Raw genomic sequence first — 144,179 nt, forward strand, 5'->3', positions numbered from 1 at the left:
AGCGCAATGCACGTCGGGTAATTTACCCGACGGAGCATGCGCAGTACGTCCGGCGCGGGAGCGCGCCTAATTTAAATGGGACTCGCCCATTTGAATAGGAACGCCTTGCGCCGGACGGATTTAAGTTACAGCGCCGCAAAATTCCAGGTAAGTGCTTTGTGGATCGGCACCTAACTTGGGAATTTTGCGGCGGAGTAACTTAAATCAGAAAAGTTACGTTGCGCCAAGGCTTTGTGGATAACCCCCGAGATTCTTGAGAAAGGATATGATTTAAATTTAGAAATACCATACTAGTTACCTCCACAATAGGTATAAAACTCTTCCGTGAAAGGGAATTTAAAAAGACACGTGACCATTCACTAAAATTTGAAGAGAAGCCGTTTAACCTTAAACTGCTTAGAGGGTTCTTTACTGTAAGAGCAGTAAGGATGTGGAATTCTCATCCACAGGCAGGGGTTTCAGCAGGGAGCATAGATGATTTAAAAAAGACATTAGATAAGCACCCGAATGACCACAACCTACAGGGATATACAATGTAATACTGACATAAAAGCACACACACAGGTTAGACTTGATGGACTTTTGTCTTTTTTCAACCTCACCTACTATGTAACATTTTAGCATGCACAAAAGGAAGGTGATAGAAGAAAATTCTGAGATACTTTGCTTACAATATCATCGGATATGTCTCGTAGACCTCGTACTACCAGAATACATATGAGTGGTATCACAATGATGTGCGCAGGCTGGGTAGAAATCTGCGGGATGCACTGTAAAAAATGTAAATGTATAAAGTGAAAAATGCAGCCACGTATAACAGGATACAACAAACTTTTTACGTGATTCATTGGGGTAGGTTTACTAAAGCTGGAACACTCAGAATTTGGTGCAGCTGTGCATGGTAGCCAATCAGCTTCTATCTTCAGCTTGTTCAATTAAGCTTTGGCAATAAAATCTGAAAGCTGATTGGTTCCTATGCAGAAGTGAGCCTGATTTTGCACCCTCCAATTTTAGTTAGTGTCGCATAAGGCCCTATATGCGTTTGTCGCCCAAAAAGAAGCTTCTACTCTTTTTTAGGCAACAAGCTACGTGCAATTTGTGAAGGTGGAAGGTGCCGTTTGCCATGATACTAGGGATATTTGGGGTGCCATTGAAGGCACATGATTAGGGATCAGGGGCAGAATTGTAGTGAAGATGTGAACAGGGCCTAAGGGCTAGGGTTTATCGAAAAGTAGATCCACTCTTTTGCACTGCTAGACTGGTCCTTGAGGACTTTTCTCCGCTATGTTCTTGGACTCCAAGGTTTTCTGACTTCATTAAGACAGAGGCAATGTCCATAACTCTGAACTGGATGTGACCCTTTAAGGAAAAGTCCACAGCCAGAGCAAGGGGGGGGTCGCTTTATGGCAGCGGAGCAGAGAATTGGGTAAGTAAAAAATCTTTTTATTGAGGTGTGCATTACATTGCAACGTTTGCATTTTATCACACATCAATCGCTTCTTCTTACAAAATGCTGCTGCTCCTGTATGCGCTGGAAGTGGCAAAATGTTAACTTGCTGTTAGTCGATGAAACAGCAAACTCAATTTTCTTTTTTGTAATTTTCTAATAACAGTATCCATCCATCTATCCATCCATCCTGGGTAATAACCATGGTTCTCTCTATAGATACCATAAAAGGTGCCATTAAGGGGCAGGTCAAGTGTTATTTGTAGGATTACCAGATAAAAATAAAGGACGTAGTGCCACAATGCACACATGTGAATGGGCCCTCAGTGTTTGTTTTTAGATTTAGATCTGTATGTATTGCACAATTTAACTGTCACAAGTAGAGTATGAGTTGGTTGCATCACTTGGGTAGATCATAGAGTGTAGCTAGCCAAGGTACAAGCTTAGGCTTATTATGTGAGACTTTTTTCAGGTATGTTTGTTTTGTTTTGTAAGTTATACAATGCTTGGGCTTACCTGTAAAAGAATCACCAACGTAAAGTAAATTACATGGGCCTGATGGTACTGCTCATAAAGGTTCAGAGGTATAAAATTCAGTAGATTGTACTTGGAGGTTTTAATCGAATTGTCCTGTGTGGGAAGAAAAAACAATAAAACGTGAGACTGGCTAATTCTTTTTTCCATTCAACGGGTTACAGTTTAACTCTTATGCCCTGTACACATGATCGGTTCATCCGATGAAAACGGTCTGATGGATTTTTTCATCAGATATCCGATGAAGCTGACTTTCATCAGTCTTGCCTACAAACCATCAGTTAAAAAAACGATTGTGTCCAACGCGGTGACGTAAAACACAACGACGTGCTGAGAAAAATGAAGTTCAATGCTTCCGAGCATGCGTCGACTTGATTCTGAGCATGCGTTGATTTTTAACCAATGGATTTCCCCACAGACGATCGTTTTTTTCTATCGTTTTTTTAACCATCAGATAATTTTAAAACAGGTTCTAAGTTTTTTCACCGATGGGAAAAAAACTGATGGGGACCATACACGATCGGTTCATCAGACGAACCGATCGTGTGTACGCGGCATTACAGTTTAAATCCTAGCAGTATTGAAAATAACAAGTTGTGTCCAAGAGTAGACTTATGCCGCATACACACCATCACTTTATGTGATGAAAAAAAACGACATTTTCTGTGAAGTAAAAAATGACGTTTTTGAAACTTCAATTTTCAAAGACGAAGTTGCCTACACACCATCGTTTTTCTCACAATGTTCTAGCAAAGCGAGGTTACGTTCCACCACGTTTTTCCATTGAAGCTTGCTTCATAAGTAGCTTCTGGGCATGCGCGGATGAAAAAACGTCGTTTTAAACGACGTTTTTGCTACACACGGTCAATTTCTGTGAAGTAAAAGTTGACGTTTTGAAAAACGACACATAAAATTGAAGCATGCTTCAATTTTTTTTGGTCGTTTTTTAGAAGACATAAAACGACGTTTTCCCCCACACACGGTCAATTAAAGTGACGTTTTTAAAAACGTCATTTTTTTTCATCACATAAAGTGATGGTGTGTACGCGGCATAACACTAGCACTATTAACTAGTGCCAGGCGCAATTAAGGATGTGTACTGTGAGTGTTCTGAATCCTGATTGGGACCGGTTAATTGTATCACCCTGAAGACCACTCGAAGAGGTGCTCCTGGGTGCGGTTCACTTGCAATCCGGTATGGGTTGCTGCAGTATGATAGCAAACCGTACTAGAACTTAGTTCCCGCCTTATGTAACCATGTAATGAAACAAGGATTGCTGGTCTGATTAGCAAAGTAGTGTGCCCGGGAACACTTCCTTACAATTCAATGTGGGTGCAAACCAGCAGGGGAAGGGGGAGAATCAAAAACGGGAACGGTTCAGTTTAACCACTTAAGCCCCGGACCAATATGCAGCCTAAAGACCCAAGGTGTTTTTACAGTTCGGGACTGCGTCGCTTTAACAGACAATTGCGCGGTCGTGCGACGTGGCTCCCAAACAAAATTGGCGTCCTTTTTTCCCCACAAATAGAGCTTTCTTTTGGTGGTATTTGATCACATCTGCGGTTTTTAGTTTTTGCGCTATAAACAAAAATAGAGCGACAATTTTGAAAAAAAAGCAATATTTTTTACTTTTTGCTGTAATAAATATCCCCCAAAAACATATATAAAAACATTTTTTTTCCTCAGTTTAGGCCGATACGTATTCTTCTACCTATTTTTAGTAAAAAAAATCGCAATAAGCGTTTATCGATTGGTTTGCGCAAAATTTATAGTGTTTACAAAATAGGGGATAGTTTTATTGCATTTTTATTTTTTATTTTTTTTTTACTACTAATGGCGGCGATCAGCAATTTTTTTCGTGACTGCGACATTATGGCGGACACTTCGGACAATTTTGACACATTTTTGGGACCATTGTCATTTTCACAGCAAAAAATGCATTTAAATTGCATTCTTTATTGTGAAAATGACAGTTGCAGTTTGGGAGTTAACCACAGGTGGCGCTGTAGGAGTTAGGGTTCACCTAGTATGTGTTTACAACTGTTTGGGGGTGTGGCTGTAGGAATGACGTCATCGATCGTGTCTTCCCTATAAAGGGAATGACGCGATCGATGCGCCGCCATAGTGAAGGACGGGGAAGCCGTGTTTACACACGGCTCTCCTCGTTCTTCAGCTCCGGGGAGCGATCGCGACGGAGCGGCTATAAACAAATAGCCGCGCCGTGGTCCCGGATCGCTCCCCGAGCGGACCCGACCGCCGCATGTAGCGGGGGGGGTCCCGATCGGACCCCCCACCCGCTAATAGGCGAGGACGTACCCATACGCCCATGTGCCTGTACGTGCCATATTGTGGACGTATATGTACATGGGCTGGTCCTTAAGTGGTTAACAGGCCTGAGTGTGAGTACACACTTAATATAGTACTGTATGCATTACATTTGGTAGTATTTGTTGGTTAGAAGTGTGTTAAACTGTCTGCAACACAAACTGTTACATTTGCATGACTGATCATTGTACAAGCTGTGGTTGAGTGAGTCTTGTTTGGCTGGAAAATAAAGCAAACAGCATTTCTTGATCTTTTTTTAGCCTTCTAACAGTATGCTAAATCTCAGGGCACCTCAGTCTAAAATGAAAGTAAAAACCTACATATTACTTGTACTCAATGGGAAACTTGAGCCTGAGACCACTACGCCACAATCACCTTCTTGGAATTAACTTTGCATCAAAAGTCCCCCCATACATCTGAGGCCCTCCATACATCAGAGGACTCCCATCACATCGGAGTACCCCCAACACATCAGGGTCCCCCCTGGATCACAGAGTCCCCTCATCCATCTCTAATCTAGGGCAAACCGAGCCTGGGCAAAACACTTTATTTTTTAGACACTGTATTTAATGTGCATTGTCTGCACCATGGCTACCAGAAAGAAAGCCTGCTGAATCTAGTAAAACTATCTCAACAGTGTACCCATCATTATACCAGCTTAGCAAAACGGTTTATTTCCTAAAGCTGAATTTCAAGCATGACAATTTTTTAAATTTAGATTGATCCAGCTTGGACCAATGTAAGTATGTATATGCCATACCTTTAAGATCCTGGTAGAAACTGAAAATCACTGTAGTAGGCACCACTACTACGGTGATCGCTACTAAATCCCAGGTCCCGTGCTGAGCTGTTGCCCTTCTGCTTACTGAACACAGGAAGTTGCTTGGCAGTTTGATTCAAAGTTCAAGCAACTATGACAGTTATCATTCACAGCATGCATTTTGGAGACAGTTAAATTGATGGATTCAGCTTTAACAGTTTAATAATTTTTTTAGCAAAAGTATGCATTTGACTACTTTTAAAGAAGTATTGGCATATCCGTGTTCGTTTTCCACAACTTGAATCAACAAGCAGCCACTTTTCAGTAGAAACGTATCACTTTAAAAAAAAAATATTAAGCCTCGTACACGCGCGGTATTCTCTGCAAAAAACAGCAAGAAAACTGGTGGCAGAGCTTTCTTGCCAAGTAAACCGTGCGTGTGTACGAGGCTTTGAGGTTTCTCGTCAAGAAAACTGCCCATAATCTAGACCAGAAAAATAGAGAACCTGCTCTCTATTTTCTCGTCGTGATTCTCGGCAGTGTTTTCCTGCCGAGAAACCCAAACGTCTGTATACTTACCTGTCACCGTGGAAACCTGTGCATGCTCGAAATGACTTCAATGCATGCACGGTAGCTTTCAAGGCATAGGTAGGGTGAAGCAAGATGGCAGCGACGGAATCAAATGTGACAAGCGCATGCTCGTCATAGTCGATGACGTCACCGTGTTCATGCCATTCAAAAGAACGGCGGTTCTTTTGAATAGTACGTCTGTACACTCGGCCGGCAAGAGAATCTTGCCAGGAATCTCGTCAGGAAAAACAACGTTTTTTTCCTGACGAGAATCTGTGTCATGTGTACAGGGCTTAAAGGAACACTAAAGGTACAATTATTATTTTTTTTAAATAACATACATGTTATACTTACCTCCACTGTGCAGATCGTTTTGCACAGAGTGACCCGGATCCGTGTCTTCTGGGGTCCCTCGGCGGCTGTCTCGGCTCCTCCTCGCAAAAGCTTTCCACGTTCATGCGAGCTCCCTCGCATGGTGGAAAGCTTTTGCGAGCGCGCTCCCGTGATACAGCAGCGGCCATAGCCGCCGACTGTATCACTCGGCCCCGCCCCCCGGCGCGCCGCGTCATCCGCTGTGATTGACAGCAGCGCCAGCCAATGGCTGCGCTGCTATCAAACCGCCCAGCCTAGCCAATCAACGGCCAGGCTGGGAACCGAGCAGGATGACAAGCACGCGCCCGGGACTTTCGAACGGTGAGGTAGGTAAAACGGGGGCTCGGGGGGGGGGGGGGGGCGGTGCTGTCAGATGTTTTTTTACCTTAATGCATAGGATGCATTAAGGTAAAAAAACTTTTACCTTTACAACTCCTTTAAGGCCTGTTTTTGGAATCAATACATTTCTAAATAGCAGAATAAATATTTATGTTTCAGTGATCCACTGATTAAGGGCTCTGCCTATTACACAATGTGAAAATACTCTTCTGGTCTTATGCCATACTGAATCATCAAATCATTGTGCAATCGCTAGGATTAATTTTGAAAAACAATTTTTTTGATGTTTGCCCATACTTTTACTGTCAGGCTCTTGTAACAAATGGTGGAAACGTGTATATTTATAGAATGTAATTGGAGAAGTATTTTAGGCTGGGTACACACTGATACGACAAGACAGTCATCCGACTTTCATCCTACTTTGCTCTGCGACATCAGTCCTACATCGGTCCTACGTTCATGCGACTTTTATGAACAGGATACTACTTTGATCAGACTTTGTGATAGTCTGACTTGTTCCTTGACCAATCAAAACAATCCCAGTGCGAGAAAAATTATTTTTACTGCTGCTGTAATCACCATGTCGGATGTCACAAGTCGGATGGTTAGGACAAGGATCCTACTTTGATCCGACTTCATTGATATTCAATGGGCTGAAGTAGGATCAAAGTCGGACAAAAGTAGTACAGGGAGCATTTTCAAAGTCGGACCGACTTGTGTCGGACCAGTTAAGACAGCTCTCATAGGGAAACATTAATTTTCACACGTCATGCGACATGAGCTCCCAATGTCGGAGCGTTTGTCGGACAAGTGTGAACCCAGGCTGAAACACATATTAGGCTGAAACTAATTTAATGATGATGATGATAAAGCTCCTTTGGTAGTTTGTCCTGTTTTTCGCACGTACAAAAAGAACTATGCAACTTAAAATCACTTAAGTACCATATGATATATGAATATGTCATGGTCTTTAAGTCAGTGGTGTATTTAGGTTTTGTGCTGCCCTAGGCCTGACTAAACTCACGCACCCCCTAGTTTAAATATGACCCACCCCTTCCTGTCAAGGCCACATCCCTTCCTTTTTAAGACTCGCCCTGTCATCTTCATGGGAGGAAGACAGAGGGATGCTGTGGGAGAACGACAGAGTGACGCAGTGGGAAGAGGACAGAGGGACGCCGTGGGAAAAGCACAGAGGAACGCTGTGGGAAGAGGACAGAGGGACACCGTGGGTGACTCTAGTCAGTAGTGTTGCAAGTCTGTACCCTGGCAGTGGCTTGGTCTTTCTCTCTCTCTGGTGGTGTGGGTGCAACGTGACTCTCTCTCTGGTGGTGCAGTTACAGTATGGCTCCCTCTCTGGTGGTGCGGTTACAGCGTGTCTCCCTCTCTGGTGGTGTGGTTACAGCATGGCTCCCTCTCTGGTGGTGCAGGTACAATGTGGCTCTCTCTCTGGTGGTGTGGTCACAGTGTGGCTCTCTCTCTGGTGGTGTGGTTACAGCATGGCTGCCTCTCTGGTGGTGCGGTTACAGAGTGGCTCTCTCTCTGGTGGTGCGGTTAGAGCGTAACTCCCTCTCTGGTGGTGCGGTTAGAGCGTAACTCCCTCTCTGGTGGTGCGGTTACAGCGTAGCTCTCTCTCTGGTGGTGTGGGTACAGCGTGGCTCTTTCTCTAGTGGTGCGGGTACAACGTGGCTTTCTCTCTGGTGGTGCGGTTACAGCGTTGCTCCCTCCCTGGTGGTGCGGGAACAACTTGGCTCCCTCTCTGGTGGTGTGAATGTGAGGGTACATCTTGGCTCCCTCTCTGGTGGTGCAGGTACAACGTGGCTATCTCTCTGGTGGTGCAGGTACAACGTGGCTCCCTCTCTGGTGGTGTGGGTACAACATGGCTCCCACTCTGGCCTCCCCCTGCACAGTAATCATTTTTTCTCTTCTGTAGCACTCTGCTTTTTTCTCAGTTCCAAGTTCTCTCTCTGCTGTGGCCAATGGAGAGGAAATCCAAGCAGGCAGGAAGCCAAGCGGCGCTTTGGGGAACCTGATTTGAGTCGCTCTCTCTCTTCTCCTGTTCAGCTGACAGGAAAAAGGAGGGGGCGAGCGGTGGAGATACACAGACACTGTGAAGCTCTCCTCTCCCTGTCAGAGTCGCTGCCAAGCAGATCACCCCTTTGCCGATGGGAGGGGGCTGACTGCACTCACTACAACTGCTTCCTGGTGTCCCCCGGGTGCATCCCCCCCCCCATAGATGTAATCCCTTGATGGTAGCCCTGCATGTGGGAGCCAGGAGAAGGACGACGGTGCTTTTTTCCTGCGGGGGGGGTGCCCCCCCCCCACAAAGTGCAGCCCTAGGCCTGGGCCTTGTCGGCCTAGGCAAAAATACAGCATTGCTTCAAGTTGTTATAAAAAGATCACTGCAGCAGTATCTATAATCTTGGTAATGTTGTTTTTGGCCAGCCATCAGCTTTCATGTATTATTTCCATTATTTCAATAGGACTGAAAGGGTTCATATGAACACTTGAATTGCTTTTTATGCACTTCTAGGGTGGACATTTATTTTAACTAGTATCTGTAGGCTTCTTTGAAAAAAAAACAAAAACACTTTAACAATATTCACGTTATAGTTTATTTTGTTTATTTCTTTTAAGTGCAAATAAAAGGCGTAGCCCTTCATACGCTCATAATATCAGTTAAAATAACCTTAAAGTGTTTGTGAAGGTAAAACATTTTCTGATATAGTTCCGTCTGACATAGAACAGTAAGCTCCCCAGTGGATGATTTTTATAAAAATATGCAGTATATTAGCTTACTTTAGATCGCCGTTCAGTGCTGAGCTGACTGCCCGCTGGTCTCCTCTCCCGATGCAATAGCTGCAGGGGGAGGTGCTGGAAAACCCCCTGCTGAGACAAGGAGACTGGCAAGCAGTCACGTGAGCACCGAACGGCGCTCTGAAATAAGCTATTATACTGCATAGTTGTACTATAAAAATAGTCATTCCATTGTTCAAAATGATGGGGCCCCATATAGCCTTTTCCCCCAATCCCCAAGGGATTGGCCCCCTGGGGGACTTCATAATAGACACATGCGCAGTTTGGGATCAGGTCTGGTGAGGTCATCCTCTGATCTTAGCAGACACTCTCCATCTTCCGAAAATGGAAAGAGTATGACACAACTGCAAACCTGGATACACACGAAGGGGGAGTGCACCAGCGCATTGGAACCATCTGTTGGAACACAGGGAAACAGGAGCGAGGTACGCACACCCCTCGAGGAACAACATTAACGCTGGTCAGCGGCTTTAACGCTCGACACTGCCAGAGATACTTAGTGCCAGTGAGAGGCACTTTTTCTTGTAAGTGCACTGTTTTTATTATTTTAATAAATAAGTCATTTTATATACTACACTATGATGAGCCCCTTGTTTTTGAGGCCATAAGGAAATCTTGCAAGAGGGAGAAGGAGGACATACTCAGTGGCGGTCAGAAAAGAAACCATTTTGGGGCCTTTTATAATTCGTGGTCTGGTGAGTGTTCATTTTAGCCATTGGTGATGGTGGCACATGTTTGTCAGGTGGAAGAGAGAGCTGCACTATTCATTTCGTGTAAGAAGGAATACCAGTACTGAACCCCTCCCTCCTTATCCTATTGGAATCCATCGCTCAATTGCAAAATTGTTTGCTGTTCCATGATTGGACTTTCAAGTGCTGTTTGCACACACACTAGCTATTTATGGGACTTTGAAATTTAATACATAAAAAAAAAATCCCGGAATTTATATTAAGAACACTATTCAGTGGGAATATTTCCATCATAGGAGCCAAACGTGCAGTGACCTTGTCCTTTTATGTCCTATGTTGATAATTAACCACTGTCTACACTTTTAGTATTCGTTTATATTACATTTTTGTGTTTATAACATTTATTTATTTACTCAATATTTTTTTGGTATAACGTGATAGACCCACGTATGTTTATCCACATGGTATATCAATTATGTCGTTGTACTTGATATAGCACTTTATTCATGGTTGTTTGTGCACTAATTTAGTTCACAGTCAAATAGCACTTTATGATATTGCACTTTCTAGATCAGCGCAGTAACAATTGTTTTCTATACACAACTGCAAACCTACCAAGACATGGCCGTCCACCTGAAATGACAGGTCGGGCAAAGAGAGCATTCATCAGAGAAGCAGCCAAGAGAACCATGGTAACTCTGGAGGAACTGCAGAGATCCACAGCTAAGGTGGGATAATCTGTCCACTCCACAAATCTGGCCTTTATGAAAGAGTGGCAAGGAGAAAGCCATTGTTGAAAGAAAGCCATAAGAAGTCCCATTTGTAGTTTGCGAGAAACCATGTGGGGGACACAGCAAACATGTGAAAGAATGTGCTCTGGTCAGATGAGACCAAAATTATTTTTTTTTGCCTAAAAGCAAAACACTATGTGGGGCGGAAAACGAACACTGCACATAACCTTGAACACACCATCCCCACCGTGAAACGTGGTGGTGGGAGGATCATGTTGTGAGGATGCTTTTCTTCTGCCAGGGACACAGAAGCTAGTCAGAGTTGATGTGAAGATGGATGGAGCCAAATACAGGGTCTTAAGATTGCAAAAGACTTGAGACTGGAGCGGAGGTTCAACTTCCAGCAGGACAACGACCCTGAACATACATCCAGAGCTACAATGGAATGGTTTAGATCAAAGCATATTCATGTGTTAGAATGGCCCAATCCAGACCTAATTCTAATTGAGAATCTGTGGCAAGACTTGAAAATTGATGCTCTCAGACACAGTTCTCCATCCAATCTGACAGATTTTGAGCTATTTTGCAAAGAAGAATGAGCAAAAAAAAGTGGGAAACTAGTAGAGACATCCCCAAAAAGACTTGCAGCTGTAATTGCAGCGAAAGGTGGTTCTACAAAGTATTGACTGAGGGGGCTGAATACTAAAATCGCGCCATACTTTTCACATATTTATTTGTAAAAAAAAAAAAAAATTATTTATAATTTTCCTTCCACTCCACAATTATGTGCCACTTTGTGTTGGTCTATCACATACAATCCCAATAAGATACATTTACCTTTTTGGTTGTAACATGACAAAATGTGGAAAATTTCAAGGGGTATGAATACATTTTCAAGGCACTGTATTCCGTTAATCTTTTGGGAGATGATATTTTTTGATATGGGTACTTATGTTTTCCACTTTGATCTCTGCTCTAGGATTTTCAGGGGAGCTATTCTTCTATTTGCCCATATTGTATGGTTTAATGGTTAGTGAGAGAAGTTCAGAGGTTTTCTGTCATCATATTGCTTACACCTTTTGGAGCCACACAGATGTGTATGGGCCATGACTTATGAGGTAAGATATATAGATGGCTTTTCTCGGAACACATGTTGATCTCTGGATGCACCTGTTTGATTGTGACACATTTACCTGTTCATGCACTTTTTGCATATACTTTATGCTACAGTAATTTATAACATCTATAAGTGGAACAAATTAGAATATAGCTACTGATTAGAGGGGGCTGGTGCTGGGGGGGGGGCGCAAACAAACCACCCGACCACCTTGCAGGTTGTACTTACGCCGTTAGGCTCTCAATCGGCACCAATGCAGAGCACTGAGAGATCTGGGTGACCATCTCCCGAGTTCCGTATCTTCCTGTACATCCCCCCCCCCCCTGCCCAGCCAATATGATCGCTTCTCCTCTCGGCCATTCGCGTTCCTTCCACTTCCTGATTGGATGGGAGGAGAAGCAGGAAGACAATAGCGAATATTAATTCGCTAATGTCACACAACTGGGTGGGCTTGAGGAGCAGTGCTCTGTGCCCTGAGCCCACCCTTTTTTAAACAAATTAGAGCCTCGTGCTCTAATTACGTGCTTCAAAAAAACAAACAAAAAAACAAACATTTGAATCCATGCGTCCGCCGCACCCTGCATTACGGCCCGCCACTGCTACTGATTAAACCATCAGTTATATTATAGAGGTGAGCTCTATGTGGCAGTATAGTGACCATGCACTATACTTACCTGAATTTATATTCCTATTTTTGCAGACCCATATATTATGGCAGCCTTTTACTTTAAAGAGGCCTGACTCAGACTGTGAATTCTTGGGTTTCTAAGGAATTAGTGGTGCATATAAATATATATTTTTTGTTTTCATCACATTTTATTTATTCGTTCATCAGTGATTAAATAACGGCATATGAATTTTATCACGCAGACATTGTCCTCTTTTACATATTGCTCCCACATCCGCCAGGGGAGGGGGTCATTGATCCTGGTGCTACCCTGTGCGTTGGTCCAATTGGGATAGCCAGGTAAGCCAACTTCTCTTCTTCAGTAGTATTATGTGTATTAGATATTGAACAATGGCATGTCGATCTTTATACTACATTGTTGTGTGTGTATTATGTTATGTCATATCTGTTGTTTTGGCAGGCGATTTATTCTCTCGAATACTCCTGAGGAAGCGGTAGAGCCACGAAACATGTTAAGAAGAACTGGATTGTATCATCTGATCCATGGTGCTCCTTAGTGCCATTCCATGAGACCCCTTTCACACTGGGGCCGCCTGTGTGTTAGCTGTAAAGCGACGCTCATTTTAACAACCCAGTAGCGGCCTAGGAAAGTGTTAAAAACACTCGTGTTGCTGCGATTTCTAAACGCATTTCAGGCACCTTGGAAATGCTGTGTCAGGGAAATAGGCGCATCCCTGTGCGTAATGGTGCAGGGTTGGAAAACCTGCATAGGCAAAAGCACTGTCAGGGAACCAACAGCAGGAGAAAGGCTTTAGGACCCAGCATCTCTGGCAGGAGAAGGACCTTAGGACCCAGTATCTCTGGTAGGAGAGGGACTTTAGGACCCAGTATCTCTACCAGCAGGTCACATGGGCCTATATAAGGAAGTCTGTTAGTGTCTGCATTTGCTGGTTTATCTTCAGCTCCCCCTGTGTTCCTGTGTCCTGAATTTCCTGTTGATCTGATCTCCTGTGTACCGACCCGGCTAGTTCTGACCCGCTCTTCCTGATCCACTGGCTCGACCCTTGGCTTGCATCTGACCTCCTTCTGTCTGCTCCCTGCATCTGACCCCGGCTTGTTTACTGGACTCTGTTTATCCTGCTTCCTGTACTAAGACTCTGCTCACCCCTGGTCTTTCTGGTTACGGACGGTCTTCCGGTGAATGATCCTTGGCTCCTGGCTCCTGGCTCAAGCTTCCAGCTGCTCCACTGGTCTCTGTCTCCCGGACCTCTCAAGCACGTTTGTCTTCAGCATCCAGGCACCCGTGCTTCTGTGGGCACCACACCTGCTGTGTCACCTTCAGTGGTGTGCTGCACTCGGCCGCAAGGGGAGCCCTCCCAGCATCTCGGCCTCCTACCAAGTCCCTGTTACGCTGCCCATTCATTGCAATGGGCAGGAGCGTTTGGGAGCACTTCCAAACCGCCCCAAAGATGCTCCTTGCAGGACTTTTTCTAATGTCCCTCGAGCGCACCGCCCCAGTGTGAAAGCACTCTGGCTTTCACATTCGGGTGGCATGGGAGGCAGTTTTCGGGTGCTTTACATGTGCTATTTCTAGTCCAGTTTTGAGAGAAATATCAATGTGACTGTTTTCTTGGGCATGATATCTGTTTACATTTTATATACTTTTTGTAACGCAAATAAATATATTGTTTTTAAAACTTATAGGCCCGGATTCACATACATCGGCGCATATTTATGCCGGCGTAGCGTATCTAATAGAGAGGCAAGCACTGGATTCACAAAGCACTTGCTCCCACTTGCTCTTAAAGATACGCTGGGTTTCCTCGGCATAAGCCGGCGTAGGTGGAAGTGGGCGTGAGCCATGCTAATGAGGCGTGATCCCATGCAAATGATGGGCCAAGCGTCATAGAAGTACTTAAAACGAACGGCGCATGCACCGTCCCGTGGACGCATCCCAGTGCGCATGCTCACAATCACGTCGGAACTACTCCCTAAGATACGACGGATCACTGCCTACGACGTGAACATAACCTACGCCCAGCCCTATTCACGTACTACGTAAACGACGTAAAATACGACGGCTGTGTTCCCTGGTCCATACCTTAGCATACGTTGCACCTCATATATGGGGAATAACTTTACGCCGGACGTACGACTTACGCAAAGCACGTATATTATGCGCCGGGCGCAAGTACGTTCGTGAATCAGCGTATCTCCCTCATTTGCATATGTGCATAGAAAATCAATGGGAGCGGCAAATGCGCCCAGCGTAAATATGCGCCCACGATACGACGGCGTAGGCAAGTTACGTCGGTCGTAGGAAGCCTATTTTCAGGCATATCTTAGTATGTGGGTCGGCGCATAGATACGACGGCGCACATTTGTACTTACGTCGGCGTATCTTGAGATACGTTGGCATAAGTGCTTTGTGAATCCGGGCCATAGTGTCTATTGTGGTATCATAAAAAAACATAGGCCCAGATTCACGTAGCACTAACGCCGACGTATCTCGAGATACGCCGCGTAAGTGTCAATGTGCGCCATCGTATCTATGCGCCGTGCCTATAGAACTAGATACGCCTGAAAATAGGCTTCCTCAGACCGACGTAACTTTCCTACGCCGGCGTATCTTGGGCGCATATTTACGCTGGCCGCCTCATTGCAAATATGCAGATGAGGGAGATACGGCGATTCACGAACGTAGTTGCGCCCGGCGCATTATATACGCGGTTTGCGTAAGGCTTACGTCTGGCGTATAGTTATTCCCCATCTATGAGGAGCAACTCATGCAAAGGTATGGACCAGGGAACAGCCGTCGTATTTTACGTAGTTTACGTAGTAGTATGTGAATAGGGCTGGGCGTAGGTTACGTTCATGATGTGGCATTGAGCCGTCGTATCTTAGGGAGTATATTCGACGTGATTATGAGCATGCGCACTGGGCTACGTCCATGGGATGGCGCATGCGCCGTTCGTTCGGCCCATCATTTGCATGGGGTCTTGCTTCATTTAAATGGATCACGCCCACTTCCACCTACTTTGAATTAGGCCGGCTTACGCCTACGATTTTACGTTACGCCGGCGCAATGTTGGGAGCAAGTGCTTTGTGAATACCGTGCTCGCATCTCTGTGTTACGTCGGCGTAGCACATATGAGATGCGCTACGCCGGCAGAAATATGCGTCGATGTATGTGAATCCGGGCCAATATGTCTCAATTATTTTTGTCCATAGTCTTTAATATATAAATAAAAAAAGAAGCAGCAGTTGTAAAAAAAAAAACACAAAATAAATAACACAGCTTCAACTTCAGTCTTGATTACATCAATTGACAAATTCAGGTAGATTGAGGACATGATAAAACTGGAACAAGGCTCAAACAGTGTGTGCTTTATTAATAGAAGACCAACATGTTTATTGCCAGAAATAACTTAGAGAATAACTTGTTCTAATGCTCTGTTGGTATTGCTGGGCCAGATTCAGATAGATTAGCGGATCTTTAGATCTGCGTAATCTATCTGATTTACGATCCGCCGGCGCAATTTTGTGAGGCTAGTGCTGTATTCACAAAGCACTTACCTCGAAACTTGCACCGGCGGATCGTAACTCCCCCGGGGGGAATTCAAATTCCGCGGCTAGGGGGAGTGTAGTTTTTAAATCAGGCGCGTCCCCGCGCCGATTTAAATGTGCATTGCTCACATTGACGTCGCTAGGACGTCAGTGGTTTCGGCATGAGCGTAACCTGCGTTGGGCCGAATTCTGAATCAACGTACGCAAACGACGTTAAAATTCAAAACTCGGCGCGGGAACGACGGCCATACTAAACATAGGAAACGCCGCAGTTACCCCTGCTATAGCAGGGGTAACTATCCGCCAGAAAAAGCCGAACGCAAACGACGTGAAAAAAAAGCGACGGGCGGGCGTTCGTTACTGAATCGGCGGTTCTCCTCATTTGCATATCCGACGCGTAAAAGACAGAGGCGACACCTAGGGGCCGGCGGGAGATTGCAGCCTAAGATCCGACGGTGTAAGTCACTTACACCAGTCGGATCTAAGGGAGATCTATGCGGAACTGATTCTTATGAATCAGTCGTATAGATCTGACCGTCGGATCTCAGAGATACGACGGCGGATCAGGAGATACGCCGTTGTATCTCTTGATGAATCTGGCCCGCTGTCTTTACTGTAGTCAAACAAGGATTATACTTTAATGGCCGGTTCACACAGTGCAAATCACATGCGATGCCCGTGCAGTGCGATTCCAGCCATACACATAGTATGGCTGATATCGCACCACATTCGGACCAAATACGCACAGGACCCTTTTTTTGGTCTGCACCAGAATCAGATTGCATGGGTGTTTACACCTATGCGATCCAATTCATGTCCGAACTGTCAGTTCGCAGTGCGATATGCAAGCTGAAATGGGGGTGTCATTAACATTGTATGACACTCCAAAGCAGTTTGCATATGGCAGTGTGAACTACCGTGTGAGTCGGGTGTGATGCGGGAACCTACAGTGGATTTGCAGGGTTCCTGCATCGCAGCAGTGTGAACCAGCCCTCAAAGTTTAAATTCTTTAGTTGGAAATTAATTAATCAAAGAAAGTTGGACTTTATAGGCTCAGCCATAGAAATTTTGTAAAAGTTTTACAAAATTTATATGGGTGTGGCTATAAAGTCAGACTTCCTTTGAATAATCCATTTCCAATATAACTTGGATTTTGGCACACAGTTATGTTACCCTGTGGTGATACACTATGGCCCAGATTCACAGACACTGGCGCATATTTATGCCGCCGTAGCGTATTTCCTTTACGCTACGCCGACGCAGCGCAGAGAGGCAAGCATGGAATTCAGCAATGGAAATGAAATCTCGCGCCAATATATAAGTGAAATAAATTTAATTAACAATATATAGATAGCCAAGCTGCTCTCTGTGAAATTACATGAATGCAATTTTAGACAGTGGAGTGAAATTTAGAGGCGCTAGCTGATAGTGTGTGTACACTAAATAAATAATAGAAAAATATATGCATCAATAATAAATATAAATGAGTGGATGTAACAAATAACATGTGAGTAAATAGTGACCATATATAACAAATATAAACCACAATAGTTATTATGGGTCAAAATATGATATTGCACAATAAAAAATGGAAAGTGACAATTGTGCCAAAACTAAGAATAGAGTCCATATATATAAATGATGAATCTTCAAAACCATAGACAGAAGATCTTCCACCTTCACCAAGATAAAGAAAGACCACCAAAAAGTGCTCATGGATGGCACCTTACCGCAAATAATGGACCACTTTAATTAAAAAGAGGTCAATCAGGCAGATAAAGATAATATTCCAGACCCAGATCTCTCAGTCTCACAGTCTTGATAGAGCAACACTGGTCCAGTGGTTGTGTCACCAGAAGGCTGTGGTGGCTCACTTTGACGAGACGAGTCCTTTGTACGCTTGTTCTTCACTGGGCATTTAAAATTGGGGCAGAAGCAAAACACCTACGAGCGGCGAGCTCGTCTCACCGCCGTCGGTCTGTGTCGGCTCTGTAACTCCTATTCCCTTACGCGTATTCGTCACATCACATGACTTCTTCTTCTTCAGCATTGTATCTTCTCTCTCCTCTGGATTGGGAATTCCGGTATGGAGTCAGGAGATGGGGCCCAAGTGCATAGGCAGAGTCACCTGGAAGGGAAAAGACAGGAGGATTTTAGTCGTGCATGTGCCCCTCATGATGTCTGCATCATGGGGTCGGACAGTCATGCCTGACTCCCATGTCACTCACCAACCAGGCAGCTGTCCCTGTAAACGTTCTGTTCGAATTCTGTTGGGATGTTGCTTTGACGGTATATGTAGCTGTCGTGGCTGTCCCCGGGGTGTTTGGCACAGACGTGCCATATGAGGCATTGGGCATCGGCTATCACCTGTACATTGATGGAATGCCACTGCTTACGATTGCGGTATATGTGCTCTGTGGCACGGGGGGGGCCGTAGTGCCAGATGTGTGCAATCAATGGCCCCCACGGTGCGTGTGAGGATTGCGGGGACAACCTGGTGCACACATCTGCTCATGCTGGATTGTGACATCCCAGCCACGACTCTACTTGTACGTTAAAAAGAACCACTGGCTAGGAAATGCAGTGTTGCCAGTACCTTGACCAGTGGCTGCACTGCATGTGAGCGTTGTGTCTGGCTAGTGATGTCATCATGCAGGGCTGTGGCTATTTCCAGGATGGCATCAGAGCTGAATCTGAAGATGCGATACACCTCCGAATCCCCCATGCCAAAGACGTTCATGCGTGTACGGTATATCCTCTCCCGTGCCCGTAGACGTGCCCGTAGACGCAGTAGTGCTATGACCACGGCTGCCCCTGGCATGTTGGCATACAGATGTGTTGTCCTGCAAGTGTGGTTGCTCAGCTCGTCCGTTACGGTGCTGCTGTGGCTGCTCTCCAGCTGACCTGTGCAAGTCTGGTGCAAAGTTACCCCTGCTTTATGAGGGGTAACTTTAGGCCGGACGTACAGCTTACCCGCACCGCGCGTAGCCTGCGCCGGACAAACGTACGTTTCTGAATCGGCGTATCTCCCTCATTTGCATATTTGAATAGGAAATCAATGGGAGCGCCAGATGCGTCCAGCGTAAATATGCGCCCATGATACGCCGGCGTAGGAAAGTTATGTCGGTCGGAAGAAGCCTATTTTCAGGCGTATCTAGTTTTGTGGGTATGGCGCACAGATACGACGGCGCAAATTTACACTTACGCGGCGTATATCGAGATACGTCGGCGTAAGTGCTTTCTGAATCCGGGCCATAGCGTTTACAAATTATGGGATATTTTTATTTATTTTTATTTTTTACTAGTAATGGTGACAATCAACGACTTATAGTGGGACTGCAATATTCTGGCGAACATTCTGACACTAACTGACAATTTTGGGGACCAATGACACTAATACAGTGATCAGTATTAAAAATATGCACTGCCACTGTACTAATGACACTGGCTGGTAAGAGGTTAACATCAAGGGCAATCAAAGGCTTAACTGTGTGCCTAACCAGTGTTTTACTACACTGTGGGAGGTGCTTTTACTAGGGGAAGAGATTAAATGTATTCCCTGCTTTACAGGGACACAAATTTAATCTCTTCCCTCCTGTCAGAACAGTTGATCTGCCTTGTTTACATAGGCAGACGGTCTTTCTGCCTCTCTGCTTGCCTCATGGTCCTAAGCTGAAATGTCTAAGGCTCCTTTCACACGGGCGGACCGTTCAGGTCCGCCTGTCAGTTTTTTAGGCGGACCTGAATGGACGCTCCTTGCAGTTTGTTTGTGATAGTTTTTGTTTGTGCGCATTATCATCATCAAATGCAGCCTCATCAGTGCCCATAAATGCAGCCTCACCAGTGCCCATCAATGCAGCCTCACCAGTGCCCATCAATGCAGCCTCACCAATACCCATCAATGCAACCTCACCAGTGCCAATCATTGCAGCCTGATCAGTGCCCATGAATGCAGCCTCACCAGTGCCCATCAATGCAGCCTCACCAGTGCCCATCAATGCAGCCTCACCAGTGTCCATCAATGCAGCCTCACCAGTTCCCATAAATGCAGCCTCACCAGTTCCCATAAATGCAGGGCAAATGGGGTGTATGGGGGGAGATGGGGGTGTCAGAGTCTCTCACCTGGTATGTCAGCTTAGCAGGTCCTTGCACGCCATGGCCTCCTGGGGGAGTGATGATCATTGTCCTGGGGTGAAGTTGCTGCCCTGCAGCCCGAGCCAGTTGCACGTCCCAACACCCTGGTGCGCCCTTCCTCCAATACTCTGGTCTCTGGAAGTTGTAGTTTCCTCTGCGCTTGACCACGCACTACAACTTCCATAATGCAATAACACTCAGCCGCTGTGGCCTTGCCCCCGGCCTGACTTCCTAGAGAAGGAAAAAATGGCACTGGGCAGCGGCTGCCTGCCGTTTTCAACATAAGTTAGAATGGCCTGGGGGGGAATTGCCGCTCACCCCTGCCTGGCGCCCTAAGCCTGATGACCGCTTGTGCTGCCTTATGGTAGCCCCAGCTCTGGGCAGTGTACCCCCTGTGCTTGGTGCGCGTACCCCCAGGGCTACATGTACCACAGGTTGAGAAACACTGCTCTAGACTGATGAATTAAAATGTAAAAATATTTGGCTGTAGCAGGAGGCAGGTTGTTTACGAAGAGCTGGAGAGCGGAACAATAATGAGTGTCTTCAGGCAACAGTGAAGCATGGAGGTTCCTTGTAATTTGGGGCTGCATTTCTGCATACAGAAATTAAGATTTGGTCAGGATCCTTACTGCTGAGAGATACAGGTAGATACCTACTGTATACATCATGTCATATTATCAGGGAGGTGTTTTATTGGCCCCAAATGTATTCTGCAGCAGGACAATGACCCCAAGCATGCAGCCAAGATTAGTTAGAGTTATCTTTAGAGTAAAGAACAACGAGGAGTTCTGGAAGTGATGGTTTGGCCCCCACAGAGCCCTGATCTCAACATCATCCAGTCTGTCTGGGATTACATGAAGAGAGAGAAGGATTTGAGGCAGCCCACATCCACAGAAGATCTGTGGTTAGCAGGGCTGGACTGGGACAAAAATTTGGCCCTGGACTTCACCCAGACTGGCCCACTTTGACAGGTCTCTCCCATGGTGGCCGGACAAATCCTGCACCCCCCCCCCCCCGGCCACCCAAACCCCCTCTCCCCCTTCACTTGCCACTAGCCGTTCTACTTTATTAGATACTGGTACTCTTATAGGCAGTACCAGTGGGGAAGCTAGACATTATTTTACCCGGGGCAAAGAATGAGTTTGATGCCCCCCCTTATGGGACAAGATTAGGCAGAAGTGAGAAACTCCCAGACCATAGCTGTTGAGTCAGCTGTCTGTCCCCTACCCCATGCTCCTCTGTCCCCCCCCAGGTAAGCGCTGCAGGAAGGGAGAGACAGAGGAGTGGAGGGGGGCAGCGGTCCGCTGTCACTGAAGCCGGCCCACTGAGCCATCGGCCCACCGGGAAACTCCCTGTAGTCCCAATGGCCAGTCCATCCCTGGTGGTTAGTTCTCCAATATGTTTACAACAACCTATCTGCCAAGTTCCTTCAAAAGCTGTGTGTGAGTGGACCTAGAAGAATTTATGTTGTTTGAATGCAAAGGTTAATTACACCAATTATTAATTTTATTTGGATTTCTCTTCTGTCCATTTACTTTCCATTTTGTTAACTGATAAAAAAACAAACTTTTAACACTTCTATTTCTGAAAGCATTTACAGCACTTGATTAAACCTTTTCACAGTACTGTATATCTACTCTAACTTGAAGCAAAACGTTCATAAAAATTCATGTAAATTAAGCTGCTTACACTTCAGGCTTAAAGTAATACCTGCTTAGGGGGAACAAGTGACTCCACAGGCGCCTCTCCCATGACCTTCTTCTATGTATTAACCCTGGCTATCATTTTCCTATACGAGTGCCTGAAGGAATGTAGCAGGGTAACAACATAACTTGCAATAGAGTCAACTCACTATAATGGACTGGTCAATCATGAATGATCATTTTCTCCTTAAAAAAAATCAGTTCACCAAGATAAACATTGCATAGGCATTGAATCGTTATTTTTTTTACACAGACAGAGAAAAAAAATGTTGTCAAAGTTATACCTTTTAGTGGTTAACTAAAATATTAAATAATACAAGCTTTCAGAGCTCTAAAGCTCTTTCTTATGCCGCGTACACACGATCGGTCAAACCAATGAGAACGGTCTGATGGACCGTTTTCATCGGACCAAACCGAACATGTGTGGGCCTCATCGGTTATTTATCCATAGGTTAAAAAAAAAGCAATCTTGTTTTAAATTTAACCGATGGATACCTAACCGATAGAAAAAAAACGATCGTTTGTAGGCACGTCCATCGATTAAAAATCCATGCATGCTCAGAATCAAGTCGACGCATGCTTGGAAGCATTGAACTTAGTTTTTTCAGGACGTCGTTGTGTTTTACGTCACCGCGTTCTGACACGATCGTTTTTTTAACCGATGGTGTGTAGGCACGACTGACCATCAGTCAGCTTCATCGGTTAACCGATGAAAACGGTCCATCAGACCGTTTTTATCGGATGGACCGATCGTGTGTACAGGGCTTTAGGGTACCATGATAGATTGTATTGGTCTTCTTTACCTCTGTATTTATTCCTGCCTAAAACAGTAATCATATTTTTTGCGTGCAATTTTTCCCACCGAAAATCTTATGATTTGTTATTTTATCTCACCTCAAACATTTATTTTTTATGCTTTCTTAAAGCTGGCCATTGATGGATAGAATTTTGAATTTAAATTAGTTGGAAATGTCTTTATATGAAAATTCTCAGAACATTTGAAAACCACATACATTGTTAGAAATTTGTTTGTTCAAGACATTTTTTTCAACCTAATTTTCTTGTCAATGCGGTAGAAAATTATTGTTGATTTGATGCGTTAATGATTAGAAAAATTAACAAACTTTCTTAGAACATTCCTAAGAATTTGAAATTCTACCCATCTATGACCAGCCTTACAGACATCTACAGTAAGTGCTATACGTTTGTAAATTAAAGCTAAACTCTGGGGAAAAAAATGTATCCTTGCAGTTGGACCCCTCCTCACTGCAAGGGCTAACTGCTCATTTTGCCTAAGGGATGATGAATAAGGTGACATACTTACCTTATTCCTCACTCCCTTGGTAGCAGGTGCTCTCATCTACTGTCTGATGCTCTGGACTATAGGTGGATCCTCTACATCCTCTCCATACAAAGCAAGATATGGATATATCTCTCGGTGAAATGCATTTTAAAAGCTCTTGATTACAGTCTGTCTCTTCTGGACTACAGTTCCCAAAGTGCAATGTTTCCTGACTGTATTGAATGCTTCCTCCTCAACAGCTTCGTCATCTTGCAGATATAGCTGTTAACCAGTTCATCACAGCAGGACAGTAGCTCTACAGAGCAGCTGTACCCAGTGTTTGACTCACTCTTCATTCTTAGCCAACCACCTGGCTACAAACTGGATGACATCACAGGGCTTCATCTAGTGGATCGGATAGAGAGACGCCTGCAGGAGTGAGAAATAAGCAGATAAACCTTGCAGTGGGGAGGGGCACCCATTGCAAGGGTAAATTCCCCAGAGCTCAGCTTAACGTTATGTGATATTATTTTTGCACAGACACAACATCATATTAAACTATCTAAAAAAAAAAAAAGGCAAACAATGTTTTTAAAGTAAATAAAAAAGAGATTTACCGCATATTTCTTCTTCTGAAAACAAAAGAATCCTGTGTTATTGATTTTCTGTTGGTAACTTCTGTCATTGGCTTTAACTTCCCAAGTGTAATCTGGAAATAATTTACCAAAAATATACAGTATAGGCATAGGAGGTTTGTCAATATACAGTAGAAATATTCATATTGTCATTTGAAAGCTATGGCAGGCCATAAATAGACTGATAACTACATGGGAAGCTCCTAACAGTATTAGTCCATTTTTGGCCACTTGGATAACAAGTGGATGGTGTTTGGTGGATGGTGGTGTCCTCTGGTGTAGCAGGGAAGAACTGCAAATTAGGCGGTTGCCTAAGGCCTCACACTCACAGGGGCCTCGCGGCCGCCTAACTTGCTCAATGCATTACCCCAGTTTTGAGGGACAGGGGACCTTAATGTTGCTGTGCTCAGGCAGCGTTAAGAGCCAGCATCCCTAACAACCCGTGAATATGTGTGACACCACCCCTTGTGACATCAATGACCCAGCATGCCTTAGTCAATGACGTCACAAGCGGGCGGGTTCAGCAGGTGTCATCACCGGGTGGCCCCCGCCCCTTAGGTATTAGAGAGCAGGATCTGGGGGCCACCTTGTTAAAGGGGGCTTCCAGATTCCGATAAGCCCCCTGCCCGCAGACCCCCACAACCACTGGCTAGGGTTGTGGGGAAAAAGGCTCTTGTCCTTGAATTATTTTTTCCATCATGGGTGTGAGTATGGCCCCATGTTAAGTTTTGCCTAAGGCCTCACAAAGCCTAGAGCCACCTCTGAAGAACTGCTCATAATCCACTCTCACTGTTAGGTAACGATCGCTTGGTACAGATATCTCTATGTATGCTCCATCTCTTCTCCGGCTCCTAGCTATTCTTTGTAGACAATCACCTGCACTTTCCTACCAGCAGTGTTAGAGGCCTTGTGCACCCTTTCATCTTTACATCTGGTTCAGTAGGGAGCAGCCAAATCTCAATCAATGTGTTGGCATTTGGGTTCAACAAATCGACTTTTGTACAACCACTCTGTCGAATTTCCCCCACTCGATCAGCTCTGCAGGCTACAGCCAGCAAGCAAACTTGGAATAGGCAGCCACACACGACAATGAGATACCAATAAAAACTTCATGAACGGAAGGTTCAGATGCAGTCACATGAATGAATGGAAGGTTAACATGTTTCACACATCTTGTGCTTAGACATAACCATGGTTATAACTAAGCACAAGTGTGAAACATGTTAACCTTACGTTCTCTTCTGTGACTGCATCTGTCTACATTACAATAAATACATTTTTATTGGTATCCCGTTGCGGTGCGGCTGCCTATTCCAAGTTTCCTTGTTTGTTGCGATGGCGACGCAGGCCATCACCTGTGGGGTTACCTGCTGTAGGATCTGCTCGGCTCCCCAGCAGCACTGATCAGTGTATTCTGACAGCAGGGAAATATTCCTTGCTGTCAGAATACAATAGCTGAGTGGGGAGGACTAAACCTGCTTGTTAAATGAAAAAAAAAAAAGGACTCATCTAGGGGCTGCTTTATCCTGGAAAGAAAGTTTTAAGCCGGGTACACACTACAGTTTTTCATATGCATTGGGTGGTCGTAAAGGGCTTTTTTTTAAGTATACCATGTCAGGTAGAATTGAATTTTACACAGTTTTTCTGGATACAATGAAAGCATCCCTCCTTAAAGCGGGAGTTCACCCATTTAAAAAAAAAAAAAAAATCTCCCCTTAGCTTCCTGCTCGTTCGGTCTAGGGGAATCGGCTATTTATATTAAAATATGTGCAGTACTTACCCGTTTTCGAGCTGCATCTTCTTCCGTCGCTTCCGGGTATGGGTCTTCGGGAGCGGGCGTTCCTTCTTGATTGACATTCTTCCGAGAGGCTTCCGACGGTCGCATCCATCGCGTCACTCGTAGCCGAAAGAAGCCGAACGTCGGTGCGGCTCTATACTGCGCCTGCGCACCGACGTTCGGCTTCTTTCGGAAAATCGTGACGCGATGGATGCGACCGTCGGAAGCCTCTCGGAAACCTGTCAATCAAGAAGGAACGCCCATTCCCGAAGCCCATACCCGGAAGCGACGGAGAGGATGCGTCTCGTAAACGGGTAAGTACTGCACATATTTTAAAATAAATAGCCGATTCCCCTAGTAATAACGAGCAGGAATCTAAGGGGGAAAAGTGCCCTCTAAGGGTGAACCCCCGCTTTAACCACTTAAGCCCCGGACCTTTAGGCAGCTAAATGCCCAGGCCAGGTTTTGCGATTCGGCACTGCGTCGCTGTAACAGACAATTGCGCGGTCATGCGACATGGCTCCCAAACAAAATTGGCGTCCTTTTTTCCCCACAAATAGAGCTTTCTTTTGGTGGTATTTGATCACCTCTGCGCTTTTTATTTTTTGCGTTATAAACAAAAATAGAGCGACAATTTTGAAAAAAAATCTATATTTTTTACTTTTTGCTATAATAAATATAAATATAAAAACATATATAAAAAATACGTATTCTTCTACCTATTTTTGGTAAAAAAAAATCGCAATAGGCATTTATCGATTGGCTTGCGCAAAATTTATAGTGTTTACAAAATAGGGAATAGTTTTATTGCATTTTTATTATTTTTTTTTCTTTACTACTAATGGCGGCGATCAGCGTTTTTTTTTCGTGACTGCGACATTATGGCGGATACTTCGGACAATTTTGACACATTTTTGGGACCATTATCATTTTCACAGCAAAAAATGCATTTAAATTGCATTGTTTATTGTGAAAATGACAGTTGCCATTTGGGAGTTAACCACAGGAGGCGCTGTAGGAGTTAGTGTTCACTTAGTGTGTGTTTACAACTGTAGGGGGGTGTGGCTGTAGGACTGACGTCATCGATCAAGTCTCCCTATATAAGGGATCACTCGATCGATGCAGCGCCATAGTGAAGCACGGGGAAGCCGTGTTTACATACGGCTCTCCCCGTTCTTCAGCTCCGGGGAGCGATCGCGACGGAGCGGCTATAAACGAATAGCCGCGCCGTCGTCCCGGATCGCTCCCCGCGGGAATCCGACCACCGCATGTAGCGGGGGGGGGTCCCGATCGGACCCCCCACCCGCTACAAGGCAAGGACGTACATGTACGCCCATTTGCCTGTACGTGCCATTCTGTGGACATACATATACATGCGGCGGTCGGGAAGTGGTTAAAGGGGTTGTAACGGTAAAATTTGTTTCCCCTAAATAGCTTCCTTTACCTTAGTGCACTCCTCCTTCACTTACCTCATCCTTTGATTTTGCTTTTAAATGTCCTTATTTCTTCTGAGAAATCCTCACTTCCTGTTCTTCTGTCTGTAACGCCACACAGTAATGCGAGGCTTTCTCCCTGGTGTGGAGTTTCGTGCTCGCCCCCCTCCCAGCTTTCAAAGGATCAGGTTGTAAGATAGTAATTTAAAATCTGTCCAAGAATTTGCTAATATTGTTAGGAAAATGTTACCGAAAGGAGTATTTGCAAGTAAGATTGAAGGCCCATTTGATTCCCCCCCATTTAGGGATTTTTGGGTTTCTCCATTAGGGGCTAAGGGCCATATCCACAAAAGAGATACTCCGGCGTAAGCCGTCGTATCTCTGGTTCTAACTTTGGAACTGATCCTCAGAAGCAGTTTTCCTAAGTTAGGCAGAAGATCCGACATCTGTAAGGGACTTACACTGCCGGATCTTAGGATGCAGTACCGCATCCGCCACTGGGGGCATTTCGAGTCGAAATGCCTCTTCTAGTATGCAAATTAGCACTTAGGGCGATCCTCAAAGCTTTTGTGCCTAGTTTTTTCGCCGTAAGTGTTAGTTTGCCTGGTGTAAAACTAGGGCTGCTTTTACAAAGTGTAAAGTTAGTCACACCTTGTAAAGGCCCATTCAAGCGACGGCATTTGGTATGCATTCCCGAGGGAGAACTCCACGGCAATTTGTAAAATCCAAACCGGCATGGGTTCCCCCCCAGGAGCATACCAGGCCCGTAGGTCTGTTATGGGTTGTAAGGAGACCCCCCCTCCGCCGAAAAATCGACGTAGGGGGTCCCCCTACAATCCATACCAGACCCGTATCCAAAGCACGCTACCCGGCCGGTCAGGAAGGGAGTGGGGACGAGCGAGCGCCCCCCCCCTCCTGAGCCGTGCCAGGCCGCATGCCCTCAACATGGGGGGGTTGGGTGCTCTGGGGCAGGGGGAGCACTGCGGGCCCCCCCACCCCAGAGCACCCTGTCCCCATGTTGATGAGGACAGGACCTCTTCCCGACAACCCTTGCCGTTGGTTGTCGGGGTATGCGGGCGGGGGCTTATCGGAATCTGGGAGTCCCCTTTAATAAGGGGGTCCCCAGATACCGGCCCCCCACCCTAAGTGAATGGATATGGGGTACATCGTCTAAAAAATAAATAAAAAAAAAAGCATAAAGAAAAAAGATGCCAGTCAGTGCCCACAAATGGGCACTGACTGGCAACAATCAGTGCTGCCACCCCAGTGTCCATCAGCGCCACCCCAGTGTCCATCAGCGCCACCCCAGTGTCCATCAGTGCCACCCCACAGTGCCCATCCATGCCCAGTGCCCACCTAGCAGTGCCCATCTGTGCCACCCATAAGTATCCATCAGTGCCGCCCATGAGTGCCCATCTGTGCCGCCTATGAGTGCCCAGTGCCGCCCATGAGTGCCCATCAGTGCCGCCTATGTGTGCCCATCAGTGCCGCCTGTGTGCCCATCAGTGCTGCCTATGTGTGCCCATCAGTGCCACCTATGTGTGCCCATCAGTGCCGCCTATGTGTGCCCATCAGTGTCGCATACCAGCGCCGCCAATCAGTGCTACCTCATCTGTGCCCGTCAGTACTACCTCATCGATGTCCATCAGTGCCATCTCATCGGTACCCATTAGTGCCGCCATATCAGTGCCCGTAATTGAAAGAGAAAACTTATTTACAAAAAAATTAACAGAAAAAAATAAAAACGTAATTTTTTTTCCAAATTTTCAGCCTTTTTTTAGTTGTTGTGCAAAAAAAAAAAATCGCAGAGGTGATCAAATACCACCAAAAGAAAGCTCTATTTGTGGGGAAAAAAGGACGCCAATTTTGTTTGGGTACAGTGTAGCATGACCGCGCAATTGCCATTCAAAGTGCGACAGTGCTGAAAGCTGAAAATTGGCTTGGGCGGGAAGCTGCGTAAGTACCTGGTATGGAAGTGGTTAAACACACAACACAAGGGTTTTTAAAATAATTTATTATTCTGCTCCGGATGCCCCCCTGTCTTCGTTATTAGCTCAATTACCAGGGGGGGCTTCTTCTTCCACTCTCCGGGGGTCTTCTTCCACTCTCCGGGGGGGGGGTTTCTTCTTCCGCTCTCCAGGGGGGGCTTCTCCGGACTCCGGGGGGCTTCTTCCATCTTCTCCCCTCTTCCGCTGTTGACTCGGCGAACCCCGGTTCTTCTGCAGATGTCCGGTGCCTTCTCCTTCAGCGCTGGCTGCCTGCTATGTTTGTGTGTTAGCTCAATTAGTAACAGGCAGCCGGCGCGGTCTTCTGTGACGTCAGGTTCTTCTCTTCTGTTCTTCTCCCCTCTTCCGATGTTGACTCGTCGGGGGGGGCCCGCAGTGCGCCCCCCTGCCCCAGAGCACCCAACCCCCCCATGTTGAGGGCATGCGGCCTGGCACGGCTCAGGAGGGGGGGGCGCTCGCTCGTCCCCACTCCCATTCCTGACCGGCCGGGTAGCGTGCTTTGGATACGGGTCTGGTATGGATTGTAGGGGGACCCCCTACGTCGAATTTTCGGCGTAGGGGGGGTCTCCTTACAACCCATACCAGACCTAAGGGCCTGGTATGCTCCTGGGAGGGGAACCCATGCCGGTTTTGATTTTACAAATTGCCGTGGAGTTCTCCCTCAGGAATGCATACCAAATGCCGTCGCTTGAATGGGCCTTTACAAGGTGTGACTATTTTTACACATTGTAAAACCAGCCCTAGTTTTGCGCAAGCAAATCGGAACTTACGCAGAAATCACAATGCTGAAAAGCGTTGTGGATCTGCTTAAGTCCTCATTTGCATACTCAAAGCGGCATTTCAATGAGAAATGCCCCCAGCGGCGGATGCGGTACTGCATCCTAAGATCTGACCGTGTAAGTGTCTTACACATGTCAGATTTTCTGCCTAACTTTGGAAAAAGCCTTTTGAGGATCGTTTCCAAAGTTAGGCACAGACTGAACAGCAGTTCCGCCTGCGTATCTCTTTTGGGAATTTGGCCCATTATGCCCAAATGCGTTAATGGAGAAGGCGGATATTAAATCAGCTTTCAGACTTCTACCACTAAACCCGTCTTGCTTTAATTCGTTAGGTATTAGTTTTAAAAATAAGCTTTATTTTGACAAGAGTCTACCAATTGGGTGCTCTGTATCATGTTTCTATTTTGAAGCATTATCATCTTTAATTGAATGGGTAGTAGACATGTGCACAACAACAATTTACGTATTTTTTTTGTTCCGTTTCGTCTGCACAACAAAAATTTACGTATTTTTTTGTTCCGTTTCGTCTCGTTCTGTAGATTCGTAAAGATTCGTAATTTCGTAAGACTCAAGTTTTCCTATTCGGACCCGTTCGTATTTTCGTAACAGTTTTATTTTCGTTTATACTGAATGATTCGTAAATCTGTCTAATTTATTTTCGTTGATTCGAAATTATTAATTTTGTTATATAATCATTTTCGTTTAATGGATTCGTAATTTTGTACTTTGGTAAATACATAGCAACACGCGGCTAATCCATATTAAGATATACTTTCTCTTAAGCCCCGCACACACGGTCTGACTTTTTGCCAACAAACGTCAAAATGAGCGTTTTCACTTACTAACTACACTGCCCAGTGCCCATTCGAAAGAACGATACAAATACACAAATTTACAAACAGACAAAGAAACGGATTTACAAAACACACAAATGAAAATACGAACATACGAATGAAAATACGAACAAATCGTTCGTTATAGATGTCATTTTCGTTCTTTTGTTTTTTCGGTGTTTCGTATTTTAGTAAGATTGTCCAATCATACGTTCGTATTTTCGCTTGTTCGTTTTTTTACTTATTCGTAATTCCGTCATTTTCGTATTTTGGGTCTTTCAGCTTTTCGGATGTTCGAATTGATATGAATGTACGAAAACTAACAAATTTGTACGAAAATCCATTCGTTACGAACGGGAACGCACATGTCTAATGGGTAGTGAATAAGGTAGCCGATTCCCAAATTTATATTCATTATTTAGATTATTTCTTATGTAGTGAGTGGTTGCTACGAGTTACTACATCCACACATTTCACTCTGATGCCAGACATCTATTAGACACATTCCTTTAGTCAATGAACAGTCTTTTGCTTGTTTTTGTTATTTTATTAGGGGATTGAACTTGGTTGGGGAAGGGATATGGCATGCGTCACACTCTTGAGATAGGACAAGATTGCTGACACTAAACCTTGACAGACCTTTACCGAACTTCTCTTCCTCCTGCACACAGCTTAACAGACTTTTACCCCAGAACATCTCCTCCTGTCACAGTCTTAGTATTACTGTCACGCCATCAGATATGACTAGGCCTCTATCTGAATAAGCGCCAGTTTACGTAGAAGATGAAACAGTTGAAGGCCTGGGGCCTGCAGTACCCCCTCATAGTAGATTTAAAGATGATGGACTACTGATCCCAGCGGTCCAACTTGCAAATCCTGCCTGCCCTCATGGCTGCATCAACTTGACACAAACTCCACAGTCTCTCCCTCTGGCTCTGCACCCAGCTCCCCTGGTATACCTCTTCCAGATCTCTCACTGTGCTTCCACTCACCAACACCTGCCCTGGATCCTTCCTGAAGGACTCCGGATGTGCGAACCAACTGCCTCTCCTAGCTTTTGTACCAGGACACCTCTCCATGCCCGTGTAAGGAGAGGCTCCCTCCCAGCTCCTGAGCTCCTCCGCTGGATTTACACCCCCCCCAGATGGGGGTGTTCTTTCTGCACGACAGTCTAGCACTCCATCCTTCAGTTCACCCAGCCGACAACTCCTCCCCCAGCAGGATGACTATGGGTACATGTAGGAGGCCTGTCCCCTGCCAATCCTAGATGTGGATTGGTCAGAGCTTCTCTCATTTACCCCAAGTCACTCCAGCACTCAGCCCTGCCCCTTTTCCAGAACATTCTCCACTGGAAAAAGGGGAGGCGCGCAAAAGATGAAGTACATGTCAGTCACCTACTGCTGTACCAAACCACTTCCCTGATCAAAAATAAACAGGCCTAGCTTAGCATAGACCTGATTAAATTTACATGCACTGGCAGCTAACACAAAAACCATACACTTAGGGCCAGATCCACAAAAGGGATACGCAGGCGTATCTGCTGATACGCCGTCGTATCCCTGTTTCTATCTATGCGACTGATTCATAGAATCAGTTACGCATAGATATCCCTAAGATCCGACATGTGTAATGGACTTACACTGTCGGATCTTAGGATGCAGTACCGCGGCCGCTGCTGGGGGCATTTCTCGTCGAAATCCAGCGTCGGGTATGCAAATTAGCACTTACGGAGATCCACAAAGCTTTTTCCCTTCGTTATTTCTCCGTAAGTGTTAGTTTGCCGTCGCAAAATTAGGGCTGCTTTTACAAAGTGTAAACTTAGTACACCATGTAAAAGTATACCCTTCTTTCCCGTGTCGCTGTCAAATTTTTTTAAAACATTTTTTTTCCCCGCCGCATCTCTTTTTTACCCATCGCGATTCACAAAACTCGGCGCAACGTAACGTAACGCAAAGCACGTCGGGAAAATAGCGTTGGGAGCATGCGCAGTACGTCCGGCGCGGGAGCGCACCTAATTTAAATGGGACTCGCCCCATTAGATTGGGCACGCCTTGCGCCGGACAGATTTAAGTTACATCGCTGCAAATTTCTAGGTAAGTGCTTTGTGGATCGGACACTTAGGTAGAAATTTTGCGGCGGTGTAACTTAAATCGGAACATTTAAGTTGCGCCCGCTGGTTGTGGATCTGGCCCTTAGCACCTATCTACAGGTAGAGGGTTCTACACTTATTTTTGGTATGTAATTTCTTTGGCATCCTATTGGCAGAAGAAAAGACGGTGTTCCCAACCAAAAACATTTAATTTTTAGAAATAGGTTTAAATACCATAACTATGGAATTCAGTTTGTCCAGCGATAAGGTTTATAGGTTAATACAAGTTTTGTTAAAATTTCTTAGAATGAAAAAAAAAATCCTGGCCTTCTAGGTGGGTTAAAAATGTTTTTTGTAAAAATATTGTTTTATTGGTGGAGTTGTTCCCTGTTATTGTAGCTGTGGAAATATGGGGTTCGCAATTTGTGAATAGGAGGATTTTGGTTCACACTGATAACCAAGGAGTAGCTTTTGCTGTGAATTGCCTTTCTTCAAAATCACCTCAGGTTGTTGCTTACTTGCGTCATTTGCTCTTTTTGTGTCTGAAATGGAACATCTGGATAAAGGCTAAGTACAACAGATGGACCGCCAACAGATGGACCGGTTTTTCTTGTTAATGTCGGAAGCGGATTTAGCCGGGGAGAATTGCCCATCCCATTTATGGGATCTGATTTAATTTATAGGAACATTCAGAACTCCGTAGCTAATTCTACTTGAAAGAGTTATACCAGGGGCGGACTGACAGTTCATGGGGCCCCCGGGCAAAAGGAGATCATTGGGCCCCCTGTGTCTCTGACCATGTGTCCCCGCCCACGTTAAAGCTACATTCACACAAAGTCCCACCTACATATTACACTGCCCACATTGCAGGCGTTCAAAGAATTTCTCTATGTTTATTATAGGAATTAAAACATTCTTACCACTGATCACCAATGTAAGGAACATTCTTCTCACCGATCACCAATGTAAGGAACATTCTTCCCACTGATCACCAATGTAAGGAACATTCTTCTCACCGATCACCAATGTAAGGAACATTCTTCTCACTGATCACCAATGTAAGGGAACATTCTTCTCACTGATCACCAATGTAAGGACCATTCTTCTCACTGATCACCAATGTAAGGAACATTCTTCTCACTGACCACCAATGTAAGGAATATATATAGGGAATAACACTAACTTAGGCTGGATTCACACCTATGGCATTTTTAGTGCTTTTTGCATTTTGCAGATTTGCACTACAGAACGTGTTCCATAAGAAACCATGTTAAATGGACTGTTGTGCAAATCTGCAAAATGCAAAAAGCACAAAAAATGCCTAGGTGTGAATCAGCCTTAGTCCAGGTTCACACTGACAGCGGGAATGAAATTGTGCGAGACAGTTCAGCTAAACTCGCATGATTTCATACCCGCATGTCAGTGCGAATTTGGCGGGTGATTTCAGAGACATCTGTGCGGGTTGCTGCACAGATGTCTAAGGAAATTTCACCAAGAAGTCGCCAAACGTTGTACAGAAACTACTTTTGGGAATCGGCGCCACAAATGGGGCATCGCACCGATTCAGTTAGTGCCATTGCCATGCGATTTGACATGTCAAATCGCATGGTAAATTGCTTCAATGTGAACCAGGTCTAAGTGCTATTCCCTATATATAACACTGATATCTATACACTGAGTGGCATTCAGTGTACCAGATATCAGTGTGCAGGGGCGGATTGACCATTCGGTCAGTCGGTAACTGCCCGAGGGCACCGTGGTGGGAGGGCCCGGGCTGGCTCAGTCCGCCCCTGGAGGTGCCCGCAGCAGTGGCAGCTTATCATACACAATAAAAAAAACTGAGTCTGTACCCCCGAGAAAGTAGTGCCTTGAACCATTAAATCCCACTAGCTAGGTTGATGTGGCTGTTGTATGAGAGGGGTCGGGAGGTATGAGCTGGCCGGTGTCCTGACGATATGGTTCCTCTATCGGATAGTTTCCGACCTCAACTGTGCATGCTCAGTCAGAGTCTACGGAAATCTCAGAGGCTGAACAGCTGTTTGTCCGCTGTAAATGGAGCATGCGCAATGCGCTCGCTCCCGACCCGATGCTTGGGGCTGGTTATACACGGCTCCTCCACTCGATGGCCAGTGCTTTTGTCAAAGGGGTGGATGTCATATTGAGAATATCAACAAACTGGGAGCGTGTGTAACCAGCACCAAGCATTGGGTCGGGAGCGAGCGCAGTGTTCATTGCATATGCTCTGTTTACAGCTAACAAACAGCTCTTCGGCTTGGAGATTTTCGTAGCCTCCGACTGCGCAAGTGCAGCGCCTGCGCAGTCGAGGTCGGAAACCTATCCAATAGGGGAACCATCTCGACAAGACACAGGGATGGATGGCTCAACATGTGCACTAGTGAATAGCCCCTGACATGACCTGCTACCTGGTAAATAAGCACAGACACAGCACAGGGCAAGAAGGTAAAGAAACAATCAGCATGGGCATGGCTCTTATTACACAGATTAGACACTGTCACTGCAATCACAGGGCTTTCATTATTTATGACACTGACCTGCTAATCTGCACACAACACAAGGCAGGTCATTGTGAATGCCATTCGTTCCTGTGTTTGTGCAATTCAGTGTGCTCTGCCTCTCCAGTCCAGCAGCAGCAGCTCCTTCACATGCAGTCCTCCGAGGCAGTGACTTATGGCCCCGCCCCCTCAGCTGAGCCACAGGGGAGAGAGGTGGCCGGAGCGCCTGTCACAGTGTCACTGTACATCCCCGCACGCACGGCTCACGGCTCTGATGAGCCATCCATCCTGGGAAGCTCATAACTCCCGAGCGAGCCTCTTATACAAGGCATCTCGGGGGTACAGAGTACAGACTCCGTTTTTTTAATTGTGTAGAAGCTGACGCTGCTGCGGGCACCTCCAGGGACGGACTGAGCCAGCCCGGGCCCCCCCACCACGGGGCCCTCGGGCAATGACCGAATGACCGAATGGTCAGTCCGCCCCTGAGTTATACTCTTCTTTACACACCAATATTTCTGCATATTCAGAACGTTTAGTTTTGCTTTTTCTTCATTTTTTAATGGAAAAGGGTCATTCCTGGTCACACATTAACAAAGTATTATCTGGTATTTCCTTGTTCCTCCAACTTTATGAATTGCCGCCATGCCAGAGTTTATTTTCTGTTAGACAGGCTTTAAAAGGGTATAAAAGAAGTAGAGTTAATAGGAATGATAGATGTCCTATTAAACCAGCATTATTATCTAGTTTATGTAGTTCTACTTTTTAGGTGTGCTATTCTAGATTTGAAGCTATCCTTTTCAATTCAGTTTTTGTTTAGCCTTTTTTGTGGCATTTAGAATCTCAGAGTTATTGCCTCCATCTAAAGCAAAAAGGTCAGGTATTTTATTTTCCAATGTTGTTCTATTGGAAAATAATTTACGTATTTTTCTTCTATTCAGTAAAACCGATCCTTTAGGTATTGGGTCTTGGATATCTTTACAAGAATGTACAGATGTCAATATATGTCCAGTTAGGGCATTGAGGGCTTACTTAAAGGGGAGGTTCACCCTATAAAAAATTTCTAACACTACATCCAGCCCAGTTCTGCAAATAAAATTACACTGCCCTTTTTTTTTTCGCCGTAGATAGCGTTTAGCCTTAGAATTCCCGAAAGAAGCTCGGGTCGGCTCGGCTCTATTCGGCGCCGGTGCGCAGGCGCCGAATAGAGCTGAGCCGACCCGAGCTTCTTTCGGGAAGTCGTGACGTGCTATATGCGCCCTCGTTTAGCATGTCAATCAATTGGCATGTCAATAGGAACGCCCACTCCCGCGGGATTTCCTACCCGGAAGCCGCGGTGAATTCTAAGGCTAAACGCTATCTACAGCGAAAAAAAAAAAAGGTCAGTGTAATTTTATTTGCAGAACTGGGCTGGATGTAGTGTTAGAATTTTTTTATATATTGAAAAATCAATTTTTAACATTAGATTGAGCAAAATTAGGCGAAGCAGAATCGGGTGTTTTTTTTAAAATCAATGCAGTACTTAACGTTTTAGAGATAGATGTTCTCCGCCGCTTCCGGGTATGGGCTGCGGGACTGGGCGTTCCTATTTGATTGACAGCCTTCCGACGGTCGCATACAGTGTGTCACAAGTTCCCGAAAGTAGCCGAACATCGGTGCGCAGGCGCCGTATAGAGCCGCACCGAGATAGCGTTTAAACTCTTTTAAGATTTATATTCGTCCTTATTAATAAAATGTTTGGTTTCAGGTACTCAGCTGATGGTATGGATTGTGGGCCACTCCTGTATTTTCTGGGCTCAGAAAAGAGCGGCAGAAAGGATTTACACAGAGAATTTGGGCCTGGATCCATCTTCATTCTGCATTAATTGGCATGGACTTAGGGTTAATGGTTTGGAGTGACTTTAAATAAGGTGGCTTTATGCTAGTTTCCCTGCCCCAAATATTCTTGTAGTCCATTTAGGTGGGAACGATATAGGAAAAATTAGAACTTTTGATTTAATTTCTAATACGTTTTGTTTCCTTAAAATACATTCCCCACATTCAGTTTTAGTTTTCCACCGAAATTGTCCAGAGATTACGTTGGTTACAATCGGTTACTTTTAAGCCACTTGAAAAAGTACAAAAGAGAATTAATAAAGCTTTGAAAAAATTTCTAGTTCCCAATCTGGGCATTTTGTTTCAACACTTTGAGCTGGAAGGCAATATTCCAGGTATGTATCGACATGATGGAGTGCATCTATCTGACGTTGGTTTAGATATTTTCAATTGTCACCTTTAAATGTGCATTGAGTCGGCCGCAGTGTGGGGTGGTGTGGACAGGAGGGCTGGTTGTGCCACCCCTCCTGTCGAAAGGGATATGTAAGGAAATGTTAAACTGAAGGTTGTCAGCTCGAGTTTCAGTGGCTGAGCAGAGTGGTTTAATTTATCGGTATTTGTTGATGAATTTAATTGATGAAATACATATTATTATATACTTAAATATTTATTGAAAACCAATAAACTGGGCTGTGGCCAATTTTAATCCAATACTGAGGTCTTGTGCTTTCTTTATTATCTCATATTATCTCATATGCATGTTTGTCGGTCTGCCTGTCACCTCCGGTCCTATAGGATAAGTGGAGAAATCATTCAACTGGACACTTGCTCAAGTCACAAATGTCTGAGATTTCTCTTAGGCCGAGCGATCTGCTCTTACTTCCTGTTGTGTCTCAAGTCAGGAAGTAAAAGAAAAATTTGCCATGGACAACAAAAAGGGTTTTTACCATTATTCACTCCTTTCAAAATTAAAAAGAAAAAGTTTTGACAGTAGATATACTTAAAATGTTATGTGCAGTTTTAGAAACTTCTATAATCATACCTTTATCATTTGGTAGATCTGCTGACTTGAATGCCGTATCCATTGTTCTCTTTCTAAAAGATATAAATGCATACAAAATAAACTTTTAAAATCAGTATGTATGAATCAAGGCTTTCAGCATCTACAGTTAAGATTCAGTTTATGCTTCAGGCAGTTGTAACAAAGAAATGTCCATACCAAAGATCAGTAAAAGTTTTTAAGGATGCTTCATTGCAATTCTAAGTTGCTAAAATAAATGTATGGAAACTACTGCACGGTCACAGTGTGTGAAGTGAACAAAAAGAAGGTATTAATAAATATAATATCGTCGGGCCCCACGAGCCCCTTCTTCCAGGAGCTTGTGCCCCTGGAAGAAGTCGGATTTTGACGAAACGGCGTAGGGAGGAGCTGACGTCACCGACGAGATTACGCTACTACCCGGAAGGACGGGCGGATAGTGAGAGCCGGCCGCCTTGAAATTTATCACAACAGTGACGCTTATTTTATTCTACTAAGTGTAAGTGCATGTCTTTGTTTTTATCATTAAATATCTGGAAGTACTACACCATGGTAGTTTTTATTTATAGAAACTACTTCCTTCTGGGTAGTAGTGTATTCTCGTTGGGCCCCACGAGCCCCTTCTTCCAGGAGCTCGTGCCCCTGGAAGAAGTCAGATTTTGACGAAACGGCGTAGGGAGGAGCTGACGTCACTGACGAGATTACACTACTACCCAGGAGGACGGGCGGATAGTGAGAACCGGCCGGCTTGAAATTTATCACAACAGTGACGCTTATTTTATTCTACTAAGTGTAAGTGCATGTCTTTGTTTTTATCATTACATATATGGAAGTACTACACCATGGTAGTTTTTATTTTTACATGAGGAACAATTATTCGGGAGATCTAGTAAGGAGTCCCCATGTGGAGGAAATAGGACATCGGCAACAGTAACCATTGAGAGACCCTGGGCAGGGTTAACAGCCACAGGCGATTGCGATCTCCTTAATAAGAGATCCATGCGAGTTGGTAAGTAGATCTATAATAAGAAGTGGAGGAATTCTATCTAAATCTCTCGGCACTTCCTGGGTGTTTACTTGTCTTGAAGTCACGGATATTCTATCTTCTGAATGGACTTTATTTGTTTTATGTTTTATTGGATTAGTATTTAATATTCATTCAATGAATACTTATTCATAGCATCAGCAACCTTGATTATTATATTCACAGCATCAGCTATTTTGTAGTGATAATTTTCACAGTTTCACAAGTATTTTTAGGTATTTATCAGCATCCAGCTGACTTTTGTTGATTCTTTCACCTACCTTTTTTATATTCACATTTATCCAATTGATCATTGGCCATGAATATGAGACATCACTAGTGTAACGCAGCGCAGCTTTAATTTTTTTCATGCTAAAATAAACATAAAAGGGTGTATACAGTTGTGCTCATAAGTTTACATACCCTGGCAGAATTTATGATTTCTTGGCCATTTTTCTGAGAATATGAATGATAACACAAAAACTTTTCTTTCACTCACGGTTAGTGTTTGGCGAAAGCCATTTATTATCAAATAACTGCGTTTACTCCTTTTAAATCATTTAAAAGTTTACATACCCCAATTCTTAATACCATGTATTGCCCCTTTAACATCAATGACAGCTTGAAGTCTTTTGTGGTATTTGTGGATGAGGCTCTTTATCTTCTCAGATGGTGTAACAATACGCCAAATTAGTTTCAGGTTTATGGATCGCAACTGCGGAGACTTCTCAGGTTCGAACCCAGGTTTCACTCTTAACTCAGTTAAGAGTTTGGGTTATATCATCACAGCCTCGGTAAAGTAAATAGTGCTTATTCCAGCATAAGCAACATTAAAGTAAATCTTGGTATTAATGGTATAAGGATAAGTATAGCTGCAGTACTGGGACTGCACACTAGGGGTTAGTAATGAACATTAACATGAGAGCTGGTAACTGTAGCAGTGAACATTAACATGAGAACTGGTATCTGTAGCAGTGAACATTACATGAGAGCTGGTACAGGCTTCAAGGAAACTCCATAGCAATATTATGTACCAACGCCTATCTGAATGGATTGATTGATCAAAAAACTCTGGAATACTTAATACCCAAATTTCCCACATTTTACGCCCTCCCTAAGATCCATAAGAATCCTAAAAATCCACCCGGCAGACCGATCATTTCTAGAAATGATTCATTAACCGAAAAGGCGACCAGATATGTGGACTCCTTTTTGATGCCACATGTCATCTGCCTTCCATCTTACATCCGGAACACACAGGATCTGCTAAAACACATTGAGGGGACTCATGTTTCCCTAGATGCCCTGCTTGTAGCTGTGGATATAGAGGCATTGTACTCTAGCATCCCACACGAGCAGGGCATCCGGGTGACCGAGTCCTTTCTAAAAGAACAGGATCATAGCACCTGGTCTCATAATGGATTTATTTTAGATTTGCTTAGGTTCATACTTACCAGAAATCACTTTACCTTTATGAACCAGGCCTATCTGCAAAGGCTAGGGGTGGCTATGGGCACTTGTTGTGCCCCGGCTTACGCCAATTTATAACTAGGCGGTTGGGAGAGGTGGTTATTTTCTGATGAGAAATTTGCTTTTTGGTTGACCAAGATACAGTTTTGGTTTTGCTTCATTGATGATCTGCTAATTGTGTGGACGGGGTCTAGAGATGATCTTCTAGACTTCTTGGGTGCCCTCAATACCAGTGAGTTTAATCTGAAATTTACACACACCTTCAATACCACAGAAATTGCCTTTCTGGACTTGCTAATTTGTATCAATGAGAATGGCTATATTACAACTGATTTGTATCGTAAGCCCAGTTCGGGCAATACCATTTTACATGCCCACAGTTCTCACCCAGCCCCGCTCATTAGAAGCATACCCTATGCACAATACCTGCGTCTAAGCAGGAATTGTTCATGTGAAGAAGATTTTCATGATTTTCATCAATCCAATTTGTTACAATCAAGATTATCCGATAGGGGATATTCTAAAACTTTGTTGAGAAAAGCCTTTGACAAAGCTAGAACAAAACCTAGAGCTGAACTTCTATTTAAAGGTTTTTTATTTTCCAAATAGGTTCCTTTAAGCTAGTGCATTGTTGGTTCACTTACTATTTCCTTCGATTTTCCTTCTAAATTTGTTTTTTTTCTTTGTTTTCTTTGTCTGAATTTCTCACTTCCTGTTCCTCCTCAGTAAGCTGTTCAGTAAGCTGTTATGGCTGACTAAACACCGCTCGGATGATGGTGTGAAGTTTACTGAGGAGAAACAGGAAGTGAGAAATTCAGACAAAGAAAAAAAACATTTAGGGAAATCAAAGGAAAAGATAAGTGAACCAACAATGCACACGCTTAGTTGTGAGTGTCACCGGCGCAAAAGGAAATAAATAAATAAATGTGAACCGTGATCTGCTGCAGTACTGCACACGCTTAGTTGTTAATGTCACCGGTGCAAAAGGAAATAAATAAATAAATGTGAACCGTGATCTGCTGCAGTACTGTGTGCCCTTAGTGGGGGGTCAATAGTGCTCTAAGAAGAAAAATGTTACTGCGCTGATCTAATTATCCAGAAGTATGTAATCTCTGGGAATATGGACATAAGTGAAATGTCAGGGCCACAATGTACCCAATCTTAAATGTGAATAACCTGAATACAAACAATAAAAAATATAAAAAATATATGAGTCATACAAATGTGACACAGTGATTTCAAACTTAAATCATATATCTAGATCAGTGTGTGTGAGAGCTCTCCTGACGACGCAACTAGCGAAACGCGTAGAGGCTGTTTGGACACACACATTGAGGGTGCAGCACACCAGCGCGCACGGACCCCTTGTAGCAATACATGCGGAGCACAGCGGGGCAAGCACACCTCTTAGGACGCCACTTAAATGCTGGTCAGCGGCTTTTAACGGTTGACACTGCCAGAGACACTCAGTGCCGGTCAGAGGCACTTTATATTGTAAGTGTTATATTTTTTTACCCTTTTTAAATAAATACATATTTTATTATACTACACCATGATGAGCCCCTTGTTTTTGAGGAATTGATGACACCTTGTAAAAGGGAAAAGGAGGCAACACCCACTGACCGACAAAGAAAAGACACCACTTTGGAGCCTAATAATATCTGGGGTCTGGTGAGTGTTGATTTTAACCATTGGTGATGGTGGCACATCTTTGTCGGGTGGAAGAGATAGCGGCACTTTCCTGTACACAGCATTACCAATATTGAACCTTGTGTTTGCTGGAACCTATTGTATAAGAGCAAGATTGCCTGTCATTTGGACTATTTTTAAGTGCAGCCAGCACATTGCACATTTGTATGGTTGTTTGATAATTATTTCACTTTTATTGATATTTATTTTATTTTGTTCCAATATCGGTTATTGGACAACTCACGGTGCAGTTGGCATACTGCATATTGTGTTTTTATACACACATACCGTATTTATTCGAGTATAACGCGCACCCGTGTATAACGCGCACCCCTAATTTTCAATTAAAAATCGGTATAAAATCATTGTAATTGCCAAAAATCATTTATGTCCAGCCATGCCCCCTGTATGTCCAGCCATGCCCCCTGTATGTCCAGCCATGCCCCTTGTATGTCCAGCCATGCCCCCTGTATGTCCAGCCATGCCCCTTGTATGTCCAGCCATGCCCCTTGTATGTCCAGCCATGCCCCCTGTATGTCCAGCCATGCCCCCTGTATGTCCAGCCATGCCCCCTGTATGTCCAGCCATGCCCCTTGTATGTCCAGCCATGCCCCCGTATGTCCAGCCATGTGCCCTGTATGTCCAGCCATGCCCCTTGTATGTCCAGCCATGCCCCCGTATGTCCAGCCATGTGCCCTTACCTTTAATCACGCAGCGTGCGGGAACATTACAGACAGCGTTCGTTTGGACAGCTGTTTTCCCTGCCACGCATAGACACTCCCCCTTGCTCGCGATTGGACAGATCCGTCCAAGGGGGAGTGTCTACGCGCGGCAGGGAAAACAGCTCTTCAAACGAAAGCTGTCTAATGTTCCCCCGCGCCGCGTGATTAACGTTGTAGCGGCGTTGGTGGCTTCGGTGGCGGCGGCGGTAGCAGCGGCGTGTGCCGCTGCTGTAGCAGCGGCGGTAGCGGCGGGGGGGACAAAGTCCTCGAGTATAACACGCACCCAAACTTTGATCTTTTTTTTGGGTATAAAATTTTGCGCATTATACTCGAATAAATACGGTATATATATAATATTTTTTGTAATATCTTTCGTATTGTTTTCACTATTTGGTTGGTCAGTAGCAGCAACAACAGCCATTTTTCTCATAGAAGCACTGTGGCATATGGATTGTATGCTGACACACTGATCTAGATATATGATTTAAGTTTGAAATCACTGTGTCACATTTGTATGACTCATATATTTTTTATTGTTTGTATTCAGGTTATTCACATTTAAGATTGGGTACATTGTGGCCCTGACATTTCACTTATGTCCATATTCCCAGAGATTACATACCTCTGGATAATTAGATCAGCGCAGTAACATTTTTCTTCTTAATGCACACGCTTAACCTCCCTGGCGGTATGATTATTTCAGAAAAAAGATGCTGAAAGCGGTACCATTATTTGCAAGGAAATTTGGCGTTTTATACTGTAGGCCTGTAATTTTTAGGAATAACTCACTTAAATCTGAACAAACCAGAGTCTAATAGGCATCCCGGGTATGACATTTTTTTAAAAACAAAATTATAAATTATAATATAATAAATAATTATAACAAATAATAATATAATTCAAATAAAAATTATTCAATAATGTAATCAACTCAAAATCACTGAAATGTGCTCAGTTGCAGAATTGTCGCTGTAATTTTTTTTTTTTTTATGACGAATTTCCCCACAAATCGCTATCGCACAATTCTGCAAGTGATTATAATTTATTATCGCTGTTTTTTAGCTGATCTAAAACCATTTTTGACATAAAGGGACACTTTTGGTTGCTATGGACAATCTACAGTTTGCAGGGAGAAAGAACCGTTTTTATTATATAAAATGACATGTAGGGCACTGGGCAGACCACTAGGGACAAGGGGGTGTGTATTTTTTACATACAGTACTGTAATCTATAAGATTACAGTATACTGTATGTAATGTGTTTGTTTACGTTTTTGAATTTGGCGCCGTTCTCCGCTCCCGTGCGTCGTAACGTCGCAGGGAACGGAGATCGGCGGCACAGGAGGACGCTGTGTGAATCGAGCGAGCACCCGCTCGCTCACACAGCGCGGTGGCATCGCTGGATCCAGGGACAAGGTAAGTAAACACTGTCTGTGGATGCTGCGAGGCAAGCCCGAGTCTGACTCGGGGTTACCGCTTTTGGTAAGAAAATCTCACCCCGAGTCAGACTCGGGAATACCGCCAGGGGGGTTAAAGAAACCAATTTAGAAAATAAAAAAGAACCTTTACAACCCCAAAACGAAAATGACTACAGTTAAATTCATCACTCGTTTTACTGCACATGAAAGCTTATTGCGAGGCAGTTTTCCAATAATTGGCATATCTTAGCTGAAGATCATACTTTATAAGTATATATGCCTGTAATCAGCGCCTGATGCCGTAATGCGTTCCACGCTGGAACGCAGCGCGGGACCGCGCGATGACGTCATCGACCGGCGCCACGTGTATTCCAGCCTGAAAAACGGAAGTGCCAAATGCAATTAGTTCTGCATTCGGCACACATGCTGCTCTATTATTGTCAGCCGTAGCTCAGCAATGCTACAAAGACCGGTACCATCGCTCCCCATGCTGCACATCAACCCAGGCTGGAATTCTATGGCTATCTAGCCACTACCTTAACTACATCCAGGCTGCCTTTGCTGGGGACACCCTTAGGATATCTTCCTCCCTGAGTCCATATATTGCGGAATCCTATTGCTGCTAAACTACAACAAGACAGATCCTCTACAAACGAATAAGTAGCCATTGTTTCACTTGTAGTGCATAAGAATCATCTGCTACATAAATTGCATCTAAATCAGCTGCTGTAATCATCTCTGGCTTACTGAGTAGTAATATACTACTTGAGATTGTCTGTTGTGTTCTTGGCTGTTACTGTGGAGTATCTTAAAGGGACATACACTCTCAAATTACCTGAGCTATATTTGCCTCTCTTACGCAACTATCCGTTGCTTACGTTTCCCTCAAGTACTACGAGCTTGACATAAGTTGTTACTTGTTTATGGGCCCATGCCCTAAGTTGCTGAACATGTTCGCTTTAACTTTTCTATGCTAAGGGTTGAAGGTATTTTATACCTACTCCCTTAGTGGACTAATGCACTTATTTATGCTTAAGTTATATGATGTAGAGAACCCCCAAACTCCTGTTCTGTGTGGAGTGACGCCTGGGGTCCGGTACTGATAATCACTTGCATACAGGGGTGCATTGGAATCTTCACGTATATCGTATTCTTTTAACACTAGGGGTTGGACGCATGTTGTAATACGTCCACCCCTAGTAGCTCAACGCATTCCTTTATGTGAGAGAGAGATGATGTAGAGAACCTCCAAACTCCTGTTCTGTTTGAAATGACACCTGAGGTCCAATACTGAATTCTCACATAGAGAAGTGCATTGAAATCCTTGCTAACCGCAGTTGTGGTTCACTCCCGTTCACCAGAGCTGTTACAGAATAATATAACCCTATCATGAACCCAGCGGAACTTGCAAACCATGTTGTCACCCTTACTCAAAGGGTAGACGCTCTCGCTCAAACTGTACAAAATCTACAAGCAGAAAATCAGGCCTTGCAAGATTGAGTTGCTCTGATCCCTAATTTGCCTTGTCTCCCCCCTGAGCCTAAGGTTAATCCACCTCTTCCTTTTTCTGGTGATCGCAAGACCTATAGAGAGTTCATTAATGCGTGTAAATTAATGTTTGAACTCCGCCCTCACACTTTCCCCAATGATAGGATTAAGGTGCTCACCCTTATATCCTATTTAAATGGTGAACCTCGTGCTTGGGCAAATACCTGCATCTCAATGGAAATCTCCAATAATACTCCTAAATCCACTCAAACACAGGATTAACGAGATAAATTTGATGGAAAAAATCTCCCATACGCTACAAAACACCATGCACATTTTCAACAATAAATGGTCCCCCTGGTCTGAATATTCACCTCTCTTTTTTAATACAAACTAATTTCTTTATTATACCACATTCCTTTTAACATGGCTTCCCTCAATACTCTTTCAAGATCCTCCATGGTTTTTTCCCATCTCTAAGAAAAGCCTGTTAACCCCAATTGCTTTGCTGTGTCATATTATATTTCTGTTTCTGATAAGAACTTACCACAACTTTTATAATTATGCTGTATTTTTATATATATCCAACTATGTACCGCTCTCTATCTTTTGCAATAAAAGTTTGTAAACAAAAAAAAAAAAAAAAGAAAAAGAGGATCCAATCCTAAATTTTTGTCCACAATTTTTGGCAACTATGGGGTAGATCCATGTACAACGGCGCATTAATCCGCCGGGCGTAGAATTCAACGGAAATGCCACCTAGAGGCCGCTGAAAAATTGCACCTAAGATCCGATGGCGTACGAAGACGTACGCCTGTCGGATCCATCCGAGATGCCATCGTATCTTGTTTTGTAGATACAAAACAAAGATACGACGTGCAAAATTTGAAATTACGCGGCGTATCAAGAGATACGCCGGCGTAATTCTTCTGTGGATCTGCCCCTTTGTCTCTACTATATGATGACTTCAATAAGCAACTCATTGCTGAAAATGCGATAAGGAATCTCAAACAAGGTAGACGACCAGTTGAGGACTTCATAGCGGAATTCCAGAGGTGGGCCATTGAGACTGAGTGGAATGATGTTACATTGCGCAACCAATTTCGTCTCGGCCTTTCCGAACCACTCAAGGATGAATTGGCTAGGGCAGATCTCCCTCATACTCTTAATGACATCATATCACTATAGATCGTAGGTTAAGAGAGAGACGAGCTGAGCGTCAATCAACTCCAACAACTTCTGTCCCATACCTTAAAAATTGAGTTTGATCCATTTTGATGAAAAAATGGATATTGGGACTATGCGTACTAAACTCACCTCTTCCGAGAGGGTTCGTCGTCGCTCACTGAATCTTTGCCTTTACTGTGCCTCATCGGACCATGCCATTTCTTCTTGCCCTCTCGTAAAAAAGAAAAAGGACGAACGTAAGCCAATCCACCTTTGCAAATTGACTTGTTTTGTTTCCAATCATACCCCTCATATTTTTTTACTTCTCATTTTACAGTGGGATCAAGTTAGAATTCCTGTCAAGGCTATGTTGGATACAGGTGCTTGTGGTAACTTCATCGATTCAGCCCTTGTTTCTGCAGAAAAAAATCCACACTTGAAGAAATCATCTCCCCTTTCTGTGAGTTTTATTGATGGAACAACTTCTTCATCAGGGCCTATCTTATACCAAACTCAACCTCTATTGACAACTTGTGGAGATAATCACAGTGAATTTTTGTCATATGATATTATCCCGTCTCCTCTCTTCCCTGTTAGAAAGGAAGCAATATCTAGCAAGTGGACATTGATGGTCAGACTTTCAGGCCAGGGAAGTATGTTTTTAAAAAAATATTTAATAGCATATAAATATACAAATGATAATACAATATAATTTTTACAAAAAATTGACCACTGTATATTCCTCAGAAGTCGCCAACGCACGTTTCGCCGTGGGGCTTCTTCAGGACGAAGACGAGGAAAGCATGTTTAGCAGTGAAACAGAAATTCATATGACAAATGGTCCTTCAACGGATACATCCATGGGGCATATATGGTAAAAGTAGAGGCAAATAGAAGCAAAGTCAGCGACGAGCTTGCATATTAGTTTTCAAAAAGGCCAGTGATCTTAAAGTGGCCAATAAAGGTCAAAGCACTGGTCCGTGGATTTGAGGATTGAGCACACCAACCAATTTATATAGCTTAGGCAAACTATTTTAAATGGTCTTGAGCTTACTGGGACAGCAGACAATGGAAGAGTAGCAAAGACATATAGATCCAGACTGGGGAAGCCTTAAAGGGGTTGTAAAGACAAAAATATTTTCCTCTTAAATTAAAGTCTGACAGTAGCTGATAAAGTAAAAATGAATGTTTTGCATTATAACTAGTTTGATACCTGTTGAAATTGAGCTGTTTTATTCACCTCCGTCACTCCTGAATCATTATTCTCACTGACTTCCTGGTTTGCGGTGCACATTCATTCTTGCTACATCACGGCCTAATGGGAACTACAGTTCCCATTAGGCTTAGCCTCCATACCTGTGAGGGATAAGACAGCATCTTCACGCAGGACTGTAGTCATAGGGAGGGGGTGAGCACATTCTGCTTTCCACCATGCAAAACAGCTCAGATGCTGGTGGAAAGCAAGAAGAGGAGAGACAGGAAATGGCATTTTCAAACCTGGATTACTGTATTTTGGAGGTCAAAAGGAAAAACGAGGTAAGTGATATTTAAATGCTCTTGCTTACAGCAATCAATTGATCTAATAAAAACAAACCTTTAGTGTTCCTTTAATTAGCAGCGCTGTCTGTAAGCAACAGTGTTGAGATCCATCTGTAGGCCATCAGGCAAGATGCGTCACTCACGTCTGTGTCCCAGGGTGTACACGCAAGCTATATAAATTGGTTGGTGTGCTCAATCCTCAAATCCACGGACCAGTGCTTTGACCTTTATTGGCCACTTTAAGATCACTGGCCTTTTTGAAAACTAATATGCAAGCTCGTCGCTGACTTTGCTTCTATTTGCCTCTACTTTTACCATATATGCCCCATGGATGTAAATTTTTGTAAAAATTATATTGTATTATCATTTGTATATTTATATGCTATTAAATATTTTTTTTAAAACATACTTCCCTGGCCTGAAAGTCTGACCATCAATGTCCACTTGCTAGATATTGCTTCCTTTCTAATATTACTACAGATGTGGCCTATGTGAGTGCTATCCATACGTTTCTACTTTCTTTTTCCCCCTTTTATTTTCACTTGCTATTTTCTCCCTCTCTATTTTATTCGTAAATTTCCCCTTCCCTTCTTCTTTTCCTCCCTCTTCTTTTTTCAAATCTATCTTCCCTGTTGTATTGGGTCTACCATGGCTTAAGCTGCATATGCCTACCTTTCTTTGGGATCAAGGAACTGTACTTCTGCATTCACCTTACTGTAAAAAGACTTGTTATCAAGTTGCTCCACTGCTTCATCTTGCTCCTCAAGAGATACCATTCCAGTACCTTGAATTTACTGATGTATTCAGTGAGAGGAATGCAGAGACATTGCCTCCTCATAGGATATATGACTGTCCCATTGAATTATTGCCAGGTACCCCTATACCTACCGGTAGGATTTATTCTCTATCTCAACCTGAACTTCAACATTTAAAGAAATATTTACAGGATAATTTAAAAAATGGGTTCATTAAACCTTCTACTTCTCCTGCCAGTGCTGGTATGTTTTTTGTTACAAACAAAGATGGTAGTCTCAGACCTATCATAGACTATCGAGCCTTGAATAAAGTCACAGTGAAGAATCGCTACTATCCTCTTCTACTCATTCCTGAATTGATTGAAAGACTACAGGCTTCTACCATATTTACTAAACTCGATCTCAGAGGTGCTTATAATTTGATTTGTATTAAGTCAGGTGATGAATGGAAGACTGCCTTCCGCACACGTTATGGACTCTTTGAATACACCGTTATGCCCTTTGGCTTGTGTAATGCTCCAGCAACCTTCCAAAGCTTTGTGAATGATATTTTCAGAGACCTCCTCGATGTTTGCGTAGTTGTATACTTGGATGACATACTCATTTACTCAGATGACTTGATGCAACATCGGAAACATGTCAGATGGGTACTTGCAAGACTCAGAGCTCATTCTTTATACGCCAAACTTGAGAAATGTGTCTTTGAACAAATCACTATTTCCTTCCTCGGCTTTGTCATTTCTCCAAAAGGAATACAGATGGATCAGTCCAAAGTGACTTGCATTTTGAATTGGCCTACTCCTACTTGTAGAAAGGCTATAGAGAGCTTTTTGGGATTCGCTAACTTCTACAGAAAGTTCATAAAAATGTTTTCCTTACTGGTGAAGCCACTTACCCAACTTACCAGCTCATTGGTAAAATTCACCTGGTCAAAAGCTGCCCAAACCGCTTTTCAACAATTAAAACATCCGTTTACCACAGCCCCAATTCTGCAACTCCCCAATTTCAATTATTATTTTGTATTGGAAGTCGATGCTTCACAATGCGCCTTAGGCGCAATACTTTCTTAGCGTTCTGCTCCTGATTCACCACTTCATCCTGTTGCATTTTTCTCAAAGACTTTGAATCCAGCTGAATGTAACTATCCTATTGGTGAAAAAGAATTGCTTGCAATTAAATGTGCCTTAGAGAACTGGCGACATTTACTAGAAGGTTCAACACATCCCATAATGATTTATACTGATCATCATAATCTACAATACCTCAAGTCTAACAAAACCCTCTCCTCTAGACAGCTACGTTGGAGTCTCTTTTTTGATAGATTTGATTTTTTGATCACCTACAGGCCAGGTGCAAAAAATGGAAAAGCGGATTCTCTTTCTAGACTTTCAGAACCTGTTGAAGAACTTCCTTCTCCATCCTCTCTCATTCCTTCTCATAAGTTTATACTTGCTAATCTCAATCTAAAACAGTTACCTAAACAAAGTTTGAATATGCAAGATACTACTATTCCTCAAGGCTTAACGCAAGATGAAGAAGGTTTCTTCTACAAGCATACTCAACTTTTTGTTCCTCCTTCTATGGTTATCCATATACTAAAAGTCCTACATGATGCTCCCCTAGCTGGCCATCCTGGAATAGATAAAACCACTGACCTTATCCAATGTTATTTCTGGTGGCCCAATATGACTAGCACCATAAAAGATTACGTATTAACCTGTGAGGTCTGTATAAGATACAAGCATGAGAGAAGACCACCTTGTGGATTGCTGATGTCTTTACCTATTCCTACAAAACCTTGGGAAGCATTGTCTTTGGTAACATGGTAACAGTTGATATGCTTACTAAAATGGCTTATTTTGTTGCTCTTTAGAAATTACCTTCTTCTAAAGTATCAGCACAAACCCTACTTGATCATGTTATTAAATTACATGGTGTTCCTTCACGTCTGGTTTCTGATAGAGGTTCCCAATTCGTTTCGAAATTCTGGAAGGCTCTGTGTCATATTCTCCAAATAGACCATAGATACTCCAGTGGATATCATCCTCAAACAAATGGACAGACAGAACGAGTAAACCAATGTCTTGAACAGTATCTCGGATGTTATTGTACCCATCTTCAGGATAATTGGTTTACCCTTCTTCCTCTCGCTGAATTTTCTTATAATAATTCAACTAGTTCTACTCACTACGCCCCTTTTTATGCAAACGATGGGTTTCATCCCAATATTCTACTGGAGTCTACATTACTTACAAACGTACCCTCAACGAATGATTATTGGTCTACCCTATCATCCGTATTGCAAGTTTTGAAACAAAATATCAAACGTGCACAAGATCGTAAAAAAAATCTATTATGATCTGAGGCATAGACCTTCACCATCTTACAAAGTTGGGGATCAAGTATGGCTCTCTAGAAAAAAACTTACATTTTCATTTACCGGCGAGGAAACTGGCAAAAATGTTTTTGGCCCATTCCCAATTTCTAAAGTTATTAATCAAAATACCATGCAACTTTCCCGCGTCATCGCCCGGCGCCGCGTGCGTTCCAGCCTAGAACGCGGAAGTGCCGAATGCAATTAGCTCTGCATTCGGCACACATGCTGCTCTATTATTGTCAGCCGTAGCTCGGCCACGCTACACAGACCGGTACCATCGCTCCCCATGCTGCACATCAACCCAGGCTGGAATTCTATGGCTATCTAGCCACTACCTTAACTACATCCTGGCTGCCTTTGCTAGGGACACCCTTAGGATATCTTCCTCCCTGAGTACCTATATTGCGGAATCCTATTGCTGCTAAACTACAACAAGACAGATCCTCTACAAACGGATAAGTAGCCATTGTTTCACTTGTAGTGCATAAGAATCATCTGCTACATAAATTGCATCTAAATCAGCTGCTGTAATCATCTCTGGCTTAATGAGTAGTAATATACTCATGCCCTAAGTTGCTGAACATGTTCGCTTTAACTTTTCTATGCTAAGGGTTGATGGTATTTTATACCTACTCCCTTAGTGGCCTAATGCACTTATTTATGCTTAAGTGATATGATGTAGAGAACCCCCAAATTCCTGTTCTGTGTGGAGTGACGCCTGGGGTCCGGTACTGATAATCACTTGCATACAGGGGTGCATTGGAATCTTAACATATATCGTATTCTTTTAACACTAGGGGTTGGTCGTATGTTGTAATATGTCCACCCCTAGTAGCTCAACGCATTCCTTTATGTGAGAGAGAGATGATGTAGAGAACCCCCAAACTCCTGTTCTGTTTGGAGTGACGCCTGGGGTCCAATACTGAATTATCACATAGAGAAGTGCATTGAAATCCTTGCTAACCGCAGTTGTGGTTCACTCCCATTCACCAGAGCTGTTACAATGCCCCACTCCAGAATTGTTTTTTAGACGGGAAACCCTTATTGCGAGATACCTTGACTAGCAGTCATTATCAACCTAAGGTTCAGACCACATCGCACTCTCCCCAGAGGGACCTACCGTTGCCCTTGGATTTATAAGGGAAAGGGCATTCGCCTGCCCAACGGTTAGTGGTTCCAGTCAAGACAATATGCTGATTGTGCCACCCGTGGAGTTATTTACCTTATGACTTGCCAATGTCATGCATATAAGTAAAACTATTTGCGAACTTGGTATAAGGATGAGGGATCACCTCTATTATTCTGGTGGAGGCAAAATTCTAACACCTGTGACTAGACATATAGGTCTACACCATAGATTTGACAATACAGTGATCTCCTTCTTTGTATTGGAGGTCATTTCCCCCAATCCCAGGGGCAGTGACTGGGATAATGCCATATTAAGAGTTGAAACTTATTGGATTGAAAAAACTTTACCTCTTATTCCCCCAGGTATTAACAAGGTTAATTCCTACAAACCCTTTCTATAGGATGATCTCCTATCAACTGGTCTAGCTGACCAGAATACCCTTGTTCTATGTTTGTTGCTCAATATCTCATAATTTCCTTTATGCTCCAGTATATATACACTTTTTCACCCTATTGAAGAGGAAAACTAGGACAGCCACACTCCAAAAACGTTCCTTTTAACCAGTTAAGCCCCGGACCAATATGCAGCCTAAAGACCCAAGGTGTTTTTACAGTTCGGGACTGCGTCGCTTTAACAGACAATTGCGCGGTCGTGCGACGTGGCTCCCAAACAAAATTGGCGTCCTTTTTCCCCCCACAAATAGAGCTTTCTTTTGGTGGTATTTGATCACATCTGCGGTTTTTAGTTTTTGCGCTATAAACAAAAATAGAGCGACAATTTTGAAAAAAATGCAATATTTTTTACTTTTTGCTGTAATAAATATCCCCCAAAAACATATATAAAAACATTTTTTTTCCTCAGTTTAGGCCGATACGTATTCTTCTACCTATTTTTAGTAAAAAAAATCGCAATAAGCGTTTATCGATTGGTTTGCGCAAAATTTATAGTGGTTACAAAATAGGGGATAGTTTTATTGCATTTTTATTAATTTTTTTTTTTTTACTACTAATGGCGGCGATCAGCAATTTTTTTCGTGACTGCGACATTATGGCGGACACTTCGGACAATTTTGACACATTTTTGGGACCATTGTCATTTTCACAGCAAAAAATGCATTTAAATTGCATTCTTTATTGTGAAAATGACAGTTGCAGTTTGGGAGTTAACCACAGGTGGCGCTGTAGGAGTTAGGGTGCACCTAGTATGTGTTTACAACTGTAGGGGGGTGTGGCTGTAGGAATGAAGTCATCGATCATGTCTTCCCTATAAAGGGAATGACGCGATCGATGCGCCGCCATAGTGAAGGACGGGGAAGCCGTGTTTACATACGGCTCTCCCCGTTCTTCAGCTCCGGGGAGCGATCGCGACGGAGCGGCTATAAACAAATAGCCGCGCCGTGGTCCCGGATCGCTCCCCGAGCGGACCCGACCTCCGCATGTAGCGGGGGGGGTCCCGATCGGACCCCCCACCCGCTAATAGGCGAGGACGTACGTGTACGCCCATGTGCCTGTACGTGCCATATTGTGGACGTATATGTACATTCGGGGGTCGGGAACTGGTTAATAAAACTGGTCACAAAAATTACATGCCACAGCAAAAAATAGAACAGAAGCTGACGTGTTTCACACTGTAGTCCAGTGCTTAATCATAGACTGAGGAAACTTCACACTGGACTTCAAGCATCTTGCAGTGTGTGCCTCTCCATTCTTCCTCCTTACTCTGGGTCCTTGGTTTCCAAATGAGATGTAAAATTTGCTCTCACCAGAAAAGAGGACTTTGGAGCACTGAGCAACAGACCAGGTCTGTTTTTCTTTAGCCCAGGTAAGATGCTTCTGACGTTGTTTGTTGTTCAGTGGTGGCTTGACAAGAGGAATACGACATTTGAAGCCCATGTCCAGGATCCGTCTGTGTGTGGTGGCTCTTGATGCACACTCCAGCCTCAGTCCACTCCTTGTGAAAGTCCCCAACACTATAAATAGGCTTTTCCTGAAAATCCTCTCCAGGCTGCGGTCATCCCTGCTGCTTGTGCACCTTTTTCTTCCACACTTTTCCCTTCCACATAACTTACTATTAATGTTCTTTGATACAGCACTTTGGGAAAATCCAACTTCTTTTGCAATTACCTTTTGAGGCTTTCCCTCCTTATGGAGGGTGTCAATGATGGTTTTCTGCACAACTGTCAAGTCAGCAGTCTTTCCCATGATTGTGATTCCTACTGAACCAGAAAGAGAGACCATTTAACCACTTGCCTACTGTGCACATACACCCCCTTCCTGCCCAGACTAAATTTTAGCTTCCGGCACTGCGTCACTTTAACTGACAATTGCGCGGTCGTGCGACGTGGCTCCCAAACAAAATTGACGTCCTTTTTTCCCCACAAATAGAGCTTTCTTTTGGTGGTATTTGATCGCCTGTGCGGTTTTTAGTTTTTGCGCTATAAACAAAAAAAGAGCGACAATTTTGAAAAAAAACACAATGGGCCGGATTCAGAAAGCACTTCCGCCGACGTATCTCGATATACGCTGCGTAAGTGTATATTTGCGCCGTACCCAGATAAATAGGCTTCTTCCGACCGGCGTAAATTTCTTACGCCGGCGTATCGTAGGCGCATATTTACACTGGACGCATCTGCCGCTCCCATTGATTTCGTATTCAAATATACAAATGAGTGAGATACGCCGATTCAGAAACGTACGTTTGGCCGGTGCAGGCTACGCACGGTGCGCGTAAGTGGAATTTCTGGCGTAAAGTTACCCCTCATAAATAGTGTTGCTCACGAATATTCGCATTGCGAATATTCGACTCGAATATAGCATATTCGAGAAATCGCGCTATATTTCGAATTTCGCGGTGAATATTCGCAATTCCGAATATTCGCATTTTTTCAATTTGATTTTTAAAACAGATCACATCCTATCGACGTCTAAAAGCATTGCTGGTATGATTAGAGACCCTGGGCCGAGTAGCTAAGCTGAGGCGATCCTTTTATGTTGCCAAATTGAAAAAAAAAAAATTGCGATTTTTCGCTATTGCGAATGCGAAAATGATTGCGAATTTTCGATAACTGTGGTAGGAGAACTCTGATTGTCTCTGATGCAAAAGGGGGGGGCTTTGTGTATGTGTATGTTATGAATATTTGTATGTTTGATATTATTATTTTTTGTAAGAAGGAAAAAATTGCGCATACCTTAAAAAAGGGGAGAATACAGCAGCAACTCAAAAATGTTATACAACATAAATTAATACAAGACAGAAAATGGAGTCGCTCTACAAGAATAAAAAATATGTCTAGTGACAAGACATGTGGGCAAATTATAAAATAAGCAAGCGCAAATAACTTGTGAAATACACAGTGAAACAAATATATAAAGAAATATAGTCCCAATAATAGAAAAATAATCTTTCATAAAAATGTCTTTGATATGTGAAGTGAAAAAAAGTCCAAAGCATGCAGCATGAACGTGTTCAATCTTCAAGGTGTTTGATTGACAAACGGCTGTGACAGATGGATAGAGTAAAGAATCACCACCAATGCAAAACACTTTTTATTTTCTATTGTAAAATATCACGAATATTCTGAGCCAATCAGAGTGCTCCTTCCACATTTCCCGAATATTCGCAATTATTTTGTATTGTAAAATATCAAGAATATTCTGAGCCAATCAGAGTGCTCCTTCTGCATTTGCCGAATATTCGCAATTATTTTGTATTGTAAAATATCAAGAATATTCTGAGCCAATCAGAGTGCTCCTTCCGCATTTGCCGAATATTCGCAATTATTTTGTATTGTAAAATATCACGAATATTCTGAGCCAATCAGAGTGCTCCTACAGCATTTGTCGAAATTGCGCAATAAATATCGCATTCGCATGTTGCGATATTTCGATAAAATATCACGAATATTCTGAGCCAATCAGAGCGCTCCTCCAGCATTTCTCGAAATTGCGCAATAAATATCGCATTCGCATGTTGCGATATTTCGATAAAATATCACGAATATTCTGAGCCAATCAGAGCGCTCCTCCAGCATTTCTCGAAATTGCGCAATAAATATCGCATTCGCATGTTGCGATATTTCGATAAAATATCACGAATATTCTGAGCCAATCAGAGTGCTCCTACCGCAGTTATCAAAAAATCGCAATTATTTTCGCATTCGCAATAGCGAAAAATCGCAATCATTTACTTTCGATAAAATATCACGAATATTCGAATTTAGCGAATATATCTCGAATATTCAAATATATATTCGAGATATATCGCGAAATCGAATATGGCATATTCTGCTCAACACTACTCATAAAGCAGGGGTAACTTTGCACCAGACTTGCACAAGTCAGCTGGAGAGCAGCTACAGCAGCACCGTTACAGATGAGCTGAGCAACAACACTTGCAGGACAACACATCTATATGCCAACATGCCAGGGGCAGCCGTGGTCATAGCACTACTGCGTCTACAGGCACGTAGGAGGGCACGGGAGAGGATATACCGAACACGCATTGACGTCTTTGGCATGGGTGAATCAGAGGTGTATCGCATCTTCAGATTCAGCCCTGAAGCCATCATGGAATTAGCCACAACCCTGCATGATGACATCACCAATAAGACACACCGCGTACATGCAGTGCAGCCACTGATCAAGGTCCTGGCAACACTGCATTTCCTTGCAAGTGGATATTTTCAAAGAACAAGTGGAGTAGTGGCTGGGATGTCACAATCCACCATGAGCAAATGTGTGCACCAGGTTGTCCCCGCAATCCTCAGACGCATGTCCCACCACTTCATCAGACCCACCCAGGAGCATCTGCGGCAGAAGGCAATGGCAGATTTCGTCAGAATTGCAGGATTCCCACGCACCGTGGGGGCCATTGATTGCACACATGTGGCAATACGGCCCCCCCGTGACACAGAGCACATATACTGCAATCGTAAGCACTGGCATTCCATCAACGTACAGGTGATAGCCGATGCCCAATGCCTCATATGGCACGTCCGTGCCAAACACCCCGGGGCCAGCCACGACAGCTACATATACCGTCAAAGCAACATCCCAACAGAATTCGAACAGAACGTGTACAGGGACTGCTGGCTCATTGGTGAGTGACATGGGAGTCAGGCATGACTGTCCGACCCCATGATGCAGACATCACGAGGGGCACATGCACGACTAACATCCTCCTGTCTTTTCCCTTCCAGGTGACGCGGCATATGCACTTGGGCCCCATCTCATGACTCCATTCCGGAATCCCCAAACCAGAGGAGAGAGCAAATACAATGCTGCACACATATGTACTCATGCAGTGGTGGAATGCACATTTGGCCTCCTGAAGTCCCGTTTCCGATGCCTGGATAAATCAGGGGGGACCTTGTTGTATTCCCCAAACTTTGTGTGCCAGATCATCGGGGCATGTTGCGTGCTGCACAACTACGCCATGAGAAAGGGCCTGGAGATTGACCTACGTGATGACCTGACCCCCGAACCCCAAAGTGCCCCTCTGCCCGAGGGTAGCCCGTCTACTGAGGGATCAGCAGTCAGGAGATACCTCGTGGAATGCATCTTTACAAGTTAAACACACACATTCATCATGGCACAAGGAGAATGCACGCATGCACACCACTGTGGTCCCTAGCTCACACACCCCACATCCACATCACATTGGATTAGCCCAAGTCCACCCTTCAGGATTTGGGAGCAGCAACGCCACGCCAAGGCTCCAAGTATGTTGCTGTCCATTCATACCACATTCACACGGCCGTGGGAATAAATTCTCCCTGACGAGCCAAGGTGACACCCCTTACTGGCAGGAGTGTCACCCCCACATTCACTCACCAGTCACACTGTAGCCTGCACTCCTGACCGTGTGCAGGAATTATAAAAAAAAAAAGACTCATAATCTGAGTGAAAATAATAAAAACACTCATCACCCGAGTATACAAATTAAACAAAAAAACTCTTCATTTGAGCAGAAAAGAAAAGCAACAAAAAAATCATCTGCCCTGGCGTGGGCTGCGCCTGGTGCCTAGCCTCCTGGGCCGCAGTCGCCTGGGGGGAGCCTCAGGTGGGGTTGTCTGGTGGAGGTACATCCCCCGGTCTCTCCCTGGCTGCCAGGCTCTCCAATGCCAGGGCTTTGCGGCGAACGTATGAATTTGTCACCGCCTGCATCCGCAGCTGGCGGGTGGTGGTATTGCGCAGGTGGCGCCGTGTATGCCTCCCCTCCGCCTGTACCGCAGCTGCCAGGATCCTCCCCTCCACCTGCATGGCAGCCGTATTGGCCTGGACTGCCTCTGCCAGGCTCCGGACCTCCATTACAAGGCCTGATGTGATGGCCTGCAGCTCCGCCATACACGTGAGAATCCCCGTGCAATTGGCACTCACGTCCTGCAGGCTCTCATTGATGGCGACATCATGACCCGCTTGCTGGGTGAGGGCCTGCCTTCAGCGTACAGATAGCGTACAGGCAGCCTGGGTCTGGGCCGAGGAGGCCAGGCTCTCTGCCACATGGTGAAGGTCCCCCACTAAGGCAGACATATGGTGGGTTTGGCGGGCCTGGTCCCTCGCCAAATTTTCCTCCAATGCCTCCGGAACACCCCTTGTTTTTCGGGTAGCCTTCCTTGGGGCAGGAGAGGCTTGGGGCAGGCTGGATGGGGTGGCCCTTGAGGGGCTATCCCTGATGGGGGGGTGGCCCTTGAGGGGCTATATCTGATGGGGGAGGAGGTTTGGGAGGGAACAGGTATGGGTGTCTCCTCCACTATAAAGAACCCTTCCTCAATAGTGACCTGCTCCTCCTCCACTTCCTCTACAGGTGAGGTGGGGTCACTCTTGGCCAGGGATGGGGTCGGTCGCCCAGCAGCCGACGACGGCCCAGCTCCCTCCTGGACATCTGTGGATGACACAAAACATTCACATGTTGGTGGACCCACACACTTGTCACATGTTCCCTTCCACCCCCTCACATGATACACACCAGAGAGAAGATAAAACACACTTACCTGTCCTCAAGGGCTGATCGACCGAATCAAATCCCTCCAGGCCCTCAACCATCTCCCTCTCCAGGCACCTGGCAATGATCAGATCATCAGGAGTGAGGGTAATGTCGGTGGCTGGTCCACCTCCTGTGCCACTGGCATGCCTACGGATCTTTTCCAGTTTTTCTTTAAGAAGACGCCGCATATCGTTCATCTTTTTAGTTATATCCCTGGTGGTTCGAGCCACCACGCCAAGGGCATTCACCTGTGTGGTTATTTCCAGCAGGATCCTATCTTTTTCCACCTTGCTGGTAGTGGCAGTCAGTGCCCCATAGAGGCACGCGCCATACTTATTGAGGCCCTCAATAATAAGAGCCTTCTCCTCAGGGGAGAAATTGAGCTTCCTCCGAGTCTTAGCAACTGGTGCAGACATGCCTCAAGAAAAGAACAAAAGTACTAGCAGTCCAAAAAAATGCTTGTGTACTTTTGCACTTGACGGGCGCATGTCTGGGCATATTTATGCACTGGGCATAGGCGTTGGGCCGGCGTATCTTAGGGGTTACACCAGGCGTAGTTGTGAGCATGCGCAGATGGGTGCAGTCAATTCGTCCACGTCACAGCGCATGCGCTGTTTAAGATACACCCGACGTAAATCACTGCGACACGGTCGGACCATCATTTGCATGGGGTGACGCCCACTTACACTTACGCTGCCCTACGCCGTCGAAAATAGGTTACGCTGGCGCATCTTGGTGAGTAATATCTTTCTGAATACAGTACATGCCTCGCTGCGCTGGTCCGGCGTAGTGTAAATAAGATACGCTACGCCAGCATAAATATGCGCCAATGTATCTGAATCCGGCCCACAATTTTTTACTTTTTGCTATAATAAATATCCCATTAAAAAAAAAAAAAAAAAAAATTATCTCCGTTTAGGCCGATACGTATTCTTCTACATTCTTTTGGTAAAAAAATAAAAATAAAATAAAATCGCAATAACCGTATAGTGACTGGTTTGTTATATTGCCTACAAAATAGGGGGACATAATTATGATTTATTTTTTATTTATTTTTTACTAGGAATGGAGGCGATCTGCGATTTTTTTTTCGGGACTGCGACATTATAGCGGACACATCGGACACTTTTGACACATTTTTGGGACCATTCACATTTATACAGTGAACAGTGCTATAAATATGCATTGATTACTGTATAAATGTGACTGTCAGGGAAGGGGTTGACCACTAGGGGCGGGGAAGGGGTTAAATGTGTAGCCTAATCAGTGTTTTAACTGTAGGGGGAGGGGGGTGACTGGGGGAGCTGACCGATCTGTGTCCCTATGTACAAGGGACACAGATCGGTCTCCTCTCTCCCTGACAGGATGTGGAGCTCTGTGTTTACATACAGAACTCCACGTCCCTGCTCAGTTACTGGGCAATCGTAAATCCACGTACACGCCCCTAGCGGCCAGCGGAAATATGCAGCCAAGATACGACGGCGTAGGAGACTTACGTCGGTCGTATCTTGGCAACAGTGAGGCGTATCTCAGTTTAAGAATGCGCACAAAGATGCGATGGCGCACATTCGGACTTACGACGGCGTATCTACTGATACGCCATCGTAAGTCTCTCTGAATCTGGCTAATTGAGCCTAGAATATTGCACCTTTTCACAATATTCAAATTTTCTGAGATTGTGGATTTGGGGTTTTTATGAGCTGTAAGCCATAATCATCACAATTATGACAATTCACTGCTTGAACTATCTTGCTTTGCGTGTAATGAGTCTATCTGATATATTAATTTCACCTTTTAAGTTGCATTAGTAAAATAAATGAACTTTTGCATGATATTCTAATTTTTCGAGTATCACCTGTATGTATTTAAGGCTGATTTTATTATGTATGATTTTGTAAAATATATTCATATTTTTGTAAATTGACTTTGTAGTTTATGCCGTACCACGAAAGTACATATTGCCTCCACAATATCCCATTTTTCTATAAAACAGATCGGATGTTTTGATTATAGTATAGGCAATCCAGCATTCCAAGAAAGAGAAAAAATAAAAGGGGGGGGGGGGGGTTATGAAAAAAAAACAAGCAATTATACTTACCCTAACACAGCTAAACAGTGGTAGAATTTCCCATAACCCAATTTAGAAACTCAGATGAATGTCGAAACTTGGACCAAGTATGAGAGAACTGTTCTTATGTAAACTTTTCATTAGGGTCATTTGGGTAGTTTCTGCTGTCATTGGGCCAGATTCTCAAAAGAGTTACGCCGGTGTATCTACAGATACACCGGCGTAATTCGAAATTCCCGCCGGCGTATCATTGTTTTGTATTCGCAAAAGATACGCCAGAATTAGGCTAGGATCCGACTGGTGTAAGTCACTTACACCGTCGGATCCTAAATGCAATACAATGCTGGCCGCTAGGTGGCGTTTACGTTCAGGTCTCATTTGACTATGCAAATGAGCCTGATACGCCGATTCCCGAACGAATTTGCGCCGCGTCGTCGTCGTTTACATCGTTTCCGTAAGCGTAAGGTTACCCCTGCTATATGAGGGGTAACCTTACGCCAGTCCGCCGTATGCCATGTTAAGTATGGCGTCGGGTCCGCGTCGTCTTTTTCCGTCGGTTATGTCGTTTTACTAAGTCGTTCTTGAATACGACTTTACGTCAATGACGCTCACGTCGGCGTCATTGACGTTTTCCGTCGTGAGCTGGAGCATGCGCACTGGGCTATTTTTCAGCCCCGCGCATGCGCAGTTCGATAGGCGCGGGGGCGCGCTTAATTTGAATACAAGCCGCCCCCTTTGAATTACGCGGCCATACGCCGGGCCATTTACACTATGCCACCGCAAATTACGGAGCAAGTGCTTGGAGAATACGGCACTTGCTCCAGTAAATTGCGGTGGCGTAGTGTAAATGGCTTACACTACGCCAACGCGGGATCTTGGAGAATCTGGCCCATTATGATTTAAACAGAGAAAACACAGTTGGTTTATAAATGGCTTCAGCCAATCACCAACCATGAGTGAAATAAAAATGTTTGTGCTATCATTCATATCCTCATAAAAATGGCCAAGAAATCATATTCTGCCAGGGTATGTAAACTTATGAGCACAACTGTATATATGTTGCTACCATCCATCCATATGTCGGTTAACATTATATTTGTGATTTCTTCTTTGACAAATATTTTATTGATTTCACAAGAAATGTTACAAGTGCATAACAGTTCACACAGTAAAGAAAATGAGGCAATCAAACAACATATGTATATGGCTAAAAGAAGGTTTTAGATGCAATGACAAAGAAATGCATTCAACAAGGAATATATAATCATATCTTGTTAGCATGTTCAGATATAAGCAGTGTTTGTTGTGGGTAGGGGTAAGGTAAGGATGTTTTATTTCCTATTAGAAGCTAATGCCGCGTACACACGATAATTTTTCGGCTTGTAAAAAACAACATTTTTCAGCCTCTAGAAAAAACAATTTTTTTTCCAACTTCATCATTAAAACTACGTTGCCCACACACGATCGTTAAAAAAAAATACTCTAGCAAAGCGCGGTGACGTACAACACGTACGACGGCACTATAAAGGGGAAGTTCCATGCGGATGGCGCCACCCTTGGGGCTGCTTTAGCTGATTCCGTGTTAGTAAAAGACGATTTGCGCTTTTCTGTCTGTTACAGCGTGATGAATGTGCTTACTCCATTCCGAACGCTAGTTTTACCAGAACGAGCACTCCCGTCTCATAACTTGCTTCTGAGCATGCGTGGGCAGACACAGAGGGGTAGGGGCTAAAGGAAGAGGAGCAAATGAAGGCCTCTCACCTCTCCTGTCTGTGTGTGTATAGGGGGGGGGGGGGGGGGTTGTAAGTGCTGTCTTTAAGCAGTGTAAAGGCTCATACACATGGTCAGACATCCAACAAAATTTCCCTTGGATTTTTGTCCTAATTGATTTGTCCTGCCACACCCATAGCATACACACAGTCAGACTTTTCTGCAAACTTTTCTAAAAGTTTCCTAACATCACGTGTGTTTTTTTGCTCTCTTCTGCTCTTTACCGCCACCCTTTGGTTAACTTCTGCTATTGTTTGTTGCTTTTAACATTGGTTCTGAGCATGCGTATTTGCACTTTGTCCAAAAGTTGGTTGGATTGCTGTACACACAGTCAGACAAGGCACCATCAGACTTTTGTTGCCGAAAAGTTGGTCCGTTTGCAGACCCAACTTTTTGTCGGATGAAACCCTAAAAAGTTGGTCCGATGGAGCGTACACACGGTCGGACAAATTCGAAAACTTGCAGATTTTGAAGTTGGTTGGCCAAAAGTCCGACCGTGTGTATGGGGCTTTAGTAGGGTTGCCACCTCATCCCTTTAAAACAGAACACATATTAATTACACAGGTTCTGGGGCTAATTTAATGCAGATAAGGCACCAAGTGAATTTGATTACTACCTTAATCAGCCACAGAACCTGTGCAATTATTATGTGTTCTGTTTTAAAGGGATGAGGTGGCAACCCTAGGCTTTAGACACTCTCAGCTTAGACAACTGCGGCCAGCAACCCTGCTGGGAAGCCATAATCCAGTCTGAATAATGTGTCTGGGTTTCAGGCAGTTTGAATGATTCCAAACCTGAACTGTCCAGGTGAATCCCGGACAGGTGGCAACCCTACTTTAAACCCGAACACATATTAATTACACAGGTTCTGAGGCTAATTTAATGCAGATAAGGCACCATGTGACTTTAATTACCACCTTAATCAGCCACCACAGAACCTGTGTAATTCATATGTGTTCAGTTTTAAAGGGATGAGGCGGCCAGCATCCCTACCTGGGACATCAAGAAACAAAAAAAAAATCACAAATGTTTTTATGTGAACTCGTATAGCTCTTTTATGCTTTTTATAAATCTACTAATGCAATTCAATGGAAAACGAATGACTATTTGAAAGACAACCAGGTAATAATAACACACAAGCAAGGCTATTTGGTTTAAATACATACACTTCTCTACTTTCCACATGATCAGACAGCAGTCATAAACTGTTTTTAGCTTTCCTTTAAGGCCCCTTTCACACTGAGGAGTATTTCAGGCGTTTTAGTGCTAAAAATAGCGCATAAATAACGCCTGAAATACTCCTGCCCCAGCATTCTCAATGTGAAAGCCCGAGGGCTTTCACACTGAGGCGATGCGCTGGCGGGAGAAAAATAAATCTCCTGCAAACAGCATCTTTGGAGCGGTGAGAGTAGCGGTGTGTATACCGCTCCCTCAATGCTTCTTCCTATTGAAAGCAAACCCTTTTTTCGGCCGCTAGCGGGGGTTAATACCGCACCGCTAGCGGCCGAATATCGCCGCAATTCCAACGGTATTTTTAGCGACGCTAAACCGACACCGCACATACTGCCCCAGTGTGAAAGGGCCCTAAAGGTAATGAATAATGTAGAAAAAAATAGTTCCGCAGGTGTACATAGCTACAGACATAGTTACAAAACAATATTTATTCTGGCAGAAACACAACACTATTTAGAAGGTTCTTAGAAAAAAAGGAACTCTCTTGAGATAGCTTTTGTTCATTTTGAGCTGGGCATTAATACCATGTAGTGTAAGTTGATACCTAACTATGTACAGCTAAGCACTAAATTATAGTGCAGTAATATTAGTAGAAAAGGTAGCTTAAATATAATATAACCTGTGAACTATGTTGAAAGAATAAACAGAAAATGAATATTCCTAATACCGATGATTGGTGGCCAGAATTCAGAAATTATGCAATTTGTTATAATAAATATATATGCATGGAGTATGGTTCCAGGCACAACAGAGTTGATGTATAAAGCGCATGAATGTCAATATTATCGAAAACAAACATGTATTGTAAGCACCGTTGGATTCTATCAAGATAAAAGTCATTTTGAACTGTTTGGGACCATAATGATCAGACTGTTAGAAAGCTTTAAAGTGGTTGTAAACCCTTTACAACCACTTTAACCTACAGGTAAGCCTAGATTAAGGCTTACCTGTAGGTGTTTGAAATATCTACTAAACCTCCATGGTTTAGGTAATATTTACTATAATCACGGGCGCATGCGCCGTAGACAAGCGGTGCAGGCGCACTGTAGTGTGCCGTTTCTCATTGCGTGAGTGATGTCATCACGGCTCCGGCCAATCAGAGCACTGGAGCTAACAAGATGACGGCTGCCTAGCAGTTGGAAGAGGGTGGCTGCGGGGGCTTTGATCTGAGGTATTACATAATGAGCTAGTATGCCATGCTAGCTTATTATGCCTTTGTCTTGCAGGTGGTATTTTTTTTCCTGGGTTTACTTCCTCTTTAACATACATTTTTAGTAGTATATAGTTAATTAAAGCGGGGGTTCACCCAAAAATCAACTTTCTGTCACTAGATCCAGCATACTGCTGACATCTGCAGTATGCTGGATTTTTTATATTTTTTTTGTACTTATCATTTTAGTCGTATTTCTTCTCCTGCACCGAGCGGCGTATCCTTCCGGGTATAGGCGTTCCTAAATAAAGCGCAGTTGATTGACGGGCTTGGATAGCGCGTCACACCTTCCGAAAATAGCCGACGTGACTCTCGGCAATTTACGGCGCCTGCGCAGTCAGCTCTACACGGCAGGCGCAGGCGCCGTATAGCGCCGTAAGCAGCCGAGAGTTACACCGGCTATTTCCGGATGGCGTGACGCGCTATCCAAGCCCGTCAATCAACTGCGCTTGATTTAGGAATGCCTACTCCCCGAAGGATTCCCCGCTCGGAGCCGGAGCAGAAATACGGCTAAAACGATAAGTACAAAAAAAATAAAAAAATACAACATACTGCAGATGCCAGTATGCCAGTATGGATTTTGGGTGAACCTCCGCTTTAAATGTTACCCCTTTTTATATGGCTAGATATAAAAAGAATGTTATAATTGATATTTGCCCTTACCTTTCTTGTCCTCCCATGACCCAGGGATATGCAATTAGCAGACCTCCAGCTGTTGCAAAACTACAAGTCCCATCATGCCTCTGACTCTGGGTGTCATGCTTGTGGCTGTCAGAGTTTTGCTATGCCTCATGGGAATCGTAGTTCTGCAACAGCTGGAGGTCCGCTAATTGCATATCCCCGACCTAAAGTATCCTACCCTTGCCATCCCATAGGCATACTTACCTTTATCCCAAGGTGCAATCTGCCACAATGTTTACATCCTGCCAGTAAGATTTTTTCTACACTGGCCATGTCAGTGCCATTTGTTGTAATTGACTGGACAGATATGGATTTTACCTGGTAGGATGTAAATAATGTGGCCAAGGATGAGATCAGTATGCATCTGGGGCAAAAGAGGGTGAGGTACTTTAGATCGGAGGTAGAACAAAAAAAGTGAACTTATCTTATATAAATTGTGTTAAGGCAGCCCAATCAAATGAATAAGCTGCCAAGATGCCAGAACAGACATGCAATATTTTGTATCAGATGCAGCATATCGGAAGGCATGGTATTTCACAGAAACGTCCCTTACTTCCTCTTCTGAGGTCCCCTGCCGGTGCTGCCCGCTCATCCCTTCTCGGGGTGCTTCCTTAGCATGCCCCTGAGTCAGACTGTATGCATCTATGGACACACACAATACCAGTAAGCCCCACCCCTGCTCTCTCCTCACAAGAGTTTAACTGACAGCACCAGCAGCCTATGGCTACCTCTGCTCTCAGCTTCTTCTCTGAGACCAGGAAGTGAGGAAAAAGGTGCTGGAGCGGTGACAGGAGCCAAGTAAGTGTTTAGGGGTGGGATGGGTAAGGCAGGTAGTGGGGAGTGCTGGCAATACACTCAAATAAAAATTACTTTAGAACCACTTTAAGTAATCAGTCAGAAAATGGGATCAGCAAAATTGAGGATTATCATTGCCCTGAAATTTCTATAAAAATCATGAGCTAATGATGAAAATTTTCTATTGGTATAGAGAAGGACCCTTGCTCTCTGTGTAGAAGGGGGAGGCAGGTGAGGCACCTGCCATGAACATAAAAAAAAAATATCCAACCCGCCCAAAAAAACAATCAAACTTCGATGGTCCTACCCCTGCGACCTGGGGTCACAGAGACCCAAAATTTAGGAAGTAGGTAGCTGAAGCACCATTGGAACAAGCTGTCCAATAAAAATGCTGCAGTGGAGGCTGGCCTCTTACTGCAGTGTCATAGAAGGGGACATGTGTCTAAAAGACAAATGCTCCCTTCCAGCCCAGCCCTCTTAACTAGAAGGAAAAAACATGGGTTTAGGGTATAATCCCATGTTTTTACCACACAGTTAAGAGGGAAAATGAGAATCTGCTGCCTGCTGAAAAGGTACTGTTTTAATAAAGCTAAATCATATATTATTATGCTATATGTTGTAACACAATAATTTATTATTTATCTATTTACTGTGAAATTACATATGGTAATTAACCACTTGCCAATTCTGACACTTCTCTCCTACATATAAAAAACATAATTTGTTTGCTAGAAAATTACTTGGAACCCCCAAACATTATATATATTTTTTTTAGCAGACACCCTAGGAAAAAAAAATGGTGGTCGTTGTAACTTTTTATGTTACACAGTATTTGTGCAGAAATGTTTCAAAGGTGTTTTTTTTGGGGGGGGAAAAACACTGTTTCATGATAATAAAAAAAAAAAACACTAAAGTTAGCCCGATTTTTTTGTATAATGTGAAAGATGATGTTACACCAAGTAAATAGATACCTAACATGTCATGCTTTAAAATGGCGCCAAACGTCAATACTTAAAAATCTCCATAGGCAACGCTTTAATTTTTTTGCAGGTTACAGGGCAGATCCACAAAAGGATTACTCCGGCGTATCTATAGATACGCCGGCGTAATTTTAAATTTCCCGCGTCGTATCTTTGTTTTATATCCACAAAACAAGATACGACGGCATCTGGGATCGATCCGACAGGAGTACGTCTTAGTACGCCGTCGGATCTTAGATGCAATTTTTCGGCGGCCGATAGGTGGCGTTTCCGTCGAAATCCGCGTCGAGTATGCAAATTAGCTATTTACGCCGATCCACGAACGTACATTCAGCCGGCGCATTGTTTTTACGTCGTTTGCGTTCAGCTTTTTCCGGCGTATAGTTAAAGCTGCTATTCTGAGGCGTACTCAATGTTAAGTATGGCCGTCGTTCCCGCGTACAATTTTGAATTTTTTTTACGTCGTTTGCGTAAGTCGTTTGCGAATAGGAATTTGCGTCGAATGACGTCACCGTCGTAAGCATTAAATTTCGAGCATGCGCACTGAGATACCCCCAGGGACAGGCGCATGCGCAGTTAAAAAAAACATTGTTTACGTCGGATCACGACGTATTTACATAAAACACGCCCCCATTACAACCATTTGAATTCCGCGCCCTTACGCCGCCAGAGATACACTACGCCGCCGTAACTTACGGCGCAAATTCTTTGTGGATTCAAAATAAAATAAATAAGTTACGGCGGCATAGTGTATCTTAGATACGCTGCGCCCGGCGGAAGATTACGCGCAGGTACGTGGATCTGCCCCTACATGTTTAGAGTTACAGAGGAGGTCTAGTGTTAGAATTATTGCAGTGTATGTAACCTGTGTGTATCTGGCTCTGATACTAGCCAGTGGCCTCACAGCACGTCCTTGTTCCTGTCCCCCAGAGTCAGAGCAAGACCTTTCCAATCAGCAGGGAGCATGAGCATTGTGGCTGAAAGAGCTATAGGTTTGTACAGGATCTGTTGAATCTCTGAAGATAGATCATTGCTTCAACACAGTGAGCAAGGGCACTTCTCTATTTAGTTGAGTTAAACTGGTAGTTCAATTGGACTTGATTTGTAATTTTTGTAAACTTTAAAGTTAAACTTTAAATGGTTCCTGTGGTTCGCACAAAAATCTTAGTACATTCGATCACTTGATATATGTTGATTGAAAGCACTTAAAAATCTTGTTTTTTTTTAGCATTCAATTATGGACTAAGTGTAATTTCCTAAACGAAAAACACATACATCATACATGGTTCAAATTTTGTTCGTTCGAGAAAAAATTTCCATCTCCACCTTCAAAATTTTCATCACTGCGGTAAAAAAAAAAAATGTTGATTTGACTCTAAATAGAAAATCGCACAAACGTTTTTGAAACCAAGATTTTTGCTGGCATATGGCCAGCTTAAAGTGATTGTAAAGTCGAATTTTTTTTTCTAAATAACAAACATGTTATACTTACCTCCTCTGTGCGGTTGGTGTGTACAGCAGCCTGTCCAACAGAAGCTAGTCTAACCAGAAGCCGCTGGCATAAGATTAGCACTCGCAGCCAATGGTGTGTTCTGGTGGGAGGTTCAGAACACAATAGCTCAGCGGGGAGATTGCTGTATTAATAACTCATATAGCCAGATTCAGGTAGCTTTACGCCGGCGTATCAGTAGATACGCCGACGTAACTCTGAATCTACGCCGTCCTAAATTTAAGCGTATTCTGGAAACCAGATACGCTTAAATTAGGCTAAGATACGAGCTAAGATACGAGCGGCGTAAGTCTCCTACGCCGTTGTATCTTAGGGTGCAATATTTAGGCTGGCTGCTAGGTGGCGCTTCCGTTGAGTTTGGCGTAGAATGTGCAAATGACTAGATACGCCGATTCAGAAATGTACGTGCGCATTTTTTTTACGTAGTTTACGTAGGGCTTTTTCCGGCGTAAAGTTAGTCGAACAAATAGCTGGCCTAGTCAATGTTAAGTATGGCCGTCATTCCCGCGTCGAAATTTGAAATGTTTACGTCGTTTGCGTAAGTCGTCCGTGAATGGGGCTGGATGTAATTTACGTTCACGTCGAAACCAATACGTCCTTGTGGCGTACTTTGGAGCAATGCACACTGGGATATGTACACAGATGGCGCATGCGCCGTTCGTAAAAAACGTCAATCACGTCGGGTCACCAGCCATTTACATAAAACACGCCCCCTCATCCTCATTTGAATTAGGCGCGCTTACTCCCGCCCCATTTACGCTACACCGCCGTAACTTAGGAGGCAAGTGCTTTGTGAATACAGCACTTGCCTCTCTGACTTACGGCGGCGTAGCGTAAATACGATACGCTACGCCGCCTTAAAGATGCACCGCCGTACCTGAATCTGGCTAATAGTTAGTACAGTGAGCTCCTTACAAGCTCCTCATTTTTTTTTTGTTCAGCCTGCTGGGTTAAATGAAAAAAAAAAAACTACCTGTGTGTACCAGGTTTTAGAAATGTTTAGTACAAGCAATTACTTATAAACAACTGCAGGCTTTTTATCCTTTGCATTACTCCATTATGCATTATAATTATCTATTTGGTTCGATTCTGGCCATTTTTACTAAGAGCAGATGCATCCATCTCCCTTTACTTCCTGTAACTGCCTATAATGCTGGGTCTAGCTTCTAGATCTAGAACATGTGCCAGGAATTTTGCAAGATGCATCTGTGAGGCCAGTGCTACATCACCAGTGCCTCATTCAACCAGCAAGTGGAAAAACAGTAATTGCAAGTAAATGCAAAATATGTTTGTTTAGAAATTCATATGCTTTCATATCAGCATTAGGGATGAGCTCAAGTGTATTAGGGTACTAGTTCAAACCCACCTGAGCTATCCTGCCCGGCAGCTGTCACTGTGGACTGCCAGTCATAAGCAGCCAAGGTATTCTCGGGGCATGTATATGTGTGGCTGTGGGCCGGGGACTGCTTCTGTTGCTTATGATTAGCAGTTGGCAGTGAAAGCTTTCTGTCTAGTATTTGGACACACCTGGGATTATCTTTAATGCTGATATGAAATCATCTGACATTCAGTTGTTAAACAAACATATTTTTCCTGAACTGTAGGCTGCTGAGATTTTTAGTGAAATTTGGGAAAGGTCCACTTTGGGGATTGATACACCTACCAAGATTAATATTTGCATGGGGCTCAAAGAACAACATACCCTCTCCTTTACCCTGGAAAGTAAGGGAGCCAGTATACTGGAAGGAAACAACAATGCACAACGCACAAGCATCCCAATATAAAAATAAATGGACAAAGAACTGACTTAAAAAGTAGTGGACATAGTAAAAGAGATAGTGTAGATTAGATCGAGGCACTGGACCAGATAGGGGAATTGGAATAAGAAGTTACTAGGAACAAAGCAGGAACAGGGGCTAGAAAACTGGGCATAACAAAAAAGACCCCCTACTGGATCAAACATGATTTTACAGTATAGCTTTACATTGTACGGATCACATTTTTTTTTGTTGAACAATCACCTTATAATTTATAACAAGGTATCTTAAGAAAGAAGGGATTTGGACATGCTGAGCTCAATAATAACAGAAGGGCTTTACCTGTACAACTGTGATGTGTTGTAGATCTGCACTTGCTTTGCTTGCCTACTCAGAAAAGAATCTCTGGCAGATCTTGCCTCCTGTGTGCTCAATTACAAATGGCTTTTCTTTCTATTGCAATGCCTCTTTTATATGCAGGGTGATGTAATTATTGTGCCAAAACAGAAGAACCAGTGTTGCTTGTTATTTGTTTAAGTGCTGCCTTGCTGGACAACCCAATCGGAAACCCTTCTCTGGCAGGGCTTTACTAGAGAATGGGATGGTAACTGTCACAACCTTTTAAAGCTGACATTTACTGAAATATATTTTTTTAAATTAGCAACAGGGATGGTACTTACAATGAATGAAAAGTGTCCCTTGTGCTAGTGGTTGCTATGTTTAGATGCATTTACATTCTTCTATTCTTCAACTAGATATCTACTTTATTTGCTAAAACTCCAGGACCGGATAGGTTCCACATTGAATGGTATCTGACGCATTGAGATGTCTTGGTCCAAAGATTACATACACTTTACTAATTCCAATAAAATACAAAAAGTGCTCCATGCAAAAAAACTTCTGCGTAAACAAATCTAGTACAATGTTAAAGTGCTCCGTGCAAAGAACTTTAGTGCAAAAATAAATGTTACTATAGTGATGTCACCATCCAAAGTGCACACATAAGTAATGTTAAAAAAATCTTTCAAACTGAGGAACTTCCACCATCCATGATCATAGTGTGCCCCAGCCTCTCACCTCAGGGAAAGACCCCTACAGGTCTAGTCGCACTTCTAGTGTCACTCTTTAGGAGCCACCGGTCCCTTCTCCTTGAAACACTCAGCAACCATCTGCTTCTCAGTATATACAGGGGATTCAAATGGATCCTTAATATCTCATCACCTCCACACTCCTCCGTAGTTAGCTGACATGCAATATAAATGAATCTCCATGTGAAAAATCCCAATAAAATTATTTTATTAAAAAGCATCAACTTACATTTTAAATGCAACTATTCAGCTTCACAAATATCAGGTACTTCGGCCACGACCGGACGTGATGTCACCCAGCTCCTTCCGATGTGTTGCATCACTGGGTATGGAGTCGGGTAGACGTTGCCAAAATTATATATAATTTATGTTGTCATGGTGACCGCAGCGGTCATTTTAGTCATCCAAAGGACATAAAATTTTGCACCTAATCAGTCTGACTGTAATATAATAAAGCATAGCTTATATATGAAGCAGGTAATACCTCCACCCAGGTGTACTTCAGGTAATGCAGGATAACTTTCAGTGACCCCTGGATCCATGAGAAATCAAATGAGGCACAGAAACAGATTTGAGGGTGTTCATAAGATCTTTAACCTTTGCTGAATACCACAGTGTTTTATATGCAAAAGAAAGAAGGAAGAAGCTGTGTTTTAATGCATACATTTCTAAAAGTTATACAAACTCAGTATTTTCTTATTATGATTAAAACTGCTGAATTTTTGTTTAACAAGAACAAGCTGATGATTTTGCTTACACAACAGGCTGCTCCATGAATCAGCTTTAACCGCAATGACTTGCAGCAGGGTGTGTTTTTATGTGTGTAGTTAAGCAAATTATGTCAAAACATATATTGAAACGTTCACAGTCACCAGGTATGGTAGCTGAGTGGAGCCGCCCTAATCTGGTCTGATAAAGGGGGGGTGTCCACAGACCACAGCACAGGTGTAGACAGACAGTGACCCACACCCACATCAGATGCATCCAACAAGTTTAAGGTCACAGCATCTTGCCATCTTCTCTGCGCCCATCAGATCCGGTCCAGCAAACAAAACAACACGCCTTGTTGTCAGCAGAATACAGCATCTTGCCATCTTCTCTGCGCCCATCAGATCCGGTCCAGCAAACAAAATAACACGCCTTGTTGTCAGCAGAATACAGCATCTTGCCATCTTCTCTGCGCCCATCAGATCCGGTCCAGCAAACAACACACCGTGTCAGCAGGTCAGTTCCAAAATCCAAATCAAATCATCAATGCCAATGATGCCATTATCTGCTGTCCCCAGGGACAGATCCGATCCAGAGATCACCATACAGTGGGATCTCTGGATCAGATCTGTCCCTGGGGACAGCAGATAATGAAAAGTGTGGGGGCAGAGTTGTGCCGACGTCACTCATTGTGTTGGAGCCCTCGGTTAGGCCCCTTTTACACTGCGGCGTTGGGTGCGTCGGCGCTTTACAGTAAAGCGCCGCCATTTTCGGCCGCTAGAGGGGAGCTTTTAACCCCTGCTAGCGGCCGGAAAAGGGTTAAAATCACCCGCAAAGCGCCGCTGCAACAGCACTTTTCCGGCGGTATAGCTGACCACTTTTTATGACGACATATCTGAGAGTGAGCTGTTATCAGAAATACCCAGACTGAGGAGACATCTCAAAGCAGCCAAGATCAACCTAGAAGAAGTCAAAGATTGGTCAGCTTTACAAGTTTTGACCTTCATAGCAGAATGGGACTTTACTGAAACTCTTCCAACCCTTTCACTATGTCTAAAAATATTTCTGACAATCTGTGTGTCTGTGGCTTCGTGTGAGAGGAGCTTTTCAAAGTTGAAGCTGATAAAGAACTATTTGCGTTCAACGATGGGACAGGCAAGGCTTTCTGATCTTGCAATGTTATCAGTTGAAAGTGAACTAGCGAAATGTATAGATTTTGATGATGTTGTTCACAATTTTGCAGCTGTCAAAGCTAGAAAAGCAAAGTTTTGATTTACGTTAACTAAATGCTTTCATATTTGTTTCTGTTTATTTTTGTGTTATTTATTTATTATTTCAGTAAAGTTTAACGTTAAAATAAATACAGTTCTTTAACAGTTTAAGCTTTGAATTCAATATAGCAAGTAGATTATGCGCAAAAAAAGTTTATCAGAGCATTGTTATAGAAGGCAGCATAGTCAATCTGTAAGGTTGAAATCAGTAAAAATTCCAGCTGTTTGGGGTGGTGATGGGGAATGTGCGGATATATTAGGATGGGAGTATGCACACAGGGCTGCCGTCAATAAGGAACAGAAACCATGTTCCAAACTAGCAAGCAAACAAGGAGAGAGGCGCCTCTGGGTGCAGTACTTAAAACAGTTTAAAAAATGAATTTAAAATTAAAATTAAAAAAACCCCAAGTAAAAAAGAAGCCACTCACATTTTGGTGGTCAATCGAGAACGTGTGGAGTCAATTTTCAGGAGGGTAGGTAGGTATCATCTGGCGGTGTCTTTTCCCTTTTGTCCCGGGTACAGCGCTCTGGGATGCAGGGGATCTGTCCTTCTGCCGCTGGTGGAATCAGTGATTTTCGGCGGTGGGCAGGGGAATTCCTCTGCTGGCGCTGTGAGCCGTGTGTGCCGATGGACGAGCAGGGATGACGTCACCAGGAAAGCGCTTTCCTGGTGACGTCATCCCTGCTCGTCCATCGGCACACACGGCTCACAGCGCCAGCAGAGGAATTCCCCTGCCCACCGCCGAAAATCACTGATTCCACCAGCGGCAGAAGGACAGATCCCCTGCATCCCAGAGCGCTGTACCCGGGACAAAAGGGAAAAGACACCGCCAGATGATACCTACCTACCCTCCTGAAAATTGACTCCACACGTTCTCGATTGACCACCAAAATGTGAGTGGCTTCTTTTTTACTTGGGGTTTTTTTAATTTTAATTTTAAATTCATTTTTTAAACTGTTTTAAGTACTGCACCCAGAGGCGCCTCTCTCCTTGTTTGTAAGCTTTGAATTCTATTATTTTTATATGATTTTGTTATTCAAAATTTGCTAGTTGATTGATAGTTATTAACGGCACTACTGTTGCCAATATATGCAGTGTTATTAGGGGGGAATTTTTTTTTGGGGGGGGGGGTGACACCATGTTATACCGCACCAGGTGACACCAACCCTAGTGACGCCACTGCCTATTCCTTCTCTGTTTCTGGGCCTCTTACTCGCTGCTCTGTATTTTTTCTCCCCCCGTTCTGCAAAATAGCAGATTTATGCAAGCGGGTATGTACCTCTGTGTACTGTGCTAAACAATACTTTGGACAGGAGGAATCACTCAAAAAGTAACTTGTCCTCCTTGTCCAAATCCACGATTCAATCCTCTTAAAGCACATACACAGATGAGTATCCTACTCTGTCCCTCTCACCTGCCCACTTTAGCAACACTCCTACTTGGCAGGATCAAATGACATATATCAATTACTCATCAATCCGTTTGCATTCAGAAGAAAAAACAACTTATACTCTAAATTAGAATTCCATGACAACAACAAACACATAAAATGTAAGCATTTCTCTGAGCATATGGAAGAGAATTCCCTATACCAGCCTTTCTCAACCAGTGTGCCGTCAGAGGTTCTCAGGTGTGTCACTGGATCAGGGGAGAGAAGGGCTGTCAGATGAGCCAGATCTCTAGATCCCCTACCGAACTGTTCATTGGCACTGTGAGAAGCTCCATCAGCCTCAAAAGTGAAGTGCAGGGGAGTGTGCTGTTCTCTCTGCTTCCCCCTACAGTGCAGTACCCGGCTTAATGAGGAAACTGTGCTAGAAGCTAGATTTGTTTTAAAAGGGCTTTATACATGTGTCTGTGCATGTGTCTGTCTGTCTGTATGTGTGTGCATATGCCTGTATGTGTGTGTGTGCATGTGTCTGTAAGTGTGTGTGTGTGTGTGTGCATGTGTCTGTATGTATGTGTGCATGTGAGTGTGTGTGTATTTGTCTGTATGTGTGGGCATGTGTGTATGTGTCTGCATGTGTATGTTACTTTTAATCTGGACCCCTCCTCATTCCTGTACCATCAGAACTGCTTTTGTAGGGCTTGTTTGTGATAGCAGCCATGACTGCTGCTCCTTTGAAAAGCAATCCATGCACAGATCGCTTTTCAGAGGCATTTGACAGGCGGTAAAGAGGCATTATGTTGCCTCCTCACCACCTGTTTTAAGCCTGTAAATGCAGCATCACTATAAGTTGCAATGCACACAGTTGCGGGGTAGTTGCAGTGCAGCCCCATTCAGCCTGGGTATACCTCCAGCTGCAGCCACAGTATGTGTACACTCCCAGCTGCTGCCTCTGCAGCTAAAGAGGGAGAAGTTGAGGGTGGTAAAAACAGCTCAACCATGTGGGTTTACTTCCCCTCCAACCTGACATGTGAACAAGCCCTTGGTTCACATCTCTGTGGCTGCATGCTGCGTGTAGGGCAGCCCATTAATTTCAATGGGCTTCCCTACCCACAAAAATGCAGAGAAGGAAGTCCCCCGACTTTTTTTTTTTTTTTTAATTGCACTGCACCAAAAGCACCCCACATTTTCCAATGTGTGGGGTACCATTATGAATTAACGGAGCACCAAGCTTCCAATGGGCGTGTACACTTTTCTACAGCATTTCCAAAACACTTCTACAGCGTTTCCAAAACGCTTAAAGCCAACCTGGGGATAACATTATAGAAAACCAAAGCTGCTAAAAAACATGCAAATAATCTAGAAATACCAACCAGCAATCATAAATTATGTTACCAGTAGGGATGAGCTTCGAGTTCGAGTCGAACCCATGTTCGACTCGAACATCGAATGTTCGACCGTTTGACGAATTTCAAACATTATGGGTCGTTCGCGCCAAATTTGAGTGGCGCGTCCCGGCCCATAATTCACTGCGGCATTGCAGTGCATTGCTGGCTGATGATTGGCATCCAGGGTGGCTTTGGCCAATCATGTCTCAGGGGGTTTAGTACACGCCCCACACTATATAAGGCCAACCTGCGTGGCAGCCTTGTGTAGTGCGTTGCGGCAGTGGTTAAAGACAGAGAGAGAGAGACAGTGTCATTTATTTTGAGTTAGATGTGCAGGCAGGCGAGTCAGTTAGCTTCAGTTAGAGTGTGTAGAGGATAAATATGCATCCCAGGTGTTGTATATATACAGTCCTGATGAAAAGTTTAAGACCACTTGAAAAATGGCAAAAAATCATATTTTACATTGTTGGATCTTAACAAGGTTCCAAGTAGAGCTTCAACATGCAACAAGAAGAAATGAGAGTGAGACAAAACATTTTTTGAGCATTCAATTTAATTTCAGTTTTTCTGAAATTACTGTTTACAGGGTATAGAGACATAATAGTTAACTGATTCCGTTTAAAAATGATTAAAAATAGATAAAAATCAATCATATAATGTACCTACAGTTTCAGTTTCGTTTTTGCATGCTGTTTCCTGCTTCTGTGATGTACAGAGACACAGAGCCAATACAGGGCAGTGATGGTTTGTAAAACAAAACTGATTGGTGCTAAGGGGTTTTAGACACACAGTAATCACACCTCCTTGATTAGTGACCACAGAGAGAAAGCTCCCATTACTGTGGTTTCTCAGGAAACAGACCACCAGGAAGTGTGGAGATCAGAGAAGAATTACAGCAACTTGAGATCAAAAACGAACAATGATGACATGAAAACAGCACTGCATTAAGGTAAAGGAAGCTTTTAAGATAAAAAAAAATTCCTTTACAAACCCTTTAACCACTTGCCGTCGCCGCACCGTCATTATACGTCCACAAGGTGGCTCTCCTAGGCGAGACCACGTAAATGGACGTCCTACCTCTTAGCCGCCACTAGGGGCGCACGCGCGCCGCCGGAGGCGCGCGTGCACGCCCCCCGCTCGCCCCCCGCTCGCCCCCGACTCCCGTGCGTGTGCCCGGCGGGCGCGATCGCCGCCGGGCACACGCGATCGCTCGGTACAGAGCGGGGAACGGGAGCTGTGTGTGTAAACACACAGCTCTCGTTCCTGTCAGCAGGGGAAATGCTGATTTTCTGTTCATACAATGTATGAACAGAAAATCAGTGTTTCCCCTAGTGAGGCCACCCCCCCCCCCCCACAGTAAGAACACACCCAGGCATACTTAACCCCTTCCCCGCCCCCTAGTGTTAACCCCTTCACTGCCAGTGGCATTTTTATAGTAATCTAATGCATTTTTATAGCACTGATCGCTATAAAAATGCCAATGGTCCCAAAAATGTGTCAAAAATGTCCGAAGTGTCCGCCATAATGTCGCAATACCGAAAAAAAAATCGCTGATCGCCGCCATTACTAGTAAAAAAAATATTAATAAAAATGCCATAAAAATACCCCCTATTTTGTAAACGCTATAACTTTTGCGCAAACCAATCAATAAACGCTTATTGCGATTTTTTTTACGAAAAATATGTAGAAGAATACGTATCGGCCTAAACTGAGGAAAAAAAATGTTTTTTTATATATTTTTGGGGGATATTTATTACAGCAAAAAGTAAAAAATATTCATTTTTTTCAAAATTGTCGCTCTATTTTTGTTTATAGCGCAAAAAATAAAAAACGCAGAGGTGATCAAATACCACCAAAAGAAAGCTCTATTTGTGGGAAAAAAAGGACGCCAATTTTGTTTGGGAGCCACGTCGCACGACCGCGCAATTGTCTGTTAAAGCGACGCAGTCCCGAATCGCAAAAAGTACTCTGGTCTTTGGGCAGCAATATGGTCCGGGGGGTAAGTGGTTAAAGAAAACAACGAATAAACTGAAACAGGCTGTTTTTCAGCTGATCAAAAGTTTAGGACCACATGCCTTTAAAAGGCCAAATCTGTGCAAAGATGTGGATTCATTGTCATTTTCTGTCAGGTAGTCACACGTTGTGATGGCAAAGGCAAAAAAACGCTCCCTTTTTGAACGTGGTCGGGTTGCTGAATTCCATAAGCAGGGTCTCTCATCAAGACACTGGACCATTCTTGACCTAAATTAAGGCCCTTACTGGTGCTGACTGCAGCCCCATAACCATCAGACGGCATTTGAGACTGAAGGGCTTCAAAAACAAAAAACGTCTTCAAAAACCTTGTCTCCTTGAACGCCACAGAACTGCTCGTTTGGACTTTGCAAGAGAGCACCAAACATGGGACATTTAAAGGTGGAAGAAAGTTTTATTCTCTGATGAGGCGCTTGTGAGGCTGCATTTGATGGGTGCTTGTGAGGCTGCATTTGATGGGTGCTTGTGAGGCTGCATTTATGGGCGCTTGTGAGGCTGCATTTTATGGGCGCTTGTGAGGCTGCATTTGATGGGTGCTTGTGAGGCTGCATTGATGGGCACTGGTGGACGGCATTTGATGGGAGTTTCATTAAAAAGGTGGGGTATACATTGGCAGGGCAAAGAGGGTGGAGTCAGGGGTGGAGCCAAAGGGCGCGGCAAAATTAGGTTTTTCCTAGGGTGTCCTTGCCCCAGTCCTACTCTTTTGGCCCATCCTGCGTGTTCCCCTGATCTAACTCCAATTGAGAACCATTGGGGAAGGATGACAAGGGAAGTTTACAAAAATGGACAACAGTTCCAGACAGTAGATGGCCTTCGTGCGGCTGTCTTCACCACTTGAGAAATGTTCCCACTCACCTCATGGAAACGCTTGCATCAAGCATGCCGAAACAAATTTTTGAAGTGATCAACAATAACGGCGGAGCTACTCATTACTGAGTTCATGTTTGGAAGTTGGATTTCTTTTTTGGGGCGGTTTAGTTTTTTTTTTTGGAGGTGTGGTCCTAAACTTTTGATCAGCTGAAAAACAGCCTGTTTCAGTTTATTCGTTGTTTTCATAAAATTAAATGCTCAAAAAATGTTTTGTCTCACTCTCATCTCTTCTTGTTGCATGTTGAAGCTCTACTTGGAACCTTGTTAAGATCCAACAATGTAAAATATGATTTTTTGCCATTTTTCAAGTGGTCTTAAACTTTTGATCAGGACTGTATTTATACACTGTATTCAGTTTAGCTAGATCCGTTCCTGTTATTCTCTTCATAATATACTGGCAGGCAGGTGATTGTGCTAGCTGCAGTATTTTCACTTAGTGTATTGTGTCCTTTGCACAGTGTGCACCTAAAGCTTACCTGAATACAATTGCTGGTGTTCTCATACAAATACAGGCAGGGACCTGCAGTATTTTGATTTAGTGTCCTTTGCACAGTGTGCACCTAAAGCTTACCTGAATACAATTGCTGGTGTTCGCATACAAATACAGGCAGGGACCTGCTCTATTTTGATTTAGTGTCCTTTGCACAGTGTGCACCTAAAGCTTACCTGAATACAAGTGCTGGTGTTCTCATACTAATACCACAGGCAGGGAGCTGCAGTATTTTCAGTTAGTGTACTGTGTCCTCTGCACAGTGTGCAAGTAAAGCTAACTGAAGACAATTGCTGGTGTTCTCATACTAATAATACTACAGACAGGCAGTTGATTCTTTGTGCAGCTACATCTCTCTGCACGCCGTTAGTATGTCTGGAAGGACAACAAGGAGAGGCAGACAGTCTCGTGCCAATAAAAGAGGGCAACAGTGCTGGTCGTAGACACGGTGCATCCTCATCAGCACCTGGCTATGAGACACCCTTGTCTTTTTTTCGGCAGCTGGCCGCGTTGAGTGGCAACATGCCGAAGACTTGGTAGAGTGGATGACCAAGCCGTCCTCATCCTCCTCATTCTCTCTCACCCAGGCTCAGGGTACTTTGTCTGGCAAAGCAGCTGCCAATGCGGCCTCTTCCCTCGGCTCAATGGCATCAGTCACTCCTTCCCTAGCCCCACCATGTCCTCCTGAGGAGTCCCAAAAACTGTTTCACCGCAGTGTTGGGTACATGCTGCAGGAGGATGTGCAGCGTTTTGAAGGCTCCGATGATGGTACCCAGCTAGAGGAAGGCAGTAGTGTGAGCCCAGAGAGAGGGGGTTCCCAAGAAGGACAGCAATCTGGCAGTCATGTTCCCCCAGCTGCAGCTGCAGCATACTGTCTGGTTTGCTCCAGTGATGAGGAGGGAGGGGATGATGAGGTCACTGACTCTACGTGGGTGTCTGATAGGAGAGAGGAGGAGGCACATCTCCAAAGAGGCAGGATGCCCTCCAGGGGCCAGCTTAAGGGCAGCACACCGACTGCATCACACCGCAGAGCTCCGCATGTGCAGGGCGCTGCTGTCTCTCCACGTTATTCCAAAAGTTCTTTGGTGTGGGCATTTTTTGAGACGAGTGCATCAGTTCGCACCACTGCTATTTACAACATATGTCTCAATCGTATCTCGCGTGGCCAAAACATCACCCGCTTGGGCACCACATGCTTGACCAGACATATGTCGACCTGCAATGCAGTTCGAATGAAAAGACTAAGTTGTGGGACTTTTTGATGAAGCACACTGCTAGATTGAATGAACCAGTGGCGGCCCGTCCATAGGGGGCGCCCGGGCGCCACCCCCCCTCCTGTAGTCATAAAAAAAACTAGCCCTTTAAGGCTTTTAAAAATGTGTTCTGCAGCGCCGCGCAAATAACATACACTCATGCATTGCATGAGTGTATGTTATTGTGGCCAGCCTATTCAGATAACCGGACATTGGGTGCCGATTATCTGAATAAGGACAGCTGGTTGGCTGTGCGGAAGTGCCTATCAGAGCCAGTGGTTCACTGATTCTGGCTTTCAGTAACCTGATTGGCTGAAGCATCATCGAGGGAGGCAGAAGACATTGAGGGACCGTGGAAGGAGGATGGCGAACCCCAGAAAGGTAAGTGCCGGGCGCGGGGGGAGGGTAATCTGACTGGCAGCATTTTACAGGGCACAGTGAGGACAATTGATGTGGGGACAATTGATGTGGGCACAGTGGCGACAATTGATGTGGGCACAGTGGCGACAATTGATGTGGGCACAGTGGCAACAATTGATGTGGGCACAGTGGCGACAATTGATGTGGGCACAAGCACGTACAGGTATGTCCTCTTTAAGTGCCCAGCCGTGGGTCGCGGGCGCGCGCGGCAAGCGCCCGCGACCTGGTCCGAAGCTCCGTGACCGCGGGACCTGCGGACCCGATCGCCGCTGGAGTCCCGCGATCGGTCCCCAGAGCTGAAGAACGGGGAGAGCTGTGTGTAAACACAGCTTCGCCGTTCTTCACTGTGGCGCTGTCATTGATCGTGTGTTCCCTGTTATAGGGAAACACGATCTATGACGTCACACATCCAGCCCCGCCCCCCTACAGTTAGAAACACAGATGAGGTCACACTTAACCCCTTCAGCGCCCCCTAGTGGTTAACTCCCAAACTGCAATTGTCATTTTCACAGTAAACAATGCATTTTTAATGCAGTTTTTGCTGTGAAAATGACAATGGTCCCAAAAATGTGTCAAAATTGTCCGATGTGTCCGCCATAATGTCGCAGTCACGAAAAAAATCGCTGATCGCCGCCATTAGTAGTAAAAAAAAAACAAATGATAAAAATGCAATAAAACTATCTTCTTTTTTGTAAACGCTATAAATTTTGCTCAAACCAATCGATAAACGCTTATTGCGATTTTTTTTTTACCAAAAATAGGTAGAAGAATACGTATCGGCCTAAACTGAGGAATTTTTTTTTATATATTTTTGGGGGATATTTATTAGAGCAAAAAGTAAAAAATATAGATTTTTTTTCAAAATTATTGCTCTATTTTTGTTTATAGCGCAAAAAATAAAAACCGCAGAGGTGATCAAATACCTCTAAAAGTAAGATCTATTTGTGGGGGAAAAAAGACGCCAATTTTGTTTGGGAGCCACTTCGCAGGACCACGCAATTGTCAGTTAAAGCGACGCAGTGCTGAATCGCAAAAACTGGCCCGGTCCTTTACCTGCCTAAAGGTCCGGGTCTTAAGTGGTTAAAATCACTGCTCCCGGAATGGCCGTTTTTAAGACTTTTTTTGCATTGATACATGTCCCCATGGGGCAGGACCCGGTTTCCCAAACCCTTTTTAGGACATTAACTTGCATATTAGCCTTTAAAATTAGCACTTTTGATTTTGAACGTTCGAGTCCCATAGACTTTAACGGGGTTCTAAAGTTCGCGCGAACTTTCGGTCCGTTCAAAGGTTCTGATGCGAACCGAACCAGGTGGTGTTCGGCTCATCCCTAGTTACCAGTGTAGTATAGATTAGTATAATCTGCACACACTTCATACACTGAGGCGTTTATCCTATAAGGATAAAGGATTTGGACCCATAATGCAAAATACTGTAGACCACTTTGACTGTCCTACCTTACAGTCAGTGTATCTACACAACAAATTATCTTATTACTTCTATGCGACAGGAAGAAAAGCGAAAGTAGGTTGGGTCACCGAAGTATAATCCTCATTAACCATTTCAGCTCCTTCCCAAAAGGACTGTATTATTAATTAGGACCTTCTCAGAGGTACTTTCAAAGGCAAATTTTCCCAGAAAATCCCCTATACACCAAGGCGTGGTTCGTATGCCTCTTATACATAAATTTCGTTTGAGATTAAATTTAAATCAGAGCTAAGGCAAGAGAAAACAATCTGTCTAAAAGACAAAAAGATCCTTTTTACCAAATGAGCAAAATGGTTTAACGTGCTGGATTTGAAGAGCCGGTACTACCAAATCCCCATGTATCCTGAGGATCGAGAGAAGACCACTTTCATTACCCCGTGGGGTTCTTTGAATTTGACCGCATGCCACCTTCCAAAGGCTGATGGAGAAGACTGTGGGTGACTTGAACCGGATTGAGGTTTTTGTGTACTTAGATGACATCATCGCGTTTGGCAGGACTCTGGAGGAGCACAAAGAGCGTCTGGAGAAGGTCCTGAAGAGACTCCATGACGAGGGGTTGAAGCTCTCTCTGGAGAAGTGTCAGTTTTATCAACCTTCAGAAGGCCCGGACTGGGACAAAAAATAGGCCCGGGCATTTTTTACTGAGCAGCCAATTTTTCCAGGGAGCGGGGGGGGGGGGGGGATGTCCGTACTCCACGCTGTAATGTGCAGGGACACTGATATAAAGGGGACTGCACTGTAATGATTACAGTGAATGAAAGACTTGTATAGCGCTACATATGCGAACTGAATCGCCTCAAGGCGCTTGGTATCCATTTTCCTTCTAATTTTGGCCTTCAGAATAAGTGGGTCTTGAGTTTTTTTCTGAAGCCCAGGTGATTAATTTCCGTTCGGATATCGGTTGGTAGGGATGAGGGGCCAAATTCTCAAAAACTGTGCGTAACTTAAATTTCAGCAGTTAAGTTACACTGACTTAAAATTTCTACCTAAGTACCTGATCGTCAAAGCACTTAGGTAGAAATTACACGCAGTGTAACTTAAGTGCCGCCGTCGTAAGGCGGTCCTCCTCTCCTGGGGGCGTTTAAAATTTAAATGAGGCGCGCTCCCGCGCCGGCCGTACTGCGCATGCGTGTGACGTCATTTTCCCGACGTGCAGCGCGCGAACGTAATTAACGCCGGTCGGCTTTGAGAATTTCGACGGGACACTAAAGTTGCGACGGGTGAAAAAAAAAGACGCGCCGGGAAAACAAATAATTATAAAAAAAAATGACAGCGTCGCTCAGCATGCATTCCTGAGAGGGTGAACTCCATGCCAATTTTCAAAGAAAAAAACGGCATGGGTTCCCCCCCCAGGAGCATACCAGGCCCTTAGGTCTGGTATGGGTTGTAAGGAGACCCCCCCACGCCGAAAAATTGACGTAGGGGGTCCCCCTACAATCCATACCAGACCCGTATCCAAAGCACGCTACCTGGCCGGCCAGGAATGGGAGTGGGGACGAGCAAGCGTCCCCCCCCCTCCTGAGCCGTGCCAGGCCGCATGCCCTCAACATGGGGGGGTTGGGTGCTCTGGGGCAGGGGGGCGCACTGCGGGCCCCCCCACCCCAGAGCACCCTGTCCCCATGTTGATGAGGACAGGACCTCTTCCCGACAACCCTTGCCATTGGTTGTCGGGGTCTGCGGGCGGAGGCTTATCGGAATCTGGGAGTCCCCTCAAATAAGGGGGCCCCCAGATTCCGGCCCCCCACCCTAAGTGAATGGATATGGGGTACATCGTACCCCTATCCATTCACCTGGAGGCAAAAAGTAAAATGTAGTAAACACACAACACAAGGCTTTTTAAAATATTTTATTATTCTGCTCCGGAGGCCCCCCCTGTCTTCGTTATTAGCTCTATTTCCAGGGGGGCTTCTTCTTCCGCTCTCCGGGGGTCTTCTCCGCTCTCCGGGGGTCTTCTCCGCTCTCCGGGGGGGCTTCTCCGGACTCCGGGGGGCTTCTTCCATCTCCTCCCCTCTTCCGCTCTTGACTCGGCGAACCCCGGTTCTTCTGCAGCTCTCCGGTGCCTTCTTCTTCAGCGCTGGCTGCCTGCTATGTTTGTGTGTTAGCTCGATTTCAAACAGGCAGCCGGCGCGGTCTTCTGTGGCGTCAGGGTCTTCTGGTCTTCTGTTCTTCCGATGTTGCCTCGTCGCCTGTTGTCGCTGTAATGATGGAAGCGCGCCTTGCAGCCCATTTATATAGGCATCGCCGTCCCATCATGCTCCGGTAGGTACCCACGTGGTGGGTGCACGTGGGTAGGCACCCACCACGTGGGTACCTACCGGAGCATGATGGGACGGTGATGCCTATATAAATGGGCTGCAAGGCGCGCTTCCATCATTACAGCGACAACAGGCGACGAGGCAACATCGGAAGAACAGAAGACCAGAAGACCCTGACGCCACAGAAGACCGCGCCGGCTGCCTGTTTGAAATCGAGCTAACACACAAACATAGCAGGCAGCCAGCGCTGAAGAAGAAGGCACCGGAGAGCTGCAGAAGAACCGGGGTTCGCCGAGTCAAGAGCGGAAGAGGGGAGAAGATGGAAGAAGCCCCCCGGAGTCCGGAGAAGCCCCCCCCGGAGAGCGGAAGCAGAAACCCCCCCCGGAGAGCGGAGAAGCCCCCCGGAGTCCGGAGAAGCCCCCCCGGAGAGCGGAGAAGACCCCCGGAGAGCGGAGAAGACCCCCGGAGAGCGGAAGAAGAAGCCCCCCCTGGAAATAGAGCTAATAACGAAGACAGGGGGGGCATCCGGAGCAGAATAATAAAATATTTTAAAAAGCCTTGTGTTGTGTGTTTACTACATTTTACTTTTTGCCTCCAGGTGAATGGATAGGGGTACGATGTACCCCATATCCATTCACTTAGGGTGGGGGGCCGGTATCTGGGGGCCCCCTTATTTGAGGGGACTCCCAGATTCCGATAAGCCTCCGCCCGCAGACCCCGACAACCAATGGCAAGGGTTGTCGGGAAGAGGTCCTGTCCTCATCAACATGGGGACAGGGTGCTCTGGGGTGGGGGGGCCCGCAGTGCGCCCCCCTGCCCCAGAGCACCCAACCCCCCCATGTTGAGGGCATGCGGCCTGGCACGGCTCAGGAGGGGGGGGACGCTCGCTCGTCCCCACTCCCATTCCTGGCCGGCCGGGTAGCGTGCTTTGGATACGGGTCTGGTATGGATTGTAGGGGGACCCCCTACGTCAATTTTTCGGCGTGGGGGGGTCTCCTTACAACCCATACCAGACCTAAGGGCCTGGTATGCTCCTGGGGGGGAACCCATGCCGGTTTTGAATTTAAAAATTGCCGTGGAGTTCTCCCTCAGGAATGCATACCAAATGCCGTCGCTGAAATGGGCCTTTACAAGGTTTGGCTAACTTTCCACATTGTAAACCCAGCCCTAATTTTGCGCCGGCAAATTCGGAACTTAGGCAGAAATCAAAGTGCTGAAATGCTTTGAAAATCTACTTAAGTCCTCATTTGCATACGCAAAGCTGGATTTCAATGAGAAATGCCCCCAGTGGCGGATGCGGTACTGCATCCTAAAATCTGACCGTGTAAGTGTCTTACACATGCCGGATTTTCTGCCTAACTTTGGAAAAAGCCTTTTGAGAATCGTTTCCAAAGTTAGGCACAGAGATACGCAGGCTGAACAGCAGTTAAGTCTGCGTATCTCTTTTGAGAATTTGGCCCGAGCTTCGAGTTCGAGTCGAACTTATGTTCGACTTGAACATTGCCTGTTCGCCTGTTCGGCGAATAACGAACAATTAGGGGTGTTCGCGGCAAATTCGAAAAGCCGCGGAACACCCTGTTAAAGTCTATGGGAGAAATCTAAAGTGCTAATTTTAAATGCTAATATGCAATTTATTATCCTAAAAAGTGTTTGGGGACCTGGGTCCTGTCCCATGGGACATGTATCAATGCAAAAAAAGGTTTTAAAAACTGAAGTTTTTTCAGGAGCAGTGAATTTAATAATGCTAAAAGTGAATCAATAAAAGTGAAATATTACTTTAAATTTCGTACCTAGGGGGGTGTAAAGTTAGCATGTGAAATATCACAAGTTTCCCGTACATAGAACTGTCTCTGCACAAAGTGTCATTTCTGAAAGGAAAAAAAGTCTTTTAAAACCGGACTTGCGGCAATAATGAATTGTCGGCTCTGGCAATTCAGAGAGAATTCATTCATAAAAACCACCACCGCTGTATTTTTTTTTTTTTTTTATTAATAAAGGACTTTTTTCTACGGTGTGTGTGTGTGTTTTTTCCAACTATTTACACTTCCTTCGTGAAATGGTAGGGGTACAATGTACCCCATTACCAATTCACATAGGGGGGCCAGGATCTGGGGGTCCCCTTTGTTAAAGGGGTCTTCCAGATTCTGATAAGCCCCCCGCCCGCAGACCCCCACAACCACCGGGCAAGGGTTGTGGGGACGAGGCCCTTGTCCCCATCAACATGTGGACACCCTCCCCATGTTGAGGGCATGTGGCCTGGTACGGTTCAGGAGAGGGGGGGCCGCACTCTGTCCCCCCCTCTTTTCTGCGGCCGGCCAGGTTAACGTACTCGGATAAGGGGTCTGGTGTGAATTTTTGGGGGAACTCCACGTCATTTTTTTTTAAATTGACGGCGGGGTTCCCCTTAATATCCATTCCAGACCTAAAGGGCCTGGTAATGGAATTTGGGGGGACCCCCACGCTATTTTTTTTATGAATAAATTCGCTCTGAATTGCCAGAACCGACAATTCATTATACCCGCAAGTCAGTTTTAAAATACTTTTTTTCCTTTCAGAGACAGTTTTAAGTACGGGAAACATGCGCTATTTCACATGTTAACTTCACACCCCCCCCCCCCCCCCCAGGTACGAAATTTAAAGGAATATTTCATGTTTATTGTTTCACTTTTAGCATTATTAAATCCACTGCTCCCGAAAAAACAGCCGTTTTTACAACTTTTTTTTGCATTGATACATGTCCCCTGGGACAGGACCCAGGTCCCCAAACACTTTTTAGGACAATAACTTGCATATTAGCCTTTAAAATTAGCACTTTAGATTTCAAATGTTCGAGTCCCATAGACTTTAATAGGGTTCTAAAGTTCACACAAACATTTGATGTGTTCGCAAGTTCTGGTGCGAACTGAACAGGGGTGTGTTCGGCTCATCCCTATCGGTTGGTAATGCTTTCCACGGTCCGGGTCCTTGGACTGCAAATCTCCGTTCTCCTTTTGTCTTATAATGGGCCTTTGGGATTTGAAGTAGATTTTGGAAAGTTGACCTGAGAACACGATTGGGGTTGTGGTATTTTATTTTCTCACATAGATATTGGGGAGCGATTCCTTGAACACATTTGTGCGTCAGGCAGAGGGCCTTAAATGTGATCCGTTCCTTCACGGGCAACCAGTGAAGGGACCTGAGGGATGGAGAGATGGATTCCCAGGGTTTTTTCCCTGTTATCAGTCGTGCCGCCGTGTTCTGGACGAATTCAGTCCCCTTTATAATACAGTGTCCTTGCAATCATGCCCCCCCTTACATGAGATTCCGCACAGACCCCCATTACATCAGAGTCTGCACTGAGCCCCCTTACATCAGAGTCCACACTGAGCCCCCTTACATCAGAGTCCACATAGACCCCATTACATCAGAGTCCGCACTGTGCCCCCTTACATCAGAGTCCACATAGACCCCCATTACATCAGAGTTCACATAGACCCCCATTACATCAGAGTCCACATAGACCCCCCTTACATCAGAGTCCGCACTGAGCCCCCTTACATCAGAATCCACATAGACCCCCCTTACATCAGAGTCCACACTGAGCCCCCTTACATCAGAGTCCACATAGACCCCTCTTACATGAGTCCGCACTGAGCCCCCTTACATCAGAGTCCACATAGACCTCCATTACATCAGAGTCCGCACTGTGCCCCCTTACATCAGAGTCCACATAGACCCCCATTACATCAGAGTCCGCACTGAGCCCCCTTACATCAGAGTCCACATAGACCCCCATTACATCAGAGTCCGCACTGAGCCCCCTTACATGAGTCCGCACTGAGCCCCCTTACATCAGAGTCCACACTGAGCCCCCTTACATCAGTCCGCACTGAACCCCCTTACATCAGAGTCCGCACTGAGCCCCCTTACATCAGAGTCCACACTGAGCCCCCTTACATCAGAGTCCACACTGAGCCCCTTTACGTCAGAGTCCGCACTGAGCCCCCTTACGTCAGAGTCCGCACTGAGCCCCCTTACATCAGTCTGCACCGAGTCCCCTTACATCAGAGTCCACCCTGAGCCCCCTTACATCAGAGTCTGCACTGAGCCCCCTCACATCAGAGTCTGCACTGAGCCTCCTTACATCAGAGTCCACACTGAGCCCCCTTACATCAGAGTCCGCACTAACCCCCCTTACATGAGATTCCACATTGACCCCCCTTACATCAGAGTCCACACTGAGCCCCCTTGAGACCAGCTGAAGGGCCCAAAAAGCCCAAAGAGTCTGTAACAGGAGTGACTTTAGGGGCACAGAGTGAATGAGAACCCCACTATGGTCTGTGCTAGTTACATTTAATGCGGTCAGATATTGTATATATATGTGTGTAAGCTTGCTGTGATGAAAGGGGTGGGGTGTGATTGCATTCCATTGTCTATTGTGGTAATTAAGTCTGCTATGTGGATTGGAGTTGGGTAGGCAGTCTGCATACCTATTATGGGATGTTAAAGTGTCTTGCTGTGAGGAAAGGGGGGGAATCACTCCAGCAGCCCCCCCCCCCTGCTGGGACTGTTTGCTGAAGGAGAAGTTTGAACACACCTGACCTGTATCACCATTGTCCACACTGAGCCCCCTTACATCAGAGTCCACACAGACCCCCATTATATCAGAGTCCACACTGAGCCCCCTTACATCAGAGTCCACATAGACCCCATTACATCAGAGTCCGCACTGTGCCCCCTTACATCAGAGTCCACATAGACCCCCATTACATCAGAGTTCACATAGACCCCCATTACATCAGAGTCCACATAGACCCCCCTTACATCAGAGTCCGCACTGAGCCCCCTTACATCAGAATCCACATAGACCCCCCTTACATCAGAGTCCACACTGAGCCCCCTTACATCAGAGTCCACATAGACCCCTCTTACATGAGTCCGCACTGAGCCCCCTTACATCAGAGTCCACATAGACCTCCATTACATCAGAGTCCGCACTGTGCCCCCTTACATCAGAGTCCACATAGACCCCCATTACATCAGAGTCCGCACTGACCCCCCTTACATCAGAGTCCACATAGACCCCCATTACATCAGAGTCCGCACTGAGCCCCCTTACATGAGTCCGCACTGAGCCCCCTTACATCAGAGTCCACACTGAGCCCCCTTACATCAGTCCGCACTGAACCCCCTTACATCAGAGTCCGCACTGAGCCCCCTTACATCAGAGTCCACACTGAGCCCCCTTACATCAGAGTCCACACTGAGCCCCTTTACGTCAGAGTCCGCACTGAGCCCCCTTACGTCAGAGTCCGCACTGAGCCCCCTTACATCAGTCTGCACCGAGTCCCCTTACATCAGAGTCCGCCCTGAGCCCCCTTACATCAGAGTCTGCACTGAGCCCCCTCACATCAGAGTCTGCACTGAGCCTCCTTACATCAGAGTCCACACTGAGCCCCCTTACATCAGAGTCCGCACTAACCCCCCTTACATGAGATTCCACATTGACCCCCCTTACATCAGAGTCCACACTGAGCCCCCTTGAGACCAGCTGAAGGGCCCAAAAAGCCCAAAGAGTCTGTAACAGGAGTGACTTTAGGGGCACAGAGTGAATGAGAACCCCACTATGGTCTGTGCTAGTTACATTTAATGCGGTCAGATATTGTATATATATTGTGTGTAAGCTTGCTGTGATGAAAGGGGTGGGGTGTGATTGCATTCCATTGTCTATTGTGGTAATTAAGTCTGCTATGTGGATTGGAGTTGGGTAGGCAGTCTGCATACCTATTATGGGATGTTAAAGTGTCTTGCTGTGAGGAAAGGGGGGGAATCACTCCAGCAGCCCCCCCTGCTGGGACTGTTTGCTGAAGGAGAAGTTTGAACACACCTGACCTGTATCACCATTGTCATTGGACAATTTAACCCACCCTGTTTCCCAAGGGTGGGAGGGATGGATTTTGAAGAGAAATGTGTTACCATGTGCAGATAATAAAGATTCATTCCCTGTTTTGAACCTCAAACAAGAGCTGTGTGTCTCGTTTCTGGGGGGATTATTATCGGTGGTGTTCGTTTGCCTGATTGTGGAGTGTCGATAAGCTGTCTTGGGTGGAATGGAACATCGTGAACGGATTTAACCCCTGTCCCATTTGGGGTTCCGTTACAACTGGTGGCTAGCAGCGGGATAATTCCATCACCAGAAGAACAGCTACAAGGACACAGGACAATGGAGTCTCAGTATGCACGGCTGAAGCGCTCCACCCTCAAGGACTTACTGGAGAGCCGGGGCAGACCGGCCAGCAACCGTAAGAAGATGGACATGATCACAGAACTTGTCCAAATGGATGGAGCTGAAAGACCCAACATAACGGAAAGGCCCAGCGTAACAGACAGGACACCCGAAGAAACAAGTTTTGATCGGGCTGTGAACACAAGACTGGCACACTATGGTCCTAACCCTCCACCAGAGATCATAGACCGGGTTATAGCTGCTGTGGATGCAAATTGGCTACGGCAAAGAGGTTCTGCAGCAGCAGAAGTCACAGCAGCACCAGCTGAAAGGAGACAAATACATTTTGCTGCTTTTAAGAACTTCATTGAAACTGAAGGGGAGATTGATGGGTACCTTGCTGATTTTGAACGGCAATGTGCCCTACACCGGGTGCCCACAGAGGAATGGGTTACCATTTTGTCTAGGAAATTGTCTGGCCGGGCCAGTGAAGCGTTCAGGGCCATCCCAGACGAGGATATTATGAACTATGGACTGGTAAAAGAAGCACTTTTGGCCAGGTATGCCGTCACACCAGAGGCATACCGGAGGCGTTTCCGAGAGACGAGCAAGCAGACTGGAGACTCATGTACCGAGTGGGCATGCCGCCTACACCGCACAGCATCCCACTGGGTCGATGGATGCCAAGCAGAATCCGGGGAAGAGGTGCTGCAGGTGTTCCTGCTGGAGCACTTCTTTGACAAACTTTCCCTGGAAGTCAGAGAGTGGGTCCGGGACCGAAAAACTTTCTCCTTGTCTGAAGCAGCTCGCCTGGCGGACGAATACACAGACGCCCGCAAACTGTATAACTCTGGGGTCAAGACAACAGCTCGGGTGGATTATCGATCAGCAGCACCCCCTCCGGCTATTGCCTACCAACCCCAGTCGTACCGCCCTACAGCACCACCTCCAGCGGCCACTTATCCTCAGCAGACCAGGTTCAACTCCCAGGGCTACTCACAACCCATCAAGTGTTTTGGGTGTAAACAGCTAGGACACAAAAAGTCAGACTGTCCATTGAATCCACCCAGGCAGTCACAGTCATGGAGACAGCCAGAAAGGGGGAACCCCCACACATCCATGCCGGCGGCTCACTGCGTTGAGGAGGAAGAACATTGGGGCGTCCTGCACGAGGCTGATCCAGTACAAGCAGCTAACCAGGACAACCGGCAGCAACACAGGCAGACTGTCTGGGTCAATGGGAAGGTAGCCAATGGGTTACGTGATACTGGAGCCACCATGACCCTGCTACAGAAGAACCTCATCCCAGAGAGCCAGCACACCGGAGACACAGTAGCCGTAAGAGTGGCGGGAGGCACCGTCTTCCGTCTGCCCGTTGCCTGTGTTCACTTGGATTGGGGGGTTGGTTCAGGACACGTGAAGGTGGGGGTGATGAAAGATTTGCCAGCAGATGTACTACTGGGGAATGATTTGGCCCCCCTTGTTTCTGCTTACGCCCCGATGGGCCCTGATGAAGCCAACCCAGTGACTACCCGTGCCCAGGCCCGTGATGCTGGAACCGGCCCGCTTGCTGCTGAGACCCAGGTAAGACTATCTTCCCCGACATGTACCATAGATCAGGCGCCCCTAGGCTGGGATACTCCAGAGGCATTCGGGAGGGAAACCCGGGGGGACCCGACCTTACAGAAGTATAGGGCTAAGGCAGATACTAAGGAAAAGGGAATAGATGGGGAGCTTTATGAATGGGTGGGGGACAGACTGTATAGGATCCCTAATCCAGCTCAGGGAAGTAAGGCCCCTTCACAGAAAAGACAGCTGGTGGTACCTAAGAAATACCAGCTGGAGATTCTGCGAATCGGGCATGATGTACCACTAGCAGGACATCTAGGGTCCCGTCGCACAGCCCATAGGATTACACAGAATTTCTTTTGGCCCAATATTAACCAGGATGTGCGACAATACTGCAAAACGTGTGACACATGCCAACGGGTAGGTAAGAGGGGGGACCACCCTAAGGCTAAACTTATGTCTATGCCTATTATCGGGGAGCCCTTTTACCGCATAGCCGTTGACATTGTGGGTCCCTTGGCCAGACCTAGTCCATCCGGGAAGAAGTATATTCTCACCGTAGTGGACTATGCCACCCGTTACCCAGAGGCAACAGCTATGTCCAACATTGAAGCAGAGACAGTAGCTGATGCCCTGGTTAAGATATTCACTAGAGTGGGGTTCCCTCAGGAGATTCTCTCTGACCAGGGAACCCAGTTTACTGCGGTGCTCACCCAGCAGTTGTGGAAGGTGTGCAATATTAAGCCCCTGCTTGGCTCACCTTACCACCCCCAGACTAACGGTCTCTGCGAGCGCTTTAACGGGACCCTCAAGCAAATGCTGAGGACCTTTTCGGATGCTTGCAAAGACTGGGAGAGATTTCTGCCGCATCTGCTATTTGCGTACAGAGAGGTACCCCAGGAATCTACTGGTTTCTCTCCGTTCGAGTTGCTCTATGGGAGAAGGGTCCGCGGACCCCTCGATCTCATTAGAGGACATTGGGAGGGAGAGACAGAACGGGAGGGGACCCCCATAGTGCCCTATGTTCTGGAACTCAGGGACCGCATGGAGCAACTGTCTCTGATGGTAAGGGAGAATCTCCAGGCGGCCCAGGGGAGACAGAAGAGATGGTATGATCGGGGGGCCCGACAGCGTATCTTCCAGGTTGGGCAGAAGGTCTTAGTGCTCAAGCCGGTGAAGACCGACAAGATGCAGGCATCCTGGCAAGGCCCATATAAAGTAGTAGCCCAGGTATGTGATAGTACCTATGTTATTGCCAGCTGTGCCGATGAAAGAATCCAGCGGACCTTTCATGTGAACATGCTGAAGGAGTATCAGGAACGGCAGGAGGATGTCGCTGCCGTATGTGCCCCTGCTGCGGACGACTCAGAAAATTTACCCCTCCCGGATTTACTAGAGAGAGACCCCCAGACTGATCTCATTAGCCTTGTACAGCTAGGGGACCGGTTAAGTCCCGCAAAGAAGGAGCAGGCTAAGCGGCTTCTGTGGGAGAAACAAGCAACTTTCTCCCAAAAACCGGGCTATACGACTCTGGCGGTGCATAAGGTCGAGACCCCGGGACAAGCACCCCTTCGACAGGCCCCCTACCGTATCCCTGAATCAGTCCGAGAAGGAATGCGGAAGGAGATACAGGAGATGATTCAGTTAGGAGTCATTGAGCCCTCTGACAGCCCTTGGGCCTCGCCTGTAGTCCTAGTGCCTAAGTAAGACGGGACTACCCGGTTCTGCGTGGACTACAGGCGCCTCAATGAGAAGATCACCACTGACGCCTACCCGATGCCCCGGGTAGACGAACTGCTAGATCGTATAGCCAGGGGACATTATTTAACTACAATCGACCTGTGTAAAGGTTATTGGCAGATTCCCCTGGCCGAGGACGCTATCCCCAAGTCAGCATTTGTTACCCCATTCGGCCTGTACCAGTCTAAGGTCATGCCATTCGGGATGAAAAACACCCCGGCGACCTTCCAACGTATGGTGGATAGGCTCCTCGACGGCTTCCAGGATTTTGCTTGTGCATACCTGGATGACATTGCGATCTACAGTGAGTCTTGGGAGGAGCACCTGGTTCACGTAGGGGTGGTGCTGGACAAGATTCAGACCGCCGGTCTGACCCTGAAACCAGACAAGTGCCATCTAGGTATGGCAGAGGTGCAGTACCTGGGACACCGAGTAGGGTGCGGGAACCAGAGACCAGAGCCAGCCAAGGTAGAGGCAGTAGCTAACTGGCCCACACCCCGCACTAAGACTCAGGTACTGGCCTTCTTGGGGACTGCAGGGTACTACCGACGTTTTGTCCCCGACTATAGTGCCATTGCCAAACCCCTGACTGACCTGACGAAAAAGAATTTACCTAGGCAGGTCCTGTGGTCTCCAGCTTGTGAAACCGCGTTTCTAGCCCTAAAGCAAGCACTGGTAAATGCCCCTGTCCTGGCTGCTCCAGCACCTAACAGACGTTTCCTTGTTCACACAGATGCTTCCATGTTTGGACTGGGGGCGGTGCTGAGCCAAATCGGAGAGGATGGAGGAGAACACCCTGTCGCATACCTGAGCAGAAAACTACTCCCCTGGGAAGTGAGCTATGCGGCAGTGGAGAAGGAGTGTTTGGCCTTGGTTTGGGCCCTTAAGAAGTTGAACCCTTACCTGTACGGACAGGAATTTTCATTAGTCACCGACCACAACCCATTGGTGTGGCTTAACCGGGTCTCAGGAGACAATGACAGGTTGCTGCGGTGGAGCTTAGCCCTACAACCTTATAACTTCACCATCAGCTACCGACCTGGTAAGCAAAATGGCAATGCAGATGGGTTATCCCGGCAAACAGACATCATCCCGGCCTCCTAGTTCCGGACATCCCCAAGGTGACCCGAAAAGGATCAAGCCGGGTCTGCCAGAGTGTTTCACAAGGAGGGAGCCATGTAACAGGAGTGACTTTAGGGGCACAGAGTGAATGAGAACCCCACTATGGTCTGTGCTAGTTACATTTAATGCGGTCAGATATTGTATATATATTGTGTGTAAGCTTGCTGTGATGAAAGGGGTGGGGTGTGATTGCATTCCATTGTCTATTGTGGTAATTAAGTCTGCTATGTGGATTGGAGTTGGGTAGGCAGTCTGCATACCTATTATGGGATGTTAAAGTGTCTTGCTGTGAGGAAAGGGGGGGAATCACTCCAGCAGCCCCCCCCTGCTGGGACTGTTTGCTGAAGGAGAAGTTTGAACACACCTGACCTGTATCACCATTGTCATTGGACAATTTAACCCACCCTGTTTCCCAAGGGTGGGAGGGATGGATTTTGAAGAGAAATGTGTTACCATGTGCAGATAATAAAGATTCATTCCCTGTTTTGAACCTCAAACAAGAGCTGTGTGTCTCGTTTCTGGGGGGATTATTATCGGTGGTGTTCGTTTGCCTGATTGTGGAGTGTCGATAAGCTGTCTTGGGTGGAATGGAACATCGTGAACGGATTTAACCCCTGTCCCATTTGGGGTTCCGTTACAGAGTCTATTTAGGAACAGTGGACTGCCCAGTGTGAAGAGGGTTATAGGCAGCTGAAGTGGGGCCTCATGACTGCTCCAGTCCTGGCCTACGCAGATACAACTAAGCCATACAAACTACATGAAGATTCCAGCTAAGAAAGGTAAGGAGGGGTGCTGTATCAAGAGCATGATGGGCATCTACGGCCTGTTGCCTATGTGAGGAGGAGTTTAGCACCCGCCAAGAAGAACTACCCCATGCACATGAAGTGTGCAGGGGTGGATACGTTAAGGGATTATCCGTATGGCACAGAATTTGTGATTAAAACTGACAATAATTCCTTCACATACCTACTCACTACCACCAAGTTGAATGCCACGGGTCACAGATGGTTGGCTACCCTATCAGGGTTTACCTTTAGCCTGAAATACCGGCCAGGGATCGGGAACAAGGATGCAGATGCTTTGTCAAGGAGGCCACACTGTTCCAGTGACTCCCCAGAAGAATGGACCAAGTTGACCCCTGAAGGGGTGTGAGTCCTATGTCAAGGAACGAAACAGCAAGCTGGAGGTAAAGGCAGGGCTGAGGACATTGGAGTGTCAGCAGATGGGTTCCCCTGGTGTTATTGCAACATCACCTAAGTCAGGGATGAAGGTCTGCCTAAGCTCTCAAAGAAATACTTGAGAAGCGACCAGTTAAAAGACCATCTCTGTAGTTTAGCATTGAAGGCCTTGGAGATCCAGCACCCTGATTTGCTCTTCACTGACTCTCTGAAGGAAGCCAGTTTGCTGCACAGGGAGTGGGATTGGTTGCAGCTGCACCAGGGGGTGGTCTACCGAAGGGGCCCCTATGATGATTCTGAAGAAAAATGGCAGTTATTACTACCAGAAAAACATAGAGAGACAGTGTTAACTGCCTTACATTACCTTCATGGTCATCTAGGGTCGAGAGGACTTTCCAACTGATGAGGGACCAGTTCTACTGGCCCTGCATGTGGGCTGAAGGCGAGGGCTACTGCCAATCCTGCCTCAGATGTATCCAAAGGAAAACATTGCCTCAACAAACTGCCCCAATGAACCATCTTCAGAGCCAGGGACCCCTGTAGCTGGTGTGCATTGACTTTCTGTGCTTGGAGCCTGATCTGAGTGGACAGGGCAATATCCTGGTAATAACTGACCACTTTACTCGGTATGCCCAGGCATTTCCCACGAATGACCAACAACAGTCATCCACGGTGGCCAAGATCTTAGTAGAGAAGTATTTTGTGCACTATGGCTTGCCCCAATGTATTCACTCCGATCAAGGGAGAGACTTTGAGAGCAGTCTTATTAAGAGACTTTTAGACCTGCTGGGCATTAAGAAGTCTAGAACCACCCTGTATCATCCTCAAGGAGATGTAATTATTTTAATTAAAAAAAAATCAAAGTACCTTTTTCCTAATCAATATATAGCTGTCACATGACCTAGATCTTTCCCAGCCTGTCTGGAGGGAAACATAACCAGGAGGAGATTCTAGTCATTTGCTGCTGGTCAAATGTTTAAAAGAAATAAATAAAAACAGCCTTTGCAATACAGAGTAAAAATAAATAATTAATATCAAGGAACTATTTATTTTTTGTACAAATATAAATATATATTTAAAATTAAATCATAATTATTTTGTGGAAAGAACATGGTATGAGTGGATTTCTGCCAGTCACAGGCTGTGTCACGCCCCTCCAGCTTATGTCTTAGAATAACAGGGAGGTCAATCAAGATGTAATATCCCACCCCCATTGCGTTTAGCTGATTAGTGGACATGGAGAAGGAGGGAGGGAGTGGGCTGTCATTTAAAATTCTGTATACGCCCACATGCGTGACTCTAGAGTCACATGGTCTGCTCATATGTGTTAGGGAGAAAATGCTCAGGGTAGAAAATACACTGAAAACTGAGCATGTGCACAGTTGCTTCAACAGCTGCAAGATCCCTAGCTGAATTGGGGACATGGACAGAAGGGGGAGACAGAGAGCAGCATGATCGACCAGGTTTTTTGCAGAATACAGAAAACAAATCTCATAGTGACTGAGTGAGTATTAACAGCATGTAATACAGAATATATTGATACTTATTAATGATGTCAGTTTGAGGGGGAAGTAGGTGGGGAATAAGGCAAAGTGGAGAGAAGGAGCTGACTCTGACTTATCATTGAGGGCAGGGAAGTACTGGCCATCGTGACTACCGGGAGTTTCCCGATGGGCCGATGGGTCAGTGGGCTGAATGTCAGTGTCACTAATCCCTCTATCTTACTCACAATTTACACTAACACGGCTCCTGCACCCGGCGCCAGCCAGCCAATAGCCATCATTGCTGCAGATACTGCCATGACACGACTTCACTCTCCCCTAAGTTTATAGCCCGTCCCGGTGGCGTGACGTCACACACGGATCATCATCATGGGTGGAGCGTAAAGAGCTGCCGCCCAAGCTCAATCTGCAACCAAGAGGAGCCAGTGCCGCCGAGGAGGAACCAGCAACTTCCTTGCAAGATCAGACAGCAGCACATGAACAGCCAGTGTGTATCGCATATGAAAGTAAGCAAGCACTAAGCTAAGCTGATGCCATATGGGATGACTCCATCTGACTGCAGTCTGCAGATTAATAATGAACTGTCTGTCTGTGATTTCTGTAATATGCAGCATGGCGGGGGAGGGGGGGTAAATGTACTGCCACTAGTCACTGTCACTGATGTATTAATGTACTGCCACTGGTCATGGTAACTGATGAATGAATTTACTGGTCATGGTAACAGGTAAATTAATTTACTGGTCACGGTCAAAGATGAATGAATTTACTTGTCACGGTAACAGGTAAATTAATTTACTGGTCACGGTAAAAGATGAATGAATTTACTGGTCATTGTAACCGATGAATGCATTTACTGGTCATGGTAACTGATGAATGAATTTACTGGCCATGGTAACCAATGAATGAATTTACTGGTCACTGTCACAGATGAATGAATTTACTGGCCATGGTCACTGATGTATTAATGTACTGCCACTGCTGGTCATGGTCACTGATGATGAATGAATGTACTGCCACTACTGGTCATGGTCACTGATGAATGAATGTACTGCCACTGCTGGTCATGGTCATTTATGATGAATGTACTGCCACTGCTGGTCATGGTCTTACACATGTCATTCTAAAGGCGTCTGTAATGTTGAAATGCATATTTTTCTCTAAATAAAGAATAAAAAAAGCTGTTCCTACTTACAGTGGAATGTTTTTACTTTTTTTTTGCGCAATTCCGTATAGTTTATATACTGTTTTTGTGTATGTTTGCAAAAATAAAGTGGGCCAGTCTGGATGAAGTCCAGGGCCAAATTGTTGTCCCAGTCCAGCCCTGAATGTGGGATCAATATTGATTGGGGTGGTTTTTCTAATCACTAGACATTAGTTAGTTGGTTCAGGAGAACACCCAAATACATGACATTGTCACGTGACCTGGCCAAATCTGGATTTGGTAAAAATCATTCTATATCTATGGGTTTCTCAGTTCTGCATAGTAAGCTCTAGGCAAAATGCCAATGTTCCTAAGCACAGAGGAATGTGGCTTGTGCTGCTAACCCTATTACAAAGGAAAGTCCAGGGGAAATTGTGTAGAGATTTCCTATAAGCTTTCACTATTCTCCCTATGTATAGGGCATCTGTCATTTGTAGATATTAAATACACATTCCCTTTTTGTATGTGACAGAACTTTGTGAAGACGGAGAGAACCAGAGACGCCTACAATGTATTAACCTGAACACAAAATATTGATTGATCTTTGACAAGATAGATCAAAAATCAGCTGGTTCAGTAGAAACCGAACAAAATTTCGATACATCTATGGCTGTTCTTGTTCGAGAGAAGTCAATCTAATGAATGGGAATGTTGGGAAATGTTTCTTTGATCAGCACATGTAGCCAACTAGCGAAGGATTCTCAGAATAAAATAGCACAGGATTGCTCCATCCACCTCACTTAATGGGAGAATCTTTTTTTTTTTTTTTTAACAATTCACTGGCTGATCAAAAAAAAAGTGATCAATTTATGGCCAGCTTTAGGCTTCAGTCACACGGACGGCCAGGGGACACATAAATCCAGGTGGTTGAGCCGCAGTTTTACTGCCCGCCGAGCGCCCATATAAAGAACCTTAGAACATGCAACTTCTCAGAGCTGTACATATGCTGCGGCCATGAGTGCAGTCGCTGTAGATCTGAGGGGGACTTGCAAGGAAAATAAAAAGAAGCATTTTAGCTTACACATGATTGGATAATAAAATCATCAGAGCTTCCCCTCATTTTAGATCTACTCCTCAGATTTACAGCGACTGCACTTTCCAAGTGCACGTTCAGTGCAATTTCAAGTGCACTTTGCACTTTTAGTTTGCACATGTAGTGCAAAGTGGATTTGCCTTTCGCAAATAACCCCGTTTGTGTTCTTAAACAGTTAAGGGTTGTTAAAGCCCCAGGTTGCAACAACTCTTCAGGACCACATCTTATTTGTCCCTGTCTTTTTCTATAAGCACATAGGGGGTTATTTACAAAAGGCAAATCCACTTGGAAGTGCAGTCGCTGTAGATCTGAGGGGAAGAGCTAAAATGAGGGGAAACTCTGCTAATTTTATCATCCAATCATGTGCAAGCTAAAATGCTGGTTTTATTTTCCTTGGATGTCCCCCTCAGATCTACAGTGCAAAGTGCATTTGCCTTTCGTAAATAACCCCCATAGAGTCCGTAAACTGGACCAGAGCATCAAGAAACTTTATAGAAACAAGAATATAACAGCAGAAAGAACATTTTGATGCATTTTGTGCTATGGTGACTAGTTATTTTAGGAAACACATCAAAGCTTTCTTACTGCTGTAAAGTGCTTATTTGAGCAGAGTCTCCTGGTGCTCTACTCCAATTTAGGGACTCTAAATGGGGCCTTGTATTGGTGTACATCTAAGCAAATCTGGTGCATTAGAAGCAAGGAGCAAGGAGAAATTATGGAAGCAAGACAGTTCCCTTGTTTATCCCCATCTTTTTTTATTTAGTGGAGCACCCACCTAGATAGGTGCTAGGATCAGGTAAATTTAGTTCTGGCTCACTGCTCTACTGACACAGTCTACGCATTATCAGTGCTGCATATTAGTGCCACTATCACATGACATTAAAAAAAAGTATTGGTATTCAGTAATTGGTATCTGTACTTGTACTCGGTCTTAAAAAAGTGGTATCGTTGCAATCCTATTTGTACATAGTTTTGGAGTATCCCACTCAATTCCTTAACCCCATCCAAGTTATACCAAAAACACCAAAAAGAAAACCCCTGGACTGTTCAATGAGCCCAAGAGTGACTGTGACCAGTGTGCCTGGCAACATTTGGCAAAAGCAACCTTAGACATCTTTCTAGCGGCTCCTACGGGGGTAGCACTATATTAGTTTCATCATGAACGCTTACTCAGTAGAAGAGCAGTGAAGGCTGAAATGTTTATAGATCATATTTTAGAAGTTACATAATTACATGATTAGTCAGCTTGAAAAAAGACACAATTCCATCTAGATTGGGGGACGGCAACCCATTAATCACAAGCTACCTGTCGACTGCTAACAGGTAGCTCGCGAACACGTCCCAGTTTTGCCGCCTGGTCTTCTTCTGAGCTCCATGCGCACGCAGCGCAGGTGCACAGGAACCAAATCCTAGGCTGCTGAGGAAGCCCCTGCCCCTCGCATACGTTCAGCTGCGGAGCGGGGAAAGCCTCCAGAATCGCTCAGGCAAATTCGGCTCTTCTCCGAAACACGCCCAAGTTCTTTCTCTTCAGTGGCCCCCATCCCCAATCCAAGGGGCTGATACCAGGTCATGTACAATTTTTAAGTGCTCCTTCCCTGCGCCACTCTGCATTGAAAAAAAACATTTGTGCTCTCCACCCCAGCCCTCCTAATGCCCCAGCCCTCCTGACATCCACCCCCTGATGCCCTCCTGACACCCACCCTCTTGTGCCCTCCTGACACCAACCCCCTTGTGCCCTCCTGACACCCACCACCCTGATGCCCTCCTGACACCCAGCTCTACTGACACCCACCCCTCCTGATACCCAGTCCTACTGACACCCGACCCCCTAATTCCCTCCTGACACCTAGCCCCATGATGCCCTCCTGACACCCAGCCCTACTGACACAACCCCCCTGGTGCACTCCTGACACCCAGCTCTACTGACACCAACCCCTCCTGATACCCAGCCCTACTGACACCCACCCCCCCAATGCCCTCCTGACACCCATCCCCCAATGCCCTCCTGACACCCACCCATCTGATACCCTCCTGACACCCAGCCCTCCTGATGCCCCAGCACCATGCCCCCCTGAAACTCCAGCCCTTCTAATGCCTCAGCACCATGCTCAGCTGTCCTGATCCCACCTACTGTACCCTCTTGACCTTCTAGTACTGTGCTCTCCTGACCCCCCTGCACCATGCCTCCCTGACCCCCCTATACCTTGCCCTCCTACTACTGACCTCTGCACACTTTCTCTTCCGCGGTGATCTTCATTGGCCCCCATCCTCAATCCAAGGGGCTGATACCATGTCATGTATGATTTGTAACTGCTCCTTCCCTGCGCCACTCTGCATTGAAAATTAAACATAAGTGCTCTCCACCCCAGCCCCCTAACAACTCAGCCCTCCTACTGCATCAGCCCTCCTGACACCCACCCCCTGATGCCCTCCTAGCACCCAGCTCTATTGACACCCACCCCTCCTGATACCCAGCCCTACTGAAATCCACCCCTCTGATGCCCTCCTGACACCCAGCCCTACTGAGAGCCTGTTTTCGGCCAAACATTGTGTAATTTACAGTAGGTGTTTTTATTGCCAACTTAGGGAGTTCAGGGAGATGTTTTCTCACAACCTGTCAGGCAGAAGCTGTAAAGTTATCCCAATTTTTTTGCATAATGTGAAAGATGAAGTTACGCCGAGTAAATAGATACCTAACATGTCGCGCTTAAAAATTGTACACGCTCGTAGAATGGCGCCAAACTTCGGTACGAAGCAACGTTTACATTTTTTTACTGGTTATATATCTTTTGACTTTCAGAGAGGGTTTAGGGCTAGAATTATTGCTCACATGTGTGGTTTGAACACCGTTTTCATATGTGGGCGGGACTTACGTATGGGACTTGCATATGCGAGCACACGGGGCACTTTAAAACTTTTTTTTATTGTAAATGTTACTTTAAAAAAATTTGTTTGACACTTAAAAAAAAAATGTTTTGATCCCTTTTTTTTTTCCTATTACAAGGAATTGTAAAGGGTTAGCTTGGTAGCGTGGGTGTGTGACTTCTTGAGTGGGTTCACTACACACTGAACTATACAGAGAGGCAGCCGAGGGTGGTTGAAAAACAAGGATCATGGTTTGTTCTTCCATATTGCTGGAAACAAGTGCAAGCATCCAAACAGCATAAACAAAACAAAACATAAAATAAACCCTGGCCACTTGAGCCGTCTACCGTCACAACACAGGAACCTACCTATGGAGTCTGGCACAGCCTACTGCTGGGCAGACACTGCTGGTCTTCCAGCAGAAAACAATAGTCTTTTTGATTTTTTTAATCACACAGCAAAAATATCAACAACCACGTCACCTTCAGAAGTCTTCCTCAGCTCACTGCTCTCCTTAACTCAACAAGCCTCAGGATGCAGCATTCAGTAGTAGTCCTCTGGACAACTTATAGAGGCCTTAATTTCCTCATTCTAAACAGCTGAAGCTATCCAACGTCCTTAAACCTTTCTGGCTACCTCTGCAGCCGACACCTGATAGTAATTGGTGAATTTTCTAAACAAGGCAGAAATGTATCTCACGTCTGTGACAACACCCCCAGATTTACCTGACTTTCTGTCACATACCCCCCCCTCTCTTGTTTCAACCCTAGGGTTGGGACACAGGTTGCCAGGCACGCATGTACTCGGGACAAACCATCTGCATTCCCCATTTTAACACCGGGGCGATGCGTTACCACAAAACTAAATTTCTGAAGGGCCAGGAACCACCTATTTATTCTCCTATTGGTCTCCTTGTTTTGTGCCATCCACTTCAATGGGGCATGATCCGTCACCAGTTCAAACTGTCTACCCACGAGGTAGTACTGGAGAGAATCCAAAGCCCATTTCACAGCCAAACACTCTTTCCCAATGGTGGCATAATTCTCCTCATGGGCCTTCAACTTTCGGCTGAGGTAAAGAACAGGCTGTTCCTCTCCCTTGATAATCTGGGACAGTACAGCTCCTAACCCCACATTTGACGCATCTGTCTGAACCACAAAGTCCCGTGAAAAATCAGGCGAATTTAAAACTGGCTGACTACATAAGGCCTGTTTTAAAGCCTGAAAAGCTGTTTCTGCTTCGGGAGTCCATTTGGTCATGATAGACTCCTTCCCTTTGGTCAAATTGGTCAGGGGAGCAGCCTGTGAGGCAAAATGGGGGATAAAACGGTGATAATAACCCGCGATCCCCAAAAATGTATGAACCTGTTTCTTATTGGTGGGACGTGGCCAATCCTTTATAGCCTCAACTTTGTTTATCTGGGGCTTGATTAGACCTCTTTCAATGATATACCCCAGATACTTTGCCTCTTCTAACCCAAGGGTAAATTTTTTTGGATTGGCTGTAAACCTGGCTTCCCAGATGGAATCCAACACAGCCTAAACTTTTGGTAAGTGTGAGTCCCAATCCTCACTGTGGATGACCACATCATCGAGGTATGCAGCAGCATAGGCTTGATGAGGCCGAAGGGTCTTATGCATGGTGCGTCTAAACATGGCGGGAGCATTCTGTAACCCAAAAGGCATCCTCCGATATTGGAAAGATCCTTCTGGAGTTACAAATGCTGTTTTTTCCCTGGCCGACTCCGAGAGAGGAATTTGCCAATAACCCTTGGTCAGGTCTAACGTTGTCATGTACCGGGCAGTGCCTAGGCGATCAATCAGTTCATCTATGCGGGGCATAGGATAGGTGTCAAACTTAGTGGTTTTATTCAGGCGGCGAAAATCATTACAAAACCGCCAACTTCCATCTGGTTTGGGTACTAAGACAATGGGACTGGACCAATCACTATTTGACTCTTCTATCACCCCTAGCTCAAGCATTTTTTTTACTTCATAGCGAATTACCTCTCGCCGGGCTTCTGGAATTTGATAAGGCTTCAACTTGACCTTATCCCCTGGTGTGGTGATAATGTCATGTTCAACTCCGGAGACCCAACCTGGCAAGTCTGAAAACTTCTCCCTATTTCGGAGCACAAACTCTTTAGCCTCCTGTTGCTGAGTTTTGGACAGAGTCTCCGCTACCCCAACTTCAGGGACAGTCAGGTTAAACGGAGCAGAAGATCAGGTAGTCTTAGCGACCAAGGACTCTCTATCCTTCCATGGTTTCAACAAGTTCACGTGATAGAGCTGCTCAGGTTTTCGTCTTCCCGGTTGGCTAATTTTATAATTCACCACCCCCATTTTCTCCAACACTTCATAGGGACCCTGCCATTTGGCTAGGAATTTACTTTAGACCGTGGGGACCAGCACCAACACCCTATCACCAGGTGCAAAGGAACAGACCTGGGCCCCACGATTGTAAATCCTTTGTTGAGCCAACTGGGCTTGGGCTAAATGTACCTTCACAATCGGCATCACTTGGGCAATTCTATCTTGCATTTATGCCACATGTTCAATCACACTTCGATGCGGGGAACTCTCACTCTCCCATGTTTCCCTGGCAGTGTCCAGTAGGCCCCGGGGGTGCCTCCCATACAGTAACTCAAACTGAGAGAACCCTGTGGATGATTGGGGAACCTCTCTTATGGCAAACATCAGATAAGGGAGCAGATAATCCCAATTCTTTCCGTCTTTATCCACCACCTTCCTCAACATTTGTTTTAAGGTTTTATTAAACCTTTTCCACTAACCCGTCTGTTTGAGGGTGATATACTGATGTACGTAATTGGGTAACTTTCAGGAGTTTACAAAGTTCTCTAGTCACCCTAGACATAAACGGGGTGCCCTGGTGAGTTAGGATTTCCTTAGAGAGACTCACACGGCTGAAAACCTAAAATAACTCTTTAGCAATGGTTTTAGCAGAGGTGTTTCTGGAAGGAATTGCTTCTGGGTAACGGGTGGCATAGTCCATTATTACCAAGATGTGCTGGTGCCCTCTAGTGGACTTCAGTAAGGGGCCAACCAAGTCCATGGCGATCCTCTCAAAAGGGACCTCAATAATGGGCAGGGGTACCAACGGACTGCGAAAATGTGGCATGGGTGCAGTAATCTGACACACTGGACAGGAAATGCAGTACACTTCCACTTCCTTAGTGATCCCAGGCCAATAAAACCTCTGGGTGATTCTCTCCTGGGTTTTTTCTTCTCCCAAATGTCCCTCAAGAATGTGCCCATGGGCCAGTTCCAACACCATCTTGCGGTACGGTTTAGGCACTACCAGTTGCTCAATGGTGTCCTCTATCCTCTGTGACACTCAATATAACAGGTCCCTTTCAATAATGAAGTAAGAGAGGGCAACCCTCTCGTCAGGGTTAACTAACTCCCCATCTATCTTCACTACATTCTCCCGGGCTCTTAGCAATGTGGGGTCCCTCAATTGCTCAGTGATAACATTTTCTCTGTGCACCTCGAGGTCATCAAACCCTATCGGCCGCTGTTCCTCTTCGGAGGTAGCCGGCTCCTCCCTAGGGACTGGTGTTTCCCCTGCTAAGACTGAGAACGGAAACTCAGGAGAATCCTCACAGTTAGAGGATTCTGGAGTAGATGGTTCAGGCTCAGAAGAACCACTTACTGGGGAATCTGAGCAACCCCAGAGTTCCCAGAACTTTGGGAAATTCCTTCCGACAATGGCGTCATGTGGCAGTCGGGGAACTAGACCCACTTGGTGACACAAGTTACCGAGGGAGGTTTCAAAGAAAACCGTAGTCACCGGATATTCTCGAGTGTCCCCATGTACACAAACTACAGCCATTTTCCTAGGATGTAAGGCTTTTCCCACCACTAGATCACTTTTTACCAAGGTGACCAGGCTACCTGAATCCAACAATACCACAACATCTTTACCATCTAAGTACATTCTACATAAAGGTTTCTCATTCCCCTTTACTGCAGTGCATGTGGTTGCAAAAAGGGACTTTCGTCTCTCTGTCAGAAAGTCACACTGCATGGGTTCATCAACGCTGAGCAAACCGTTGCTACATGTCCCTCTTCCCGGCAACGGTAACAGATCAACCTTCTGGTCCTCTCTTGTGGTCCTCTCTTCCAGGCCGCTCTCGCCAACCACTAGCAGTGGTCCCGATAATACCTCTAGTTGTTCTTTGGTCCCTCTCTTTTTCCGCTGTTCCCTCAAACGTGATCAGAAACATCTCAGGGTCATCATCTGCAGTCATCTTTGGCAATAAGTGGCTTACCCGAAAAGTCGGTATGTTACTGGCCTGACTCCCAACCTTGGCCTGCTGTCTCTGAAGTTGTTTCATGATGGCCTGCATTTGCTGCTGGTGTCTCTGTTCCAAGCCTGCAATGCTCTCTTGGTGAGCTGCAAGGCTCCGCTGCAAACCTGCATTTGTCTGCTGTTGATTTGCATTTGCTATAGCCAGCTGCTTTAGTATCTCCTCCATTTTGGGTTTACTTTAACTGCCTGCATTCTCCACCATGTGTAAGGGGTTAGCTCGGTAGCAGGGGTGTGTGACATCCTGAGTGGGTTTACTACACACTGAACTATACAGAGAGGCAGCCGAGGATGGTTGAAAAACAAGGATTATGGTTTATTCTTCCATATTGCTGGAAACAAGTGCAAGCATCCAAACAGCATAAACAAAACAAAACATAAAATAAACCCTGGCCACTTGAGCTGTCTACCTTCACAACACAGGAACCTACCTATGGAGTCTGGCACAGCCTACTGCTGGGCAGACGCTGCTGGTCTTCCAGCAGAAAACAATAGTCTTTTTGATTTTTTTATCACACAAAAATATCAACAACCACTTCACCTTCAGAAGTCTTCCTCAGCTCACTGCTCTCCTTAACTCAACAAGCCTCAGTGTGCAGCATTCAGTAGTAGTCTTCTGGACAACTTATAGAGGCCTTGATTGCCTTATTCTGAACAGCTGAAGCTATCCTACGTCCTTAAACCTTTCTGGCTACCTCTGCAGCCGACACCTGATAGTAATTGGTGAATTTTCTAAACAAGGCAGAAATGTATCTCCTGTCTGTGACAACACCCCCAGATTTACCTGACTTCTTGTCACAGAATGTAAACATCCCTTGTAATAGGAATATGGCATGACAGGACCTATTTACAGTGAGATGTGGGGTCAATAAGACCCCACTTCTCACCTCTAGGCTGGGAACCCTGAAATAATAAAAAAAAAGATTTTAGCTTCCCAGCTGAGGAGGCGCAGTTTTTTTGAATGCAGGGGCCGGGCGTGACATAATAACATTGCGCCTGGCCTCTGACGATCATAGAGACTCCGGCGACCATCTGGTCCACGGGAAATCTATATGGTGGACATCCTCTGGGGCCGGCGGATCCGTTCTCCGACTTAACGATCACAAAGGTGAGTCGGTAGAAGCATCGGATGGTGGCGGGAGGGGGGACATCCCCCCTCGCCCCCCGTAAAAATGATCAAGCAGCTGCCCAGCCTCTATGATCATTCTTATGGTGTAGGAAATCGCCGGCTGAAAATGCTGATATCTGAATGATGCCTGTAGCTGCAAGCATCATTCAGATATACCACCACAAAACCGAGGACGTCATATGACGGCCAGCCGTCAGCAAGTGGTTAAAATTTGCCTGGTGTACAGCTTTCAAAAAGAAGTTGCCAAAACCTGTATGAAAGGCACATCATTATTTGTAAAATCAAATTCTATGTCTGTTAACCGATTCCCGACCAGCTCGCGCAGATCTACTGCAGCACAATGGCTCTCCTGGGCGAAATCCCATACCTATACGGTTTCCCTTTAAGAGCCGCCAGAGAGCACGCATGGCCCGATGCGCTTGGCCGGCAGTCGCGACCGCTGCCAGTTATGCGCAGTTGCGTGCACAAGAGCCAGCACAGGGATTTGTGTGTGTAAACACACAAAGCCCTGTCCTGTCAGAGGAGAGGAGACAGATTGTGTGTTCCTACTAAGTAGGAACAACGATATGTCTCCTGTCCTAGTCAGTCCTATCCCCATACAGTTAGACCCAGGGAACACACACAGTTAACCCCTTGATCGCCCCCTAGTGTTAACCCCTTCCCTGCCAGTGACATTTACACAGTAATCAGTGTATATTTATAGCACTGATCGCTGTATAAATGTCAATGGCCCCAAAAATGTGTCAAAAGTGTCCGATTTGTCTGTCGCAATGTAGCAGAACTGCTAAAAATTGCAGATCCCTGCATTACTAGTAAAAAAAAAACTAAATAATAAAAAATATCTAAACTGGGCCCACGTACAATTCAGTACAAGGCAGATTGTTTACAGTTGATTCTATTTGCATTCTACTTGTAGATATCATTAACTTAATACAACTTTCTAAAAACAATAAATTAAACCTAAAAATTATATACCTAAGTATTGATTTTCTTTGAATACAATATGTTTTTTTTTTCTGTTCATCCCAATGTGAATTTTTTAGTTATAAACATGAAATATAATACTGAAAATAATTTTTTAAAATTTCATTATTACTGGTATTACTAGTAGTACAAGTAGATTTGCACTAGTTACACAGTATAATTATAAATAACCTAACAATAAAAGAATGCAAAACTAATCAGATCTTACACTGCCTAGTAATTAAAAAAAAAAGAATCAAACTTACCAGAGTCGGCTATTGCACAATTCACAGTGCCAAAATGACAAAAGATTTTTCAGGCTTACATAAAAGTTAGCAGCACCAGTAATGATTACCATGTAAATCCCACACTAAGAAGGAGGACTTGGAATGTAGGCGTTACATTAAAAACCCTTCATTGTGCTCAAAAAGAGTAATCTGATCTATGATCAACCCAGGTCTTTCAAGCAAGTATTGTCACTAGCTATGAAAGTGCAGTAACTGGAGCTACCAATGGAGTTTAACCTCTGAAGTTCCTAAAATACTTGTTTTGGGTGTCCTTATTACACATTTTCAAATAATATTTGTAAACTAAATGGTTTAAAGATAAAGAAAAAAAAATTGTAATTTCTATTGTGTAATGTACCTGTAGCCATGCAATGTTTATCGCTTAGCCTAGTTTATAGCAGTTGGGTCAGAAAATGATTGTTCCTTTGCAGATAACCCCTTAACTTGTACAGACATTTCCAAGTCACATGTTTTCAGATGAAGTCTCAATTATCCACAGTGGCCCAGATTCAAGTAGCAATTGCGCCTGTGTAACCATAGGTTACACAGCGCAATTGCTTACTTGCCCCGGCGTTACAAATGCTCCTGATTCAGGAATATCGTAACGCCGACTGCAGCCTAAAATCTGCGTGGCATAAGGCTCTTATGCCACGCATATCTAGGCTGCATTCTTGCGATGACCGCTAGGGGGCGTTCCCATTGTGGTCAGCGTATAGTATGCAAATTGCATACTAACACCGATTCACAATGTTGGGGCAGCCAATGCTAAAGTATACCCGTCGTTCCCGCGTCGCGACGTTCGAATTTTACGTAATTTGCGTAAGTGATTCGTGAATGGCGCTGGACGCCATTCACGTTCACTTCGAAGCAAATGACGTCCTTGCGACGTCATTTGCCGCAATGCACGTCGGGAAAGTTTCCCGACGGAGCATGCACTCTACGCTCGGCGCGGGAGCGCGCCTAATTTAAATGATTGTCGCCCACCTACGGGGTCATTTACATTAGGCGCCCTTACGCAGGGCAAGTTTACACAGCGCACACGCAATTTACGGAGCTACTGATCCGTGAATCGCAGGTAGCGCAGTAAATTTGCGGGGGCGCAGGGCAAAAACGCTGCCCTGCGCCTCCGTAAATAAGGGGCAAATCTACCTGAATCTGGGCCAATGAATTTACTCATTTGATTGCTATTGTTTTCCTTATGGTAAGCCAACACCAGGGCAACGTATACAGGGCATACATGAACACAGGTAATCAACAGGCACTGGCCAGTTATGCTTATGCCCCATGCACACGAGACGCTGATAAATGCGTGTTCAGAGGCAGTTGGACAGCTTTTTCAACTGCCCCTGAACACATTCAATGTTATCCTATGTGTCCATGCACACAGTCCCGTTTATTGCCGTTTTTAGGCAGTTGCGTTTAACCTAGTTTTTCCAGAAGCAAAACGCAAAAGTTTTTGCGTTTCAGATGCAAAACGCGGAAAAACACGGTACCAGCGTTTTGCCGCAGATTCGTTTATAGGCGTTTTTAAAGGTGACCTATTTGTTTACATTAGAAATCTCAAAAATGATGGCAAATGATGAAAAACCATTAAACAAAATGTAATTGCTTGCATTGCATTGTGGACAATCCACAACTTGTGGCAGGTGACGTGGCCAGGTGACGTAGCCAGTGGACAATCTGCAACTTGTGGCAGGTGACATGGCCAGGTGACGTGGCAAGTGGAAAATCCACAACTTGTGGTAGGTGACGTGGCCAGGTGACGTGGCAGGTGACGTGGCCAGGTGACGTGGCCAGTGGACAATCCACAACTTGTGGCAGGTGACATGGCCAGGTGACGTGGCAGGTGACGTGGCCAGGTCATGTGGCAAGTGGACAATCCACAACTTGTGGCAGGTGATGTGGTCAGGTGACGTGGCCAGGTGACATGGCCTGGTGACGTGGCAAGTGGACAATCCACAACTTGTGGCAGGTGACGTGGCAAGTGGACAATCCACAACTTGTGGCAGGTGACGTGGCCAGGTGATTTGGCAAGTGGATAATCCACAACTTGTGGCAGGTGACATGGCCAGTTGATGTGGCAGGTGATGTTGCCAGTGGACAATCCACAACTTGTGGCAGGTGCACGTGGCCAGGTGACGTGGCAGGTGATGTGGCCAGGTGATGTGGCAGGTGACGTGGCCAGGTGACATGGCAAGTGGACAATCCACAACTTGTGGCAGGTGACGTGGCCAGGTGATGTGGCCAGTGGACAATCCACAACTTGTGGCAGGTGATGTGGCCAGGTGATTTGGCAAGCGGATAATCCACAACTTGTGGCAGGTGACGTGGCCAGTTGACATGGCCAGGTGACATGGCAAGTGGACAATCCACAACTTGTGGCAGGTGTCGTGGTCAGGTGACGTGGCAAGTGGATAATCCACAACTTGTGGCAGGTGACGTGGCCAGTTGACATGGCCAGGTGACATGGCAAGTAGACAATCCACAACTTGTGGCAGGTGATGTGGCCAGTTGACGTGGCAGATGATGTGGCCAGGTGACGTGGCAGGTGACGTGGCCAGGTGGCATGGCAAGTGGACAATCCACAACTTGTGGCAGGTGACGTGGCCAGGTGACCTGGCAGGTGACGTGGCCAGGTGACGTGGCCAGTGGACAATCCACAACTTGTGGCAGGTGACGAGGCCAGGTGATTTGGCAAGTGGATAATCCACTTGTGGCAGGTGATGTGGCCAGGTGACATGGCCAGGTGACGTGGCAAGTGGACAATCCACAACTTGTGGCAGGTGTCGTGGTCAGGTGACGTGGCAAGTGGACAATCCACAACTTGTGGCAGGTGACGTGGCCAGGTGACGTGGCCAGTGGACAATCCACAACTTGTGGCAGGTGACAAGGCCAGGTGATTTGGCAAGCGGATAATCCACTTGTGGCAGGTGATGTGGCCAGGTGACATGGCCAGGTGACGTGGCAAGTGGACAATCCACAACTTGTGGCAGGTGTCGTGGTCAGGTGACGTGGCAAGTGGACAATCCACAACTTGTGGCAGGTGACGTGGCCAGGTGACGTGGCAGGTGACGTGGCCAGGTGACATGGCAAGTGGACAATCCACAACTTGTGGCAGATGACGTGGCCAGGTGACATGGCAAGTGACGTGGCCAGGTGACGTGGCCAGTGGACAATCTACAACTTGTGGCAGGTGGCGTGGCCAGGTGATGTGGCAGATGACGTGGCAAATGGACAATTCACAACTTGTGGCAGGTGACCTGGCAAGTGGACAATCCGCAGCTTGTGGCAGGTGATGTGGCAAGTGACACACTAAATACAAGTACACTGCTGCTCTCTCAGATGCTACTCACTCTGGTCTCACAAAATGGCTGAAATGGTTAAATAATACTGTTTTTTGAGTTTAGGGAGGGTCTTATGATGTTCATGTGGCAAGTGGACAATCCACAACTTGTGGCAGGTGACGTAGCAAGTAACGTGGCCAGGTGATGTGGCAAGTGAACAATCCACAACTTGTGGCCAGGTGACGTGGCCAGTGGACAATCCACAACTTGTGGCCAGGTGACGTGCCAGGTGATGTGAACAGGTGACGTGGCCAGGTGACATGGCAAGTGGACAATCCGCAACTTGTGGCAGGTGACGTGGCAAGTGGAAAATCCACGTGTGGCAGGTGACATGGCCAGATGACATTGCCAGGTGATGTGGCCAGTGGACAATCCACAACTTGTGGCCAGGTGACATGGCTAGGTGACGTGGCAAGTGGAAATCCACAACTTGTGGCCAGGTGATGTGGCCAGGTGATGTGGCAGGTGATGTGGCCAGGTGACGTAGCAGGTGACGTGGTCAGGTGACGTGGCAAGTGGACAATCCACAACTTGTGGCAGGTGACGTGGCCAGGTGACGTGGCAGGTGATGTGGCCAGTGGACAATCCACAACTTGTGGCAGGTGACGTGGCAGGTGACATGGCCAGGTGACATGGCAACTGGACAATCCACAACTTGTGGCAGGTGACGTGGCCAGGTGACATGGCAGGTGATGTGGCCAGGTGACGTGGCCAGTGGACAATCCACAACTTGTGGCAGGTGGCGTGGCCAGGTGACGTGGCAGATGACGTGGCAAGTGGACAATTCACAACTTGTGGCAGGTGACGTGGCAAGTGGTCAATCCGCAGCTTGTGGCAGGTGATGTGGCAAGTGACACACTAAATACAAGTACACTGGTGCTCTCTCAGCTGCTACTCACCCTGGTCTCACAAAATGGCTGAAATGGTTAAATAATACTGTTTTTCGAGCTTAGGGAGGGTCTTATGATGTTTCTTAACTAAACGCTTATAAACACAAGCGCGGCAAAACGCTGCGAAATTCGCTGCAAAACGGGCATTTTTAAACGCCGGTTTTAGCCTTTAAAAACGTGTTTAGCAGAGTTTGCACCGGCGTCCCGTGTACATGGGGCCTTAGAGATGCAATTTTGGCATCCCTGTTGCCGAGCAGGCGATTGTTTATAGAAGGGCCCCTTCTTTGAGAGACAAACTGGTGAAAAATGTACCCGATCCACCAAGCAGGCTCTGTACTTTTTTGGATGTTTTTTTACTCCTGTGGTAAATGTAAGACATGTAATACGATTAAAAATAGAATTAGACGCACTCACTCATTTCAATCTAACCTCACCCTCAAAAAAAATTCCCATCAAAAAATTGATTACATGCCAGGGTACTCACGTAACCTACCTTCTGGCCTGTCTGTGTGGCCAGCAATATGTTGGCCACACCACACGCAGGCTGGTGGTAAGTTGGGGTGAGCACTTGAATAACAAAGAATGGGTTTAGAAAGCACAGCTTGTCCTATCATTTTAGGCAGTTTCACAATAGGGACCCCTCGCTGCTTACCTTTGTTGGTATAGACAAAATTGATAATCACTGGAGGGGTAACGATATGCACAAAACTGTATCACAAAATGAAACGAGGATATATAAATGATGTACTTTGCATCCACATGGAATTAATTTGGATATAGATTTTAAATGTTTTCTGACTAATTATTAAAGCGGGAGTTCACCCGAAAAACATTTTTTAACCTTAGATTGATGCTCATTTTGTCTAGGGGAATCGGGTAGTTTTTTTAAAATCGAAGCCGTACTTACCGTTTTAGAGATGCATCTTCTCCGCCGCTTCTGGGTATGGTCTTCGGGACTGGGCGTTCCTACTTGATTGACAGGCTTCCGACAGGCTTCCGACGGTCGCATCTATCGCGTCACGAGTAGATGCAACCTGCGCACCGACGTTCGGCTACTTTTGGAAAATCGTGACGTGATAGATGCGACAGTCGGAAGCCTGTCAATCAAGTAGGAATGCCCAGTCCCGCAGCCCATACCCGGAAGCGGCGGAGAAGATGCATCTGTAAAACGGTAAGTACGGCTTCGATTTTAAAAAAAACTACCCGATTCCCCTTGACAAAATGAGCATGAATCTAAGGTTAAAAATTAACATTTCCGGGTGAACCTCCACTTTAAGCAATATCCAGATTAGGCTTGGTTCACATTCGAACCTGCTGCGGATCGCACAGGAAAGCTGTATGTCCCCATTCTCCAGTTCAGGGACGAATCAGGGCCTGAATTTGTCCCTGAAATGGAGACAAAGGCGCACAGCGTGTCTGTGCAGTGCGCTCCACAGCCACCCCAGAGATATGTGAACCGGCTCCATAGAGAGCCGGTCACATTCTCCTGCTATGCGAATTGGATGCGCTGTGAACCCAGCCTAAATGATATTTCAAATCACCTGGGGTGGGTGGTAAATGACAGAATCCGTTGATCTTAGGTTTTCTTATCTTTTAATTGATGCATTTAGCTTATTTTTGCAAGCCTGCTATCGTTTTTTAACGCAAGGTGGATTTATATGTAGAATTATATATTCATGAAGAGTTGCATTTTTTTTTATCTAAAAAAATATATGTTTCAGTATTTGAAATGATTAACTTTAATTAATGTGGGTCAACTGATTACTATGTATTTATTTGTATGGGGGTGTAATCATTGTATATATTTGGCAGATAATTATTAAGTAACACTCATCCGTGAGGATGAAGTATATTAGTAGAGCGTTATGTGTTCGTACCTGGAAAAGAATCCATTAAGGGTGTTCCCAGGAAAGCCTAACTGAAGGGTATATGAGGTTAATCACACACCTCAGCTTCTGATGACATAATTTGCCATGATAAAACATGTCAAGCTAGGATGCACAGTGTGTTGGAACAAGCTTTAGATGCTATACAGCAAGATTGTATAGATTTTTTTTGCAACAAGCTGTATTTCACTTTTTAAAAGTTTTATTAAAGAACTATGCTGGTTTACGCTATGTGGAGCCCGTTTTTCTTTTCTTTTTGAATGCCATTGGTTGTCCATTTGGAGCACGGATAGTGGAAGGGAGCTGTTAGTCAAAGTCCGTGTGTGGAGCATGTGATCGTGGTCTGGATCTCATGTAGTGTGGGCGAGCGGAGGACTTCTCTCAGGGCTGACCTCCAGGACCACCAAATACCACCAGGAGCCGATTCCAGCCACCACGGGTCACAAAGACCGCAAAACACATTTGACCTCTCTTGCTGTAAGGTAATGAGGGTCAACTCCATTCGGTGAGTAGGGATCTTAAACTGTTTATGAATCGGTTGGGAGCACAAGCAACACGTTTTGTACTATTTTGGGACATAGAGCACATTTATATTTGATCAAGAAGTTCATCCTATTTATTTTATCTAATTTTTTCAACTGGACTCAATTTGCATGACTATCCATATATTGAGACACATTATTTTATTGCTATTGTAGAGGATCATTCCACATTTTATAAAAATGTATCACTAGGCACATTGCCAGCGCTGTTTTGTCTTCGTTTCCTATGACACCACATTTACTTCTTATCACTAGATTGAAACAGCTGCTGCACAGATTTATTGTAGTTCACTGTTTATCCTAGGCACGAGTGCGGAGGCGGCTCTCTAATTAGGCAAATTAGGCGGTCGCCTAAGGCCTAGCACCCACAGGGGCCTCACGACCACCTAATTTGCTGACTTAAAGAGCTAGAGGTGGGTAGAAATAGCAGCGCCTGAGTGGCTGGAGGATGGGGTGAGTAGCAGAGCTCCCGCCTCTACCGCACTGGCTGCTCTGTGTCACATTCCCTACTTGTGTGTTCAGCCAGTCACCGGCTCCTCCGTGTCCCCCGATCCTTCCTCATGTAGCGCTGCTCAGCCCAGAGTCCTCCCTATTCAGAGCTCCGCCCCCTAAATACAGGGACTCCCCATCATCTCCCCTGGGGGCAGGGACTCCCCATCATCTCCCCTGGGGGCAGGGACCCCCTTCATCTTCCCTGGGGACAGGGACCCCCCTTCATCTCCCCTGGGGGGGGACACTGAGAAAAAGTGCCCCGACACCAGCACTGAGAACACGCTGATGCCAGTGCTGAGAAAGAGTGCACTGACACCAGCACTTTAAGGCTCTTAATTTATGTAGTTCATTTTTATCGCTTGAATTTTTTCCATTAAGGGCGTGAGTGGGGCCTCATGCCTAAGTTACGCCTAAGGCCTCACAAAGCCTAGAGCCGCCTCTGCACGAGTGTTTTTTATTTTATTTACTTCAATACTACTTGAGCAGTGCAAAGGCTTTCCACATCCAGGGTTACAAGAAAACAAGGACCTGTAGTGTAGCCAGGTGCTTGGCTAGAAACGGAGAGTGCTTTAGAACCCTGTGCTGCAGTGCTCTCTGTGCTCCCAATGAACTTCAGCTGAATGGGTTGACACTACTTAACCTCCATCTACAAGAGGGTGCTGACAAGCAAAAGGAGCTCTTGATGAGACTTGATGGTTGTCAGCATGGAATCATGGGCGATTAAGTTTTAGAAAGAAAGTTTACTTTGTCAGTAAGTGGACTTTTGGACTACATTTTCCAATGCAAGTCAGGTATAAGGAGAGAGAGATGTATTTTCATAGACTGAATATCAAGGGATTTCCTCTTTGCTGTGAGAAGCCCGAGCTCTGCTCCTGTGTGAATATCAACCTGCTACAAGCCTGCAGCCATGTGCTAAGGAACAGAGGAACAGAGGTGGATCCAAAAGTGAGTTGACATCTGAACATCAGGATCCCTGTTGCTGTATTGTTAGGATTGGTAAGAGGAAACTGCTGCCATTAACCTGTTGCTGCTAGCAGTGACTGAGCACATAAGAACTGGCCATCTAACTAGCACCATTATTTACTGCATGCAGACTTTACTGGGACTGTACTCATGTGCACCACCATAAATCGATTTTCAAATTTTGCAACTTTGAATTTTCGAATCTTGAAATTTTTTTTTTTGAATTTTCAATTTTTTTTTTTCGAATTTTCAAATTTTTAAATTTTCGTTTATTTTTTTCGAATTTTCGAAATTACGAATTTTCGAATTAAAAAAATAAAAAAATTGAAAATTAGATAATTCTGAATTTCTAAAATTCTAAAATTAAAAAATTAGAAAAATTCAAAAAATCGGAATTTAGAAAAATCTAAAATACAAAAATTTGAAAAAAATCGAAAATTAAAAAATGAATAAATTCGAAAAAAAAATCGAAAATTTAAAGATTCGAAATTTGAAAATTTCGAAATTGCAAATTTTCGAATTTTCGGAAATTCGGAATTTAAAAAAATCGAAAATTAAAAAAATCGAAAATTCAAGATTCAAAAATTCAAAATTGTAAAATTCGAAAATCTAAAATTCGAAAATGGGAAATTTCTGAATTTTTAGAATTTCCTAAATTCCAAAAATTTGTTTTTTCGTTTTCGTTTCATTCGTTTTTTGCTTTTTCGGAAATTCGGAATTCCGCTTTTTCGAATTTCCAAAATTCAGAATTTCCTGAATTTTTGAAAAAAGCAAAAAAAACTAATGAAACAAAAAAGAAAAAAACAAATTTTTCGAATTTCCCGAATTTTCGAAAAAAGCAAAAAAAAAACGAATGAAAGGAAAAAAAATGATTTTTTTGGCAGTGCACATGTCTACTGCTATTCACATTCTCTTACAGCTTCCAGGTCAATAATTGACTCTGGAGCCTGCAGCTGTTTTTTTTACTTTTCTTTTGCCACCAAACATCACATTCCTCTGCGCCCTAGGGCTAAAGGACTTTCTGTATACTTGGCCGATGGATCAGTCTTAAAATTCGGACTGGTCACACAAGAAACCCTGCCTTTGGCCACGACAATTACCAGTAATCATCTGGAACTATTGTGTCTGGATGTCATTGAGTCTCCTCTGTTTCCCATTATCCTGGGAATGCCGTTGTAGTGTCACAGTTTGCTGTCTATCGTACAATGCTCCGGAAGTCACGTGGCGGCCAACTGCGCATGCGCGATGCGTTCCAAAACGCAAATGCGATGCGTTCCAATGGATTCACGACAGTACACACCAGCGAACCCGGCATTCAGGGCGACGTGGATTTGGAGGAAAGTGGCCAGTCGGCCTCACGTCCTCGCTTCGCTCGGACGGCTCGCTCCGCTCGCTCGGTCTCCTGGCTCTTTTTTTAACATCCTCCAATCCATGGGGATGTTAAGGAAAGAGCCTGGATGCTGACCGAGGTTTCACTGGTGTGTACTGTCATGAATCCATTGGAACGCATCGCATTTGCGTTTGGAACGCATCACGCATGCGCAGTTGGCCGCCACGTGACTTCCGGAGCATTGTACGATAGGCAGCAAACTGTGACAATACACCGTGTCTCTAGGCCCATAACCCACAAATCAATTAGATAACAGGGGAGATCAGCTTCTGCTCCCCCTACTGTCAGCAACATTGTCTACAGGAAGTGTCGTGTGCTCCTTCTTCCTTGCTCTGCATGGACTCTGATACCGAGACCCACCAATCTGTTCCCGAAGTGTACCATGATTTCTTGGATGTCTTCAGCAAAAAGGGGGCTGAGACTCTTCCTCCGCACAGGCCCTATGATTGTCCGATTGAGCTCCTCCCTGTAGCCTATATTCCCTTTGGCAGAATCATTCCCTTGACGGAACTTGAACTTGAAACCCTAAAGATTTACATTGATGATAATCTCAAAAAGGGGTTCATCCGTCCATCCACTTCACCGGCAGGAGCAGGGATTTTCTTTGTTGAGAAGGATCATACTCTTCGCCCCTGTGTGGACTATTGAGAGCTCAATAAGGTGACAATCAAAAACCGGTACCCCCTTCCTTTGGTACCTGAATTGTTTCAGAGACTGGGGGCCGCGGTTATCTTCACGAAACTGGATCTCTGTGGGGCCTACAACTTGGCGCGCATCCGAAGCGGTGACGAATGGAAGACTGCCTTTCGCACCCGCTTTGGGCACTTTGAATATTTACTGATGCCCTTTGGACTTTGTAATGCCCCTGCTACGTTCCAGCATTTTGTGAATTATATTTTTAGAGACTATCTTGATCTTTTTGTCATCATATACCTAGACGACATCCTTATTTTCTCCCCTTCCCTGGACAAACATCGAGAACACGTCAAGAATGTGCTCAAACAACTTCGAACGCACGGTCTATATGCTAAGCCCGAAAAGTGTGAGTTTGAACGTCAAAGCATACAGTTTCTAGGACTAATCATTTCAGTGGAGGGTATCAAGATGGATCCCCAGAAAGTTGCTGCGATTCTCGACTGGCCGGCTTCCGTGGACAAGAAGGGCATTCAGCGCTTTGTCGGGTTCGCAAATTTCTATAGGAAGTTCATCAGAGGATTTTCTACCATCATCGCCCCCATAACTAACCTAACCAAGCAGACTGTCCAGTTTCATTGGTCTCCAGAAGCTCAAACGGCTTTTGAAACCCTCAAGAACTTGTTCACTTCGGCATCTGTCCTTAGACACCCTGACGCGACTCTGTCGTACATCCTGGAGGTGGATGCTTCTGAAACGGCAGTTGGAGCGGTCCTTTCCCAAAGACAGGGGCCCAAGGCCCTTTTGCACCCGGTTGCCTTTTTCTCCCGCAAACTGTCAGAGGCAGAGAGAAACTATGATGTGGGAGACCAGGAATTATTGGCAATCAAGGCCGCACTGGAGGAATGGCGGTACCTCCTGGAGGGCGCAGCACACCCGATCCTGGTCTATACAGACCACAAAAACTTAGAATACCTGAAAGTTGCCAAGAGGTTGAAACCACATCAGGCCAAGTGGGCACTTTTCTTTACCAGATTCTCATTTCACATAACGTATAGGCGGGGGTTGAAGAATATCAACTCTGACGCCCTCTCACGTATGTTCAGTGGCTCGGAAGCTCCTACCCTCCCGGATACCATCCTATCTTCAGGGAACTTTCTGCTGCTACAAGGGGACCTACTGTCTCGAATCAGGCAAGCTTCTTCCGGAATTTCCCCTCTATCAGGTACAGATCTGCAAACTAAAGATGGTCTTCTGTGGTACAAGGACAACATTTTCGTACCAGAGGACTTACGGGTCAGTGCCCTTAGTTCTTGCCATGATCACAAACTGGTCAGCCACTTCAGGGTACTCAAAACCTCTGAACTCTTGAAACGCACGTTTTGGTGGCCACAGCTATTAAAGGACTGCAGGAGCTATGTGGAGTCGTGCACCACATGTATCCGAAATAAGGGGAGCAAGTCTAGAGCTTGGGGATTACTAAAACCATTGCCCGTACCGGAGAGACCATGGAGGATGATCTCCATGGATTTCATTGTGGAGCTTCCCCCTTCTGAGTGCTTCACCACTATCTTCGCGGGCATAGCATGAGTTGGGATTGGTTTGTATGTAATGACGGACAAAAACATTTGTTTGATCTAAGATGCTTTGAAGTAACTCATCAGGGAATAATAAATAAAAAAAATCGATTTCAGAGAAACCTTCTGTGTTGGCCTGCACACCTGGCTGTGCTGTGAAAGGGAGGATTGTGGCTGACCCTGTGCTAGAAGGCAGACACAATGGGTTGGCCAAGGCATCCGGAAGATGGGTTTGGGCCCTAATTCTTTGGCGTGGAATTCCAGAGCTTGTACTGGGCCTCTCCTCCTGGGGTCTAGCGCTGTTTGCATTTGCTGATTGGCCATTGGGGTGTCCGGCGCTGCTGGTAGCTGCCTGGGGTTCAGACCATCTTTTTTTTGGACGGACTACTTCCTCCTCTGATTCAGATATACTACCTTCGGGGGGCTTGTATTGTGAACCAGAATTGGAACTGGAATCAGAACTGTACTGGGGCGTTGAGAGCTCCCCGCTGCTCTCATCGGTCTGGGTTAGCATTTGGTATGCCTCTTCTGGGGTGTATAATCTTCTGGACATGGTTGCAGGCTGTATGACAGGGCTGCAGGACAAGGACTAATGGGCTGTATGTCAGCTAGAAATTGGCTGCACGTCAGGCACTGCTGGGCTCACGGGACAGGTACTCAGATGGGGTGACAGGTACTCCTGATGGAGGTGACGGGTACTCCTGATGGAGGTGACCGGCATTCCTGATGGGGGTGACGGGTACTCGGGTTACTGCTGATGGAGGTGATGGGTACTCGGGTACTCCTGATGGAGGTGACGGGTACTCAGGTACTCCTGATGGAGGTGACGGGTACTCAGGTACTCCTGATGGAGGTGACGGTATTTAGGTACTCCTGATGGAGGTGATGGGTACTTAGGTACTCCTGATGGAGGTGACGGTACTCAGGTACTCCTGATGGAGGTGACGGGTACTCAGGTACTTCTGATGGAGGTGACAGGTACTCAGGTACTCCTGATGGGGTGTGACAGGTACTCTGGTACTTTTGATGAGGGGGTGACAGGTACCTCTAATGGGGGTGACATGTACTTTTTATTCCAGAGGGGGCAATCTGGGCACAGTAGGTGACACTTGGTAACACTATAACTCACTGTTTCTGATTTCTCCTTCTCACACAGGATCGGTGTGTGAGGAGGAGAACACAGTTCCTGATTGCTCCTGCCTGCTGCCTGCCTTGAACCCAGCTTGTTTGACCACGCTTCCGCTACTTCCTCTGGACTACCTGCTGCCTGCCCGTTACTGACCCGGCCTGAACCACGACTCCGCCTCTGCTTCCGAATCTGTATCTGATCAGCCTGCCTGTGTTTGACCCGGCCTGCCTGGACTTGCTTGTGTCCTGTACTACAGAACACCTCCCCCGCTGACTGCAGCTTCCAGCTTCCTGCATCTCTGCCTCTAGCTTGTCTGCTGTTCCAGTCATTTCCTGCACTGCTGGCATCTCTACAGAGTCTCCTGAACTTCAGCTCAGTCTCTACACCAGCGTTCCTGCCAGGCACTTGTGCTACTCTGCACTCACAAGCTCCTTGTCTGCACTATCAGGGGTTCCAGAGCCAGAGGTGTAAAAGAAGCTGCTCCCTGCATATCGGGCTCTACCACTAGGTACGTGTCAGGTACGGGGAGAAGTTCCCCGTCCTAGCTGCCACTGTTTAAAAACAGCGCAGCCATGCAAGGCTCTACCCAAATGTATGTGTCATTCAGACACACAGCTCTGTGTGTCTGAATTAACTTTTTAAAAGCCCTCAACATCCTTAGTGGCTGTCAGCATTTAGTTCTCAATAAATTATCATGGTGCTGTGGAGTGCTGTAGTAGTTCATTGAGTTTTTCTGTCAGCGAGTATCAGCTGGGATGTACAGGTAGGCAGATACACTGACAGTGTGCAGGAGACTCGCATGACATCAGTGATTTGCTGATCGTGGGTGCAACGCTTTCAAGGCTCGTACAACAAAAAATAATAAATGCATTTTTTTTTACCTGCAAAAAACTGTGCATTTTTTTTTTTTTTTTTTACAGTAGTAAACTTATCCTTTAGATTTTGATGCTGCTATTCAAATAGAGTGCAATCTTAAGTGGATATAGCCTACTGTTTACAGAGGAGTTATCGCAGTAGTGATTATTATTGCTGTTACTGTTTTATAATGCCATTACCTATTGCTGATTTTGTGGATTACCAGATTTACTCAAACTTAGTCACATAGAACTCCATCAGCTTCTAGATTTTTTTTTGTCAAAGTTTAATTGAACAAGCTTCTGTATCATCACAGCTTTTGTTTTCTACTGACATTAAAAAATATCCACTGTGCCTTTAACAGTATTTATCTATGTGCAATGTGTACCACCTTCACATTCACCAGATGGGCTCCCACCTGGTCCCCTTCTTTGCCAGCTTTTAGTATCCTTCTAAATGATTATCCAAAATGACCAATATAAGTGGGTCTGACCCTTTAAATCTTCTTTGACTCTTTGTTCTGCTCAGTCAACATACAAAGAGAAATATGGGGGTGTCTTATGCTTAAAGGGTAAGTTCACCTTTGTACACTTTTGTTTTTTTAATTCCAGCTCCCCTATGCACCAATTTAGCATTCATGTACTTTTTTTTGCAAAAATATCAAAGATTTCCATTACATCTACAGTCACTTACTTTTCTTGTCCTAATCTGTGTTTCCATATATTTCCATTAGTAATGTCTTCTTCCTGATCAGACTGTAAGTCTTGACACAGGAAGGAGTTGATCTCATTAGCACACACCCTTCATCACCCACCCTCCCATTCCCAGGTGCACATTTTCTAAATGAAATTCAATCAATCAGTGATCACCCTTCTCACTAAATACATGTCCCATTAACTACATGTAACCAACAGGCTGCCCTATGCGTTTCACAGGAAAAACGAGACACAAAATGTTTTCTCCCACTATGCTATATGTAAATGGGGCCTAAAAGTGAAATTTGTGCGGTAACACAAGAACAATGAGGCTCCATTCCCATCTATACGTTTCCTTGCATTTCAGAAATGCGCTGCACCAAAAATCGCAGTAAAAAAACGCACCAAGCTCCGATCTAAAAAATAGTCCTGAAACTTCTTTGAAGCGATTGCTGTGTGTAGGGCAGCCCATTCAGGTGGATGGGCTGCCCTGTGTGTGATGAGTGAAAATGCTCAAACGCCTCCGCCCCCACCCCCCCGTTTAAAAAAAAAACGCAGGTGGGAATGCGAGTTGTGAATGGGGCATGACAGCTGAGTGTTTCTGTCCACTCCCTCCTATGTACTTGTATAAAGATGGACATACACTATGCAATCTGATTGTGTATTTAGTAAAAAATGTGATCACTGATTGATTGCATTTCATTTAACCACTTAACGCCTGCCGCACGACTATTTCCGTCCGCAAAATGGCACGGACAGGCAGATGGGCGTATATATACGTACTTGCCTTTCCGCGGGTCGGGGGTCCGATCGGGACCCCCCCCCCCCACTGCGTGCGGCGTGCGGCTTACCTCGGGGAGCGATCCGGGATGACGTCGCGGCTATTCGTTTATAGCCGCTCCGTCGCGATCGCTCCCCGGAGCTGAAGAACGGGGAGAGCCGTATGTAAACACGGCTTCCCCGTGCTTCACTGTGGCGGCCCATCGATCGTGTCATCCCCTTTATAGGGGAGGCACAATCGATGACATCAGACCTACAGCCACACCCCCCTACTGTTGTAAACACACACTAGGTGAAGCCTAACACGTTCAGCGCCCCCTGTGGTTAACTCCCAAACTGCAACTGTCATTTTCACAATAAAGAATGCAATTTAAATGCATTTTTTGCTGTGAAAATGACAATGGTCCCAAAAATCTGTCAAAATTGGCCGAAGTGTCCGCCATAATGTCGCAGTCACGAAAAAAAATCGCTGATCGCCGCCATTAGTAGTAAAAAAAAAAATAATTAATAAAAATGCAATAAAAATATCCCCTATTTTGTAAACGCTATAAATTTTGCGCAAACCAATCGATTTTTTTTACCAAAAATAGGTAGAAGAATACGTATCGGCCTAAACTGAGGAAAAAAAAAAATTATATATGTTTTTGGGGGATATTTATTACAGCAAAAAGTAAAAAATATTGCATTTTTTTCAAAATTGTCGCTCTATTTTTGTTTATAGCGCAAAAAATAAAAACCGCAGAGGTGATCAAATACCACCAAAAGAAAGCTCTATTTGTGGGGAAAAAAGGACGCCAATTATGTTTGGGAGCCACGTCGCACGACCGCGCAATTGTCTGTTTAAGCGACGCAGTGCCGAATCGCAAAACCTGGCCTGGGCATTTAGCTGCCTAAAGGTCCGGGGCTTAAGTGGTTAAAAAACGTGCACCAGGGAGGGGGTGGGTGGATGAGGCATCTGTGTGCACCAAAAACCACAGTAAAAAACGCACCAAGCTCCACTCTAAAAAAAGTTCTGAAGCATCTTTGGGGCAATTGCTGTGAGTAGGGCAGCCCATTCAGGTGGATGGGCTGCCTTATGTGCGATGAGTGAAAATGCTCCAAAACGCCTCCCCCTCTTGCCATACACTGCAATCTGATTGTATATTGTGTATTTAGTGAGAAGGGTGGTCACTGATTGTATGAATTGCATTTAAAAAACATGCCCCCCAAGGCAGGTGACCATCGCTGCACTGTTGCCACTAACATCCAGGAGAGTGTCATTTATGTGGCCCCGAGGAGGCCAGGCTTTGTGCCACACGTCGCATCTCCACGGCAATAGCACCCATGAGGCGGGTTTGGCGGTCCTGTTCTCTTGCTAAATGTTCCGGGAGGAATTCAGGAACCCCCCTTGTCTTCCTGGTAGCCTTCCTGGGGCCAGGAGAGGCTTGGGCCCTTCTATACGGGGAGACCCTTGAGGGGCTGGATCTGATGGGGTTGGACCCTGAGGGGCTGGATCTGATGGGGTTGGACTATGAGGGGCTGGATCTAATGGGGTTGGCGAGATGGGGTGGATGTGTGAGAGGGCACGGCCAAAAGGGATGAATCCTGCAAATAGAGGCAAACCTCCTGATCCATATGGACCAACTCCTCCTCAACCACCTCTTGAGTTGAGGTTAGGGCACTCCCCCCCACCAATGACTCTTGGCTTCCCAGGGAGTCAGGCTCAGGATGTTCCGGGAATGATGGCGTGGGATGGCCACAGGCAGCAGATGGCCCCGCTCCCTTCTGCACATCTGTGGATGACACAAAACATTCACATGTTGGTGGACCCACACACTTGTCACATGTTCCCTTCCACCCCCTCACATGCTACACACCAGATATGAGATAAAACACACTTACCTGTCCTCAAGGCCTGTTCAAAGGAGTCATAGCCCTCCACTTGCTCCCTCTGAAGACACCAGGCAACCACCTGCTCTTCAGGAGTCAAAGTAATAGCAGTGGCTGGTCCACCTCCAGTGCCCCTGGCATGCCTCCTCATTGTGGCCAGCTTCTCTCTGACCACACGACGCAGGTCATTGATCTTTTTTAAAATGTCCTTAGGGTCCTTACCTCATTACCAAGGGCATTGACCTGTGTGGTGATCTTCAGCAGGATCTCATCCCTCTTGGCCTTACTGGTTGTGCCAGTCTCTGGCCCATGGAGGCGAGCATCGTACCTCTCCATGGCCGAGATCACAATTGCCTTCTCCTGTGGGGAGAAGTTCTTCTTCCTCTTATCCTTCCTAGACGCTGGAGCAGGCATGGCACAAAGCAAAAGTACTTACACCACAAACAAACAGGTGTACTTTTGCACTCGACGGGCACATGTCTGGGCATATTTATGCCCTGGGCGTAGGGGGTGGGCCGGCGTATCTCAGGGGTTACGCCGGGCGTAGTTGTGAGCATGCGCAGAGGGGTGCAGGACATACGTCCACGCTGCATGCGCCGTTCGTTCGGCCCTTCATTTGCATGGGGTCACGCTTCATTTAAATGGATCGCGCCCACTTCCTTCCTACTTTGAATAACGCCGGCTTACGCCAACGAATTTACGTTACGCCGGCGCAAGGTTTATAAGCCTAGGGTGTCCATCTGCATGCCTCACTGTGCCTCACTGTGTCCATGTGCATGCCTCACTGTGTCCATGCCTCACTGTGCCCATGCCTCACTGTGTCCATGAGTAGACTGACGTTTAACATGGGAGTCTATGGAAGGGGTGCCCGGCTTTGAAAAATTGGTGCTCCCCAGCCATAGGTCCCTCAGACAGCAAACTTTGTATACTTGTAGAGGAGAAATGGGGCTACATGTGTGCCAATTTCCGGGTCCAGGGGACCTACGACCGGCCAGTACCGGGTCCCCAAATTCACCAGAGAAATTACCATTTAACATGGGAGACTATAGAAGGGGTGCCCGGCTTTGAAAAATCGATGCTCCCGTAGGTTCCCTGGACAACAAACTTTGCACACTTGTAGAGGAAAAGTTGGGGCTATATGTGTGCCCAGTTTGGGCACCAGGTCCCCAAAGTCCGGGAGATCAGATGCAAAGAGGTGCATCTGCGGCGCTACACCAATTTCAAAAAGTAGTTTCTGTACTACTTTTTGTGATTTCGGCCCACGATTTACATTGACATCTGTGCATAAACCTGCACAGATGTCCCTGTAATAGCGGTCGAAATCAGCTGAACTCGCACAGCTTCACTCCCGAAGCCCAGTGTAAACCTGGGCTAAGACAGATTTTGTGACAATATTTTAGAGAAATTGGCCTTTTGTGTAAATAGAAAAAGTTGTAGATCTTTGCGACCAGCTCATGATAAATAGGGGCAAACACAAAAGTGTTGCGTTTATAAATTTGCTCAGTGTAGATAAGACCAAAATAAGGGAAAATTGAGGAGGAAAGAGGGACAGAGGGACATTGTTCTGAATAAGGGATAGTCCCTTGAAATCAGGGACAGTTGGGAGGTAAGTAGTACCCCCTACTGGTACAGTGATTATCAGCTTCCCCTGCAGCTCCTTCGTTATCAGATATGTGTACTTATATTGTGCCAAGCTGGACCAATAAAATGATGCTATCAAATACTGTCATGTTAGATATTTTGAGTGCGATTAAATATTTAGAACATTCCATTTAGTATGTTTGGAAGTCAAATGCTCATTTCCATGTTCGTATGAAATGCACAAGTGGTTCCCATTCTTTAAGTACTAACATGCTACAGTGTAGTTAGAGGAGATAACACTGGGGTAGTTTCAGGTAGGGGCGTGCAATGATACGGCAGCGCAGCGTATCGTATTTACGCTACGCCGCCGTAACTTACAGGAGCAAGTGCTGTATTCACAAAGCACTTGCTCCGTAAGTTGCGGCGGCATAGCGTAAATGGGGCTGGCGTAAGCCCGCGTAAATTAAATGTGGAAGTGGGGCGTGTTTTATGCTAATGTGTGATGACCTGATGTGATTGACATGTTTTACGAATGGCGCATGCGCCGTCCGTGTACATATCCCAGAGTGCATTGCTCTCAAGTACGGCGAAACAACGTATTGGTTTCGACGTGAACGTAAATTACGTCCAGCCCTATTCGCGAACGACTTACGCAAACGACGTAAAAAAATCAAATTTCGAAGCGGGAACGACGTCCATACTTAACATTGGCTGCGCTTCCTAATAGCAGGAACAACCGTACGCCGAAAAAGCCTAACGTAAACAACGTAAATAAATTGCGCCGGGCGTACGTACGTTTGTGAATTGGCGTATCTAGGTAATTAGCATATTCTACGCCGACAACAACGGAAGCGCTCCTAGCGGCCAGTGTCAGAATGCACCCTAAGATACGACGGCGTAAGAGACTTATGCCAGTCGTATCTTAGGCTAATGTCGGTGTATCTAGCTTTCTGAATACAGAAAGTAGATACGCCGGCGCAGATTTGAATTTACACGGCGTATCTATGGATACGCCGGTGTAAATTCTCTCTGAATCCACCCCACTGTATTTTGTTAAATTGGTTGTAAACCCACTTTGACAACTTGCACCTACAAGTAAGCCTAGATTAAGGCTTACCTGTAGGTGCAATAAATATCTCCATAACATACATGGTAAAGGAGATATATGCAGAAAACACTGACCGTCCCGGAATTCTGAATTGGAAATTGTGCCGGTCTTGCGTGCATGCGCGGGAGTGACGTCATCGCTGCTCCGGCCAATCACAGCGCCGGAGCGGCGATACCAGGAAGAAGCTGCGAGGGGACATGGCGGCGACGGAGGGGAATGAAGAGCACTTTGGGGGCTTCGATTTCAGGTAAGTGCCACATAATGAGCTAGTATGCTATGCATATTAGCTCATTATGCCTTTCTCTTGCAGGTGTTTTTTTTCCAGTATTAATTTAAGAGGGTTTACTTCCTCTTTAACCCTCCCATCTGCCATGTATGCCAACTTTCTGTCTTTAGTTCCTCCTTTGTCATGTGTGAAATATATCCTCTTTGTTTGGTGTTCACGCCCTTCCTTACCTGTCTTTTGTTAGCTTTCACTTGTTTAAAAAGTGCTGCCTTTTGTGGGGAGCTTGTCACAACAATTTATTGCTACAAATACCCTGAATCGGGTAATTTTACAGTATTTATTGAATGAGTAAAGTTACTTAACCGGTTCCCGACCGACTCACGCAGATATACTGCAGCAGAATGTCTCTCCTGGGTCAAACCCTGTGTATATATATATAATATATATACACACACACACACACAGGTGATACTTGAAAAATTATAACATTGTGCAAAAGTTCTTTTATTTCACTAATGCAACTTAAACGGTGAAACTAATATATGAGATAGACTCATTGGGCCAGATTCAGAAAGGACTTACGACGGCGTATCTCCAGATACGCCGTCGTAAGTCCAAATGTGCGCCGTCGTATCTATGCACGGTATTCAGGAACTGAGATACGCCAGAATTTTGCAAGATACGACCGACGTAAGTCTCCTTACGCCGTCGTATCTTGGGTGCATATTTACGCTGGCCGCTAGGGGCGCTTCCGCTAGGGCCGATTCAGAAACGTACTTGCGCCCATCAGATTTAGCTACGTCGTTTATGTAAGGCGTAAGTCCGGCGCAAGTTTACCCCTCATAAAGCAGGGGTAAGTCATGTTAAGGTATGGACGTCGGAAACGTCGGAACAGCGTCGTATTTTACATTGTTTGCGTAAGTCATACGTGAATGGGGCTGGGCGTAAGTTACGTTCACGTCGAAAGCATTGAGCGGACGTATCTTAGGGAGTATTTGCGACGTGATTCTGAGCATGTGTGCGCATGCGCCGTTCGATCGCCTATGCATTTACATGTTGTCACACTTCATTATAATACAACACGCCCACTGCCTTGCTACTTTGAATTACGCGGGCTTACGCCGGCCCATTTGCGTTACGCCGGCGTACATATGGGAGCAAGTGCTTTGTGAATACAGTACTTGCCTCTCTACGTTATGTTGGCGTATATGATATGCGCTACGCCCGCTCAAAGATACGCCAATGTATCTGAATCCCGGCCATTACATGCAAAGCAAGATAGTTCAAGCCGTGATTTGTCATAATTGTGATGATTATGGCTTACAGCTCATAAAAAAAAAAACAAATCCACAATCTCAGAAAATTAGAATATTACATGCAATCAATAAAACAAGGATTGTACATAGAACAATATCGGACCTCTGAAAGGTATAAGCATGCATATGTACTCAGTATATGGTTTTGGACCCTTTTGCAGCAATTACTGCCTCAATGCGGCGTGGCATGGAAGCTATTAAAGTTGCCGGAAAAGTTCCCAGTAAAGTTCCCGGCAAAGTTCCCGGTAAAGTTGCCGAAAAATTTTCCGGTAAAGTTCCCGGCAAAGTACCCGGTAAAGTTCCTGGTAAAGTTGCCGTCAAAGTTCCCGGTAAAGTTGCCGGCAAAGTTCCCGGTAAAGTTGCTGAAAACATTGCCGGCAAAGTTCCCGGTAAAGTTGGCTGCCAAGTTCCCAGTAAAGTTGCCAGCAAAGTTCCCGATAAAGTTTCTGGCAAAGTTCCCGGCAAATTTTCCGGTAAAGTTGCCGGAAAAGTTGCCGGAAACGTTGCTGGCAGAGTTCCCGGTAAAGTTGCCCGCAAATTTCCCGGTAAAGTTGCCGGCAAAGTTCCTGGTAAACTTGCCGAAAACTTTCCCGGCAACGTTGCTGGCAAAGTTCCCGGTAAAGTTGCCGAAAACATTGCCGGCAAAGTTGCCAGCAAAGTTCCCGGAAAAGTTGGCTTCAAAGTTCCCGGTAAAGTTGCCGGGAAAGTTCCCGGTAAAGTTGCCGGCAAAGTTCAAGGTAAAGTTGCCTGAAAAGTTCTTGGTATAGTTCCCGGTAAACTTGCTGGCACAGTACCCGGCAAAGTAACCGCCATAGTTCCGGTAAAGTTCCCGGTAAAGTTGCAGGCAAAGTCCCCGGTAACGTTGTCGGCAAAGTTCCCGGTAAAGTTGCCTGAAAAGTTCCCGGTAAAGTTGGCGGCAAAGTTCCTGGTAAAGTTTCCAGTAAAGTTGCCAGCAAAGTTGCCGAGAAAGTTGCCGGCAAAGTTCCCGGCAAAGTTTCTGGTAAAGTTGCCGGAAAAGTTCCCGGTAAAGTTGTTGGCAAAGTTCCCGGTATAGTTGTCGGCAAAGTTCCCGGTAAAGTTGCCAGAAAAGTTCCCGGTAAAGTACCGGAAAAGTACCTGGCAAAGTACCAGGTAAAATTGCCGGCAAAGTTGCCGGCAAAGTTCCCGGTAAACTTGCGGGCAAAGTTCCCGGTAAAGTTGCCGGCAAAGTTCCCGGTAAAGTTGCCGGAAACGTTCCCGTTAAAGTTGCCGGCAAAGTTCCCGGAAAAGTTTCAGGTAAAGTTGCCGAAAAAGTTCCCGTTAATGTTGCCGGCAAAGTTCCCGGTAAAAATGCCGGCAAAGTTGCCGGAAAAGTTCACGGTAAAGTTCCCGGCAAAGTTCACGGTAAAGTTCCCGGTAAAGTTTCCGGCTAAGTTCCCGGTAAAGTTGCAGGCAAAGTTCCTGGTAAAATTGCTGGCAAAGTTGCCCGTAAATTTCCCGGCAAAGTACCTGGTAAAGTTGCCAAAAAATTTGCCAGCTAAGTTCCCTGTAAAATTGTCGTCAAAGTTCCCGGCTAAGTTGCCGAAAAATTTTCTGGTAAAGTTGCTGGCAAAGTTCTCGGCAAAGTTCCCTGTAAAGTTGCCGGAAAAGTTCCCAGTAAAGTTTCCGGCAAAGTATCCAGTAAAGTTGCCGGAAAAGTACCCGGTAAAGTTGCCGGCAAAGTTCCCGGTAAAGTTGCTGACAAAGTTCCCGGCAAAGTTCCCGGTAAAAAGTTGCCAGTAAAGTTGCCGGCAAAGTTCCCGGCAAAGTTCCCGGTAAAAAGTTGCCAGTAAAGTTGCCGGAAAAGTTCCCGGTAAAGTTTCTGGCAAAGTTCCCGGTAAAGTTGCCGAAAAAGTTCCCGGTAAAGTTGCCGGAAAAGTTCCCGGTAATGTTGCCGGTAAAGTTCCTGGTAAAGTTGCCGGAAAAGTTCCCGGTAAAGTTGCCGGAAAAGTTCCCGGCAAAGTTGCCGGAGAAGTTCCCGGTAAAGTTCCCGGAAAAGTTCCTGTTAAAGTTGCTGGCAAAGTTCCCGGCAAAGTTGTCAGCAAAGTACCTGGTAAAGTTGCCGATAAAGTTGCCAGCTAAGTTCCCGGTAAAATTGTCGGCAAAGTTCCCAAATAAGTTGCCGGAAAAGTTCCCGGCAGAGTTGCCGGCAAAGTTGCCGGCAAAGTTCCCGGCAAAGTTTCCGGCAAAGTTCCGGGTAAAGTTGTCGGCAAAGTTCCTGGTAAAGTTGATGGCAAAGTTCCCAGTAAAGTTGCCGGAAAAGTTGCCGGTAACGTTTCTGTTAAAGTTGATGGAAAAGTGCCCGGTAAAGTTGCTGGCAAAGTTCCCGGTGAAGTTGTCGGCAAAGTTCCCGGTAACGTTGCCGGTAAAGTTCCCGGTAAAGTTTCCGGCAAAGTATCCGGTAAAAATTCCGGCAAAGTACCCGGTAAAGTTGCTGACAAAGTTCCCGGTAAAGTTGCTGACAAAGTTCCCGGTAAAGTTGCTGACAAAGTTCCCGGAAAAGTTCCTGGCAAAGTTGCCGGAAAAGTTCCTGGTAAAGTTGCCGGCAAAGTTCCTGGTAAAGTTGCCGGAAAAGTTCCTGGTAAAGTTGCCGGAAAAGTTCCTGGTAAAGTTGCTGGACAAGTTGCCGGAAAAGTTCCCGGTAAAGTTCCCGGCAAAGTTGATGGCAAAGTTCCCAGTTAATTTGCCTGGAAAAGTTGCCGGTAAAGTTTCTGTTAAAGTTGCCAGAAAAGTTCCCGGTAAAGTTGCTGGCAAAGTTCCCGGTGAAGTTGTCGGCAAAGTTCCCGGTAAAGTTGCCGGAAAAGTTCCCGGTAAAGTTTCCGGCAAAGTATCCGGTAAAAATGCCGGCAAAGTACCCGGTTAAGTTCCCGGTAAAGTTTCGGCAAAGTTCCCGGTAAAGTTGCTGACAAAGTTCCCGGTAAAGTTCCTGGCGAAGTTCCCGGTAAAGTTCCCAGCAAACTTGCCAGTAAAGTTCCCGGCAAAGTTCCTAGTAAAGTTGCCGGAAAAGTTCCCGTTAAAGTTCCCGGTAAAGTTTCCAGCAAAGTATCCGGTAAAGTTGCCGGAAAAGTTCCCGGGAAGTTGCCAGCAAACTTCCCGGTAAAGTTGCTGACAAAGTTCCCTGTAAAGTTCCCGGCAAAGTTGCCGGCAAAGTTCCCGGTAGAGTTGCCAGTAAAGTTCCCGGCAAAGTTTCAGGTAAAGTTGCCAGAAAAGTTCCCGGTAATGTTGCCGGCAAAGTTCCCGGCAAAGTTCCCGGCAAAGTTTCCGGCAAAGTTCCCGGTAAAGTTGCCGGCAAAGTTCCCGGTAAAGTTGATGGCAAAGTTGCCAGAAAAGTTTCCGGTAAAGTTGCTGGCAAAGTTCCCGGCAAAGTTCCCGGTATAGTTGTCGGCAAAGTTCCCAGTAAAGTTCCCGGCACAGTACCCGGTAAAGTTCCCGGCAAGGTACCTGGCTAAGTTCCCGGCAAAGTTGCCAGTAAAGTTCCCGGTAAAGTTCCTGGTAAAGTTGCCAGAAAAGTTCCCGTTAAAGTTCCCGGCAAAGTATCCGGTAAAGTTGCCGGCAAAGTACCCGGTAAAGTTGCCGGCAAAGTTCCTGGTAAAGTTGCTGACCAATTTACCGGTAAAGTTCCCGGCAAAGTTTCAGGTATAGTTGCCAGAAAAGTTCCCGGCAAAGTTCCCGGCAAAGTTCCCGGCAAAGTTCCCGGTAAAGTTCCCGGCAAAGTTTCAGGTAAAGTTGCCAGAAAAGTTCCCGGTAATGTTGCCGGCAAAGTTCCCGGTAAAGTTCCCGGCAAAGTTCCCGGCAAAGTTCCCGGCAAAGTTCCCGGTAAAGTTCCCGGCAAAGTTTCAGGTAAAGTTGCCGGAAAAGTTGCCGGTAAAGTTGCTGGCAAAGTTCCCGGCAAAGTTCCCGGTATGGTTGTAGGCAAAGTTCCCAGTAAAGTTCCCAGTAAAGTTCCCGGCAAAGTTTCCGGCAAAGTTCCCGGCAAAGTTCCCGGCAAAGTTGCCGATAATGTTGCCGGCTAAGTTCCCGGTAAAATTGTCGGCAATGTACCCGGTAAAGTTGCCGGCAAAGTTTCCGGCAAAGTTTCCGGTAAAGTTCCCGGTAAAGTTGCCCACAAAGTTCCCGGCAACGTTCCCGGTAAAGTTTCGGCAAAGTTCCCGGGAAAAGTTGACGGAAAATTTGCCGGCAAAGTTCCCGGTAAAGTTGCCGGAAAAGTTCCCGGTAAAGTTGCCGGCAAAGTTCCCGTAAAATTGGCTGGCAAAGTTTCAGGTAAAGTTGCCAAAAAAACAGTAATGTTGCCGGTAAAGTTGTCAGTAAAGTTGCCGGCAAAGTTCCCGGTAAAGTTGCTGGCAAAGTTGCCCGTAAAGTTCCCGGCAAAGTACCTGGTAAAGTTGCCGGCTAAGTTCCCGGCAAAGTTCCCGGTAAAGTTGACGGCAAAGTTCCCGGTAAAGTTGACGGCAAAGTTCCCGGTAAAGTTGACGGCAAAGTTCCCGGTAAAGTTGACGGCAAAGTTGACGGCAAAGTTCCCGGTAAAGTTGACAGTAAAGTTTCTGTTAAAGTTGCCGGAAAAGTTCCCGGTAAAGTTGCTGGCAAAGTTCCAGGTATAGTTGTCGGCAAAGTTCCCGGTAAAGTTTGCGGCAAAGTACCCGGTAAAGTTGCCGGCAAAGTACCCAGCAAAGTTGCCGACAAAGTTGTCGGCAACGTTCCCGGCAAAGCTGCCGGCAAAGTTGTCGGAAAAGTTCCCGGTAAAGTTGCCGGCAAAGTACCCGGCAAAGTTGCCGGTAAAGTTCCTGGTAAAGTTGCCGGCAAAGTTCCCGGTAAAGTAGAAGTTCCCGGTAAAGTTGATGGTAAAGTTCCCAGTAAAGTTGCCGGAAAAGTTGCCGGTAAAGTTTCTGTTAAAGTTGCCGGAAAAGTTCCCGGTAAAGTTGCTGGCAAAGTTCCCGGTAAAGTTGCCGGTAAAGTTCCTGGTAAAGTTGCCGGCAAAGTTTCCGGTAAAGTAGAAGTTCCCGGTAAAGTTGATGGTAAAGTTCCCAGTAAAGTTGCCGGAAAAGTTGCCGGTAAAGTTTCTGTTAAAGTTGCCGGAAAAGTTCCCGGTAAAGTTGCTGGCAAAGTTCCCGGTAAAGTTTCCGGCAAAGTATCCGGTAAAAATGCCGGCAAAATACTTGGTAAAGTTCCCGGTAAAGTTGACGGTAAAGTTTCTGTTAAAGTTGCCGGAAAAGTTGCCGGTAAAGTTGCTGGCAAAGTTCCAGGTATAGTTGTCGGCAAAGTTCCCGGTAAAGTTTGCGGCAAAGTACCCGGTAAAGTTGCCGGCAAAGTACCCAGCAAAGTTGCCGACAAAGTTGTCGGCAACGTTCCCGGCAAAGCTGCCGGCAAAGTTGTCGGAAAAGTTCCCGGTAAAGTTGCCGGCAAAGTACCCGGCAAAGTTGCCGGTAAAGTTCCTGGTAAAGTTGCCGGCAAAGTTCCCGGTAAAGTAGAAGTTCCCGGTAAAGTTGATGGTAAAGTTCCCAGTAAAGTTGCCGGAAAAGTTGCCGGTAAAGTTTCTGTTAAAGTTGCCGGAAAAGTTCCCGGTAAAGTTGCTGGCAAAGTTCCCGGTAAAGTTGCCGGTAAAGTTCCTGGTAAAGTTGCCGGCAAAGTTCCCGGTAAAGTAGAAGTTCCCGGTAAAGTTGATGGTAAAGTTCCCAGTAAAGTTGCCGGAAAAGTTGCCGGTAAAGTTTCTGTTAAAGTTGCCGGAAAAGTTCCCGGTAAAGTTGCTGGCAAAGTTCCCGGTAAAGTTTCCGGCAAAGTATCCGGTAAAAATGCCGGCAAAATACCCGGTAAAGTTCCCGGTAAAGTTGCTGACAAAGTTCCCGGTAAAGTTGCTGACAAAGTTCCCGGTAAAGTTCCCGGCAAAGTTGCCGGTAAAGTTCCCGGTAAAGTTGCCAGTAAAGTTTCCAGCAAAGTTGGCAGTAAAGTTCCCGGCAAAGTTCCCGGTAAAGTTGCCGGAAAAGTTCCCGTTAAAGTTGCCAGCAAAGTTCCCGGCAAAGTTTCAGGTAAAGTTGCCGGAAAAGTTCCCGGTAATGTTGCCAGCAAAGTTCCCGGTAAAGTTACCGGCAAAGTTCCCGGTAGAGTTGCCGGCAAAGTACCCAGCAAAGTTGCCGACAAAGTTGTCGGCAACGTTCCCGGCAAAGCTGCCGGCAAAGTTGTCGGAAAAGTTCCCGGTAAAGTTGCCGGCAAAGTACCCGGCAAAGTTGCCGGTAAAGTTCCTGGTAAAGTTGCCGGCAAAGTTCCCGGTAAAGTAGAAGTTCCCGGTAAAGTTGATGGTAAAGTTCCCAGTAAAGTTGCCGGAAAAGTTGCCGGTAAAGTTTCTGTTAAAGTTGCCGGAAAAGTTCCCGGTAAAGTTGCTGGCAAAGTTCCCGGTAAAGTTGCCGGTAAAGTTCCTGGTAAAGTTGCCGGCAAAGTTCCCGGTAAAGTAGAAGTTCCCGGTAAAGTTGATGGTAAAGTTCCCAGTAAAGTTGCCGGAAAAGTTGCCGGTAAAGTTTCTGTTAAAGTTGCCGGAAAAGTTCCCGGTAAAGTTGCTGGCAAAGTTCCCGGTAAAGTTGCTGACAAAGTTCCCGGTAAAGTTCCCGGCAAAGTTGCCGGTAAAGTTCCCGGTAAAGTTGCCAGTAAAGTTTCCAGCAAAGTTGGCAGTAAAGTTCCCGGCAAAGTTCCCGGTAAAGTTGCCGGAAAAGTTCCCGTTAAAGTTGCCAGCAAAGTTCCCGGCAAAGTTTCAGGTAAAGTTGCCGGAAAAGTTCCCGGTAATGTTGCCAGCAAAGTTCCCGGTAAAGTTACCGGCAAAGTTCCCGGTAGAGTTGCTGGCAAAGTTTCCGGCAAAGTTCCCGGTAAAGTTGCCAGCAAAGTTCCCGGTAAAGTTGATGCCAAAGTTCCCAGCAAAGTTGCTGGAAAAGTTGCCGGTAAAGTTTCTGTTAAAGTTGCCAGAAAAGTTCCCGGTAAAGTTGCTGGCAAAGTTCCCAGAATAGTTGTCAGCAAAGTTTCCGGCAAAGTACCCGGTAAAGTTGCCGGCAAAGTAACTGGCAAAGTTGCCGACAAGGTTGTCGGTAAAGTTGTCGGCAACGTTCCCGGCAAAGTTCCCGGTAAAGTTGCCAGCAGAGTTGCCGGCAGAGTTGCAAAGTACCCGGTAAAGTTGCCGGCAAAGTAACTGGCAAAGTTGCCGACAAGGTTGTCGGTAAAGTTGTCGGCAAACTTCCCGGTAAAGTTGTCGGCAAAGTTCCCAGCAAAGTTTCCGGCAAAGTTCCCGGTAAAGTTGCCGGAAAAGTTCCCGGTAAAGTTGCCGGAAAAGATCCCGGTATAGTTGTGGGCAAAGCTCCCGGTAGAGTTCCCGGCAAAGTTCCCGGTAAAGTTCCCGGTAAAGTTGCCGGCAAAGTTGCCAGTAAAGTTCCCGGCAAAGTTCCCGGTAAAGTTCCCGGTAAAGTTGTCGGCAAAGTTCCTGTACAATTGCCGGCAAAGTTCCCGGTAAAATTGCCGGCAAAGTTCCCGGTAAAGTTGCCGGCAAAGTTCCCGGTAAAGTTGCTGGCAAAGTTGCCCGTAAAGTTCCCGGCAAAGTACCTGGTAAAGTTGCTGATAAAGTTGCCGGCTAAGTTCCCGGTAAAATTGTTGGCAAAGTTCCCGGCAAAGTCCCCGATAAAGTTGTTGGCAAAGTTCCCGGCTAAGTTGCCGGAAAAGATCCCGATATTGTTGCCGGCAAAGTTCCCGGTAGAGTTGCCAGCAAAGTTGCCGACAAAGTTCCCGGCAAAGTTCCCAGCAAAGTTGTCGGTAAAGTTGTCGGCAAAGTTTCCGGCAAAGTTCCCGGTAAAGTTGCCAGCAAAGTTCCCGGTAAAGTTGCCGGCAAAGTCCCTGATAAAGTTACCGGAAAAGTTTGCGGTATAGTTGTCGGCAAAGCTCCCGGTAGAGTTGCTGACAAAGTTGTCGGTAAAGTTGTCGGCAAAGTTCTCGGCAAAGTTCCGAAAAGTTGCCGGTGAAAGTTGCCAGTAAAGTTTCTGATAAAGTTGCCAGAAAAGTTCCTGGTAAAGTTGATGGCAAAGTTGCCGATAAAGTTGCCGGCTAAGTTCCCGGTAAAGTTACGGAAAAGTTCCCGGTAAAGTTGCCGGAAAAGTTCCTGGTAAAGTTCCCGGTAAAGTTCCTGGTAATATTGCCGGCGAAGTTCATGGTTGAGAATTATGTGAAATCTATTTTTATCTTTCAAGCATGTTCTAGTATTCATTACTGTTACCATTACGGTTTTCCGAATGGTTGGTATATACACGTTGAAATGCAAGTGCAACAATATTGTCAAATATTTGTTTTAACATGTATATTTTTTGTTCGAAAGCAGAACCATTTTTTTGTTGTAAGGTAAAAAAGTGGTAGGATTGTTGAAAAGTAGAAGTGAACTATCAATAATACTATAGTTGAAGTTACAGAGTAGAGATATAATTCATCAGCACTACATAAAAGCATCAATCATATTCGTTCAATAGGAGAATACATCACATTAACATCACGTCTACGTATTTGAAACAGACAGAGTTGTCCCTTTGTCACAGCAGAAAATCTGGAAAATGTGACAGGTTTTTCATGCTTTTCTTCCGTCAGTAAGGCACAATATTGGTTCTAAATTTTTTTTTTATATTTTTTATCCACGTGGATGTAAAATAATTGTTTTTTTCACTCAAGTGCTTGGATTTGTATCTGTACTCTGTGACTAAACTGCGCCATCCATTGTTGTTGTCACAGCAAGGACCATGTTTCTCTGTGTGGTTTTCAAAAGTAATGTGTATTTTCTCCTATGAAGAATAAAGCAGAGTAGCTGATAATTGCAATCTTGATATCACCTGTGTTTCTGTAAAGTTTACCACAAAATATACATATTTTAGTTGCTGACGTCGTCTTCTTCGCCAGTAGTTTAATTCATATTAAAAAAACAAACATCCAAATGGTTCCATACTCCATCTTGCCCAACCATATATTTTTGATGTTGTGTTGGCTGTAATTTGATTTTCTGTTACTTTTGAAACCACATGTTATTGGTATGGAATGTAGGTATCATTTCCTGACTAATGAGGTTAAAAATGTTTCTGCAAGTTGTAGACGACCGCTTTTCCATCTTTCAAATGCCCTGCCTGGAGTAGTTAACATTTTAACTAACGTGCATTGTTTCTCAGTAATGAAATGAGTGATGGTAACTGCGGTGTGGGGTGGAGAGGAGAAATTAAAATATATATAACATTTGGGGTAATGGTAGATGACTATAGGCAACCAAAGGTAGAGTTAAGTGACCAGTGATGAAGGTGATGATATACAAAACAATAAATCACACAAAAAATATAATATTATGATTCAATTATTGTGTTATTTATTGGTTTGCATATCAACGGCTTCTTTACAGGTCACTTACTCTCCTTACCTTAGGTTGGCTATAGCCATCTGCCATTACGCCAATTGGTGGTATTTTTTTTAGTTTTATTTCATTTCTCCCCTCTCCCACACAGCGCAGTTAACAGCACTCATTTCATTCACCATCTTTCTGGCAAGGACAGTGCAATGTTGGTACTTATTAGCAGATGAACAGAATTTTTGCGTGTATAACCCACACTTACACTTGTTGCAATAAAGAATTCAAACACACTTTTGTTTTGTAGAAGACTTTTAAGTGAAACTTTTATTTTATATGTTTGAAACTGTTAATGTTGAATGTTTTACAAGATAAAAAATAAATGCAACAGAAGTAAAACAAAGGAAAAATACAAAAACAAAATAAAGATTCATTTTTTGGCAATTTTTGTACTCCTGTCTTAATTTTATGTTATTTCTCCAAAGTTTTTATAGTTGGGTTAACCTGAAATGAGAAAAAAAACATCATTGGTTAAGATTTGACATTGATAAACAAGATCAGCCCAAATAATTCATTTTACAGCATGTCTGTCTCTTCAACTTAATAATGCAAGTTTGTGATCATTTCTGATGATGTTTGGAAAATTAAAAATGTTACGGTGGTTTATTACCTGAGAAATAGTTTGTAATCAGTTTACTTCTTGCTGCGTTTCCCCTGTGATCATTTTCCACTGGAATTGTGGGCATGTCATCCTCCACTGTGGTGTCTAGTTCCTCTTGTAGTCCTCCATGCCTTGCAATGTTATGGAGAATGCTGCATGCTAGGAACATATCAGCTACCTTACTGGGGGAATACTGAAGGAATCCACCAGACAAGGACATGCAACGGAAACGGCTCTTTAGGACACCAAAGCATCTTTCGATAACCACTCGTGTTTTGGTATGAGCAACATTGTAAGCTGCTTCTGCAGGAGAGGATGGCCTGTTGATAGGTGTTAAGAGCCATGGTAGACAGGGGTAACCAGCATCTCCTAAAAATTTTAAAACAATATAAGTTTATTTGTAAGTATAGAAGAAATCATGCTAAATCACATGATGTAGTGGCCAATTGTGTGGTCATTTTAGAAAATTTTCCAATGTTAGTCACATATGGATAACATACGTCTAATAAAGCACATTTTAAAATTATTTGGCGGGCAAGGTTCTGGACTTGTACTTTTGATTGAGCATTAATGGTACTTAACTCACAACACAACAGCATACCACAGTTGTGGGCTATGCTTACTGTAGTGCATGTGAATGTTATTAAAACAAAGCATGCTGGAGGAAAAGTCTGCCTGTCATAGATATTTCAATACTATAGTGCAGACCTCATATGGGACTATAACGGAGGACCAGAGGGACATGTCTCTTTCATGTACAATACATATGCACAATTGGGGGGGGGGGGGGGTTATTGTTGTGCTTGGTAGTGCTGCTTGATGTTATGCATATTGGGGGGTTAACGTATGGGATAGTGTTGAACTCCCAGATTTAAATATTAACTATACATTCAAGTAATTCAACTACTGACACAATTGTTGCATCTTATGCTGCAATCATTTACATATAGGTACTGTACTTAATTCTGGTGGGTGGCTTCTTTGGCACACCTTGGTCATGTGTGTTTTGATAAGTAGTTCCTAGCTCTCTCATGTGATGTCTTAATATGATAGTGTAATACATCACTTAAGCAAGCTTGAAGTAGTGACTACTTTTCAGTGCACACGGAACATGTGGAACAACAATACACCTCACATGAGAAAGGAAAGATTTGCGGACCTTGAACCAGGTGATAGCTAACTAAAAAGTACTTGAAAGTATTTTGGACATTTAAATTCTGAGTTTATTATTACATGTTTTTGAAATAATGATTAATGTAAAGCTGTTGAGCTGTCATGTTACTGATATAGCACTAATGTCAGTCTAGTATGGAATAAAAAAATAAAAACGCATTTATAACTGGAAAACACACCATAAAATAAACAGTGGAGCACACTTACCCAGCAGCCATCCATTATTTTCTAAGTCCTTGTCCAGAGTATC

The 144,179-nt window shown here is 45.3% G+C and overlaps 2 protein-coding genes across 2 annotated transcripts in view; both read right to left on the bottom strand.

Annotated features, from left to right (window-relative positions):
* Positions 1-491: 491 nt before the first annotated feature.
* Positions 492-72,269, bottom strand: LOC120930872 (phospholipid-transporting ATPase IK-like). Its single transcript, XM_040342024.1, has 6 exons — positions 72,037-72,269; positions 37,933-37,985; positions 23,631-23,722; positions 1,964-2,077; positions 672-770; positions 492-518 (listed from the first exon to the last, which is right to left on the bottom strand). Exons 2-6 carry the CDS (start codon positions 37,973-37,975, stop codon positions 492-494), a joined length of 375 nt encoding a protein of 124 aa, XP_040197958.1. The 5' UTR covers positions 37,976-37,985; positions 72,037-72,269.
* Positions 72,270-142,510: 70,241 nt separating this feature from the next.
* LOC120913448 (putative nuclease HARBI1) overlaps positions 142,511-144,179 on the bottom strand; it is a 1,941-nt gene continuing 272 nt past the window's right edge. Inside the window, exons 1-3 of the mRNA XM_040323378.1 lie at positions 144,137-144,179; positions 142,766-143,125; positions 142,511-142,599 (exon numbers count right to left, since the gene is read on the bottom strand). The exon at positions 144,137-144,179 is cut by the window's right edge and continues 272 nt beyond it. Of these exons, the coding sequence (XP_040179312.1) occupies positions 142,595-142,599; positions 142,766-143,125; positions 144,137-144,179 (408 nt within the window). The 3' untranslated portion in view covers positions 142,511-142,594. The remainder of the gene's footprint in view (positions 142,600-142,765; positions 143,126-144,136) is intronic.

The sequence above is a fragment of the Rana temporaria genome, chromosome 1 (genome assembly GCF_905171775.1).
Source record: "Rana temporaria chromosome 1, aRanTem1.1, whole genome shotgun sequence".
NCBI lineage: Eukaryota > Metazoa > Chordata > Amphibia > Anura > Ranidae > Rana > Rana temporaria.

What these genes read in the sequence shown, in the direction of transcription:
- LOC120930872 (XM_040342024.1), bottom strand. Translation starts at nt 37,975, where the DNA reads ATGGATACGGCATTCAAGTCAGCAGATCTACCAAATGATAAAG. An exon ending in TTCAGAAGAAGAAATATGCG is followed by an intron (nt 2,078 to 23,630) that starts GTAAATCTCTTT and finishes CTTCCCACACAG; the next exon opens with GACAATTCGATTAAAACCTC. An exon ending in CGTTGGTGATTCTTTTACAG is followed by an intron (nt 771 to 1,963) that starts GTAAGCCCAAGC and finishes CATTTTTTACAG; the next exon opens with TGCATCCCGCAGATTTCTAC.